A 142,532-nucleotide genomic window follows, 5' to 3' on the forward strand; every position below is an offset into this window, starting at 1 on the left:
CCCAGATGGAGGGGCTGTACAGACACTGCTGCGCCAGCCCGGGACTCAGGGTGCCGGGCATCCGGCGGGCCTCCTTCCCGGTGCTCCCCTCTAACTCCTCTCCGCAGGGAGAGGGTGCAGGGGTAAGAAATCACATTTCCCGGGCTGGGCTGGCCACTCTGCTCCCTAGCCACACAGCAGGAACCGGGCGTTGCAAATGTTGCCGAGCGCCCGGCCACCACCTTTCCTGCCGGGCCTGGAGCCCTCCTGGATGGCAGCCCTTGGCCGCCTGGGCTTCCTACCCAGCCCCTGCAGGGGTGTAGCACAGGGCGTCCCTGCCGGGCCCCTTGTCCTTGGATTCAGAGAGCCAGGATGAGCGCAGCGGCTCTCCCTTGAGGCAACACGGCCTTCCACCCTCTCGTCTGGTGCATGGGGAGGGTAGCTGAGAGTGTCTGGCGTTCCTCTCTAGGTAAGTTCCCGGCCAGGCTTCCCCCGCTCAAGCTTTCGTTGAAGGTCTGCATTCCTTCCTGCTTAGGGTGTCCCTGACAGCGCACCCCCAGCCATGATCAAGGTCCGACCCACCCTTAGCCCTCGCCAGGCAGTTGTAGGGGGTGGTGCCTGGTTCCACTCTCAGTGCTCGGGACACCAGACTTCCTGGTCTGTCCATACCGCACCGTGGAGGTGGGGCTGGGCTCCCTTGCCCTGTGTCGGGGACACCTGCTATCCGCTCCAGGCTTTGCTAAGTTTGGAAACAGAAGGATGAACTAGACCCAATTTGTGTTCTAGACGGGCTCCTTCCCTTGGGCCTGTGAACAGAATCCAGGGGCATCTGTGTGCTTCGACTGGACGGAATGACCACCTCACTTTCTCTAACTCTGAATCAAGGTTGGTGTTTCCTTCCGTTATCTGCGGGGGCAAGGAGCGAGCCCCCTGAGGAATGCATCCGTCCCCGGGGCTGGCTCGCTGACAGACACGCAGACACCTCGTGACAGCTCCACTGGTGACTGGAGACACCATCACACCTGTCCCAATGTCCCCGCCCTAGGTCTTGCCGTTGAATCTTGTTACTTGAAGCATTTGCAAGAAGACACATCAGTGACCAGATTACAGATTTGCTCTTAAATACTTTGAGAACTGTATTTCAACAAAGACAGTTTCCCTTACAATCCTGTGAGCCTTATTTGATGCATGGGCAAATGCTGCTTTGAGAGGAGGAGGGTCTCTGAGGGGTTTCAGATGCTGGAGGGATCATGGGGCACACCCTGGTGAAAACCACTCCTGGCCAGAGACACACTGGTGGCCTGGGGGCCGGTTGGGGCGAGGTCTGGCCAGCCCGCTCCCTGGGCAGTGGTTGGGGGTGCTGGCAGTGGGGGAGGGATTTGAAGGCCACAGTGGGTTAGCCTGGGCACTAAGGCTGAGTGTTGGTGGCTGGTGGGGGATGAGGTTTTCAGGCCACCCCGTTTGGTTTTGAACACTTGGGGCAAACCCAACCTGAGAAGCCTAGGGGCCCTGGCCTCGCCAGACTGTCCCGTTTGGGGGATCCCTTGTGTGAGGTCACTTGGCCCTCACAGCCACCCCCCACTGGGCACATCAGGTTTTATGGCCTCACTCTACAGAAAGATGACCTTCGGGGAATTACAGAAAGTTCCCTTAGAACTCAGATGTTCCTCTTCCATCCCTGGGTTCCTGCATCTACCAGCCCACAGATGCCTGGGGACCCCCTCCCCGTGCAGGTACACTGTCCCCAAGGAGTCTTGTGTCCACCCCATGCTGGGTTTTGGGCTGGGGACACGAAGGGTAAGGACCAGTCTTTACTGGAAGAACTAAAGGTCTCTGAGCCTTGGTCTGCGTCTCCGTCTCTCACACACACATGCGTACGTGCGCACGCACACACATATCCCACAGCCTTGTAGCCACATTTGTGCCCAGTCAGCCCAGCTGAGGAGCCTTGCAGCCTCGGTCAAAACAAGGTCAGAGCCGAACACGACATGTGATAGAAAAGGAGGAAATTCCAGTTATTAGACATTCATTTCCAGTCAGCCGTACCGGCTCGGAAACTTTCGAGACAATTTTTAGACGAGCACCTGGGGTTTCGACTCAGCCAGTGCTGAGAGCAGAGCGTGAGCCCGTGGCCCCCTCACTCACAAGCTGCTAATTTTAGCACCCAAACAAACCAGCAAGCCAAGCGTCTCCTCTTCTGGTCCATGCCCCTCCTCTCCCACCCCCCTTCTTGTGAGCCCCACGCTTCCTGCCGCCCCTGCAGGGGGCCCCTCCCTCTCCCTCCCAAAGACCTGGGTGCTCCGACGTGACCCTGACCCCTGCCCCGACAGTGAAGCCTACCCCAGGGATGCCCCAGCTGGCTGTGAGGGGTACCCCGAGGCCCCCCCTTCAAATCTCATCTCTGCCCCTTCCCAGCAACTGTACCTCAGTTCCCTCATCTGTTAAATGGGGCTGATGTTCGCCACGGGGACATGTTGATGCCAGGACTGGTTTGAGGGTCTTGTTCAAGGCCAGAGGTCCAGGACCCTCAAAGCCAAGGGAGCAGGCAATCCTGGCCAGCTCGGCGGAGGTGGTGGTCAGAGCCCCAGGTGAGCAGATGACCAAGAGAAGGAGGGGGAAAATCAATGTGGGTGAGGACAGGCTGGCAGTGCCCGGCGACCCCCCAGCCCCATGGAGGGAGCTCGATTCATCCACAGAGGTCGGATGACAAGAGGGCAGGGCGCGAGGCAGGAAGGGAAGCCGCCAGGTGAGGGCCCGCTGCCCGGATGGGGCACTGCGTCCCTGACCCAGGTCTGTGTGGAGGGGGTGCTTGGACCCTGCAGGAGGAGCCTGGCTGGCCCAGACCCCGGGGACCCCATGAACCCTGCAAGCGAAAGTGACAGCCACCTTTGGTTTGTGACTGTTTCTCTAACAAATAGAAATTCAGCGAAACAATAGAATCGGATTGGGAGAAATTAGGTGCGAACCGGGTAAAGGTCACGGGGTCACGTGAAGTCACGTGAGCTGCCCTTTCTGCTAAGAGCGACACCTCCAGCTGTCAACATGCAGTGTCCCTCTGGTGTCCCACTTGGATTTCTCTTCTTTGAAGGTGAGGGCCTGGGGACAGCCAGGCTTGTGGAAGCGCAGGTACCCAGACTACCTCCCCTGTACCCCCTTCTCTGCCAATGGCTGGTCCCCTAACCCTGACCTGCCTGTGCTCACAGCTGGGCACGCCAGGGGAGCCCCCTGCCTGCTGTCAAGGGAGAGTGAGTCCTGACCTGGAGTTTTCGCTGATCCCATGGTATCAACACTGTCCCCACGCCGAGGCTCTCCCTGATACCATCTGGCTCAGCCACCCCCAGGGCTGCCTTGTTTGCTGGCCCCTTGTCACCCCCATGGGGCCTGACTGCTCTGGAACTTTCTGGCTGCAGATATTCTCAGCTCCTCTGGTGATGTGACCTGAGAGTGGCCTCTCGAAAGTGGCTGAAGCCAAGAAACACAGTCCGGCAACCATAAAAGGCATCCCAAGACTTGAGGTCCTTAAATGTCACGAAGCAAACACATTGTGTGCACTATAACCCTGGAAAACATGCTCTCTCTTTCTCCCATCGACTTCTCTCACTGCGGCTCCTTCCTCCACTCGGAGGATTCCCCCCAGGCCCCTATTCTCATTCTTGGCCTCCTCCTGACATAAAAGGTCCAAGGGTAGGAGTGGTAGAGCCCTCCGTAGGGGAACAGTGTATCCCATCACACAACAACCTGTCCTTTTCCACTTGAGCTAGCTGGGGCAGGCTTCTGTGTCTGCCCCAGGACTTTTGCACCTGCTGTGCTCACTGCTTGAACACTCTTACTCCACATTGTTTTTCCATGGCTTGTTGCCATTCCCTTTGAGCCCTTGCTCAAAATGTCACCTCCTAATAGATTTACCATCTAAATAAGCTCTCTTGTGGTAAATGTTGTTGTTTCTTCCCATAAGGACTAGTCCTGTTTCCTATGTTTGAGTGACAATGTGCATAGCCCCAGAGTGGGTATAGGATTCAATACTCGCCAAATGAGACATCAGAGAAGGCCTACTGGGGGTTTCTGGGAAACATATTCCTCCACAATAAAGGAGAGATCTTCCCTTCTTGTTTTGGGCACCAGAAGTGAGGATGTGATGTCTGGAGCTGTGGCAGTCATCTTGTAACAATGAGGTAATTGGCCCAAAGAGGAAAGCCAACTGTTCTCTAGAACAATGAGAAGGTCTGGTAAGATAGGGTTTGCTTCCTACATGACATTAAGTGATTGGGGCTGAGTTCCAACGTACCTCCTTTAGATGAACTACATGCTGGCCAATTTGTCACAGTCCCCACCTATCCCTATGGACTTACCATGGCCCACTTCACTCACTTACATCCTTGCTGGACTCTGGGCAGCTCCGATGGCGATGCAATGACTTGCACTTAATTATATGTCCAACCCAGCAGCTGCCTGTGCCCAGCTACTAGGTGTGAGGGGTAAATCAGACAGACCTGCTCTCCACCCTTGTGAAGCTCACAGTGAAGACAGTCACCCCAACAGGGTCTGACAAGAATTGTGGCGGGTGTGCCCCTCAGGTCAGATCAAGTCAGCCGTCCTCCCCCAGAGGACACCTGATGCATGAGTAGGAGGGAGGCGGAATGAAGGGAACAGCATATCAGAAGAGGAACAGCCTGTGCGGAGCCCTAGAAGCCAGAGAAAAACCAAGAGGGCTGATGTGGTTGGGGGGTGCTATGTGTGGTTTGGGGGTGTCCTAGCTGACAGCAAGAGGCAAAAGGAGGCCCAGCCCCGAGGCCTGGGCCAGTGTGGCAGTGGCCATGGGGAGAGGTGAATGGCTTCAGGAGGGAGTTAAGAGTTCCAGGATGAGTGAGAGTATAAGCGAGACAGAGACACAGTGAGAGAAAGTGGGTGTCACCTAGCGTTTTTGGCTGCAGGATTGAGCCGGGGTGGGTGGGGAAGGCAGGTTTGGGGTCTGAGGGTGTGAATTTGGCTTTAGGCCTGTGTAGACTGGTATTCCTTAGTGGAGGACAGGAGGTGCTGTGGGGTCCTGTACAAAGCTCCCCCCACCAAACCCTGCTTAACCACTTTGCAGCAGAGAGCAGCCCCAGGGGCAGGGGTCTTAGAACTTCCAAGTTTCCCCAAGGCCAGAGAGGATTGGCTGGCCACACGCTGACAGCCCCTGTGGGTCTCGAGCGACAGGCCCACGGAGAAAGCCCCAGACCAGAGTGCCAGGCCTGTTCTGGTCCTCACCCACAGAAGCTGGGCCGTCAGTGGGTACTACTGTGATGGAGGGCACCGGGGGCTGTGCAGTGAGTGGGGTGACCCAGGCAGAGCCCCTCTCAGAGATGCAGGGCCACAGCTAGTCCCTGCCAATGACCTACATATCTAACGAGGAAAAGATGGGGTGGCCTGCCGGGGACACTAGACAGCTGTGGGAACAGATAGGGAGAGAGCGCCTAGGTATAAAGTATGGGACAGCGTGAGTAGTGTCCTCTGTCATGCACCAAAGCGAGCAGTGGGCACACCATAGCTCGTCTGTGCACGAAGAGCCTGGACGGGCGCAGGCGGCTCTGGGGGATGGGGACAGGGCAGGGGACAGGATCTACGTGGATGGCGTCTTCTAACACATGCTTCTGAAGCCTGTGATATTTTATCTGTTAGAAATAGATTAAAAACCAAGGAGCCTCTGCCCCCACTGAGGTTCCTGGCTCCTTTCTGCTGGCCTCAAGGGTGATGGTCTGAATTGTTCTCAGGGTCTGTTTTGTTTCTCCCCCCGCCAAGCCCCACAGCCTCGGTGGGGAGGGAGCCAGGACGGTGGGGGTAGGACACTTCCTGTTGCTTTTAGTTTGGGTTCCTGGGGTTTGAAATGGAAACAAAAAAACCAAGGATCAGTCTCAGTTGGAACCCTCCCCCCGGCCCCCCGGACTCCTGCCCCTGGAGATTTCTCTGGCCCCAGGTCATCAGAGCACAGGCTGAGGCTTCCTGGAAGTTGCTGGAACCCCTGCAGAACATTCTGGATAACACAGGGGCTGGAGCAGGTGCTAGGAGGCGCATCTCCCCATCAAGCAGCCAGCACATCCTGGTTGACCTTGGCAGGACTGCCAAAGACAAATCCAGGACAGGGAGCAAAGCAGGGCTGGAGGGAGATGCCAACCCGATAGATGCACTCGCAGGGAACGTGACCCGGGACGCCGTGGGTTTTGAGGCCATTGTGATGGCAGGACGCCAGGGCTCAGAGAGGAGCCCCTCTCCCACTCCCCTCCCCACCTCCAAAGTGTGGCCTGGTTAGGTAGAAACCCAAGCAGGCTGCCTCGGGGGAAGAGAGGAAACACACATCCTCTCCCTTCTGATCCTGAGACTTGGCCCCAAGCCAGCCACTGCCTGGGACCCCGGAGCCTGTCCCCAGTCACTGTGAGAGCAGAGAGGCCCGGCAGTTGCCACCAGAGCCCTGCCCTCTGAACTGGAAGATCCAGCAAAGCTTGCAGTTGGCAAGTCAGCTGGGGCGGGCTGGAGTTCCAGCTTTCCAGCTGTGTGACCTTCGTCTAGCTACTTGGCCTCTCTGGGCTTTTCTTCTCCTGTATAACATGGAGGAGAGTTGTGGGGTCAGTAAGTCAAAGAACACTTACAAAGTGCTTGGCACAGAGTAGGAGCTCAAAAAATAGCTGCTAATATTTTCCCAGCCCGAGAGCACAGGTCATTAATCTGGGGATGCAGGGACCCCAGGAATCTGAGAAAGCCTGCCGTTTCTCCCCCCCGGGAAAGTGTAGATCTACAAATGTGACACCATTTCTGGGGCTCTGAGCTGTGTGGTTGGTGTCCTTGGAGGAAGACCATGCATCTATCCCTGGTGTTACCCCCTTGGCACAGGCTTCCTTCTCGAGCCTGGGGTCCTGGTTTCTCTATGCAGGCAGCAAGCTCTACTGTGCATCTGAGCCCCAGGCTGGCTCCCAGGGGAAAACACGGCTTGCAGACTCTGGTGCAGTAATTTGAGCTGCAGTCTCCCCATCGCCCAGCCCCACGCATGTCCCACTTTCCTTCCCAGGCAGCCTGGAGCTAGAGCAGATGATGTCAGAGGTCTTCTTTGAAACCCCCCCGGGGTGCCAAACCCCAGCCTCCTGCTGACTTCCCCGTTCCATCGGGAACTGACCCAGAACACAGCAACTCATTCCTGACCTTCTCTCCTCCTGCCCCATCTTATTAGCACACACACAGGCCTGCCTTCTGGAACCTGATGAAAATGGCTCAGGGGTGCAGGAGAGAGGAGGGAGAGCCCACCACCAATTTTTTCCAGGCATCTTTCCCCACGTGTGTCGTCTCTTCACCCTTTGTCTTCTCCCACCTCCCAAATTGCATGCAAGCCACGAGTTTGGTTAGTCTGCCCAGGCCTGAGCATCTGAAATTAAATAAATAAATAGAAATAAATCAGCAGACCTTTCATTCCGGGTCCCTCTTCTGGTCACGTCTGTCCCCTTGGCTCTAAGTACTTTAAGAGGAAGCACCGGGTATGAGTGGAAACACAACTGCCCCGGCTTGGGTAGAATTTACTGTTCAACGTACAGCTCTAGCAAGACAGAAGCCGCCACTTCCAGCTCCTGCAGCTCCTCAAGAGGCGGACGGCTTATCTGGGGACAATTAACCACAGCTGGGCCTCCAGAAGCATGCCCTCTCCCGGCCCAGTGCATCCAGCTTGATTCTGGGGGCTGTTTTCAGAAAAGAAAAGAAAAGAAAAAAAAAAGCCTTACTAACTGGCTCTTGGGGGAATATATTTTTGTAAAGGCGTTGCTCTCTCTGGCAAACCTGGGTCTTGGGTGCGGGGACTAATCATCATCAAAGAGGGACAAGGGGACCAGACCCCCTGCCTCGGACACCCCTCACCCCCACCCCCACTTGTACCTCCCCAGGCTTTGTGGTGCTCATTTGACTTCTAAGTGTCAAAATGCTAAAAAATAAAAATTTAAAAAATCCCACAGGATGCAGAGTGTTGTTTTTTAAGACCAAGATATTCATCAAAAGCTCTTTTATTTGTAATTCATATCTTGACTATGTGGCAAAAACCTAAACCACTCATGCCCATGGTATTTAAGACTAAGAGTTGTTCCTGTATCTGTTAGGAATTGCTTTAAGCTGTTAAGTAACCAAGGACTGAAATAATAGTCATTGAACACAAGATAAAAATTTATTTCTGTCCCATGTAAACAAAACCCAAGCAATAGCCCTGGGCTCCAAAGTGCCATCAGTGACTCAGACTCCTTTTCTCTTTCTTCTCCACCACCCTCTTGCACAGTTTCCATTCTCAACGTCACCTCAAGGTCCAAGGTGACTGCTGGAGCTCCAGCCATCACATCTGTAGTCCAGGCAGGAAACTAGAGGAAGGGCTGTTTGTCTGCTTTGTCTTTCCTCCAAACCTTATTGCCTTACATTTTCTTGATTCCTCCCTAGCTGCAAGGGAGGCTGAGGTATATGGTCTCTTAGCTGTACACCGTTTCCCAGAATAAAAACAGGATCTTGTTAGTAAGTGGGCTGTCAACCAGCAGTTTCTCCCCCGGTTCCCATGAACACGTAGACCTGGGATGGAAGCCCATCCTACCACCTACCCGTTTGATAAATACTCAGTGTGGTGGCAGGCTGGACTGGCCTGGTTTTGGCCACGCCCAGTCAGGTCCATACTTGGAAAGTCTGCATGAAGAAGTCCAGGAGGAGAATGGTTCTAGAACCCACAGGGTCTTTGCTATCTGCTGCGGAGGGAAGCACAGCTGTCCTGCACACACACCTGCCGCCCCAGCCCTCAGGCAGTGGGAGCAAACCCAATCCAGACCCTTACCCCGCATGCTGAACGGAAGGAAGCAGCCAGGCTGCATGTATGAACGTGACGTGCAGAGAAGCAGAGAGCCCGGTGTGGGGAGAGCAGAGTAAGGGGCCCTGGTCTCTGGGGCTGGAGTCTGGGACGGGGGTGGGGGGAACCTCCCAAGCAGCCTATGGAAGGACAGTCCTGTTCCAGAGTGACTTGATAAGTTGTCACCACAGTCAGGACGTAGCTTAGTCAAAGAGGAGCTGGGACCCATCCCGCCCAAAGACCAGGGGTGACTCAGGTGTGTCCTGGGTGAACTGGATGAACTGGGATGTCCAGTCTCCCCGCCTGCACTGGACATGGGGCTTGACCTAAGCGATCCCCGAGTGCTCTGCAGGTTACTGAGGGGGCAAAAGTGGAACACCTCTGCCAACGATGAAATAATCATAATTTTATAAAGGCTGAAAACAAGGAAATGGAGAGATTTTAATGCAAGAAAAATAATAGCATGGCACAGTTCCCCCTGCGCCCCAACTGTCCTGCCTGGGAAGGTGTATCTGGTGTGTTCCAAGGGCTGGCGGGTGCCCTGGTGTTCAGGGTCCCTGCCTACAAGGAGGACACCTGTTCCACGCGTTACATTCATCTCCTGTTCCGGCTTCCGTGGGGCCGCTGGCCTCCGGCCTGGCGTCGGGTCCTTCGGGAGACCCTGCCTCCCTGCTGGTGCCGTGGGGCCAGGTCAGCCCCGGGGGGCATAAACCCGTCCCGTCCCCACTGGAGAGTGTCTGTCCCCTCAGCTGCGTCTGTCCCGGGGCTCCCTGGTGGGAGGTGGCCCGTGACCAGGAGGACCGAGCCCCCTCACCCCCCGGCACTGCCCGCTGGGGTCCGGACACCCTGGGAGCTGCGCTCGGACTCCGGGGGCCCCCTCACAGCTGGCCCTCGTCCACCCAGATGGTCTTGCGTTGCTCCTCGCTGATCTTGTCTTTGAGGACCCGGAGCAGCTCCTCCACGCTGCCCCACATGTCGGCCTCCACCGTGGCGTACAGGCAGGGCAGGGCCTCCAGCTCCTTCTCCTTCAGCCGGCACAGCCGCAGGAACTCCTCCTCTGTCTCTGGCCGTGGCAGCATCTTTCTGTGGGCAGAGGGCAGGGGCGGGGAAGGGACACACACACACAGGGCGCTGTGGGAGCTGCACGGCAGCCCAGGCCAGGGGACCATCTGTCCCCGGGCTGGGCGGGGGGAGCCTTGGGGTGGGGGTCAGGGGGTGCTGTGCCACTTGACCTCCCCTGCCCACTCCACAGCCACCCCCTGCCGCCTTCCAGCACTCCACCGTGCCATGGGCCCCGTTATTCTGGTCCCTGCAGAAATCCCAAGAGGTGGGGCTTAAAAAAATCTTTTAATTTTTTTCCTTTAGTTTACTTAAAAATTTTTTTTTTCCCATCTTTCAGAGCTAGTTGATGGACCGCGCAGGGGAGCTACGCTGCTTAGTCTTATATAATCATGGTCACACACACGTAAAAGTTCCCGTCCTGACCGCTGTTACAGAGCACAGGCCGGTAGTGTTACGTCTCTTCATGTCACCGTGCCACCGAGCTCCAGAACTTTCTCATCCTGCGAAACTGAGCCGCACATCTGCGAACACGCTAACTCCCCCTCACCCTCCCCGGCCTCTGGGGTCACCATCGACTCGTCTGCGACTCGTCCGGGGGCCTAGAGTAAGTGGAATCGTGCAGTATTTGCCCCTTGTGCCCGGCTTGTTTCACGGAGCTTGGTGTCGTCGACGTTCATCCCTGTTGTCACTGGTGCCAGAACGTTCTTCCTTTCTAAGGCTGCATCACAGCTGTGAGCTGTTCCGGAGATGATGCTTTGGGTTCCTCCGGGCAGGGTGCCCTGGCGTGGAACCACTGGGTCATGCGGCCATCCCGCGAGGACCCTCCGGGCCGCCATCTTCGGCAGTGGCCGTGTGCTCCCATGTCCCCGCCTGCAGCGTGTGAGGCTTCCCCTGAGCCTCGCCATCACGAGGCCATCTCGGGTTTCCGGACAGCACCCATCACAATGTGTATGCGGTGGCGAGGTGGGGATTTTGGTCTTGTGTGCTCATTCGTGGGTTCCTCGGGGCCAGGCACTTAGTAGGTGCACTGGAAGAATTTGGTGGAAGAGGCCAGTGGCCTCACTACCTCTTCTCACTTGCAGCTGTGTATGTGTGGGAGAACTGGGGTTAGGGATAGCACTGCCTGATGGCCAGGTGCCAAACCCCACAGCCAACCTGCCACAAATACCACGGGCTTGACCTTGAACATGGATTCAGACCTTTCCTCATCGCCTGCAAAAGAGGATTGGGTTCCAGCTCTCGCCCAGGTGGTCCTAACCCCTGTCTCTACACAGCACGGGAAGGAGCATTTTACGTCCTGTTAGATCATGTCAAATGGCGTGGTCTGGACCCCACAGCTGTGAGATGGCTCTCCCCGTTACAGTCCAGCACATGGTCTCTTGCCGCTGTCCCTGCCTCGAGGTCTGGGCTCTTCTCCCTCAGCACCTGCCCTGCTTGCCTTCGCAGCCCGAGGGCTGCTCCAATGTCAGCTTCCCTTCCCCAGCTGCCTGCAGCCTGCATCCATTCCCCCTGGTCCTCGTCCCTCTGGACGTGCTCTGGGTATTATTTTCTCCGTTGCTAGAGGCTGGGGGTCAAGTCTGCTTTGGATGGCAGCCAGGCACAGCCAGGCACCCTAAACAGAGAGCAGGGGGACCAAGTGCCCAGTGGTTCTAAGTGGCAACCCCAGAGGTATGGCAAGGAGGGAGGGGCTGCAGGAAGCCCGGCGGTAGGGGTCTCTGAGCTCTACCTGAACCTCTTGATATTCTTCTCTGACACCCGAATGAAGAGCACGATGGGGTAGATCCTGGATTTGATCAAGTCCCTGGTACAGCTGATCCCGGCCTCCAGCAGACAGTGTTTGTCCTGCAAGCACAGCGGCCAGTGGTCAGTAGCTCCTCCAGCCCCTCTGGGTAGCGGGGGCGGGGCCCATGGTGTAGGGTCAGGCTCTGCGGGACAGGGATAGGGGCGAGAGAGCCCTGAGCGCCCCCAGCGGCACCAGGGAACCAGGTGAAGCCTGACCCCTGCTTGTTGGCACACTTGGTCCCACAAGGCTATGCACAGCAGTGAGTGCTGCCAGGACACAGGCATCGAGCCCGAGGGGAAGCAGGAGGCATGAGTGAGTTTTAATGAAAAGCAAAATCAGCTTCAGGAACACCTGCTACCCCTTTCTGCTTACGAAGGCGTTGGTGGTTCTATCAAGGGTAGAAAACCCCCGAAAAGTGAGGTGGGGCTGGACAGTCCCGGGAGCATCTGCAAGGCGTGATTCTCTGGCACCGAGAAGCTCACTGCTTCTGAAGAAGGACAATCTCCGTGTGACCCCTCAGTCACCATCCACTGCAGAGCTGACACCCTACATGCTAGGGCAGCACTCAACAGTTAGCTTTGCTTTGGAAAGGGCCCCGGAAGGAGAAAGAACTCAATGCTTGGGGCCAATAAGGACCATATTGTCTGGCTGCCGAAGATTCTAGAATGCATGCAGATACTTCTCTAGTTGCTACCAACTTCCCTCTGAGGGGAATAGAACTCCTGGTGCCCACTTGTTCTCTCTGCCTGTCTCTCTGACCCACACGCCCTGTCTTTGGCCCTTGTTCTCACAAACAGGCACACGACCCTGGGCGAAGTGAATTGGGAAGACCAGGGCCAGGGAGCCATCAGAAATAGAAGGTGGCTTCAAACTGTCAACGTGCATGTCAGACCCCAGAGAATGAGGGTGTGTGGAGAGGAACATGGGGCAGAAGAGAAAAGGAGAAGGAGGAGGTTTGCCCACAGGGAGATCAGAGCAACTCTGTACCCCACCCTTGTCCACGGCTGAGGCCGCCTTACAAATATCACTGGTGGTCTCACCCCATCCAACCCCCAACTCCACCTCACCTTGGCGGCCACAGCTTCGATGTTGGCGGGAACAATACATTCAAAAGTGTTGGGGTTCTTCTCCCGGGAGTAGATGATGGTCTCTGTCTTCTGCTTCCTGAGGAACTCGTCTCTGGTGACAACGTCTGCGGACAGAGGGCCAGTCCTGAGGGCAGCACAAACCTCCCCTTTCTGGGCTCAACAGAACACTACCTTGATCCCCTTCGGGCCACGTTTAAATGAACCCTAGCTCCTGTACTAGACTGTGAGGCTTCTCAAGGGCAAGGTCAAGGGCTTCTTTACACTTCCCACAGCATCCCACAGAAGAGCTGGCTGGTAAATTCTCAGCATTAAGTTTCATTGGACAAAGTAGCTCAGACACTGAAGTGCAATACTGGTGAGTTGTCTATCGTGAAGGATGGACAACTGTCCACCCACCCAACCTTTCAGCCATCCATCCATCAAACCAACCATCCAACCAACCATCCATCCATCCTTCCATCCACCCAACCATCCACCCATCCAACCATCCAACCATCCATCCATCCATCTATCCATCTATTCATCTACCCATCCACCATCCATCCATTCACCCATGCAACCAATCATCCATCCATCCATCCACCCATCCATTCATCCACTCACCCATCCATGCTTCCATCTACACATCCACACATGCAACCATCTATCCATCCACTTACTATCTATCCATTCATCCATCCATCTACTCATCCACCCACCTGTTCAACCATTCATCCAACCACCTACTCACTCACCCATCCAACCGGCCATCTGTCCGTCTAACCATCCCTCCACGAATCTACCCATCCATCTAACCGTCCATCCACCCAGCTATCCATCCACCTACCTATCTAACCATCCACCCCACCTCCAGCTATCCATCTATCTCTCTACCCATCCACCAATACACCCGTTCATCTATGTACTCATCCAACTACCCACCCATTCATCCATCCCCCCACCTTCCCTCCATCCATCCGCCCATCCCTGAAGTTAATTTTTGTTGAAATTTATCATTTATTGAAAATCTAAGAATCAGTCATTAGAATAAAAATATGCTAAACACATAGCTGTTGTTGTACTTGAGAACCTATGACACAGCTGGGGAGAAGAATGCGGGATACAGGAAGCTACGAAACAATTTAGTAGGCACAGTGATGGGCTATTTACTGTGGCAGCAGTGAGGAGGTCTGGAGGGAATAGAGGAAGAGGCAGGCTTCCTGGAAGAGGAGGTATATACTGGAGACCCAACTCACTGCTGGGTGACCATGAACACATCTTTAATCTCTCAACCTCAGGTTCTCCATTTATGAAAGGAGAGGGTAGAGTCAGTCCAGGACTGGAATTCCTTGCTCAGACCCAGGCTGGCCGGGGCAGCCCACACTAGCCCGCGGATTTGGCGTGTTCGCTACATTGTGCACTGGAAGTGAGTGGGAGAGCCAGCATGGGAGGGGCCAAAGGTGATTTTGGGGGAGGGAGGCCCCCCCTACAGTGCCCAAGCTGCCTGGCTGTGAATGCACCAAAGGGAAGACAGAGCACATTTGTAGGATTCAGAGCGGCTAAGTGGGCTTTTTAAATCGGCTTTCTACCTAATCTCGTATTGCCAGGGAGGAAGCCTCAGGCAGGAGTGAGGTCCTCTTCCCAGAGCCTCCCTGAAGAGTGTGTGAGGTTCCCAGATAGGCAGGCAGAGCCGGGGGTTGCACACCCTTGAAAGGTTCCTACACCTGAAGCTGGGCTTGGGAGGGCCTTGGAGACATGCAGACCCTGTTGAGAAAGGTGGGGGTTGTCGCGGCAGCTGCAGGACTCAATGAGCTGTCTGCACCCGCCTGCTCCATGTCGGGGGGGCTAAGAACCTGGAACCCATGCTGTCCTTGGCCCCAGGGTAGCCGCTGGCCATCCATGAGCTTCTAACTTCTAGAAGAAGTGGCCACTATTATCCTAGTTCTGCAGCAGAAGGAACAGAGAGCTTGATACCCTGCCCCAAATAAACAGCTGGGAGCGATGGGAAGGGCAGAACCTAACCCAGAGACCACTCGCCTCAAGGAACATGCTCATTCCCACCAACCACACTGTCTGCCGAGGCCCTCCCGGCATAGAGGGTCTAAACCATGGGGTGGGCACTGGGGGTGCAGCCTCTCACTTCCCACTGAGCCGGGCATCCAGGGAGAGCTCAGGGTCATCAGTGCCAGCATGCAGGAGAAGCCTGCGTGTGGCACTGCGTCCCGGGAATCAGCAGGGAGGTCTGCTCCCACTCAGGCCATCCCCCCAGTGTTAGGGCTTACTGATGAATGCAGGTGGCAAAAAGCAGGAGAGAATGCTCGTGATATCTGGACCCCACCCTGTGATGGTTCTGAACGTTCCCGGACCCAGACCCACATGAGAAACCCACACGAGGTCTGCAGAAAGGACCCCTGGTGGATGGATACGGCCGCTTGGGTCGCAGGGATGGGACTCTGCAAGCAGCAGGAGCACGGATGGGTCTCAAAAACATTAGGTGGGGTGAAGGGAGCCAGTTACAAGGGATTCTACATTGCATGGTCCTGTTTGTAGAAGAGTCTAGAAAATGCAAACCAATGTGTGATGGCAAACAGATCAGCAGCGCCTGGGGCAGGGGGTGGAGGGGAACCCGAGGGGATGCAATGTCCTGTCTCCTGCTCGTGGTTGGGTTGTGGGGTGCAGACACCCGCCCAGACTCATTCAAGGGCACGTTGAAAATGGGGGCATGTTGCTGTATGTAAACTGCACCTCTGAGGGCGAACCCAAAACCTGGAGGTCTGCACGTCACATCCACTAGCACGACTGCTGTTAAGGCACAGGACCAGTGTCGGTGAGGTAGACACAGAGGGGACTGTCCCTCGGCCTTAACGAGAAAGGACGTGCTGCTACCGGCTACCAAGGGGTCGGACCTCAAGGACACGATGCTGAGTGACTGAAGACAGAGGCCAAGGGACAGACACCGGATGACTTCCCTCACATGAGGCCCGCAGAGAAGTCAGATCTACACAGACAAAGAGTAACATGGGCACCCGGGGCTTGGGGTGGGCACTGAGGGTTTAGTGGGGACAGAGTTTCATTTTAAGAAGATGAAAAAGTTCTGCAAATATGGTATACTTAACAGACCTGCACTGGACACCCTGAAGCTGTTGAAGTGGTAAATTTTATGTTACGTGTATTTTATTATAACAAATGCCCCGCTGGACATGTGACTTTCAGTTGATACGGGGGTCCCAGATGGCCACGAATTAAATACAGATGATGCTAAGGACGACTGTAGTTTGCAGTCAGGATTGGGGCTCAGCCCTCTGTTATCGGGTGTCTGACCATGGTCCCCTAGCCACATCAAGGACACGGGCGCCCTAGTGATGAGGGATGGCTCGGCTCTTACCTAAGGGGCCGGAGTGGGCACCCCAAGTCCCGTCCTCTAACTGACCCTGTGCCCTTCATCCCGAACCCTTGGTGTGAATGGTGAAGGGGAGGTTCCCTGCTCTGGGGTCACGGGGAACTCCGAGGGGGCTGCCACAGCGACAGGGACCGTGACTCTACCTCCCTGTGCACACCGGGCCAGGAGGGAGCATGGCCCTTCCATCTGCTCTCTTGCCCACCCCTGTACCTGACCTGGTGGAGGAGGTGGCCCCGGGATGCGCTCCTGGCCGGTGGGGCGCACTCACCTGGCTTGCACATGGTGAACTCCATCGCACCCCCAGAGTTGAGCAGTTTCTGCACCAGAGCCTTGGCTAGCATGGTGGGCGTGAAGAGGACGGGCCGGCGGCGCTCACAGTGCAATGAGTGCACCGGGCTGTAGGGGATCAGGCTGAGGTTCTTGCTGAGCTCACTCTCGGGGTCCATCTCTGGGAGGGGACAGGGAAGAGCCAGCAGTGAGACCCCGGCCTGCCCGCTGGGGTGCAGGGCACGGAGGGCCTGGGAGCCTCTTTGACCCCACGGGGTCTGCAGGAACCAAGATGTCCCTTGGCCATCTGGGAGTGTTTACGAAGTAACCCAGGGCCTGGCCCTGCTCTGGGCAGCTGGGGCCATGGCCCTGCCTCCTGGTGCCTGCTTTCAGGGAGGTGGTGGCGGCTGGAGGCAGGTCAGAGGCCTGTAATGAGCCCCACCGCTCTGGGCGGCAGTGCTGAGCTCTCAAGAAGGGAGTGGGAGCAGGATGGGCAAGGATGGCTTTTCTGAGGACAGTCGGGGACTGCGGCCAGTGCTTAGAGAAGGAGCCAGGTGAGAAGAGCTGGAGCAAGAGCTATCCCTGAAGGGGAGGGTGGATGGGGGGTGCAGAAGGAGAGTGAGGGGCCGTCAGGAGCGGACGAGGGGGCTTGGGTGGGAAGGGCCGGCCAAGAGGGGCTTGGGGCTTATTTCAGGAGCTCTGGGAAGCCACCAGGGCCAAAGGCAGGGGATGATGTGGCCTCCCTTCTGCCTTTTCTAGCCTCTCTGGCTGGTGTGTGGGGAGTGGCCCAGAGATGGCCTGGGGCAGCTCCAGGAACCACAGCCCCAGAAACCGGCGGCTTGTCCTTTCCTTGGTCCCCTGACCTGGCTGTCAGAGGGCCAGTCTGGAGGGGAGCCCAGGCCCTCCTGCCATCTGTGCCTGGGCCACCTGGCCCCATGAGGGCAGCTGGGAAGGCTGGCTCGCCATCAGTCCCCTTCCACAGGGGCCCGTGCAGCCGGGGACCCCGGGCGGGCTTGGTAAATGGCAAGAAGCATGCAGTGGGGAGAGAAATCAATAAGTGAACACTTCACAGCAAACAGCTCCAATTAACATGGGCATCTGGGCTCCAACCAACGCTAGCGAGTGTTTGTGAGGGGTGAGCCTGGCGGGACGCCCTCCTCTCCCACCCCTGCCGGCAGGCTGTGTGCGCCACGGGGCCAAGGCCAGGCAAGTCCCCTGGCAGCTCCTCCCAGGGTGGAACCTGTTTCGAGGGAGTGTGTGTACCAGACCCCTGGTGGGGAGCCACAGGACCTGCCCGGACCCCCGGAAGCCCCCATGCCAGCAAGAGGTAGGGAGGGGCCAGGTTTCCTCCTGCTTCTCAGTCAAGAGCTAGGTGGCATCCAGGAACGTCATACCTTCCTGCTTCTCGGTCAAGAGCTTGGTGGCATCCAGGGATGTCTGGGTCAGGCTCCCCAGGGGGCTCCCCGAGACGATGCGGACTCGCTCATTGCTGTTCATTCTCTTGTACTTGTTCTCGGACCTGCTGACGAACTGGAGGACAGGGGCGGGGCTGGTGGGCCTTGTTTCTAACCGGACTGAGCTGCCGCCACCAGGCTTGGGGAGACCTCTGGTAGGACCCCAGCTCTTCCCAGGGACTGGGGTCAGTCACATTCTCCCGTGAAGATAGGAGACACTTAGCAGGCTGGAAGGGTCCTTGAGCGATTTTGGACATCACTGCTAAGTAAGTAAGCAAACAAAGGCTGACTCTCCTCCCTAATCAGGCTTGAAGCCTGCCGAGGGGTATGGTGCAGGTGGGGTGCACGGGGAGTCCCTCTGGCAATCCCATGTGCATTCCTGGGGAGCCATGGGTGGAAGGTCCCTGGCTGGGAGCCCCCACCTGGTCGGCGTGGGCAGGACAGCTCCATCTCCCATGACACTGTTCTCCACAGTCCCTGCCTCAGTTTCTCCAAGTGCTCTGGGCGTACCCGCCTTGTACAATTCAGAGTTGAGCCCTGGAGGGTGGAGAGGGATTCCTCCATGGTGGACACAGACTCTAAATTCCCACCGACTGTCTGAGCTGCTTTGATCTCTCCATACCCTCCTGCAGCAGGAAGAAAAATCCAGGGAGCTGAGATCTCAGTTGGGCTCTGTCGTTCACCGGCCCTTGGGCCTAGGGGTACCCAAGGTTTATGACTTTTGCATGAGATGTGGGCAGTGACATGGGCAGGACTGTGTGGTCTCACGTGGTCCTGCCTTTAAGAGTAGCTCAGACTCTCCAGGGCTCCTTCTACCTCCCTAAGTATCTCTCTGGTACCTGTCTGCATCTACCTGGTTTCAGGGTCACACCGCTGGGTGTGACCTGGGTTTCCTATGTTCTCACACTAGGATGGAGCAAGTGGAGTGACATACCAGCTCCGCTGGGGTCTGACTAGCATGGTACCAACGCAGGGACACCCTTGTGGGACCACACCTTAACCTTCCTCCCTTAGCTCTTGTCAGCAGGGCTGATAAGGCTGCAGAGGATGCTTCTGCATTTATGTGAAATCCCTTCTGAAGCTATCACCTACTGTGCTACTCAATGTCCTTGTAAAAGGATTCATGCAAAATAAAATCCATTTTAGAATTAAACATAAGGGAAACATTTTCCTGGTCCCAGAGAACTAAAATGTTTCTGGGATCAGATAAGATTTAAAGAATCTGCACCTTTCCCTTTTTCCCTTGGCTGCCATGATGCTCAGAGATAAATTTCATGCATGATCAGAGGGATGAAACTGACCTAGACACCTGTGATGTCTGTTTTTTTGGGTCTTGATTCACTGTTTCTGATCTATTAATATTTGAATAGCTAAGTTATTTAAAATCTTCTAGCCTTAACTTCCTCCCATCTTTTATGCAAGTGACATTGTTTCCAACAGGTGCAGAGACTATCCACTGACCTGTCACTGTGAGGGCACGATGGGAGGGGAAACGTGAGGCACTGGGGAAAGTTTCGAGTGGTATACAAACGCAGAGCGCAGTTATTTTGATCAGGTCTTCTCTTCTCGGCAGCAAGAGGGCACAGACATAGCCAAACACGATTGCAAAGTCAATAGGCGCTCTGGGGCATTTTACCTGAAGGAGCTGGCCAAAAAGGAAACTTGCTCGAGAGAGGCGGGGACTGACCCGGGGGTCACTGGTGGAAAGTGGCTCTTCGGGCTGAAGGGTGTTCTGAAATCAGTTATCAGTCAGTCAGACTTGCTGGGCTCGGCAGGATGCGAGAGCCCATGGAGGCAGGCCACTGAGAACCAGGGACGTGTCCTCCAGCCCCCTTGGTATGAAGGGGAGAAGCATTAGTCGTGGAATCAAGGCATTCCAGATGGAGAGCAAGCTTGGAGGGTCAGAGGGGCCTTGTTCTAGCGGAGACTAGAGATGCAGGGGAAAGGCTGTGTCCCTGCTGGGGAAGGTCCCCAAGGGCAGGACTCCTCCTGGAGGGGCTGTCCCATTCCCAAGGAACCAAAGTCCCTATAGCCCATCACCCTTGAGATTAGTGGCTCCTGTGTCCGCCTTCTCCAAACCGCCCCTGGGTGGGAGGTGTCCGATGGCAGGGCACAGGGGTACCTACCCGGAGCGCCCTTAGGGTGTGGTGGGTGTTGTCTGTCTCTTCTCGGTTTCCCCTGTGCATCAGACGCTGTAACTTGACCAGGAGAAGTTGCTGGGCTCTGGGGGAAACGGGAGAGGAGGGCAGAACCTCAGGGCCAGGCCTGCCCCTAGGCAGGGGGAGCTCTGGGGCTCAGGGGCCACCCCAGGGAGGACATGATGCCAGGCAGCTCAGTTTGAGCCCCGCGGCCAGGGCTGACCATGGCAAATCCCTCCTCCGAGCCCTGGGAGGGGGTGTCTGCAGGTGCTGACCTTACAGGGCCGGCCTGAGTGACCACTGGAGTCTGCAGGTGCTTAACCAACACCTGCCGTGTCTAACGGATGCACTATGGCTGTCTAATTACGTGAGGATGTCAGGGAGGTGGCCTGTGGCAGCACTCACCATGACTAGCCAAAGAGCATAAAATCGAAAGCCCCATAGCATTCCCCGGCAATGGCTGAAGGATGGTTTCCCGGGCGTGAGTGAAGCAACAAGACTCAAGGGAGAAACACCCATGGGCGGCTGGGGAGCTTCAGGAGGAGGAGGGAATGGGGGGGGCTCACTGGTCAGCAGGCGCCAGTTCCCCGGTGAGCCCCTCTGCTGGGTGGCAGCCCCTTCTTCCCCTCCCTTGCCCCGGCACCAGCTCTGTCCTCACCGGCTGTAGCTGGGTATGGTGCCCACGTCCAGGTCGTGTTTCGTGAAAGGGTCGACCCGCGCGCACAGCCACTCGTGCCTGTCCTGGTACATGGTGTCGATGACATGCACGATGTCATCACACTTCAGGGACAGGGAGCAGGCGTCCAGCTGACTGGAGATGTTCAGGTTCAGCCGGATGTAGAAGGAGTCCCCCGAGGTGATGAGACCCTCCTCCATGTCCTTCAGCAGCTTCCGGTACCCTGTGCAAGGAGAGAAGGTCAAGGACGCGGGGGCTGTCCGCCGGCGAAGGGCTTCCCGCTGCCAAGATCCTCCAGGCACAAATTCCCTCCTTGCTGCCCCTGGGGATGCACCCAAGTGGCGCATGCCTCTTAGAGCTTGCAGGGACTCCCCCGTGTCCTGTGCGGGTTTCCTTCTTTGTCTTGGCTGCCAAGAAACTCGCAGCTAAGTTGTGTGCCAAGTTGCAACAAGTCTGGGACCTCCGCTATGACGCCCTCCACACTTTCATTTAGCTCTTCTGCTGTGTGCGCAGCTGCACTGTTCCCAGGGTTTGGCTGTGACATGTCGCTCTGCTGGGAGCAGTTTCATACGTATCTTTTGAGGACACACGCTCTCGTTTCTCCTGGCTGTACTCACGGAAGTGCAATCACTAGGTCCTTGATTATCTACACACGTAGCTGTCCAGACACCACCCAAAGGTCTTCCCAAGTGGTAGGACCACACTGTGTGCTGTTTTAACCTTATCTAATGCCACTGTCCTCTACAGTATGTGTGTACAAATCCCTCTGGACGAAAGCAGGGCATAAACCTCGAATACAATAAATCCAGCAAACTGAATGTCTATAACATAAATCCATAATGCAAATCCCTAAATCAGACCACCCCCGTCCCCCGCAGAGCTGCCTAACCCAGTAGAAGCTATAAACCGTTCTAAGAGTCAGGCTCTGTGTGTCGTCACCACACGCACTGGGGGAGGCTTGAACCTGCCAGCAGGGCTGTCTGGTCAATGTTTCTGGAGAAGCCAGATCTGGCTGGTCGGGTCCTTCCAGCTCCCCAGGGCGCCCCTGGGCAGAGTTAACGCCCATCGCTATATGAGCTCTCTGCTGACTCAGAGAAAAGCCCTACAGACCCTCCTAGGCGGGACCTTTCTGACCCTGAATTCTGGACCACAGAGCTTCAACTCAGGGGACTGCTGGCCAGTGGGCAGGGTGCTGCCCAGAGACTTTCTGCTGGGCTGGAAAGCTGGGCTGGGAAGAGGGAAGGAGACTGCCCGCGTGAGGAGGAGGAGGCTTGAGCTGCTGGTCCCTGTGTGTGGGGACAGAGCCGTCACAGTCATCTTCCCCAGCAACCAGCCACTGCCGGGAAGGAGTGCACGCTAGCAGGGGGCAGTGGGGAGCGGCTAGAGAGAAAGTGGTTATTTATTCTCTGTTGAAACATTCATGAGTCCTAGTGGTTAAAAATAAGATCCAGCTGCAGAGACAATCACGCAGGAAAAATAACCCAGAGGTGAGAATGGGCGCTTAGTCTTTGGAAACTGCAAGGTGGAGCCTGGTGCTCACTGCCCAGGACTCGTAGCCCAGGAAGAGGAGCCAGGATCGCAGCCCTGCTGGGGCCAGATGACAAGAGAGGGAGGCCTTCTGGAGATGGTCCTGGAGCCTCGACCACGGAGCAGAAGGCATGGCCAAGACTGTGGCTTGGTGGCCCTGCTGGTGCCGGGGCGGCCAGCCTGGAGTCCCTGCCTCCATTGGGGCCAGGAAGTAAGCTTCCACTGGGCAGGGAGAGGGGTGAGGCAGGCCAGGCAGGGAGCAGGCTGTCAGCCAGAGGCCCCTGCTTCCTCCTGCCCGGTCCGGCTGTCTGCATGTGGCCAAACAGGCTGTCTACACTGAGATATCCCAGGGTTCCCATTCACCTGCCCTCCCCTGCCTGCTAGGGTCCCGTCAGACCCTCCCGATGGGGCTGCGACCAGCTCGCTCCTCCCACTGAATGTGGAGGCCGCTTATCCAGGGCCCTACCCACACGGGTGCGCTGCTGGCCGTGGCCGTGCACAGGTGGGCGTGGCGGCCTTACCTTCCTGGTTGAGCTTGTAGTGCAGGGTGATTGGGCCGCTGCATCTCTGGATGGTCCAGTGCACCTCCTCCTTTGTGCACGTGTCCAGGGGGACACTCTGCCGCTCGCCTTTGATGCAGCCTTCCACCTGGGTATCAGAGACACACTGTTCTTCTGGGGTCCACGGGCGGGAGGGGCTACAGGGGTGAGGCTGCCCGGCCGGGGAAACAAAAGCCCCTCTCCCCAAAGTGTGACCAGCTCAAGGTCACCAAGAGTCAAGGAAGTGGCCCACTTAAACTCATCTGCCTCCCCGTGGGCTGATGTGTGTGCACAGGTGTGTGTGCATACGAGCTCCAGACACAGGCACACGCACATGCACACACACGGGGGCCTTTGGAGAGAACTGGGCTGACGGGCTGCAGGCCTGCCCCCCTCCTGCTCCCTCCTGCGGGTGCGTGTGCCCTCTGTGAGCACAGGTGTGGAAGGAGTGGGGAAAGCCCTGGGCCCTACTCTGGCTGTGCTGCCACCTCCCCCGGCCCCCGGCCCCTCACCAGCAGCAGCTCGTGGCCCTCACGGAGGCCCGCCTTCTCGGCTAGGGAGCCCGGCTTGACGGCGTGGACAAAACTGCCTCGTGTGTTGCCCCCGAGCAGGGTCAGCTGTGAGGTGAGACTGTCGCTGTTCAGCGTGGTGTGCTGCACCGACGGCCCGGGACCCCGCACGTGCCCCACGGACGTGACAGATGGCCGGAAGGGTCTGGGTCAGGGAAGGGAGCGGTGGTTAGGATATGCCCCACGGTAGGCCTCCAAGGGTAGGGTCCCCTCCCACGGGCTGCAGTGCTGCAGGAGAAGCCACCTGGGCTGGGAGGTGTAACTGGCACTCGTGGGATGGGGGGAACCCAGAGGTGAGAATGGGAGCTTAGATTTCGGGAACTGGAAGACGGAGCCCGGTGCTCACTGCCCAGGAGTCACAGCCAAGGAGGAGGAGCAGGGTCCCATCGCTGTCCCCCCCAGCCCGTGGCCACGGCCACACTGAGCTCTCCCACTGGACGTCTGTGCCAACGGGCTGCTCAGCTCCTCCTCGAACACCGGGGAGTGGACGGCTGCCGTCGGCACCGGTCACCAGGCTTCCCGCCTCTCAGGTGGGGTGGGGGCCCGATGGACATCAAGGGCTGCCCCCTTGCCTCTCTGGGGGGCCCTGGACAGGCCCCTTCCTCTCTGGGCCTGATCGGGGTCCGGGGAAATGCTTTCCGGCTCTGGGACCCTCTGAGCCTAGAATCCAGGGGAGCTGGATGGTCCTATTTTGGGAGATCTAGGGGTTGGCAGGCTTTACCCTGCGGTCCCCTCGGCCGTCCCCTCCCCCAGCTCTGGCTCCCCTTTCCCGCCACCGGGGTACCTTTCTAAAGAGAACTTCCTAAACATGAGGTTGACTTGCTCCAAGTCGTAGGCATCCAGACCCTCAGACTGGTGGGAGGAGGAGGAGGAGTGGATGGACGGGGGTCCGAAGGAGCAGTGCTCGTGACTGTCGTCTGCAAAGGGGCCAGTGTGCTCGTGAGAACCCGCAGAACAGGGAGGGTGGCTCCTGCTGCTCCCCGCCTGCCTCCCAGGAAATTCTCCCACTGGGCCCCGGGCCAGGAGGCTGGCCGTAGACGCTGCACTGAAACTTCTTCCAAAAAACCATGCCCCTGCCTCTGAGGCCCTTCTAATGGGAAGCCCTGCCAGCTACCTGCTTTTTAAGACTCCTGCGTCTATATGTAGGGAAGGGGTCTGCCCTAGCAGAATTGAATTGGGGTCCATCTTTTCATCTCAGGACCACCTTAGGTCTTACATCTGCTGCTTCTAGGCTTGCGGGCTGGGGTGGGACCTGCAGGGCAGACTCTGGATGGAGGACTGACCCCTCTTCCCAACTCAGTGGGACCCCAAGGCCTCAGGAGTCAGACACCCGCTCCCTGCAGCCCAGGCGCCAGAACAGAGGACGTGCAAACCAGCTCTGAGCTGGTAACAAAGGCCTCTGAGCATCGGGAATTTGTCCTGACGCTGCAGAATGCCTTGGATGGCTGCCCAGAATTCTCTTTGGAGCTCTCCCCTTTCCAAAACTCCTTCAATTCTTCTCATTACCCAGCCTCTATGAGGTGCTAACCTCTCTTTAACACTTGATAGCTTCTGATGGTCCCCAATTAGGGAGAGCTGCTAATCCTTCATCGTATCTGCTGGCAGCCTGAACCGCTGAGGGTGTGGGCAAGGTTGGGGGAAGCCCGGGAACGAGAGAGGGCGGCAGGCCCACCTGGGGCCGTGGGGGCCAGCCCGGTGCTTCCGGCGGAGGAGGAGCCGTTGGAGGCATGGGAGCATCTCCAGGAGGCTTCTGGACCCTTCCCACCCATCTGTCTTCTGCCCACCCAGGCAGGTGCTTGGGGTGGGTACATCACAGCCCTACCAGGGGTCAGGCAGTGCAAGGACTCGGGGATGAGTCTTTGTGTCCTGTGCCCCAGGTGTAGTGGGCTGTGGGGGTTCCATGTGCGCTGGCCTAGCCCCCCCCCCCCCATGCCCCGATTGTAAGGGGCTGCAGCTCCCTGGAAACTGAGCCCTCGTTCCCAGCCTTTGCAGAACTTCTTGTAAACCCAGGGAACGTCGCCTCTGTCACAATGGCTCTGCCGTGGGGCCAGTTTAGGACTGCTGCCCACCCTCAGTCTCCCCAGGGCTCGTCTGCCCCACACCTCTAGTCTCAGGGAGGAAGGGAAGGAAAACACTGTCCTCTCAACGTCCACACCGCATGTGGAGCTAGGAGGCGCAGGGCTCTGCCCTGAGCTGGAAGGCCCGGAGTGTGGGTGACACGGTCGTGCCCCGCCAGACGGCAGGCAGCCACCACGCAGGTGTGCCTCTGAGATCCGCCCGGTGCCTACCGTCAAAGTCCAAGACGTCGAACCCGCCACTGTCATTGTCTTCTTCGACTGTGCTGCAAGACACAAGGGAGGCACGGGGAAGGGCAGGTGACCCAAGGAGCTTCCCAGGCTGTGTGCCGTGGTTGAGGGCGGGGGAAGATCCTGGAACGTTCTGGCTCTCTGAGAGGCCTTGGCTTAGAGAGGGCAGCATGGGGGCAGGAGGGGAAGGTGGCCAGAGAGCTGGACGGACCACTGGAAGCAGGGTGTCCCAGGTGGCCGGTGTGAGGAGGCTCATCAAGGGCCGGTCAGCAGCATCCCAACAGCCCCACTGGCTGGTTCCCACTCACTCCCTTCCTGACACAGAGCCTTGAGCACCCACTCGAGCTCAGGCCACCGTGTGGGATGGGCCTACATGGCTGACGGTGCCCTTTACACAAGACAGGACACATGCTCTGAGTTCTAAGCTCCCCACGGCCACGAGGCCCACACCAGGCCGTGGACAGTTCAGGGACATGGATTCCACCCTGCAGGGTGCTGGGTGCTGCCAGACCTTCTGGAAACCACCCAGGGATCTCTAATCCCGAGCCGAGCATGAGATGTCTGATGTCCCGCTGACCCGCAGCATCTGAGTGCCCAGGGAACACCTCCACTGCGGTCTCCCCAGGTGGGGACGGATGGTTTCCCAGAGGTGAGGAAAAGGGAAGGGAAGCAGGAATGGGGAGACTCTTGCTGGGGTCTATGGCTCTTGGCAGGAAAAGCCTGATTTCCACGCGAGCGGGGCAAACCGACGTAGGCTATGGCGTTTGGCAGTTTGCGGAGCGACCCTGGGAAAACCAAGCGCCTTCTCTGAGCCTTGCCTCACCGGTGAACTGGGCAGCGCGAGGCTGGCTCAAGGGCTGAGTGAGTGGGTGTGGAGACTGTGGGGCGCCCTCTGGGCACCCCCCGCCACCTACCTGCGATGAGGCGCGTCTTCCTTATAGCGCCGGAGGATGGAGTCGTTTCCGGGGGGCTCGGCGGTGATGGACATGATGCTGGAGCGGCTTCGGTGGGGCTGCTTTGAAACACAGATGCGCGATGGGGAGCCCTGTGCCTCCGCGGGCACAAATATTACAGATACAGGGGCTCAAATGCACGTGGATGCGTCCCTGCCCCCAACAGGGGCAGGCAAACTGGTTCTCAGCAGTGACCTTGGCCAGAGAAGGCTTGCGCTCAGCCGGGGGCCGCTTAGGGCAACTGTAGCCAGAGTGGGGCGCACATCTGCTCGCACATCTGCTAGCCTTGGGCGGGGGCAGGGAGGCCGCTGGGGCTGAGGGTGGGGCTTGCAAGGTGTGGGTGCAGGGCTGTGCCTTGAACCCTGCTCGGTTGGGTTCCACGGGCCCCGCGGCACCGGGCTTGTAACCCCGACTCTGGAGAGGAAGACCCCGGGGCCTGGTGGTGGCGGCAGCGACAGATGCCCCAAATGGCACGGCTGCTAGAGGATGACCCTTTGAAGGAAGGCCTGCTGGCTCCTGGCAAGGGCTGCCTTAAATAAGAGCTGAGGCTTTTGCCCCCTAGAGCCAGACACAGAAGGCATTTCTTATCAAACCTCTGGGTCCCCCAGGGCCTGATTTTGGAAGCTGAGCTGACAAGGTTCCCAGGGCTTTGCCTCTGGGGTTAGAATTTCTAATCCCACGCCTTCTGCTGCCTGCCTGGGGGGGTTGGGACCCCCAGATTGGGGGGGTAAGGGGGTGAGGAGGGCGGGCTGGGACTGGGGGAAGGGCAGGGAGCCTGGCCTGTGTGGTCTGCGGCTCCAGCTGCTCCAGCAACCCCCCCCCCTCCGGGGCTAGCCCCCCAGGGGCTGCCAGAGGAGCCCAGGACCTGAAGTCCTGGTAGAATTTTCAGCGGCTGCCTGTGTGGTTCCCTACGGCTCCTCGGAGGCCCCTCTCTTCCTCCCACCAAGTGTTAAATTGGGAAAGGAGGCAGCGAGAAGGTGTAAATACATCCTGAGCCGGAGGAAACATCTTTAAATAAACATAAGGAGGGTCTGGGCTGCAGCCCCGGAGTGAGGCTGCTCGCAGGCCCTGGGCAGAGCACAGAGCGCAAAGCAAGGGGGTGGGCCTGCTGCAGCCCACGGAGAGGTGGGGCTGGGGACGGGCTCTGAGCCAGAAGGGGGTGTGCTGGGGACCCGGCTGGCTTACCGTCTTGGAGAAGGAGTTGGTGATGGGCAGGGATCTGGAGGAGCTGGGGCTGGCGTCTGTGCTTTCTTCTTCATGCCCTCGCCCTGTCCCGCGGAGGCAGGAGGCAAAGGGGAAAGGCAGGGGAGAGGGGGTTGAGAGCCCCCCGTGAGCACCGAGCACCTGGGAGCTGGCCTGTCTGGGTGGCCTGTTCTCCTAGGGAGGGTGGGGGGCAGCCTCCTCCCTCCTCTTGTTTCCCCAGCTGTTGGCTCCCGGGAGAGAGTCTCTGGTCTTGCCCACTAGTATGTCTTGCCGCCGCCAGGTCCTGGGCAGCCTGGGACCATGTCCCGTGTCTTGGGACTCAGATGGGGGCCCCACCTGGCGCTCTGTGAAACAGCAGGAAAGGAAGCATGGGTCTGGTAGACTGGAAACCTCCCTGCCCAGGGACCCTATCCTCAAGACGGATCCCACCGTCTCTACCAAACAGGCCGACAGGAGACGGGAGCCAGAGTCCGCGGCCTCCTCCGTAAAGCCCTGGGCGGCCCTCCTGCTCCTCTGGGGGCTGTCTGGGGTTTTGTGCACACTTCTCTCAGCCCTTGCCTTGCTGCACGGGAAAGCCAGCTTTCCCACCCGCCCCCCCAAAGCTTGTGCGTGAATAGTCGGACACACACACACATTGCCCTAGACAGTGGCAAAGGCTAGAGGAGGGTCCGGAAGTTCCGTCATTCTGCTGCCTCTTTTCCCTCTTTGTGGGGTAAACACTCCTTCCACAGGCCTCAGGCCCTTTACACCCCTTTCTGATGAAGACGATTCTAGAGGTACCTGCTCTGGCAAAGAGAGGGGTGGAGGGACCCCTACCTGTGGGCTCCTCCTTCCCCTGCCCCAACCAGACCCGGGAGGGGTGCACATCCTCAGTGTGGAGCTCCTGCCCTCGGACCTTCTGCAGCCCCTCTCCCAGAATTCCCTGCTCTGAGCACTGGAAGGGCAGCACACCAGGCTCCTCCAGTCTGCCCCTGCTCCCTGTTGTGTCCCGAGTGGCCTTCGTGATGGCTCTTTATCCAGCTGTCTTCCATCCTCTCTTGCTTGGGTGTCCAGAGCCACATTCTCCCTCCTCACTGATGGCCCCGTTTCAGAGCACAGGCTCCCACCAAAGGCACCTGGCACACAGCAGATATCGGACTTCCCCGGGCACACCCTCACTAGCCACCTGTCCCCCAAGGGTCACGGTGAGAATGAGGGGCAGGGATCCTGAAGATGCTGTGTCTTGGAGAACCAGGGGCTCACAGCTGGACCCAGACTGCCAGACCAAAAGCCGGGACGGACAGTCGAGCCCGTGTCCTGCTGACAAACCATGAGCTGAAGCGCCAACCCTAGCTAAGGGATCACGGGCTCCGGGCTGACCTCAGTGCGTGTGTGAGCACGTGTGTGCATGTGTGCGCGTGTGTGCCAGACGGGACGTTTCTACATCACAGCTCTATCCCTGTCCCATGACGATGAGCGTTAATTACTACCAGATGCCCCACCACCCCGGGCCTGCAGGCCTCTCTCAGGTTGACTGTGCAGGACAGATCGCCACAATGGGCAAAAAGGAGCGGGAGAGGCAGACGGACAGACAGAGAGGAGAGGAGTCTGGGTGCATACCAACCTTGGAAATCTGAGGCTCGTTTCAGGCTGATGGGGGACTTGGCTCTCTGTAGCTGTGAGAGGGAGGGGAAGACAACAGATAAAGGCGACAAATCAGACAAGGCCTGAGACACCTGTCAGCAGAGTGAGGGAACAGACAGAGGAAGCTTGTGTAGCCTCAGGATACTTGACGGCATGTGATGCCCGTACCCCAGGCTGTGTGGCAGCGGCTTGCACAGAGGGGCCCCCCCCATCCTGGGAGGTGACAACACACGGCTCAGTGGGTATTAGAGCTGACAGTGGAGGCCAGGGAAGGAGCGCATGTGGGTGTGAAGCCCAGCAGAACCAGGTACATGATGCAGATATGGGGAATTTTCCAGAAAGCATGAAGCTTTTGGCTACCCTCGCCCGGCACAAGGTGCTGGTGCTTCCAGGGGGGTGGGGGGTGTTCCACCCTGCGCTGCCCGGCCCTTCTCATGGGAGATGATCTCATGAGCTCATTCCTCCTGGAGAGGGAGCCTCGGACGGCCCTGGACACTGAGCGGAGCGGACAGGAACCCCAGCGGGCCTCTCACAAGCCATTAATGTCAATAAACACGGGATAGACACTCAATACCTATTTGCTGAATAAACGAATGAATTTTGAAATAATGCTTACTTCATTCCGTCTCTAACTTCAGCTACGCGGACGAGAAATGGGAGGTGTGTGAAAGCAGATGGGGGAGAAGCTGGGCCTGGCGGGATTCCCACCGATGGGGCTGGAACAGGGAGAGTCGCATCCAGCCATGTCCCCCAGGGGCCCCGTGGCCGCCTCACCCCCCCGTACCTGGATGCCCTTCAGATTCATCCTGCGTTTGGGGGGGTGGTAGGGCAGAAAGTATCTGCTGTCTTCCGGAGACTCCTCCGAGGTAGACGAGTCGTCAGCTTCCTGCCCGTTGGTCCTGGGGCTGGCGTCCCCAAAGTTCTGAGAGATGATGGCCACTGGCAGGTTCCTAGGCAGACTCTGGGGCAGAGAGAGGTCAGCACCAGTGATGCGGCAGGATGAGCGGCCACCATTGGCGGCTGACCTTCCCAGGGGCCCCAGCTTGAAATTCAGGACGGCCTGTGCATCTCCCTGACCCCTGTGTCCCCCTCTCCCCCTCCCTGATGCCCAGGCTTGTGGTTCTGGCTCTATCCACTTGTCAGCAGCCTCCTGCCCTTGTCTCCCCCTGCTTTGTGGTGTTTGCAGCATCAACAGAATGGCCCCTGGGGCCTGACAAGCTACCTTCACACCCCAAGGGGCAACCCTGGGCCTGAGCTCCAAACACAAAACCTGGCAGCTTGGGCCTTGTCTGTCCGGGTGCTTTCTAGCTACTGCCTCGGGCCCAGCTGCACGGGCAGTCGGTAACTTCCAGCTGCCCTCCCCAAACCACACAACCTTCCTGATGCTTCCTCCAAACCCAAAGCTCTCTGCCTTACTTCCCGGCACAAAATGCATCAGGGTCCCCAAAGAACAACGAAGGGCCTCAGTCCTCAAGCCGACTTGGCCACCTCCTGCCACCCATCCTGGCATGTCTCCTGCCTGTCCCTGCCCACCACCGAACAGGTGGCAGAGCCGCCCAGAGGGACAGTTGTGATTCACAACATGGTGTTGAAATGCCAAGTTCCTGGACAGGTGTCCTCTGAGGGTCTCGCTACAGGTTCCCCAGGCCACGGACCAGGGGTGCCCCCAGCTGCTAGGGTCTGGGCTCCTTCCCTAGTACACGGGAACTGTCATGGTACCTTCCTGGCAGGAGGGCTTGGTGGGCCGGAGCTTACACGCAGAAGGCACTCAGCCCTGCATCTGTGTGCGACCGCACTCCATCGCACAGCTATGACGATGGTAATATCGTCTGCTCCGATGGCAGCGTCCAGAGCCACACCATCCGTAAAGGATGGTGCCCTCACAGGTACCAGGGGCTGCAGTGGGCAGTGGGCACCTGACACCCAGTGACCCTCCACGTGGTGGTGGCGACTTCGACGGGTGGCTGGCAGCCAGCCATGGTCCACGGAGAAGGAGCTGAGGCTGCCTGGTGAAGTCACTTGCCTAAGCAAGTGGCCAAGACAGGGTTTCACCCCGCATTTCTCAAGTTCAAAATTCACCGTCTGTGCAGAGTGGTGTGTGCCTGTGCAGGAGGGTCAAGGACAGTGTGGGGCTGCGGTGTGGGGAGGCCCCCCTCCCCCGGGCTGTAGGTGTGCAGGGCCCTGCCCCGCCCGGCCCCACCTGCTCCAAGCTGCTGCTGTCCTTGGAGAGCCGCCGGAGCTTGCTCTCCAGGTTGACGATGCAGGCTTCCCGCCGGACCATCTCAATCCTCATCTCGTCGTGCTTCTCCTCCAGCTCCCGGATCTGCTTCCTGTACTTGTCCTTCTCGATTAAGCACTGTGAGTACTGGGTCTGGGCTTCGTCCCGGGAATGGAAGGCCTGCGGGATGGGGTGGGGGTGGGGGGTGGGGAGGACAAGGCCACTTTGGTTCTTCACCCTGACCGATCCAAATCAGACCCGGGACGTGCTCTCTGTCTGGACGCCTGCCTCCCAGCTCAGGGGTCAGGCTGCTCTTCTCCTGACCCCAACTCTTCCTCAACAGTCCACATCACAGCTGCCAAGTGTCCCCGCCCTCGCCAGGCCCTTGTCAGGAGCCAGCACCGTGCTGAGAGCCCTGGGGCAGTATCTCTCGCCAGCATTCTTCCCCTAGCGGGTGGGGCTGTCTTACTCCTCCCATTTTCCAGATGTGGACACTGAGGCCTCCCTGGGGCGGAGCTAGCCTGCACATCTGATCAGTGACGGAGCCTGAACGTGGCTGTCTGACTCTGGGGACTGCACACTGGCGTAGGAGCCCATGGAGCCCGCAAGCCCCCACGCTGTCTGGACGCCAGCCCGCACCTGGTCCCGCTCACGCTCCACCTCCTCCAACTGTAGCATGACCGTGTTCATTCGGTGCTTGTACATCTCACAGTCCTTGCCCAGCGTCGAGCACTTCAGCTCCAGGTCCTCCTTCTCCTCCAGGTACTGCAAGCGACGGGGAGAGCTTGGTGCCAGCACCCAGCGGGCAGAGGGCGGGGCTTCTAGGCTTGGGGGGGGTCTCCCAGCCTAGCCTCCCCGCTGGGCTGTCCCTCCCAGAGAGCAGCTCTCTGAAGAGCAGGGCCCACATTGGGGGGTATTTAGCTGGGATGTGCTTCCTATCCACTGCGCGCAAGGGAATGCGCAGGGGGGACAGGGTAGACACTGCGTGCCCTCACAGGGCCTGTGGTCAGAATGGGGAAGGTGGGGGCTGGGGGGTGCAGCAGTTCACCAATCACAGCGAGGGGCTCAGGCCAGCATGCCTGGGAAATCTGGACCGGACTGAAACCTTAGTCCCCAGAAGAGAGTGGGGGTCGGTGTACTGGCCGGGGCCGGGGATGGGGGTGGGGTGCTGCCCCTCCGCCTGGGAGCTCCCACCTTGTCCCGCAGCTCCTCCGCCTGGCGGACCTCCTCCTGCAGGTTGTAGATCTTGTTGACCAGGTCCTGCCGGTCCTCCAGAGCCTCCTTGCGGTCGTGCTCCAGGATGTCCAAGATGGCCTTGTCGGAGTCCGGCAGGCTGCGCTTCCCGGCCTGGGCGGGCGGGCAAGAAGGTGTGACCATGCTGGGGCTGGGGCAGGGCCAGGAGCCAGGTGGATCCAGAGGGAGGGGCGGGGGAAGGGAAGGGGGGAACCACAGAGCCAGCGACAGACGCTGAGAGAGGCAGAAGGTTTTGTGCCAGGGAAGCAGAGAAGGAGTTGGTGCCTCCTGGGGTCCTTAAGCAGCTTATTATTTAAGAATTTTATCTCCTGGAGAGAAGCATAAAACCCACTTCTGCTCAGGAACATCCCAATGCCTATTGTTCTGCCCTAGCTCTTATCAGAGCCAAGAAAAGCAGCTGGCGCTCCCCCAAACACTTCACAGGTGACAGCAAAGAGGGGACAGCTCTCCCGTCCAGATGCATCCCCCCAAATATCAATTAATCTGCTTTGGTTAACCTGGGATGCATTCTTGGCTCCAGATCCACGCCTTAAACCCCGGGGCAGCCAACCTGCCTCCAGAATGGGGGAGCCATTCTGGAGGAAGGGGGAGGGGAAGCCTTTTTCTTTCCCTGTCCATGAGTTTCTCAGCTGTCTCCTCCTCCACACCCGAAAACAAGTCTGTGATGAGAAACATGGGGAGCCACTGGACATTTTAACAAATCATGCGGAGCCGAGAGGTGGATTTCTTGGGATCTTTAAGGGGGAAATCGGTTTCCTGGTGGTCCCTGCCCATAATGTCGTGTCTCCGGCAAGTAGGGAGGGCGGTGACCCCACCTGGCAGGGCGGGGACATAAAGGACCCCAGGGACACCGTGGACTGCCTGCGGCGCTGCGATCAGCAACAGGGATGCACACCCAGGCCGGGGTCTGCCTCTCTTGTCCCCTGCCCTGCCCCAGCCCACACCTGGATGATGGACTGCAACTCCTGGATTTTGGTCTTCAGCATCTCATTCTCCCTCTCCAGTTCCAGAACCTGCTCCCTCTTGGGCCGGTTCTCAATGTCGTTCTTCAGTTTCAGAGACTGGTTTCTCTCGAGCTTGCATTCTTCCTCCACCTTATTCAACCGGTGCTTGAGCTGGTCAATCTGAAACATCCAACGGTGCGGTTGGCAGGCAATACAGGGAAAAGGCAACGGTCGCCCAGATGCCCAGCGGACTTCCCGCACAAGCTGTTCCGGTTAGCGACAGAGAAGGGCTCAAAGAAACCCGCTGCGGTAAAACAAAGTGCCATCTTCTTGATGAAGAGCTCTTGATTTGTTAATTTAGGATAATTATGAAAGGGGCTACATGTCCCTTAGAGAACCTGGGGGCGCTCCTTCAAAATCCCATGTCATCGGGCGCCTGGGTGGCTCAGTGGGTTAAGCCACTGCCTTCGGCTCAGGTCATGATCTCAGGGTCCTGGGATCAAGTCCCGCATCGGGCTCTCTGCTCAGCAGGGAGCCTGCTTCCCTCTCTCTCTCTCTCTCTCTGCCTGCCTCTCCATCTACTTGTGATCTCTCTTTGTCAAATAAATAAATAAAATCTTAAAAAAAAAAAAATCCCATGTCATCGCAGGAAGTGAGGTGACCATGAGCTCAGGGTTCTGGGCCCCACACCCTGACTTTGCCCCCAGGGTGACTGGTATAGGCTTGTCCTTGTGGGTTTCCCACAAACTTCTATTCGGACAGACAGCACTGCTGTGAAAAGGACTGTGTGAGACCCTCTGGGTTCACAGCATCTCTGTCCTAAAGGACCCACACTCAGGGCCGGGAGAGAGGCTGCTTGGAGGAGGCAGTTTTGACACCCAGAAAGGCAACAAGACAAACGGAGATGTGCTGAGCTCTGCCCTGGAGAGGCGACTGTCAGGAAGGTGGCCCAGGAGAAGACTTCTTAGACCTTCGTGACTAAGTGTGTCTGTCTCCCCAAACTGATCGACCTTACAGAACACCCACAGCAGGCCTGACTTCAAGGGCCACAGGAAAGGGAGGTGCCAAAGGGGCAAGCTCCCTCTTACAAATCTAGGCTTACGGGGAGAACCCTGCAAGGCACCTGGCAGGCAGAGTGTGGTAACTTCAGCAAGGAAAACAGTGCTTGGGCCCCCATGGAAGGGAAGGAAGGATGAGGCACACAGGGAAGCAGCCTGGCACTGGGAAATGACCTAGGGACTCAGCTGGCCAGATGTTCTTTCAAGTTCTGGACACGCTTCCTTTCTGTTCCTATATCACCAGGGAAATATAATATAGGACAAAGTTCTAGGAGAGAAACTTTTAAGTCACTGTCATGGGCTAACGTCTCCAAATCCTAGCTACAGCAAAACTCCTTCCCGGCATCTTGGAAGGTCAGCCCGAGTGCCCAGTGCTGGGTCCAGATCCTGTGTCCCACCCAAGTGGGCATGGAGTGCCAGCACTGTGGGGTGCTTACTGGGTCAGCTATTTTGCCAAAGACAAGGGGCTGTGTCTCAGCAACCCTAAGACACAGGAATTATTTTCCATGATGGCCATTTACAAATGAGGAAACGGGCTAAAAGCCAAGTAAAGCGGTAAAGCCAGAAACCAAAGGCAGATTCGAACTCAAATGTGTAGGCTTTCAAAGTCCCGTGTTCTTGGCAGAAATGCTCTACTGCCCGCCATGCCACTGACTCCAGTCACCTGAATTCCAGCGAATTGTTTACTGATCTGTCTGCTTCAACTAAATTGTAAGTGACCCGAGCAGAAATCAGGTTATTTATCCCCGCGTCCCCCACCATGCTTAGCACTGTGCCTTACACATGGCAAGCGCTTAATAAATATTCCGAGTCTATTTTCCACCCAGCAGCCAGAGTAATCCTTCTAGATATAAATCAGTTGTCACTCTCCAGCTCTCAATCCTTCAGTGGCTTCCCATCGCAACCAGAATAAATTCCGGAGTTCTTACCCTGCCCTGATGATCTGGACCGTGGCCACCTCTCTGGGACACTTCCTAAGTTGGCTCCTGGCCACTGGCTCTCTTGATGGTCAAAAACACCAAAACACCAAGCATGCCCCCTACTTAGGACCTTCCATGTGCTCTTTGCTCTTCCCCATGATCCCTGCATGGCTGGCTCCCTCCCTGTCCTCAGACCTCTGGTTCCGTGTCCCCTCCTCAGAGACCCTGACCATCCTCTTCAAAGTTCTATCTCTCACTCACTATCCTCATCCTCCTTCCTTCCCTCTTCTTAGTAGCCCTTATTATTAGCAGGTGCTTATGTATTTGTTTGCTGATTAGCATGTGAGCTCTGTGACAGCAGAGCCTGGGTCTTGAGTTATGTATCCCTGGAAAAGAGCCTGGTGCACGGTGGCCCTCAATAAATAAAAAGGATAAATGAGTTAAGCAAATTCCCTTCCCCGTCCCCATTTTGGAGGTAAACTCATTCATGACATTAATCACTTGGGTGGCGGATTGTTCATTGATAAGTACATTGACCATCCCCAGTGCCATGCGGAGATTTGTGGATACAGCTATGAACGGTGGGGTCCCGGCCTCAGACACCTCAAGTCTCCAAGTATCCGCCTCCTCGCTGTTTTTCCTGAGGATCACTCACGGTCAGGGCCCCTGGGTTCTCCATCGTCCCCATCTCCCGGCTTTGTAGAGGGGGTGTGTGGGCATGTGTGCACACGCACGTGGTACCTGGGAGGGAGGTGGGGGGCGGGGCGGGATGGGGGGGCGGGGGGGAGGGAAGCCCCACCGGTTCCATGTGCGCATGTCCGGACATGCGCATGGAGGATCTGAGGCCGGAACCAGGGGCGGGAATCCCCGCCGGGTCTGGATGCGCATGTCTGCACACGCGCACTGTGGCCCCGGCCCTCAGCTGTCATGCTAAGCCTCACTGGTTGCTGTGTTCACGCGCATGGTGGATCCAGGCGCCCCCAAGAACAGAGTGTTCCCCACTGTGCCTCTCCTAGCTGAGTGAGAAGCTCTGGGGGCCCGTGCGCACCTGCCTTCGCGGGGGTCCCGAGCCCCAGCAGCCCCCCGCCCCCGCGCATGCCGCTCACCTCGAGTTGCAGGTCTCGGCTTCTCATGACCGCCATGTTCTTCTCCTCGCTGAGCTGGGCGTAGCGCATGGCCAGGTTGTAGTTGTCGTCCTTCACCTTGACCAGCTCGTCGTTGTAGCTGTCGCGCTCCTCCTTCATCTTGTAGTACCGCTCCTGGAAGGTCAGCAGCTCCACGCGAGTCAACGTCAGCTGCTTCTTCTCGTCCTCCAGCTGCCGCGACTTGGCCAGCAGCTCGCACCGCTGCAGGTCCTTGGCCTTCATCTGCTGCTGTAGCTTGATGACCTCGTTCATGAGGAAGTGCGTGAGGCCCTCGTGGCCCTCCTCCACTGCGGAAAGGGGGCGCCCGTCAGGTCCGAGGAGGGGGAGAGTGCACGGGGTCCAGGGGTGGGGTCCGGGTCCATCCCTCAACTCACTCACTCACTCATTCACACCAACACTGCTCTGAGGCTTCAGGTCCTGGACGCTCAGACTGAGCAAGAAAGCGTTGAGAAGGGAAAACGTCCTAGGAAGGTGGAAAAACATTGCTAAAGCCCTCCAGGGAGCCCTGCCAGGAGGAACGTGGCACATTTCAGAAACTGAAGGAAGACCGAAGTGGCTGGAGTCCAGAGAGGTGGAGAGGCAGAAGCGGGAGCATCAGCGGGGAGGGGCTGACCACGTAGGGTTCTTGTGGGCTCCACTAAAGCCATGGGTGTTAGCTGGATGCCGTGGAGGACCACCAAAGGTTTTCAGTGAGGAGGGTGGCTTGAAGGCTGGAGATAGCACTGGAGAGAGCAGGAATGGCTGTAGAGTGGATGGGATTGGAGGAGCCTGGAACTGGGGTAGTGGTGGAGGCAGAGAGAAGGTTGAGTGAGGAATATTTATGGAGGAAAGGTGAGATGAGGTTACCGAGGGCTCTGGCTCAGGGTTGCTGCCGGTACAGTACGCAAGGCAAGGACAGGATCCAGAGGGCAGTAGGGATTTCTGCCCCACCTGCACCAACACTTATGGAGGCTGCTCCACGGACACCCACTTCTCTTGGCGCCTCCTTTGGTCTGTCTCCATCACCTGCCTTTGATCATCAGGCCGAAATGAGCGGTAGACAGCGCACCAGGGCTGCATGAACACTGTCCTAACGTCATGGCACGGTTCCCCCACTGGACTCATACATACACACAGATGCACACACACATTCCCACCAGAGTTCCAAGGCTCCTGATGGCAAAGCCACGTACCCACAATGGTGGAGAATCTCCGGGTGGGCTCCTTTCCGGTCACTAGCTTGTACAGTTCTGGGTAGTAAAATTCCAGGCTCTCCAGGAAGACCACGTAGCCCCTTTGGCCCTTGGTATGTAGGATGTCCAACAGTCGGCCTGGCAGAACGGAAATCACCCAGTGAGAAGAGTGCACTTCTGATTGGATGCCAGTCTCAGCGTCAGTCTCACCCTGGACTCCTAGCCCTCGATAAACTTTAAGAAGACCGTCTCACCACATCCTGTCACTTGACAGTGGTATCTGGGAGTCCAGATACTATAAATCAAAGTGCCAGGTCCTCAACAGGGATTTAGGGGCTGTTAGTTTTCCTTTCTCTGAGAAATTGGTAGAACCAGGATAAATGGAATTGCAGTTATGGGAAACCAACAGTTTCAAAGAGCTTCCCAATTGACTGGCTTGACGGGTGCTGAAATTAACCACACAGGCTCCAGCTCTTCTGTGATTGAAGGGGGCTGGAAGTACAAAGCACCTACAGAGTAATGCATGGTTTTCTGATAGTCGGAGCAGGAAGACAAATCTTCAGGGGCAGAGCTAGGAAAAGTCAAGGGAAACAAGCACGGCTCCACGATCTTTGGGAAACACCTTTAACCTAAATGTAACCTGCCAGGCACTTTCAGTTTCTTTGCTACTGGCTCCACATAATATTTACATTTCTTGGACCATCCTCAAATATTTTATTTTCAGTTATTTCTTCCCTTGAGGTTCCAGGACAGATATAATAAATACGTTTCACCATACGGCAGGGAAGTGATTTCTAAACCCTTTCAATGGTGAGCCACTGAAAGAAAGATATTTTACATTGTGACCTTGTGCTCATACATACCTACACAAACACAGGTGTACATATATGCTTATGTATGTAAAGCCAAGTTTTACAAATCACACTTAGTACCTTTGAAGAATGGGATAAAGGGTCGTGGCCCCTTCTCAGAATAATATTTTTAAACAGATAAAAAGGAATTGGACTATAAAGGGAATCAATTCTAATAAGATATGTTATCAAATATTAAATTTGAGATTCAGTAATAAAAGTGCTTCTTCACTAATGCATTAATAACACGATCTCTTGGCAGCTCTAATAACTACTCTAATTTTGAGGGGGAGATGAGTGTAAATGCTATTTTGGAAGATCTGTAACAGCTGTAACGTGGTATGAAGATATCTGTAATTTCATTGTTGACAAAGTCACAGGTATTGCTAAGCCCAACTGCGATTCATAGCCTACATACATTTGCAATTGATGGAAACGCTAAATCTCGGTTAAAGTTAGTAAAATAAAGATGTAATTTCCTCCCATCCAAGTTCACAGACGCTCGCAGTTCCAGATGTAGAGAGCTCTCGGTGGAGGAACAGGGGTGGGCAGAAGTCTGCGCACCCCAGTTTGATAATTCCTGACCAGGAGAAACATCGTTCCGGTAGACATCTACAGGGTAATTTCTGGAGCTGCCACAAGAGGGCGCCCACCCTTTCCTCCTGGGCGGCTCCTTGGGTTACCTGCCCTGTTGATCTTGGATGGCAGCATGGGCGCGTTGAGGACCTCGTCTTCATCCTGCTCATCAATGACCTTACACTGGCGCAGGTAGGGGGTGAGCTTGGCCGGGTTGATGTAGCGACTGAGCATGTGCCGGTTGCACTCCACATTCTCCCACAAGGCATCCTCCTCATCCTTCAGTGTCTCCATGTAGTCGTCCATCTCTGGCCCTCCTCCTTTTGGACAAAAGCCCCAAAAAGGTTAATAAAGGAGCCTCACCGGAATGACTCCTTAAACTCTTTTAGGGTGATCTCTAGAATATACTGTCGAGTGTTAAAAAAAAAATAGTAAAGTACATAAGGTATTTTACCTCTTATTTAAGAAAGGAAAAGGATACGGACATAGAGATATATATTTCTTTATATACTACACATAAACAGTGGACAAGTAAGCCATAAAATTTGAAAAAAATTATTTATAGAGAGGGAAAATTTTGCAGTTGGAGTATATCCTTTCATCCAAGTTTTTATCTTACTAAGAATTTATCTTCCCCCAAACAATACATGCTATTGCTTTCTGTTTTACAATTTCACATAAAAGACATCATATTGTATGCTTGTTTCCTTTTTCAACTTGTTTTTTTTCTCTCAACCTTTTTTGAGTTTTATCTGCATTGATACACACACGCACACGCACACATGCGTGCGTTCATTTTTTAAAAAACGGCTTTATTGGGATAAAATTCAGGTACCATACAATTCACCTTTTAAAATCAATGTGTACGTTTCAGTGGTTTTTAGCATATTCAGAGTTGTGCGACCATCACAATGGATTTTAGAACATTTCCACCATCAACCCCAAAAGAAACTCTATCCCTCTTCACTAGCATCTCCCCATCTCCCTGTTCCTGCTCCTCCAGCGGTAGGTGCCCCCAATCTACGTTCTGTCTCTGTAGACTTAATATTCTAGACCTTTCATGTAAGTAGAATCTTGCAACATGTGGTCTTTTGTGACGGACTTCTTTCATGAAGCGTAATGTGTTTACTTTTCATCCATATTGTTTCAGTACTTCATTTCTTTTTCCTGATGAATAATTTTTCATTACATGCCTATATCCTATCTTATTTACCTATCCATTGGTGAACATTTGGGTGGGTGGCTTCTATTTCTTGGTGATTATAAGTTATGTTGCTATGAATGTATGTGTTTATGTATGGGTTTTTGTGTAGACCTATGGGTTTTTTGTTTTTTTTTAAAGATTTGTTTTTATTTGAGAGAGCATGAGAGAGAGCAGAGAGCACATGCAGGGAGGGAAGAGAGGCAGAGGAAGAGGGAGAAGCAGGCTCCCTCTGAGCAGGGAGCCCAATGTGGGGCTCAATCCAAGGACCTCAAGATAATCACCTGAACTGAAGGCAGATGCTTAACCGACAGAGCCACCAGGGGGTCCCTAGCCTATGTTCTTATATCCCTTGGACAGACACAGAAGGTGGAATTGCTGAGCCCCATGGAAAGATGGGAAAGCCCATCTTTACCATTTTGAGGAACTGCCAAACGGCTTCCCAAAGTGCCTGCCACAATTTACATTCCTGCTAGTGACGTATGAGAAGTCTAACGTATCCATATCCTTGTCAACACTTGTGGTTGTCTCTCTGTTTTATTAGTCATCCGAGTGGGTAGGAAGTGGTATCAGTGTGGTTTTGATTTGTATTTCTCTAATGGCTAACAATGTTAGCATCCTTTCATGGGCGTATCAGCCATTTGTATATGGAGAGATGTCTATTCAAACCACCCCTCCCCCGCCCAGTTTTAAACTGGGTTGTCTTTACTATGGAGTAGTAGGAATTCTTTATGTGACCTGCATATAATTCCCTTATCAGATATATGATGTGTAAGATATTCTCCCAGTTACATTTTCACGTTCTTAAAGGTATTATTTGTAACACAAAAGTTTTTAGCTCTGATGGGAGTCCCATTGATTTATTTTTTTCTTTTTTCACTTGGGCTTTTGGCATGTACCTAAAAACCATTGCCTGGTTCGAGGCCGTGAAGATTTGCTTCTATTTATCCTAAGAGTTTTATCCTTTTAGCACTTACATTTAAGGCCCATGATGCATTTTGAATTCGTATTTGCAGATGGGGTGAGGTTGAGGTTCAACTGGTTCTTTCACATGCGGGTATTTAGTTGCCCCAGCAAAATTTGTTGAAAAGATTATTCTTTCCCCATGGATTGGCCTTGGCATCTTCATCAAAAATCAACTCACTGTGTTTGCTTCTGGACTCTCGATTCTATTGCATGGCTCTATAGGTCTGTATTTACACACTGTACTGTCTTCATTACTGTAGATGTGTAGTAAGGTTTGAAATTGGCAAACATGCATGAGTCCTCTGAACTATTTCCTTCTTTTTAACATTGTTTTGGTTAGTTACAGCAATTCCATAGGTTTTAAGGATCAGTTTGTCAATATCTGCAGAAGGAGGAAGCGGGGATTTCAATACTGAATCCACTGGCTGTGTAGACAGATTTGGAGGCCCATGGATATGGGGTATCTTTTCATTTGTTTGGGTCTTTACTTTCTTCCAGCAATGTTTTATAGTTTTCAGTATACAAGTCTTTTTCTTTTTCTTTTTTTTTAGGTCTTTACTTTCTTCCAGCAATGTTTTATGGTTTTCAGTGTCTTTTTTTTTTTTTAAGATTTTATTTATTTATTTGACAGAGGGAGAGAGAGATCACAAGTAGGCAGAGAGGCCCGAGAGGGGGTGGAGGGGAAGCAGGCTCCCTGCTGAGCAGAGAGCCCGATGTGGGACTCGATCCCAGGACCCTGAGATCATGACCTGAGCCGAAGGCAGAGGCTTTAACCCACTGAGCCCCCCAGGTGCCCCTTCAGTGTATAAGTCTTGCACCTCTTTTGCTTAATGCATTCCTAGGTATTTTATTCTTTTTGATGACATCATAAATATGTACCATTTTCTTAATTTCATTTGTGGAATGTTCACAGTGTATAGATAGACAACTGATTTTTCTCTATTGATCTCTCATTCTGCATCCTTACCAAAAGAGTTTCTTAGTTCTAATTGTTTGTTGGCGGGTTTCTTGTGATCTTCTTTATGCAAAATAGTGTCACCTGCAGTTAGATAGTTTAATTCTGTCTTTTCAATCTGGACAGCTTTTATTTCTTTTTCTTGCCTAACTGCCCTGGCTAGAACTTCCAGCACAACATTGAATAGGATTGGCAAGAACGTCTTTTCTTGTTCTCGATCACAGGGGGAGTGTCCACTTTTTTTTTTTTTTTTTTTTTGGTCATTAAGTGTGATGCTAGTTGGTTAGTTGTGTGTGTGTGTGTTTAGATAGCAGGTTGGGGGAGATCCCTTACATTCCTGGTCTGTTGAGTAATTTTGTCATGATTTTTAGCTTTGATTCTGTTAAAGTGACATATTATATTACTTGATTTTCAGGTATTAGAAAAACCATGCATTCTTGATATAAATCCCACTTTGTCATGGTATATAATTATTCTTATATACTACTGGATTCAATTTGGTGGCGTACTTTTGAGGACTTCTGCATCTATATTCATAAGAGATATTGGTCAGTAGTTTTCTCACTCGTGAATGTCTTGGAGTGGTTTTGTTACTGGACTAATACTGGCCTCACAGAATTAGTAGGGAAATATTCCTTTCTTTTCTACCCTTTGGAAGAGTCTGTGAGGAATTTTCTCTTTTGTTTGGCAGAAGCTACCAGGGAAGACATCTGGGCCTGGGCATTTCTTTGTGGATATATTTTTGGTCACTAATTCTTTACTTGTTATATGTTTGCTCAGATTTCCTGTTTTTCTTGAGTCAGTTTCAGTAGTTTGTGTCTTTCTAAGAATTTGTCCCTTAGTCATATAATTTATTGGAGACAATTATTCATATTATTCCTTTATAACACTTTCATTTACAGAAGCTTTCTAGTAATGTCCTCAATTTTATTTCTGATTATACTAATCAGAATCACGTTCTTCTGGATCTAGGGTGCCCTTGAAACTCTACCAAGGGATACCTTGCTGTAATTACGGGAAACAAAATGAATACCTATTTTAACTTCTTACTGCCCCAGCCATCATACTTTCAAACCATGGTTTCTCTCTTCTTAATTTCCTGTAAGTCTCATTAACCTCAGAGGGGGGAGCGGAGGGAAGGGGAAGAGAGGAGTGGAGAGAGAGAAGGGGACGTAGAAGGGGGAGAAGGGGAGAGGGAGAGAGAAAGGAGGGGGAGGGGAAGGGAGAGGAGGAGGAAGGAGGTGGGAAGGGAGAGAGAAGAGGGAAGGGGGAGGAACAAGGGGAGAGAAGGGTGGGTAGACTTCTCTCTTTTTTCCTTAGTCACTCTAGCTAAAGGTTTATCAATTTTGCTGTTATTTCAAAGAACCAACTTTATTTGAAACGAATGTAGCATTACATGTCAAACATTCTTTAAAAAATTAAAAACAACAAAGAATTTTCGGTTTCACTGATTTCCATTGCCTTTCTATTCTCCAACTCACTGAATTCTGTACTGATCTCTATTATCTCCTTCTGTCTGCTTCCTTTGGGTTTAATTTGCTCTTCTTTTTCTAGTTGCGTAAGGTGAAACACTAGGTTATTAAGATCTTTCTAAGTGAAAACGTTAGAGCTATAAATTTCCCTCCAAGTGCTGCTTCAGCTGCACCCATTTCGGTAGGCTGCAATCTTCACCTTCATTCATCTCGAAGTACGTTTTCTAATTTCTTTCCTGATTCCTTCTTTGACCCACTGGTGATGTAGAAGTATGGTGTTCAGCTTCCCCCATATTGGTGAATTCCCCAAATTTCGGTGTTATTTATTTCTAATTTAATACCACTGTGGCTGGAAAACGTGTTCCCTATTATTTCAATCCTTTTAAGCTGCTGAAGCTAGCTATACGGACTCGCATACCACCAAGCTTGGAGAATGTTCCAGATGTGTGCTTAAGAAGAGTGTGTCTTGCTGCCGGTGGGAGGAGTGTGCTAAGGACATCTGCTAGATTTAGTTTGTTTATAGGGTCATTCAAGTCCTCTGTCTCCTTGTTGATCTTCTGGCTAGTGGTTCCATCCATTATTAAAAGTAGGCATTAAAGTCTGCGACTATTCAGTTAATTGTTCAATTTGACTGTTTTATGTATTATTCCATTGCAAGAATATACCATAATTTATTTACCCATGTCTCTACTAATGAATATTTAATTTCCCCCAGTGTTTTGCATGGACGCTAGGCGCTATTTGCAGCAGGAACCCACGGAAGCAAGCTCAATGCCGGTCAGCTGGTCAGTCCCTACTCCACAATCCTTTTGTACTAGGGAGTAACCTTGGAAGGGAATGTGGTGGTGTAAACACATCACAAGACACATTGTTTTAAAAAAAGTCAAATTTCAGAATACATATATGAAATACACTATCAAAAAATTTTTTTTTAGTCTTGGTCCTGGTTCCTGACACAGAGCTCTTAGGACTCTTGGAATCTTGAATGATGAGTGTCTTTTGTATGGTAATGAGATGACACTCTGCTTAAGGGCTTGGAGATAGCTTTGGGGGGGGGGGTGGCAGGGTGGATGCTGGAAAGACCAAGTAGTTAGAGGGTTATGACATTCAGCCCCACACCCCTACCTCTGGGGAGGAGAGAGAAGCTGGAAATTGAGTTCAGTCATCAAGAATGAATGATCTAATCAATCATGGCTATGTAAAGAAACCTTGATAAAAATCCTTCAACAGTGGGCTTCAAGGAGCTACTGGGCAGGGGAATACATGTTTCCGCTGAACGGGTTTGCTTACCTCAACTCCATGGGGACAGAGGCTCCCACACTCCAGACCCTTCTAGATTCCACCCTCCAGCTGCTCATTTGCATCCCTTAAGCTGTAATTAGTATCATGTCTTCTTGGGGTATATGAGTCATTTTGGCAAATTACTGAACCTGACAAGGGGTTGTGGGAACCCCAGATTTGTGGCTGCTTGGGGAGAGTATGGGTGGCCCCTGGGAATTGAAGCTGGCATCGGAAGTGGGGGCAGGCCTGTGGGGGTCTTTGGTGACTCTGGAGAGTAGTGTTGGGATTGAGTCGAGTTGTGGCACCCCTAGCCGGTGTCAGGAGAATTGGCTGCTGTGTGTGGAAAATGACACGTTATTTGGGGGTCGGGAAGAAGATGTCACAGCGCAGTGTGAAACCACAAACGTAACACACCGCTAAGCAAGACTAGTCAAGTGTGTGTGCAGAGAGAGAGGAAGGAAGGGAGAGAGAAAGGGCAGGGAAAGGTTCCAGAAAACTGGACGCAATGGTCACATCTGAGAAGAGGAATAAGTTCAGAGGCTAGTGACCAAGGCGGACGTGGACATGGCACTATTTTAGTATTTACAACAAGCATAAGGCAGTGCACGACTTGTACGGTTTAGAAGGAAAAAAAAAAAAGACAAATGAATGAAGGGAGAATCCAAGTACGGCACAATAGTCAAGCCAATATCCAATCTTTCCCCCCAACACACATCTTTAGGGAAGACCACAGGCCCAGCGGCTTGTTTGCACCAAGGAAACCCTCTGGCTGGTCCCCTGACCTGCCTCACGAAGGACTGGTCCACAGGCTGGGGGTTTCAGGTGGGGCCGGAGACAGCAGGACAGTGAGTGTGCTGTGGGCAATCAAGCTAGACGCGGCATTGGGGTCATCAGAACTGGGTCACAGAGAAGCCACAGCACAGACAGGGGAGACTGGAACCAGAAAAGGTGGAGGAAGGCAGAAGAAGCTGGTCTGCTGAGCAAAGCCTCAATGAGAAGCCAGGTGGGTCCTGAAGAAGAGGCAGGAGCCGTCTCTCTCTAGTCCTGGTCCCATAAGCCTTGGCTACGTGTGCTGCCTGGTGCTTGCTGTGGGATCTCTGAGTCTCCACACCGATCTGAACTATGCAGGTGGGTGTTTGCTTCATACAACTTGAAGGACTGTTTGCTGTCACCTGTTTGCTGTCATGAGTAACAACTGATTTGGGCGCGGAATGGGACGCAGACAGCCCTGCCTCCCAGACACAAGTCCTGACCCCCGCCAGCCCTCTCGCTGACACAGAGGATGGCCACCGGGGTCCCGTGGTGAGCCTGTGGTTTGGGGCGACATGAACATGCCCACGGCAGCCACTCCTCCCTGACGCTGGGTTAGTATGGCCATTTCTACCTAAGAAGCAAAATGTACTTTCCTAGACTATTCTCAAAGACTCTATCTAAATCCTAAGCACTCGATTCAACCCATTAATGGAGCATGTGGCAGCCACTGCTGTGTCTGTCCTTGTCACCACCCAACTCCTCCTGCATACAGAATCCTCAGGGTTCTCAGGAACTGAGTAGCCCGGGGCTTCAGGGAGGCTGGGCATCTTCTGAGCTGGGAGGAGCAAGGTCTTGTGCAGTCCCTACCAGTGGCTTCAGAAAAGGCACGTAGAGTGCTTTATAACACACACAACCTGTGGGAAAGCCTGCTGTGGGAGCACTTGGGTGCTTTTCCTTGATCTTTGACAGGGACACAGGAAGGAACACTGTCCTCCAGTTTTGGGATGTTAGCAGGTGGAGGTGTGTGTGATGCTTGGAGTTGTGCAGCCATTCTGTGACCTGAGGACTCACCTGAGGACAAAAACTAACACCCTCAAGATGGCAGAGCAGAAAGATGGAGAGAACCTGGGTCCCTGATGTCCCCTCCTGGGCACTGAATTCACTAATACCAGATGTTCCCCCCCACTGCCACTGGACTCCTTCATAGGCAAGATAATAAATGCCCTTTTCCCTGAGCCATTTTAAATTTGATCAACTATTACAGCCATCCCAAACCCTCCTGCCTAGTGAACATATCTACCTGATACAAAGACTAGCTAAGGACAGTGAGCTGAGAACCAGGTGCTCACACAGGCTGACGCTGGTTACTGGGGGTCAAGGCCTGTGCCCAGAAATTAGTTAAATTTCAAGCCAGGGAGACATGCAGGTCTGTGTGGAGCAGAGAAGCATTTCTGACCTCTCTTCACGGGCCAAGAAGGCAGTGCCAGGCATAGCCAGTGCAACAGAAATGCCTCCTCCAGGGACTGGGATGCCCTTTCCATGACTTCTGCTGGGAAAAAGGAAAATAAAAACGAAGCAGGACAAGACTAGAGCCAAACACCGCGAGCCTTCAGTGATGCTGCGCGCTGGAATGGCCAAGCAAGAAGCAGCCGCCTGCCCCCGTCCTCACTGAGAAACCTCGGGGTGTGACGCGGGGACAGCAGCGGGTCACGGGAGCCCCCACAATGTGACACTGTTCATGTCTCTAAAAAGGACCGCTGAGCTATGGTGTTAAGGATATACAGTGAAACCATACTGAGGAGCAAGGAACAGATAAAAACCAGAAAGGTGGCTCCCGTGCAGGGGGCAGCATCGTGTCCTTGTCCCTGAGAGACACCAGTGATTCTGGGGCCTGGGGTGACGCTCAGCTGGGGACATGGTGTCCCCTGTATTATTGTCTCACACACAGACACACAGACACACACACACAGACACACACACACACACACGCAACTACATGTAGTATTTCATGGGTAAAAACTACTGATAGTGTATCTAACCTTGAAGAAAAAACCATTTCGACACAATTTCAGATCATTTCCTCCCCATACACTCGGCTGTGACCCAGCCTGACTCTGTCTGGTCTTCGGAGATGGATCCACCGGCAGCTGGTATCTGATTCTGGGCAGTTTCCTTGGAAAGAGTTTGCCCAGAATCGTGCCCTCAGACGCTGAGGCCCTGATGGCCTATGGTGCTGGGTGGTCCTGCCTGCTCTATGTCACGGTCCCCACAGTCCTCACTGGGGGTCGTGGGGGCTGGTGTTCAATCTTGAGTCAGAGCCTAGATCCCATGGGCCTTTTTACCAACAGCGGGAAAAGCAAGTTCAAGGGTCCTCGGGCAGGTTCTATGGAAAGGATCATTTTGCTCAGCTTTGCTCCTGCTGGCTCCCGGACTCTCCTCTTGATTGTGTCCCAGGCTCTTCACCAAACCTGCTCACACACCTCTCTTTGCCTAGGACCTCCCCCACTGCGCCCCTGTCAAGTCTTAGGTAAGCCTCACTCAGAGGTTTTGTTTTGTTTTCCAATACAGAAGGTAACACAAGCCAAGTACCTGGCATACAGTTGGTGGTCAGTAGACAGCAGCCACCGTCCCGATATGGAGGTCCGACTTCTGAGCCTCCAGGCTGGTGCCTGGCCCTCCCCGAGCCAGTCTTCCTCGGGATCTAGAGCTGCGATGGCCAGAATCTATAAAAGGAAAGATAATCTGACTTGGCACAAGGGCGGAGGCTGGAGAGAGAGAGAGAGAAAATGTACCACTCAAGCATCAGAGTGATGCCCTGCTTTGGAAGAAAAGGCCAGAAAATCCTGGGGTGCCCATCTCTCCCGGTAGCAGTGACGCAGCGGACCATGGCCAGGAGCTGCTAGGGAGACGGGTTTTTGTCACAGCCCAGGGCCAGCCTGGAAGGCCAGGGGCCACAGGTCCTGAGCCCTTTGGGACTGGGAAGAAGGGCAGTGGTAGCTCTGAGGTTAGTCCTGGCCAGGGTGGAAGGTCTTTACAAAGTCCTTGGCAGGAGTGTTTGCAGAGTGGAGACATTCTGATCAGCCACAAATTCATTAGGTCAAAAGTGGCAAACCACCGTCCTGAGCCCAGAAGACTTCCCTTCCCTGTGAATTATGTCTTCAGCCCCCAGCACGCCATGGCTTTGGGCAGGAATACACCATGGCATGCACCGTACTTTCCCCAAGGTGGTGTTTCTTATGGTGACTGACGACACCGTCGTCCGTGCTCAGCTCGGCCACTCCGGGAGCCCGGGAAAGGAAAGCCAGGGAGGCGGAAAGGTGAAGCACAACCCCTGAGAAGGTGAGGTGGGACTTGACACCTGTCCCGACGGCAACTGGACTGGCAGCTGGGATCCCGGTGGTGGGGACTTTAAGCAGCTGTTCATGACCAACCGCTCTTATTCGGCAATGACAGGGACCCTGGGACATCACTGTTTAATCAGGAGCTTGTTTGGTTTCAGCTTTGACGATTAATCACAGGTGACACCAGATCTCCCAGGGCTGATGGAAGCTTCTCTTGTCAGGCATCCACTTAGATCAGAGTGAGCTGTCACAGGCCCTCTGCCCTGGGGAGGTGGCAGTGACATGCTTCTCTGGAGGACACCATCTCCTTCGTTGCCTCGTGGCCTCCCTGCTCTGCGGCTGGGAACGGGGCCACCACCGCCTGGCTCTGCAGGTGAGGGCCAGGGGAGCAGGGGACCTGCAGAGAGAGAGGCCCCAGCAGAGACCAGCAGGCCGATAAGCAAAGGCAAAGGGAAATTATACTTTCCTTTCATTTGCATTTACAAGCAGGAGGACATGCATTTTTTTTTTTTCATAATCAGAAGAAAAGGCTTTTACAGAATTAATTGTAAGAAAGATTTCAGTTATAAGAAAGGAAAACCGGATTTCCATAGGGTTGTACAGCTACCCAACATGTCAACGCTGGTTGGAAAAACTGAGACACAGGACAACCAGTGACGAGGCTGAACTTTCTATTTCTGCTGTTAGAGTTTGGACGACACCCTCAAGAACTTGGTCACAAGGTCGGAAAAACATACAGGACGTGTTTCTTGAGAGATTAGCTTATTGGTGTAACATTCAGATGGTTGAAACACCATCCCTGAGGCTTATAGATTATTTACTATGTGCCAGGCCCTTGCTAAACACAACTAAGCAACCTCAAAAACTCTCCACAATAGGCAGTATGATTCGTATTATTATTGCTATCATCATCCCCATTTTATAACCAAGCAAATCAAACCTGGTAGAGGTTCAAGGTCATATAATTAGCACAGAGGTCAGGATTTGGACCCAAGTTTCTCTGACTTACCACACACAGCCCCTAGAATCACCTTTTAAAAGAGACAAGTTTGCTTTTAGAAGGGCTGGGATCCAGAAAGGATATCTACGTACATTCCCTGAAATAGCACTTTTACATGCAAACTTAACAGAGAACTCCAAATGCATTCTAAGACGGCAGCTATAGGCTGAGGGTTAAAAAGAACGATTGCTTCTGGAAGTCGACTGCTTAGTGAGTTATTAGTGTATTACTCAAACACAGTCTGTGCCCATTCACCCTACGGCGAGGCTGTTAAATCGACAAGCAGAACTTGTACACACTGCTTTTGTCAACTCCTACTTAAGGATAAACAGAGAGCCAAGGATCACTTGATGTTGGAGGAGAGTCTTCATGTGAAAGGAAGAAACCAAAAGCAACAAGTTGCTACAAAGAACTTGCACGAAGCAGACGATGCAGATTAAGAGAAAATTAAAAACAAAACCCCTCAAAACGAGAACCCCACAACCTGATGATTAATATCCACTGAAATTAAATAAGATATTGCACCTTATTGTTTTATAAACAATAGTAGGATGCTATGAAAAAGGAACAAAGAATGAGAGGGAGTTCTTGGCAATTAAAATAAAATACCAGAAATTTATCAATAGAATGTTTGGAAGACAAATTTGAGGAAATCTTCCAAAGAAGTTAATAAAAAGTTAAATGGAAGAAAGATAAGAAATGGTGAGGGAAATGAGGTTAATAGGTCTAATATCCAATTAATAGAAATCCTGCAAAGAGAGTGCAGAGGTAGTTTCCTTTCTTGTCTAGCTTTTGGGGCTAGAATGTAAAGTTAGGGATGAAATTATCAGAAAATTAATATTAGAGGAGTTTCCCGATGCAAGACCACAAGTCTTCAGATTTAAATGGCCCTTTGGGTGCTCATTGCCATCAGTGGAAAAAGAACCTTCTCAGAACCTCTTTGTGAAATCTCAGGTCATCAGGAAATAAGAGAAGACCCTAAAAGCTTCCAGAGAGGACACATCAGGTCATAGGCAAAGGACTAGGAGTAAGTTTGGCATCAGACATTTCGACAGCCATACTGGAAGCTAGGAGACAATGAAGTGACGCCTTCACATTTTCGATGGAAAATATTTTTTAACCTGGAATTCTATTAAACTCCCCCCCCCCCTCCAAACTATAGGCAGGAAAATAGAATGATACTATTTTCCTAAAGGCAAAAGACTCTAAATACTTATTTATTTATTTTAAAGATTTGGTTATTTGACAGAGAGAAAGAGAGAGAGAGAATGAACAGGCAGGGGGAATGGCAGACAAAGAGAGAAGCCTAGAGTCTGGGACTCCATCCCAGGACTCTGGGATCATGACCCGAGTCTAAGACAGAAGCTTAACCAACTGAGCCAACAAGGCTTCCCGACTCTAAACATTTATTTCCCGTGTACCATTCCTTAGGAAGCTACTAGAGGATATGTTCCAGTAAAATGAAGGGAAAAAAAGCAGTAAAGAGGAAGGTATGGAGCTCAGAAAACAGAAAAACTGGACAAAGCAGCAAGGAAAGTTCCAGGATGAGAGAGAGGTGGCAAGAAGGAGCTAGCCAAGATTGTGACAGGATCACGGAGGGCCCACTAGCCGGAGGTGGCCAGGGGGAAAATGGAATGGTCCTCTGATATATTTCGCAATTTAGGAAATAATATTGTCGGGTAAATGACAGGACTGTGAGTCAGATGGAAAAATAGTGAAGGACAGGCACGTTAAGAAACAAAACAAAACAATAACAAACCCTCAACAAATGAAAAAAAAAAAAGGCAGTATTAACTCCAGGAGAAAACAAAAAGGTAAGAAAAGACATCATCACAGCATACAACTTGCCCCCAACATAAACAATGTTTACCTAAGTGATAATAATGTAACACATAAAGCTGTGATCTAAACGCATGGAGAGAATGCAGGAAGGGGAGAGGCGTGGAGTGGGGTACTCAGAAGAGGGTTAAATGCTCCTCTACCTAAGAGTATGTCAATAAAGAACGCCTTGAAGAGGCTATATCTGTAAATAGCCATGCAAACCCGTTACTTAGAAATGAGGTAAGTAACAGAAGCAAACAACAATGAAGAGTCAGAAGTGCTTGCCTCTGGGGATCAGGACTGAGAACAGATGTTTTTATTACAAGCCTACTTCACATTGCGACTCTGCAAGACTTATCTTATCCTGGCAAATAAATGAGCAAAAATTAACATATGTCAGTAGCTGGAAACAGGGACGATACATTTAAGTATAAAGAATCAAAGAGTTATCTCCATTCTCTGTGCACTTAACACAGTCTACCTTTCGCAGCGTTTGTCGGACAGCGCCCCTGTCTGTACACCGGAAGTGCCACCTGTATGTTTCATAGACGTCGCCTCCCAGGAGCTCCGTTAGGTAGGTTTTATTATTCTAGATTTTATTATTCCCACTCTGTGAGAACGAGGTAGGATCAGAGAGTTAAATAATGGGGTGAGATCCCACCTGCCACTAAGCGGCCGAACAAAGATTCCAACTTAGCCCTCATTGATTCCGACTCATCTGATGTTAATTAAACTAGCGGTGGTCACAACTAACATTTATTAAGCAGAACATCTATGCTTCATATGCATCTATGCTAATTAGCATCAATGTTATCCAGCAATTGATTCCTGGCTCCCTGGGCTCTCTATCTTTCTCTTTATGGCTTTATTCCCTCATTCAGTGGGAGCACATCCTCTAATAGCTGTCTACGAAAATGTCCATGGTGTAGCTCTAGGTAGACACTGTGCTAAATGTTCCATGTGGATTATCTCTTTTCCTACAATACACTAGAAGACATGTACCACTGTTACCATTTTATAGAAGAGAGACTCAGGGAGGCTCAGCGACCTGCCCCACGTCTGTCTCATCTCCTATAGAACTTAGCATGACAACTTACTCTTAGGAGCTGTTCAGTATATACTGGCTAATAAATAAAAATCACGTCCTGGGGGTGCCTGGGTGGCTCAGTGGGTTAAGCCTCTGCCTTCAGCTCAGGTCATGATCTCAGGGTCCTGGGATCGAGCCCCACATCAGGCTCTCTGCTCAGTGGGGAGCCTGCTTCCCCCACCCTCTCTCTGCCTGCCTCTCTGCCTACCTGTAATCTCTGTCTGTCAAATAAGTAAATAAAAATCTTAAAAAAAATTACATCCTGAATAAGATAAACAAGAGGCTATTACTATTTCAAATCCAGGGAGTGCCAGCCCTTTGGAAAAGAACCGTTTGTGGGACAGATACCTCCTCTCTTCTAAGAGCTGCCCCGGAGAAAAAGCTCTGGAACTAGAAGGGGGTCAGCAGTCAGTCAAATAGATGTATCTTGGCTTAATTGATTTGCAGGGATGATTGGAGTGAGAGACTTGAGATGAAGGGTTTCATTTTTCCAAAGAAACCTCCATTTAATTGAAAGGATTTCTGGCAAAAAAAAAAAAAAAAAGGAAAAAGATTATTTAAAAGGATGGTCTATGGCTTGTTAGAAAGGACCAAGGAGCTGGTCCAGCCATCTACATGTTCACAGCCCTGGAAATGAAGCTTTATAGAAAAGGACCCAAACGACCCCCCGCCGTGGCCCTTGCCACCTACAGCCCCCACTCCTATAAAAAGGACATGTAAAGAAATAGGAAGAAACATCCCCCCTACAGGATTCTTCCCTGGGATCCCAGGTAACTTTCTAACCTATCTCTTTCAGCTCATTCAACAGAAATATTGAGAAGATAGTATTCCCCATCAATTAACACCTGTACAGCAATCAACAGAGCTTCCCTGATATGTATTTTGAAAGCAGCAATTATCGTTTTAAATTCGCAGTGGAGTGGCCGATCCCACCTGCTGCCTACCTAACATCCATTCTCTCTCAGCACAGTCCCAATTTTGTGGGAAGCCTCGAACAACTATGCTTACATCTCTCTGGCAGCTAGATGGGACACAGTTTTGGCCAATGAGATGGAAGCAGAAGTTTCTGCAGATGTTTAAAGGGCTCTGTAGAGGGGTGGGGCAGAATCGGGGCAGAATCAGGGCAGAAGAGCCTTTGATTTGTTCTCGTCTTCATACCTGGAATGTGGATGCAATGTTCAGCTGCACAGCAGCTATTTTGTGAGCATGAAGACAAAGGTCACACTCTAAGTATGGCTGTGGAAGATTTCACAGTAGGATGCCACAGGCATTTTGGGTCTAAGCTTAACCTCTGAATTCTTGGTTCATGAGAAGAATAAAATCCCTACTATGCACAAAACTGATTTTGTCTCAAACGAAGGCGATTCAAGCCTCCTAAGAAAGTCCTATGAACCCTAGCAACAGACTTCTGAGGCCCACAATCTGAGTGACCGCTTCTTCCGTTTGTGCTGATTCCTTTTTTTCTAGATCCAAAACCAGAATAAGCAAGAGATCGGTAAGGACCAAGGACCACCCGCCCACGAGCAGAGTGCCCTCCGAGGGGTCGGCGGCCCGTGAGGAGATAAGGCACAGTCCAGGACATGTGACGAACAGATCCTGCCTCAAACCCTGAGCCATGCTTTTCAGCCTTTTCAGCCTTGAGTCATGTCTCCAGCCTCCACCACATCCACTGGAGTCTCTCTATTCTCTCATTCAGCTCTCGTTCTTCCACAGAAGCCCACCGTCCCCCAGGTTCCTACCAGCCCCAGCTCACATGACAGCCAAGATCCTCGCCGTCATCCCAGAGCACCGCCAACCTCTCCTGACCATCTCCTCGGGGACCAGGTCACCCGTAATCGCACCTGGAGCTCCTCTAGGGACTTCATTCATCTACTTTCAGGTAATCCGGGCGAAGGGCCCATGGTTTCTGTGAATAAAACTGTGTCGACCTGGTATCTTTTAGGAAGGAAGAAGGGAGGCATCAGTAGATATCAGGGTTCGGGGTTGGTGGGGAGCACGAGGCATTGACTGAAGCCAGAGACCGAAGGCACAGCGAACACCACCCTTTTCCCGTCCCCATGCCTGCCACACACCCCACCTTCTCCTGCAGCTTCTAACACACACCGTGGCAAAGAACATGGGAAGGGCACACACCTCTTGCATTAGCAAAGGATACTGCCCCCCTCCAGCTCCCGTTTTCCCATCAGTGCTGCACAGCAGCTTTTGAAACAAAGCACTTCCAGGAAAAACAGGTTTAAATTGTTCTGAAATGCATATTAATTCATTGCATTGGCTCTTCAGAAGCACCTGGAGCCCGGCACACAGTGCTCCCGTGGCGCTGACGGTCTCTGGGAGCCGGGGCTGGGCCACTTTGCCAAACCTGGGAAGCATGGTCTTGCTCTGGGGCTGGCCAAGGAGAGCCCTGGCCTTGGCGATCCTGAAATGCCGTTCTCTCGGAAGCCTGGTCAGCAGATGGCCTTTGCCACGGGCACGGTGACGTCATGGCACCCACCAGCCAAGTCCAGCCCCGGAGCCCTCTGTGCTTTCAAAGACAGACCCTCTGCTTTATCCGGGTGCCCAGTCTTCACTGTTCAGCTGCCGTTTTGTTCTCTGGGTTGGGAGAAACTCGGAGCGTCCGCGGGCCCCTCTGAAGGCTTCAGGCTAAGACCTGGCTTGGAGTCACGCTAACATTTGCTAAAGTAACAGCTCTAATGGTCTAAGGTATTATGATAAGAACATTCCATTGTCTCAGAACTGTGTTCAGTCATCAGTTAGCCAAGATGGCCTGCATGATGGCTGGGGATATGGTCAGCCCATGGAGCTGCCTTGCTTCGACCTCTCCCAGTGGAACCCAAGTCCCTGCTGTGGAACAGACCCACATTCCTGTGCTCTCCACCCGGGTTCGCCATCACCCATTTGCACACCCGCTGTGATTCCTTGAGAGGGCTTGTGTGATGCTCACGGGGAGTGTCAGGCACATGCCGCCGGCCTGTGGTGAGCTCTGCGCACATCTGCCTGATGAGCGAACAAACAGGGCTCCTTCCAGAGTCCGGCCCGCATGCCTGGGGTTTCTACCGCGCAGAAACGGGACACAGAGTGCATTTCGGTGCATGAATCATAAGGAGATGTGATTCCAGCCCGGGAGAAGCGGAAGGAAACCACGAGTTCCTTTTTGATTTGGGGAATGGGGAGCCAGGTGGGAAGGGAAGGAATCAGACATGGGGCAGGCACAGCCCTAGACCGGATCCTGCACGGATGGAGTCCTGCCCCCGGGGCTGGCGGGTGAGTGTGTGCGGTGAGAGTCTTCTGAGTGAAAAGGTTGGGCCCTTGCATTTCACAGAAAAGGTCACCAGCATCATCAAGTAAGAGCCCCATGTGGACAGCGGCCAGGAACGAGGCTGGAGGGTTCTGTGCAAGCCACACCTGGACCTTAAATCTTCCCCTGTTTACCTCCTCCTGATGTCGCCTGGTTGGTTCTGCAACCCCAGGGGGAGTGCGAGCCCAGGTCAGAATGGCAGAGCCTGCCGGGTCCTAGGGGGTGATGGTAAGGAAGCCTGAAGGTTCGTGGGAAGAGGTAGGGCAGGAGCAAGGCTGGGGAGAAAGAGGAAGAAGGAAGCCCGGGGTGGCAGATGAGCCTCTGCTTGGAGAATGCAGTTCTGAGGTACAATGCGGTGATCGGCCAGGGGAACGAGCAGCGGGCCACGCGGGCCACACTGCCGCTCAGATGGACTTATCTCCGGGGCCCAGGGCTGGTCTATAGCCTCACGAGCATGCTTTGAGGCCCCGGCAACAAGGTGATCTGGGCTCTCTCTCTTCTGCCTTTCGAAGGCGCACAGAACACAGACTCCGAAGCCATGCGGTCAACAGCCAAAAATGCATTTGTATTTTCATGGGGCTGTGCCTTCTGTGAAATATCACGAGGATGGGTAACTCAGTGACTCTTCTGAGCACGTTTCCACACGTTTGACTAGGACTCTGCTGATGACTTCAATCAGGAGCGGGCTGGTATCTAGAAGCATGCAGATTTCAGGTTTCCTCCTGCGGGAAGAGAGAGGTGGCTTTGGGGGCAGGGTGTCCCTGCCTCTGGCTTTTTTCCGATGCTTCTGCCACAGTCTGAGTGGACCGCAACAAGTGAAACCAGTGGGGCCGCCTCTGCTGCTGGAGGGCAGCCCCTCAGAGGCCTGAGGCTCCTGCTTTCCCGCGGCTGCAGGGGCTCCCACAGACGTCTTCTCGAAAGGCCTCTGGGGCTGGTGGGACCACTGAGGCAGGAAGCAGCATGGTATGTGGACCTCAGACTTTCTTATTTTTACCCTGCGGTGTTCGAGGCTTGAGGTCAGAGCTGTACTTTCTCCGACATCAGTCCCCTGGACAGGTCTGCAGGCTACAGCAGCAGAAGAGCCAGAGGGAGGGCCTTTGCTAGATGCGCGGTCTCTGCAGACGTCTTTGGGGTACGCCTACAGAGCTGGGGCGCTGGGGTTGCATTTGCAAGGAGGATGTAGAGCCTATCCTTGAGAGGTCAAAGTGCACTGTGCTTGTCGATGTCAGGTGACATCCCCCCCTTCCTGGAGAAGATGGGATCTGCACATAAAGAATCAAGGAATTCTACTCTGAATAAACTGAAAGTCTAGTCAAAAAAAAAAAAAAAATCTTTGCATAAGGAACTAACACTGTGTGTCCTACTGGAAAGCATCTAATCTTTTTTTCTTTTTTTAAAGATTGTATTTATTTATTTATTTGATAGATCACAAGCAGGCAGAGAGGCAGGCAGAGAGAGAGGAGGAAGCAGACTCCCCGCTGAGCAGAGAGCCTGAGAGCCCGACGCGGCGATTGATCCCAGGACCCTGAGATCATAACCTGAGCTGAAGGCAGAGGCTTAACCCACTGAGCCACCCAGGAGCCCCAGAAGGCATCTAATCTTGAAGTGGGGATCCTGGGTGTGAGTTCCAGCTCTGCCGTTTTCTGCTATGCGGTCTTAGGCATGTTGCTTAACCTCTCTGAGCCCCTCCTTCAGTCACTACCACCATTTCTCGGTCTGTAGAATTGGACAAGCAGCGCTAACATTTTAGGATTGCCGCTGTGCACACGGTAGGCACTTAATCAATATCACTTAATCTGGCCCTTTGGAAGCCAACGGCAAACTCTGGCTAGAAACAGGGTCTCTGCCGGATGTCCTGTGCAATCCTGCCAAACAGAACTTAGACAAAAACACCAAAGATCTGTCTTCAACCGTTTTGTCGGGGCCGCCGGTTTGCATCTCACCCACCCAGCGCTGTTGGCATCTCCTTATGTCCACTGTGCTGCTTATGGCCTCCGGGAAGGGATCCCTCTCTTTTCTTCCCTGGTCCACGCTGCGGTCCAGACAGGAGCTTGCACAGATGGGCGTTTAATATTTATAAAGGGATTGATTTCCAATGCATAAGTGCGCTCTCTCTTTTCCTCGTTTTAGCTTCCTCCCTGTGGCGGGGGAAGACCTTTGTGTCTGCAGACGTGATGTGGGTCTTCACGACAGCCTGTGGACTGGCTCACACGCCCTTCTTTGGCACCGGCTTGCTTTGCTGTGTCTGCAATTTGGATCTCAGCGTTGATCTCTCTCAGCCTCTCAATCAGTCACGGATCAGAAGTCTAGAATCCACACTCTGTCCAATTTCTGACCCGCAGGGACAGAGCTATCTTGTCACAACCCACCCCGACTGGGTGAGAGCTGCGGCAAAGCCAGCTGGCCTCACGTTCTGTCGGGAAGAACACGATATCAGTCACTTTTTGCAGGGTGCTCCTTCCCTGGGGCACGGCCCGAGTCTGCAGGGCCGTCTGCGTCACCGCAGACAGCCCGTGCTAGCCACTGGCATGCTGCAAATCCGTTCGGTGTGGAAGCCTCCTTCTTGGAAAATTGCTAACCCTGTGCCAGCCAGCACTTTCTGGAGAACGCTGAGGGCCTCTCTTGGTCCTGTGGGAGGTCACTAGCTGACCTTCAGGAGACACGTTTCTGGACGAAACTGTGGGTGTCTGACATGCAGTGGGCACTCATGCAGTATCAGAGGAGGGGAAAGAATGGAGCGTTGACAAAACCCACAACAGACGGCGGGAGTGGAGGTGGGCAGAGTGTCAGAAAAGATGGCTACGGTGCAGAAGGGCTGGAAAAACCACCCTCTGCAAATTCAGCGTGTCTCGCAGGGGGCGTCAGTCACCTAATCTAGGATTACGCTAGACTGGGCTCGCGCTTCCCAGGAGAAAAGGGACAATCAAGACTCCGGTGATGGAAAGCTGCGGGACGCGTCCGTGGTTGTTAGTTTCAACTGGGTGGCAAAATGAGAGTGGTGTCTCGCCGCTCAGCACAGTTGCTCGCTCACAAAGGACTCCGGGACAAACCACGGCCTCCGGAGCCTTCTGGGACCAATGACCCAGTTTGTGGGGGTTCCAGAAGCCTGATTTGTTCCATTCCCCTCTTTCTGCACGTCTCGAAACGTCACCACTTATTGCAGACATGTTGGGGAAAATATGTTCGGCGCCTACCTCCAGCACTCTTATTTCCTTCCCCAGATTATTGTAACAGATTATTGTAACCATGAGCGTGTCCGTGCCAGATTCCGCCAGCACAGAGGTGAAATTCAAACCAGTCAGATTTCCTGTGCTGGGGGGGGGTCTGCCCAGAGATGACTAGGTGGGGGGGGCAGTAAGTCAGCTACAATGTATTAATTGAGGAACCACTATGTTGGGAGCAAAATAAGTTTGTGCCTCCAATGAAACATCCGGCTTTTGGGAGGGAGAGAGAAGCAGGAAAGGACCCAGAAAGGGTCCCTTTACTTACAATTAACTGCAAAATAAACAGCTCCCCCATGCATCAGGGCCCCTCCTTTCCACAGCCCCTATAGCCTCACATTTCAATTAGCCCTGTTTTCTGGCCCCCTATCACCTCGGATAATCAAGGGCTGGCAGTAATTAATTGTGATAATGTGCTCTGGGGCACAGCCAACCGTAGCTCAGGAAGGAAGGCCAGAGACGTTCCTGTCCTCAACATGCCCGCGGACGAGGGCTGCTCAGGGTTCCGGCTGCACAGGCCTCGGGGTGGGCAAGGGTGGCGGGTAGAGAGCCTCACAGGCCTGCAGGTGGCTTCTGGTATCTGCGACATCATGGCGGCAAGCAGGGGTCCCCCCCACCACCCGCTTCCACCTCCCTTCCTGGTCCTCACCGCCCCGAGCCCTCCAAGCCACTGACTCCAGAAATGAAGACATTTAAACGCACAGTGGGATACGATTCAGCCACGAAACGGAACATGGTGCTGATCTGCACTATACCACGGGCAAACCTTGAAAACCTCACACAGAGGAAAAGAACCACACCCCAAAGAACCACGTTTTGTGTGATCCTGTTTATGTGCCATGTCCAGGAGAGGGAAATCCACAGACACAGAAACGAGGTGGACGACAGGCTACCAGGGGATGGGGACTGGCCGAGATGGAGGGGTGACTGCTAGCAGAGAAGGGGTTTTATTCTGGGGGTGCTGGAAAATGCTTCAAAGCTAGGTGGAGGGTGTGATTGTGCAACACGGGGAGAGTGCGGAATGCCACTGAATAGTTCACTTTCAAACAGGGGTGCACCTGAGTGCCTCAGTCAGTTAAGTGTCTGCCTTCTGCTCAGATCATGATCTTGGGGTCCTGGGATCGAGCCCTGTGTGGGATTCGCCGCTTAGCAGAGAGCCTGCTTCTCCTTCTCCCTCTGGGCTTTCTCTCTCTCTCAAGTAAATAAGGTCTTTAAAAACAAAATAAAAAGGGGTGTGGAGGTTATGTGAACTTCACCTCCATCCTTCAAATCAGATCAAATAAATAAAGACAGCTACAGTTTCTGGAGCACACGAGAGGTGCCAGGTCCTTGCTGGGAAGGTACTATCGACTCTGATGAAGAAGTAAGAGGCCCGGGGCCTGGTGGCGGGGTGGGGGGAACCTGAGGGTGGTTGAGGGACTGAGTCAAGCCTACGAGGCCCGCACGCACCCCCCTCCTCCAGGCACCCCTGGGAATCAGGAGTGACGTCTGCGGAGGGACGCTGCCCGCAGGAAATGCAGGACAAGGCCCAAGGGAGGCAGAGGCAGCAGAAGCAGCCGGGGTGCGTGCGGGTTTGTAGAGAGGACGAGGGCGGAGGAAAGGGAAGAGGAACTCATGGTTTTTAGCCCCCACAGCGGGTTAAATAACCCACAGGTGTACGGCCCAGGGATGGGACGGACGCGAGTGGGGGTGGGCTCCGGCCGGGGGTGGGGGGCGGGAATGGGAAAGTAGGGTCCGGCCAGGAAGGGCTGCTTCCGTGGAAGTGTCCGTGGAACTGTCACGTCCCTCCTCCTGGGAGCGACTGCCGGCGACCGGCACATGAACTTAAGCAATTTCCCGTAGGCCAGCTCACCTGTGTTAAAGCCACCAGGCAGCTTGAAACGTAAAAGAAACGGAGGGAAACTCACATTTTCCACTCCTTTGTGCGGGATAAGAGGGTAGATGGGGCGAGGATTTTGCAAAGCATCTTAACACACCCGGCTTTTCCTTGTAAGGAGAGTTCTGTCTTGTGTGCGTCTCTCCTTTTTAACGATCTATTATGTAAGAGTGTCTTTAAATGAATCTGTTGGGGCTGGAGGCTGGTGGTTGTCTCTTTTCACTTTCTCCCCTCCTGGGTGCTGGCAAACACCACCCGTGTTTTTCTGATGTTCTCTGTGCTTCCTACACGGTGGGGTGGAAACATTTGCCTAGCCTCCGAAAGCAACAGGGGCAGGAATCTGGGGATCTCCACACTCAGAGATCATCACTAGCTTCTGTCCATGAAAGCGAAAGCTCGTAAATCAGATGCAATCAGAAAACCTTTTTTTGGGGCTTGTGTCAAATGACTTGATCACCTATAATTAATTAAATAAGGCGCCTGTCAAAACTGCACCCAGACACGGGAAATCAGGACGGACTTGAGGGCTGTTAGGAGCGAGTGTGGATTGCTGGGGACAAGGGAACCAGCTGATTTTGTGACCCTCTCTGGGCCTGTGTAGGGAGCTGGGAACAAGTCCGTCTGCAAAGCCAGGCTTGAAGGCCAGCTGCCTGGCGCTCTCTGCGATTGTCACTGGCCAAGCGGGCCTTTGTCCCCAGGCCAGGAGACTTCTCCATGGAGGAATGGCACTCGCTGTGAGACTTTGAGACACCCCTGCGCTTATACTGTCTCTTGTTTTCAAGGATGCCTCCTAGACCTCCCTGCCTTCTTTCTAACCCGTGATGTCAGTTTGATCCCCTCAAGGTACGACTGTCTGATAAACACAAGAGCCCAAGGACTACAAAAGTTTCAGCCCAGCAGGACCTAAGGGATTCTTGAAGCCTTTTAGTAGGAAATGAGGAACTTTCTCTGAGGCCCTGGGGAGATGCTGGTGGGGCGGGGGCAAGGGGTAGGAGGACTTCCCCTTGGGCCCTGGTCCTTCTGCCTCCCAGAAAAGTCGTTCATGCCCCGCTGTGCTTTTCCACCCTGGGTTCTGGATCAAAGTTCTCTCGCTGGGTTCAGGCTCCAGCTTCTCTCTCTCTCTCCCTCTGTGTTGGCTACGGGCAGGGGTTGGACCTCGGGTTCACGTGCTGATGGACCCTCGGCAACAGGCTCTTTCTTTGCACATGTTATCTTACTAAAGCTCAGAAGAGGCTGCTAGGAGCTCCTGGGGAGGGCGGGGATCCCCGGAGGGCAAGACTGTGGGGCTTCTGGCTGCCGACCCCTCCAGCGGGGAGCCTGGGTACCTCTCTGTGCACTCACGCCCACACCTCTGCCCTCGGCCCCCGCCCCGTCAGAAGAAAGTTAAAAAAAAAAAAAAAAAAAAGAACAACAAAACCCAGCACACCATAATGGGAGCGTTCTGGTCCAAATTGACCAGGCATTTATCGAGGGCCCTTCTCTGAGCTCCGTTCCACACTCTGTGCAGTCGACATGACAGCATCAAAGAGTCGCCCCAGCACCGGGGGGTCGGGAGCCACACTGTGTTGTTTAAGAAGTTCAGAAATGGACAGGAATATGCGTGAAGCCGTGAGACACACGCTGTGGACGAGAGCAAGAGGGAGGAGGTAGGGGATGGGGGGGGTCGCCCAGCAGCCCCCAGTCTGCTGCAGAAGCCCTCCCTGACAAGGACGCAGCTTCCCCAGCTCTGCACCCACATGGTTCCAAGCAAAAGGACCGGCCAGTCAGAAAATATACTTACGTGCTTGCAAACTAGCTCAGTCCTGGGTCTGCCTAGGGGGGGACTCTGTGTGGTCCCCTCCAACTCCTTCTCCTCCGGTGCGTGGCCTACAGGGCCCCCAGAAAGTGCTGATGCTGCAGGGAGCCAGCGGCCTCCCCGGAAGCCCACACAACACCCCCTCGGAGGCCGCCTCTAATTTTAGCAGGGCCAGAGGTGGGGGCTGAGGGGCTGCCATACTTCCCTTTTTATTTTTGTTCTGAGCAGAGTCTGTGGGTGACTTTCCACCGAGGGGGAGGCTGGGAGACGCGGAGGGGACGCTGCTCTCTCTGGCAGGTGGGGCCGCGTCTGCCGCTGGGGCGCAGAGGGGATGGGGGTGCCGGAGTGGAGGGAGGAGGGGCCAGGAGTCTGGCATCACTTGTGCTCTCCCCTCCTGCTGGCCCCTGCCGCCGTCCCAGACCTCACCAGGGACACCGCAACCTCCTGCCTGTGACCTGCACCAAGGAGGACTCCTGGCTGGCCTAGAACATTCCAGGGAAGATGCTTCCGCAAGTCTCATATCAAGCTGCCCGGAGCCAAACAGCCCATCCTACTCTTTTCTCCTCCAGACATCCCATCCAGACGTCCACAGTAGGCGACGGACCCGGCTCCCCTCTGCCTCTCTGACCACCCGTGTCTCTGCCTTCTTACCCTGCGGGCTGCCCAGTGGGGTGGGGAGGCTCTGATCACCCCATTCCCCTGGGGGAACACAGGGCCATGTCCTCTCGGGGAAATGGGGGCAACGGAAGCCGTGGGTGGATGAGTCCAGGTGATGCTCGCACACGCCGGTGACCCAGCAAGGCCGTCCCGCCCCCTTCCTAGAAGCTCCCTGCCCCGCCTCCACACCTGGGTGAGCGTCCCCGCCCAGGCGCCCCGGCCCCACACGGCGGAACCCCACACTGCTTCAGCTTCCCTCCTGTGTCCCAGCCTATGTGGATCGCCACAGAACTTTCTGGACCCTCTCCGCTTTCCTAAAATACTGCAGTGAGATCAGGAAGCCCCACGCATTCTAAGTACCCAGTGCAGTGAGTTCTGAAAAGAAGACCCCCTTATGACCAGTTAAGAAGTGGACTGTGGCCAACACCCTAGAAAGTTCCTTCACAGACCTTTCCATCCCATGTTCCCACCCTCCGGGGTCACCAGTCCTGGGATGTCTGTCACCGAAAGACGGTAAAGCGTGCAATGCACTGTTTAGGACCTGGCTTGCTGTGCTCAGCATGTCGAGGGGCATGCATTTGTGTCATGGTCATGGGCTTTTGCGCCTCACAGCTTATCTGTTCGCCTCTCAGTGGACATTTGGGTGGTGTCCCAAGCTCTCTTTTTGGGGACATTCTCGCACAGATCTTCATATGGACATGTGTTGTCATTTCTTTGGAATAAATACCTGGGATTAGAATTGCTGGGTCATGGCGTCGGGGTACCATCAGCTCCGTAAGAAACCGCCCATTTTCCAAGGTGGCCGTGGGGTCCTGCCCTCCAGCCCGAGCGGGTGAGTGGTCACACACAGAAGCCAACGGTCAGGGAGCTCATGCACAGAGCTCACTCTGGTCAGCCTCTGGGCACGGCGGGTGGGCTGGGTCTGCAAGGCACCCTCTGAGCCCTCGGTGTCTCCACTGTCACATGGGGACAATGACCATGCCAGTGTCACTGGGGTGTGAGGATGAAAAGGTGAAGTTTGGAGAACACGAGCTCAGTGCCTACATCTGGTCAGCACTCAGGGCTGGACACAGCTGATCTCCCATCAGGGATGACCCAGCCTCCCTCCTGAGGACAGAAAGGGGTTTGCAGCATCTCCTGGTCGTGCTCCCATGTTCAAGGTGCTGATGGCATCACTGCTGGGTGAGCGGAAAGGAGGAGGAAGGAGGTGAGCACGTCCCCCTCTCTGGGCAGGGGAGGACCTTCAGAAGAATAGCTGGGTCCATCTTCTTCCCAGTTCTCGTCCTCCAATTCTGAAAGCCGAGCCCTACTCTAATGCCACAGAAGGGAAGTCCTGCTTAACTGCAAATCCTGCCACGGGCCAGCAGTCCTGTGTAGCAGCTGACATTACCACCCAAAGCCAAGCCTCGGGGGAGTCGTAGGATTGGCCTGAGGCCTGAGGCCTGAGGCCACACGATGTCTTCGTCAGCTTCTGCTGCTACAGCAACACCCCTCCGTGTCTGGTGAGACCTCTTCCTGGTTCACGGATGGTCACCTTCCCATGCTGTCCTCACCTAGCCTTTCCTTGGCGTGAGCTCATGAAGAGAGAGCTCCCCTACCTCTTCCACTGCTTGTAAGACCCCAACCCCATCACAAGGCCCCCACCCTCATGACTGCATCTAACCCTAATTACCTCCCAAAGGCCCCACCTCCAAATACCACCCCACAGGGGCTTAGGGCTTCCCCACATGAATTCTGGGGAGGGTTTAGGGCTGGCTCTGCCTGGGATAGAAGGCTCCTGTGTGTGTCCCAAAGGAGTAGGGCCTCCCTCTACCTGCTATGCTGTGAATATCACCAGGACACTGTCAACTGAGTGACGACTCCCGGACTCGCCGGCAAATCGATGGGAAGGAAGCACCACGGCGAAGCCTCCGTCCTAGTTGGTCAGAGCGCAAGGTAATGGGATTTCAGACCCAGGAGTGGTCTTTGGTGCCATTTCAGACCCCTGCACCGTGAATCCCCCGTTAGCGAACGTGAGTACTGCCCGGTGGAAGGGAGCCCTTGCTGAATGAATGCTACCCACAAATGGTGGGCCTGGTGTCTGCAGGGCCCTCCGCGGGCGTTCCCGCAGGTGGCCTTCTCCATGCCTGCCCTGTGGGATAGGTCGCTTTACCCTCATGCTGCAGAAGAGGGTCCGGACACCAGGGCCCAGACCCCACGGGGTGGTGGGGGAGGCACAGGGACCGATTCCGGTCTTCTCTACCTCTGCACCCTGGACTTTCCATCATGCCCCATTTTTCTTTGTCCTGCACAGAAAGCGGATCTTTCTAAGGAGAGATAAATCCGCCAGAGCCAGGATGAGGGTAGGGGAAAGGGGGTCCAACCACGTTGCAGGGTAGGGCCAAGTGCTTTCATGTCCTTCTGTCCCTGGGAGTCTAAGTCACTCCCCACCAGAGAGACCAGCACGGGGTTGGTAGAATTCTTTCCTGAACTCAATGGGGAGATGCCCACTGGGCTCATCAGGGGCGCAGCACAGGGGGTGGGGGGTGCCCGCATGGAAAGGCAGAGGGAGCTGTATCGTCACGGGCAGCCGCTGAGAAGAGGTGCCCAGAGCCCCTCCAGGGGAGGTGGCAGGAGCTAAGTGACACGTGAGAGGAAGTGGCTTCCAGCAGCTTCCTGCACGCACACCCAAGGAGGTTCAAGTCTGAGCTGTAGGTGAAGAATGATTTCTCTACTATGGCAAGAAAGAAGAAAAAAAAAAAAACCCAACAACAACGCAAAACATCCGGCTCTGTAATAACAGCCTTGCGTGGTGTGGGGGGCAGGGGACCCAGACACAAAACACGCCCAACGTGGAGTGGCGCTTTGGGGCATCAGCTGCATCCCGGAGGCCCCGGTCTGTCCTGCTACGGCCCCAGAATGCGTTCGTTTGGGCCCGCCCAAGGACGCAGGATTCAACCTCTCCCCTTTGTGTTATTTGTTTAATTTATCTCCGCCTTGAAACCGTAGTTCTAAACACTGCAGGCCCTTGACTGCTGACTCAGCTGCCAGAGCCAAAACTCATAAAATCCTGTTTCCAAAAGGTCCAATGATTTTATTTTCTGACCATAAATATGAAATTTAATTAGCAGCTTGCTGCTAATGAAGTCGCCACAGAAGCCAGCCTGGAGACCGCAGAGCAGGAGCAGAGCAGGAAAAGACCGCCCCACATTAAACAGAACCTGTGGACCTGTTAACCCTTGCCTCTCCCTCTGCCCTTCGCCACGACCCCTGAAGCCTGGAGAGCAAGGGAGCAGACTCCGAGCGGGAAGGACAAGGCGGGGCGGGGGTTGCTCACTGAGAGACTGGGATGCGGGTAGGATGTCCCCTCCGGTTGGTGGGAAGTTCCTGGGCACTCTGGCCTGGCTGTGTCTCCACGGCAGGGTGGGGGGGACTGGAAAGAGGCTGAACGAAAAAGAACTAAAGCTAAGGAAGAGCCCCGTTACTCTGTTTCGTTGGACACTTGGGGCTATTCACACTTGACCAAACACATGAATTCCAACACCCACCTGCTCCTCCAACTACCCCTGGTCTCAGTTTAACTTTTATAAAATGGAGTCTATAAATAATCTATAAATAGTTTATCTATAAAAGAGGCATAATGCTCACAGCTGGTGGAATTTTAGTGATGATGGAACGTATTTCTAAAGCCTGAGCCTGGAATATAGCAGGTGCTCAATAAATGGGAGCCATCATTATTAATATCCTTGGATGGATTCATTCATTAAACCCAAAGTCCAGAACTCAGTAAGATCTGAAGTCCTATTGTGAAGAAACGGACTATTTCAAGCATCATTCAAGAAGCTGAAGGTGAAACATGGAAACCCAGTCCACACGGTTGGTGCTAAAATAATGCTGTCATCAACCAAATGTGTCCTGCGCCAGTGTCTAAGACCCAGGTGTGTGTGGATGGTGTGAGAGTATGTCCATCAAGCAGAGGTCATGGCGCACACACAGATTCCCCAAACACAAACATCTGTTAGATGTGAGGGTCTCCTTCCCTCCTGATGGGACCTCCAGCACGAAACTTCAGACTGAGTTTGCAGTCAAGGCACACTTGTGTGACAGTACGATACTCTAGAAAAAAGTTTATGGCAGAAGGTAATAGAGTTTTTAGGGTTGTTTTCATGCTTGCCTTTTTTTTTTTTTTTTTTAAACTGAAGCATGCTTCTGTTCTGCTGGCATATGAGAACTTGAACCAGTAGGAATAGCACGTGTTTCAGCTCCTGTGGCTCTGGGGGAAATTCTCCTAGGGTCACCGCTGAGATTTCTGGGATGCTAGACGCTGAACCCCCTCAGGTATAACTGTCAGCCCCAGCAGGTGCAGATGGCTTTAAGGATTAAATGTCATGGGTAAACGATGCTGGGTAAATCCAACCTTATTGTCTCCATTTACTGGGTTTAGCACCACGGTCTCCTCTACACCACAAGCATCAGTTGATTGCCCATGTGAGGAACTACCCTGGCTCACGGGCTGAAATCCCTCCCCCATCAGTGCTGTCCCACGGCCTCGACGCCATCTGGAGCCTGTGGGACCTGCAGCTCCTTAGGCCTCATCTCAGACCTTCTGAGTCAGAGCTTGCATTTTAACAAGCTCACTGGGTGACTCACACAGACACGGGTAAGTGCTGTCCTAGCTCAGTCCTCACTGTTGGCAGAGATGCGGGTTGCTGACTTGCCTGTTCACTCCCCATCCAAGTCTTCTAGAACATTTCTTTGACACGGGTGCTGGTCTCTCACGGCTCACACCTTGCCTGGCCTTTGATGGAGCCCATTTTGGCTCAATACATTCATTCATATCTTAGAGGTGACTGAGCCCCATGTGGGACCAGGTCTTTATACTTCATACCTCAGTGGCCCTCACTTTGTCCTGGCCTTGCTGTGGGCCCTAGATGCTTATGTATGCAATGCAACAGCTCAGTGGTTCATTGGCTTCATTTCTAATCAACAACCTGGAAACAACTTCTAAAACTTAGGGACCTGGGCTCTGCTGTCCATTACCTATCTCTTCCAACAATCACCTTCCAATGGATCATGGAAGAACACTATTTACTTGTAGCTAGTTCTTCTGTAAAGTGAAGTAAGGGTTTTTCTGCAAAGTAGGATTAAGCTCCTCAGGTATTTCTTATAAAATTCCAGTTTTTAAAACAATTTATTTTATTTTTTATGATTTTATTCATTGATTTGTCAGCGAGAGGGAGGGTACAAGCAGGGGGAGGAGAAAGAGGCTCCCCGTCGAGCAGGGAGCCCGATGCGGGGCTCGATCCCAGGACTGTGGGACCATGACCTGAGCTGAAGGCAGACTCTTTACCAACTGAGCCACCCAGGCATCCCTAAAATTCCAATATTTTATACAACAAGATTTTTGGGTATACTTAAAGTCTTTTCTTGTGGACAGGGTGCCCCATGATTTCTACTTACAATAAATCCTAAATCATTGCTCATCTTTTATAATACCTTCTTATCTGGCTTGGTGAATTCAGATCAGTCATGAGGTATGCAAAAAGTAACACACCATGAATAACAGCAAAAATATTAAACAATTATAAAGTGACAAGATACCTGAAATAACTATTTGTAGACATTGGGACAGGTGGCTCAGGATGACCATAACAGAAGAGAAATTCAGGAGGCAGGCCTCAGGACTGCTCTGGCTTTTTGCCTGGATGCATTTTACATAGTATGGGCAAAAAGGTGGATCCCAGAGGATGGAAGGTTCACCAAACCGTGGAGACGAAGATCAGCGTTCAGGGCTGTTGATGTCTAAAGTTTGGGAGGAGAGATACCAAGAGCAACTAACAGACACAGACACAGACACAGACACAAGCTAAATACTAAACTATACTTACACATGGAAGACTCCATGAGCGCGGCAGACAGTAACTATCACAGGGCTGTGAACTGATAAATTTCAGATGACACACAGGACTGAGAGATGTCAGACTTCCAACTAGCCAGACCAGAGAAATTTCACTGAGTTCAGAGATCCAGAAAATCTCTACCTTAGCAGTAGATCTACTCTAACTCCAGAATAAAGACTGCTCCAGATATACCTAACAAAGCTTAACAATAAGTTTCAAAAGGATTAGGCCCATTCATACATAAAGTAATCAAAACTTATCATGATTCATGATCAAATCCAAAAACTTGGTATTTACAATGACCAGAGTTCAAGAAAAAAATTTACTAGACATGTGTATAAGCTGGCAAATTTGACTCATATCCAGAAGGGGGAAAAAGTCAATAGAAACAGATCCGGAAATTACAGAAATATAATTTTTTATTTTTGGATCTGGAATGTGCCTGCTAAGACTTTGAAACAGCTATTATAAATATGTCAAAATTTAAAGAAAACATGAGCACAAGAGCAAAACAGGTATGAAACAAGAAATAGCTACATGAAAATTCTAGATGTAAAAATTAGAATATATAAGTTATAAATTCAAATAGATGGGTTTAAAAACCACTTAGACATGCAGAATCATCAGTGAACTTGAAAATAGAGCAAGAAAAACTATCTACCTGAGGCAGAGAGGAAAAGGCTGAAAAGACTAAACAGAGAATTAGTGAATTGTGGGATAACATCACATAGTCTAACACTCATGTAATTAGAGTCCCAGAAGGAGAAGAGAAAGAGAAATTGGGGGAGAGAAATTATTTTTAAAATGTTTCCATTTTTGACAAAAAATATCAACTCACAGATTCAAGAAACTCACTGAGCTTGAAGCAAAATAAATAAAAAACTATAATAGGAATATCTCAAATTGCTGGAAATTGAATATAAAGAGAAAAAATTTAAAAGCCAACTGAAAAAAGAGACATTCTATACAATGGAATAATGATAAGAATTACCGTTCATTCCTCATGGGAAACAATGTGAGGGGGAAGAAAATAGAACTACATCTTTAAAGTGCTGAAACAAAAAGTCAACTAGGAATTCTTTATCTGGGGAGACATCTTTCAAAAGTAGGATGAAATAAAAGCTCTTTCTTTGATATAAACCTGAAAAGATACATCACAGCAGACCTGTCGTATGAGGAATGTAAAGAATAGTCTTCAGAATGAAAACAAATGATACCAGACAGAAACTTGAAGTTGCATGAAGAACTGAAGAGTGTCAAAAATGGTAAATATGTAAGTAAATACATTTATTTTTCATTTTTAATTTCTTTAAAAATAACTGATGATTTAAAGCAAAAATAACAACTTATTGTGTACTTTATAACATATGTAGAAAACACAATAACAATAACACAAGAATGAGGGGGGTTAAATGAAAGCATACATCCTAAGTCTTTATGCTAGATGCATAAAGCTATATAAGTGCAGGGTAGATTGTAGCAAGTTAAAGGTGTGTTATATGAACCACAGAGCAACTGTGCACCTACAAATAAAGCAAAGAAGTTGTCTAACAAGTCGACAGAGGAGATAAAAATGGAACATCAAAAAAGACCTTGATTAATCCAAAGAAAGGCAGGAAAGAAGGAAAAATGAAACCAAGAATGGAAGCATCATAAAGAAAAGACTCAGACAGTAAATGTAAATGGACTAAACACATCAATTAAAAGGCAGAGACTGTCAGGGTGAATTAAAAAAAAACACTCAACTATATGCTGTGTTAATAGACACACATTAAATATAAAGAAATAAGTAAGATAAAAAGTAAAAACATGGAAACATTATTCATAAGACCTGGAATGGCTATACCAGTATCCTAAAAATAGGCTTCAGAAAAGGAGTATTACCAGAGATAAAGAGGGACATTTTGTAAAGATAATGGAGTCCATTCATCCAGAAGATTTAACAGTTCTAAATATGTATGCATCTAACTATAGAGCTTCAAAACATATGAAGCAAAAAATGGACAAAACTGAAAGGAAGATTGGACAAACTGACAATTATAGTTGTAGATTTCAACATCCCACTCAGTTATTGTTAGGACAAGTAGATAAAAATCAAGGACACAGAAGATTTGAACACCACTACCAACCAACCTGACCAAACTGACATTTATAAAACACAACAGCTAACAACAGCGGGATCCCTGCAGAATACAGGTGCTTCTTAGGTGTGTATGAAACATTCACTAAGATTTTATGTTGGGCCATAAAACAAATCTCAATAACTTTATAGGAATTAGAATTATATAAAATATAATAAAGGGAATAAATTAGAATAAATTTATAAATTTAAGGCAAAAGGGAAAGGAAGAATTAGAAAAGGGGAAATAAATTAGGAAAAAAAGGAATAAATTAGAATTGCTAATTAAAAATCCCTAGATATTTGGAAATTAAATGATACAGTCCTAAATGATACAGTCCTAAATAAAGAAGAAGCAAAAGGGAAATTTTGAAAATATTTTGAACTGAATAGAAATAAAAACACAATGTCAAAAATTTGGGGCACACAGCTAAAGCAATGGTTAGAGGGAGATTTATGTGTTTTTTTTTTTTAATTTTTTAAAACAGATTTTATTTATTTATTTGACAGAAAGAGAGAGAGAAGCACAAGTAGGCAGAGCAGCAGGCAGAGGAAGAGTGAGAAGTAGGTTCCCTGTTGAACAGTGAGCCTGATGTATGAGGCTCGATCCCAGGACCCCTGAGCTGAAGGCAGATGACCAACAAACTGAGCCACCCAGGTGCCCCAGAAATTTATAATTTTAAAGGTTTATATTAGGAATGGAGAATGATGTGAAATTAATGATCTAAATTTCTACATTAAGAAGCCAGAAAAGTCAAAGTAAGTAGAGAAAAGGAGACAATAAAGTTAAGAGTGGGAAACAATAAGATAGAAACTATAAGAGCAATATGGAAAAAATCAACAAAATAGCTTCTTTGAAAAGATTAACAAAACTGATAAACCTCTAGCTAGACTGATTAAGAAAAAAAAGTAAAAACAAAATAATTCAAGTAACGGAGACGAGATACTAACTATAGAGTCACCAGGTGCTGAGAAGATATTATGGGAATATTATGAAAAACTTTATGCCCACAAATTCTATGCATAAAAGGACAAAAATTATTCAAAAGATGCAAATTTCAAAAGTTGGCCTAGGAAGAAATAGACAATTTGAGTCAGCCTACCTAATAAAGAATCTGAAGTCATTATCAGAAACTCTTTCACAAGGAAAGCTCTAGACTCATTTGGCTTCACTGGTGAATTCTACCAAACACTTCAGATAGAAATAACACCTACAAATTCTTTTTATAAATATAGCATCTATAAATTCTTTCATAAAAGAGAGAAGTAGTACTCCCCATCTCATTTTAATGTGCCCAACATATGCTGATGCTAAAACCAAAAAAAGTACAGGGAAAAAAAAAAAACCAGTACCCTCCATGAATATAGATGCAAAAATCCTTAATGTAAATTTAGCACAAAATTTCAGAAATATATAGAAAGGATATTACATCATGACCAAGTGGGATTGCTTCCAGGAATGCAAGGTTAGTTCAACATTCAAAAATCAACCACTAGTTCATCATATTAAGAGACTAGAGGAAAAAACCATATGGTTATCTCAATAGAAGCAGAAATCAGTTGGCAAAATTCAACTCATTCATATTAATGACCCTCAGCAAACTAGAATAGAAGGAATTTCCCTCAAGCTGATAACAGCTATCACCATACTTCATGATAAAAGGCTAAATGCTTTCCTTCTAACATTGGGACCAAAGCAAGGATAGTCACATGAATCACTTCTATTCAACATTGTACTGGTATTTCTGGATTAGGGCCAGTAAAAGAAATAAAGGAAAGGAGGGTTGAAAAGGAAGACATAAAACTGCCATTATTTATAGACATCATAATTTTGTACAGAAAAAATACAAAGGAATCTGTAAAAAAAATACGAGAGTATCAGTAATAACTACTTTCAATTAATCATAAATTAGCAAGGACACAGGATGCAAGGTCAATATACAAAAATAAAAAAACCAGTATCAAAAAACATAAAATACTATAGATTTACATACAATGAAAGATGTATGAAATGTCCACACTAAAAACTACAAAGTATTGCTAAAAGAAAGAAAGAAAGAAACCCTAAACCAATTGGAAAGACCTAACCCAATGTTCATAGATAGGAAGACACTTCAGTATCATTAATTAGGATCCAAATTTACCTATGACAGCAAACATTTCAATCAAATATCAAAGAGCTTTTTTGGTATAGCATGAATAAACTGACTGTAATATTCATGTAGGACAGCAAGGAAAATTTGTGGGGAAAAAAGGACAAAATTGGAGGAATAGGATATAAATTAATATATATTAATTATAAATTTATGTGTTACATATTCATTTATATGTTATATACTACAATCTTAAATAACATGTAATTATTATATTATAACATATATTATATACAGATATCATGTCCAGGCTTACTGTGAAACTACAATCAGCAAGACAGTGTGTTTTGCTGTGTAAAGATAGGCAACGTTATCAGTTAACAGAGGAGTGAGTCCAAAAATAGATCTATAGCTACACAGTTGGTTAATTTTTGCCAAAGACACCAAAGCAATTAGAAAGTGGCAGGAGAGTTTTTTCAGTGATTGATGCTGGAACAACTAAACAGCCACACATAAAAATATAATCCTCAACTCCTACCTCATGCTGGACACTAAAATTAACTCAAGATAGAGCTTTAAACCTAAAATTAAAAAAAAAAACCCACCTAAAATCCAAAACTATAATGTTTGGAGAAGAAAACATAAGATCATCTTTACAACCTTAACGTGGGCAAAGATTTCTTAGACAAGATCCAGAAAGCACTTATGGCAAAACTGAAGATAGAGAAAAAAAATCAATAAACATCATCAAAATAAAAAACTTGAGAAACCATCCACTAAAAACACTCGTAGGAAAATGAACAGGGATGCTCCAGACGTGGCAGAAATTGTTGCTGTATATATACCCTGATAAAGGACTAGTACGTACAACAAATAAAGAACTTCTACCCCCGATAAAAACCCCCAGAAGTCAAAGAGCAGATGGAAGGCTTGCAGAAGCACTTCTACACTTAAGGGCTGTGTTTTCCAGTGTACAACTGGGTCTCCATGGGAAAAAGAAACTAGAATTAGAGAATTTGAGATGACCATTCTACTGCAAAGCTGTGCTTTCACTCCCTTGCCATCTGAGATGACCTTGCAGTGGGGGCGGGGGAGAGAGGTAGAACTTCGGCAAACACCCCGGAGATGAGGTCAACCTCACTGGAGCCCTTGGCATTGTGGGAGCCCCAGCCACCACGTGTGGGGGAGTACGGAAAGGCTGAGTGCCCCCCAAGTTAGTCTATCTGTGTTGGTTTCCCAGGGATGTGGCTGTAAGACGGAGGTGGGTTGAAACAACAGAAATTTATCCGGGCCTCGGTTTGGTGGAGTGGGAAGCCTGATCTCAAGGTGTGGGATGGATGGGTTCCTTCTGGAGGCTTGGAGAGAGAAGCTATTATTCGAGGTCCCTCTCTTTCTGCTTTTTTTGGTAATTTCTGGCAATCCTTGGCATTCCTGGACCTGGAGACACATCACTCCAATCTTTGCCTTGCTGGGCCACGCGTTCTTCTCTGTGCGTCTCTGTATCCTCTTTTTTTTTTTTTTTTTTTTAAGATTTTATTTATTTATTTGACAGACAGAGCTCACAAGTAGGCAGAGAGGCAGGCAGAGAGAGAGGGGGAAGCAGGCTTCCTGCTGAGCAGAGAACCCGATTCGGGGCTCGATCCCAGGACCCTGGGATCATGACCCAAGCCGAAGGCGGAGACTTAACCCACTGAGCCACCCAGGCACCCCGTATCCTCCTTTCACAGGGGCGCCGGTCAGCGGACGCAGGAGCTACCCTTTACCAGTACAAACTCCAACACCCGGTGAGTCTTTAACTGTCTCCAGAAGGCCACTGTTAACACACACACGTCTCCTGGAAGGAGAGGCTGGTCCTGGCAACTCTCTTGTCCCTTGATGGGCTCAGGGATCCTGGTTCCCGGCAGAGGACACAAGTCAAGCAAGCATCAGTGCAGGGAAATGGGCAAGGCTTCTTCAGGGAACAGCATGGGGCCTGGGTCTCCAAGGGGGCTCTGAACAGCCCACGGCTGGGTTCGGGATCTGCACGCCCAGGCCAGAGAGGTGCAGCAATGGTCTGTTTTTCTGCATTAAAATTCAAAAGAGAAATATGGTCTCTCATTCAGGCCCCTCTCCCACGGGACACAGGGCTGCAAGAAGCACCTCTCAGGGTTCTTGAGAAAAAGTTTCTAGTGGCCACCCTAGATTGGTACCTCATCCATCTGGAAGCACGACTCAAATCTGGAGGGCCCTGAGAAACTGGGAACATGCCCCCACACTTGCTCACAGTGCAGGAAAGGGGTTGAGAGTCAGGGAGAAGGTCGCATCCGCAGAGAAAGGAACCCCCCCAGCAGGACAGACGATGGAGCCTCAGTGGGGGCGACCTCCTGCGGGTTTAGGAGCTGGTTCTAAGGAAACCTGTCCCTGCCCCTCCAACGACCCCTCCCCTTTCTCCAGGCTACGTCACCAAACGCTCAGAGTCCTTATGCCTCCTTAGTCTTGTCCCATCAAACTCTGCTCCCAGGAAAGACGTGTAGAGCAGAAACAGAGCGACGAGCTGTCTTCTCACAAGTCCCCTGGGATGCAGATGCTCCTGGCCACACTGGACTCAGAGGCATGAAGCCCCAGTCCAGAGTGATACTCTGGGGTGGGGTGGGGTGGTGGGGTGGTGGCTTAGCCCTGTTCACACACAGGCGCGGGGCTCCGTGACCTCCAGACCCTCCACGCTTGGGCTCCGGCAGCCGGCTCTTCAGGGCATCCGCCCTTCTGCACACGCCTGCTTGGAAACAGGGAAACAGCGATTCCTAACTGAGGACTTGAAACATCAGGAGGTCTGACGGCCGTGTGTGGGGGCGCGGGGACAGAGCTGTTCTGGGAAAGGGTGCCTCGAAAACACAGCACTGTTTGTCCACGAGAAAAAAAACACGTGTAGAGGGTGGAACGGCAGTGGGTCCTGCCCGTGAATGCCTTTGCTGGACGGAAGCTCGGAAGTCTGCAGGACCGTCTGAAGAAGGCGGGTCAGAAACGCTCGGTCTCTGCTGGTGACCGTACTGGCTCCGGCTGTGCGAACAGAGCCCCACAGACCAGGGAGCCTTAACCAATAACTACGGATTTCTCGAAGCTCTGGAGGTTCCAAGGTCAAGATCAAGGTGCCAGCAGGGCTGGTTTCTGGAGAGAGCCTCTTCCTGGCTTGCAGCTGGTGGCCTCCCCTGTGTGCCCACATGTGGGGTTTCTTTTTCTTCTTATAAAGGGATTCATCCCACTGGGTCAGGGGCCCCCCTTTATGACAATTTTAGCCTTAATTAGCTTCTTAGAGGACCGTCTCCCAGGACAGTCCCACGGGGGCTCGGGCTATCCACATGTGAATTCAGAGGGGACACAATTCGGTCCGTGAAAGTGATTCAGCTCACCACTTGCTCTCCGTCCTGAAGAATGTAGGACCCCATGGACTTCTTTAAACAAAGGGGACTTGGTGTATAACACAGTTATTTAAGACCCTTTCCCGCCACGCTGCAATTGGTCCAAATACAGACTTCCCTCTGAATTGCTCCCCCTGGCGACAGTCTGGAAGCTTGGAAAACAATCCCAAGGGTGAGGACTGCAGTCCTTTAATGTGTGGTGACAATGACCCTGGGAAAGCTGAGACCCGCACAGCAGCCCTGCCCAAGAGCTTAGGTTCCTCGTGCCCCTGCACCTGGCCCATGCTGTTCCTTGCACCTGGGATGCAGATTCCTGATGCAGGAGGTCGGAGATGCAGCTGGTCCACAGGTGGCATTTTGAGTGGCAAGGACTTTTTCCCCTTTGTTGGTCACCAACAGCTGCCATCAGCCATGGGACTAAACTGGTAAAGGCAGTCTCTCGTGTAATCCTTAAGACAGCCGTGTGAGCACGGTTTGGAGATCATGTGCCCTTTAACTGAGACCCAGAATCTGGAGACAGCTGGTGACCGGTCCAAGGTCACTGGGAAGTGAGTGGTATGGTCAGGATTCGAATCCAGGTCAGCCAACAGATGCTCAATCCCCCGCTACCTTTTTTTTAAACGCCAGGTGATCTGAGATTAACCCTGTTTTTGGTTTAATCTCTCCCCTTCCTGCCTTCCGCTGGCCAGCTGGGATCAAAATCTATCACAGAAAGACAGAAATGGGGACTCGGGAACACATCAAGAATAACAAAACCGAGTTAACAAAGACAGAGGTGACTCTTTCAGGTCTCCTATAGCTGGCCGTGATTAATTTACAGCTTTTTACATGCTAATGTTTTCCTGCCTTCTGCCAGTAATAAATAACCAATATGCTTTAATACCTAGTTATTATTCATCCCTTTCAGAAATTTGGATTTTGATTCTTCACTGCGGTTCAATCGCATCGCATTTCTTTAACCAGGACAGCTCCATTAAGAGTCCCCTCCAAGGACATCCTAGCGAGGCGGTGACAGTAATGGATAACGGGTGACAAGAGAGAGTGGGGAGCTGCAGCACGAAATATTAGCAGCTATGGGGAAAGAGGGGGAAACCACGATAAAAAACACCACCAAGCCACACTGAAGTAATGCTCAGGTTAGGACACACACCAGTAAAACCAGGAAACTTAACCCCTGCGGCTGATATGCGATTCGTTAACGTGCCTTCCTTTCCCTGTTTCTGGAGCAGAGACGTGGGTCACCCCATCACCTCCCTGCCACGGAGGGCTTCCCTCTTGCTCTGCCTTGAGCGGAGAGGACTCACCAAGCCTAGCTGTGTATTTCAGGAAGCTACTTGGAGCTCTTTCCGTCTCCACTTCCTCAAGGGGTCTTTCAAGCAACAAAGGCCAAACGTACAAGCCAAAGCTGGGTGGGTTGAGAAGTGGACGCTACGAGCTCCATTCTGCCCTGCGGCCACTCCGAAGGCACGAGCATCACTCCTGTGGTCTCTGATGGGCCACCTGCCTTCACGGTCACCAGAGCCGTCCACTCTGCCTGCGCAGGCTGGCCCACTCCCTCTCTCTTGTCACCCATTATCCATTACTGCCACTGTCCTCCACTGCAGGAACGTCCAGGACGTGTCCAGCACAAGGAACTCTTCCCCGGGGGGGTGGCGCTTCCGAACTTTCTCGAACCCATTCGGTACCTGGAACCACATCCCGAATGAAGGTTTTTTTTTTCCTTTTTTAAAAGATGTATTTATTTATTTATTTGACAGAGAGAGATCACAAGTAGGCAGAGAGACAGGCGGAGAGGCAGGGGAAGCAGGCTCCCGGCCAAGCAGAGAGCCTGATGTGGCCTCGATCCCAGGACCCTGGCATCATGACCTGAGCCAAAGGCAGAGGCATTAACCCACTGAGCCCCCCAGGCGCCCCAAATGAAGTTTTTAAATACGCGATGCACCCAGAGGAGCACACAGGAAAAGCACTTTGTTGAGACGCCAAATATTTTAAAAAATTATCATCTTCTAACCCATATGCTGCCTTATTAATGCCTCCAGTAATATCCAAGCCTGGGGCCCAACGACTCCCCTGATTCTGGGGACATGCAAATAAGACGTTGAGGTATCCACAATAACCGCAACGGGATAGGAAAATATCTGTGATTTCTGTTGAGAGCGCACTGATGCTGTCGTGGCTTGTCACTGAATTCATCATCGAAGGAAATGCTGAACTTTCATTAGAACTGATGGGAAAAAAGATGTAATTCCCTTCCAGGCAAGTTCATGGGCTCCTGAATTCTCTCCACGGATCCTGGGGGTGGGGGTGGGGGCGCCCAGGCTCCAGGCTAAGCCGTCTGAGCAGGTGCAGAACCCCCAGGTAAGGGACCCCATTTGTCCGGTTTGCTGTGGTCACATATGCCTGGCAAAGGGCCCGGCGTGTCTGCAGCTGCAGAGAAGTACCGGGGGGTGAATGGCATGGGTACACCCTCACTTTGCATCTGTGCATGGCATTTCTGGGGGACTCCCTGAGAAGAGTGGGAAGCCCTGGTCTGTTCAGGCTTGCCTCTGTGCGGACTCGTTCAGTAAGCACCACACATCGTTATTTATGTTAACTGAGCTCTAATTTACGTCTCATGAAATCTCCCATTTCAAGTGTATGATTCAGTGCATTTCATATATTCCCAAGGTTGTATAACCCTATTATCTAATTCCAGAACACCGCCGTCACCCCCAAGAGAAGCTCGTACGCCTTAGCAGTCACTCCCCAGCCTCCCCTCCCCGCAGCTCCTGGCAACCAACCACCAGTCTGCTTTGTCTCTATGGAGTCCCTCTTGGGACATTTCACATCAAGGGAATCCTACAATCTGTGGGTTAGGATCCCTCAGTTTGCCCATCTGTAAAATGGGGACGGGTCTCCCTCGGAGGGCCGCAGGGAGGATTTAGAACATGAATACACTTAGAAGTGTAGACTTAGAATATGCAAGACTTAAAATATGCTTGGCACATGGCGAGCGGTGGAGAACAGAATCAATAAATTATGTCAATCCCACTGGGTCATTAATGCCAGGAAAGAAGCAAGCAGGTGTTGACGGTATGGTGGGTCTCCAAGAGAGGGTCCTTGGATGAGGCAGTCAGGGAAAGCCTGTGTCGGTCTTTTTTTTTTTTTTTTTTTTAAAGATTATTTATTTATTTATTTGACAGAGATCACAAATAGGCAGAGAGAGAGGGGGAAGCAGGCTCCCTGCTGAGCAGAAAGCCCAATGAGGACCTGGATCCTAGGACCCTGGGATCATCAGCTCCTGAGCCAAAGGCAGAGGCTTTAACCCACTGAGCCATCCAGGTGCCCTGCCTGTGTCAGTCTTAATTCAAGGCCCAAAGGATGAGAAGGAACCAAGTAAAATGAAGCCTCAGGGAATCCGGGATCCTGGCAGAGAGACAAACAGGCACAAATCTAGGGAAGAAAAAGGCCCGCAGTGGTCCAAGAGCAAGATCACATCGGCCAGGAATAGGGGCATCATCATAAATCCTCCAGCTGTGACATTCCAGAAACTCAGAAGAAAACAGGGAAAAGTAATTTCAATAATACGTCGCATTTCACCGAATATAACCAAAGTATGAACATTTTGACACGTGATCAATATAAGAACCGTTGATGAGACATTCTGCATTTTTTAAAATTCTAAGACCTTGAAACCCAAAGTGTGTTTATTTACACGTACAGCACATCCCAGTTGAGGCATGGAGTTCAAGTGCCCGATGGCCACACCGGGGAGTGGCACAGACAGGGCCTGCCAGAGGGCGAATGCGGCGCGAGTGCTGATCTTCCGGGACAGGAGGCGTGCTATGATGTGGCCTGCATCTTAAACAGACTGAAGAGGCTGTTTCGGGAGAACAGACTCAGGAGGAAAGAGTGAAGGGAGGAGGCCTCTCAGGGGGCGTGGGGTCATGATGACCTTGGACACCAGATGCTAACAGTGGACAGAGGGGCTGACTGTCCCATCTCACCACCTAACTCCTGGTGTAACTAAAAGACCCTTCTTCTTCTTCTTTTTTTTTTTTTTTAAGATTTATTTATTTATTTATTTGACAGACAGAGATCACAAGTAGGCAGAGAGGCAGGCAGAGGGTGGGGGGAAGCAGGGACCGAGCAGGGACCCTGGGATCATGACCTGAGCTGAAGGCAGGGGCTTTAACCCACTGAGCCACCCAGGTGCCCCTAAAAGACCCTTTTTAAGGTACTAGATGGTGGTGCAAGATCTCACTACTGATGCCACCTCCAGTGCTTCCTGTATTAAGGCCCACGTCTGTTTCATTCATCCTGCTGTCCCAGCGCGGGGCCCAGAACTCAGCAGGCAGTCACACCGCTGGGGGAACCCTTGCTGGTCCCGGGCCCCTCAGACACTGGAAAGCCACACACCTGCAGCAGATCACACACGTCCCTCGTGCGGTCTAGTCTCCTGCCCAACTACTCATCACAGCCTGGCCTATTAATAATGCATCTTTGCCGGGAGGGCCTCTTAGAACCTTACCCTACTGTCACATCGGCTCAGTGATGTGTTTTGGCAAGAACTCAAAGTCAAGAAGGGCATAGGAGCGGATGCCTTCACCAACAAGCGGCCCAGAAAGCGCGGGGACCAGCTTTTCACACTGCCCGCTCCGAGTCACCTCTTCCCCACCTCGGGTCACTGTGGGAGGAGGCCACATCTGCTGCATGTGGATCGCAACGCGGTCTACTCCTACTCTGGGCCAGAGCATCGCGAGCTTCCTGCAGGTTACTATGGAGATGGGATGTCAGGTCCCCGCAGGGACAGGGTGAATGAGCGTCATGGGCTGAGGGGCCAAGAGGCCCAGGACCAGGCAGAGTGGGGATTTCCGGACTCCCCAAGGGGCTTCAAGAGTGGCCAAGAGAGGAGAAGTAGCTCGGTCAGCGGCCGGGTGTGCAGTGACTGAGGGCAGCACCCTAGGGCATGTCGCATAACCCACAGCCACACGCCAGGGAGTTCCAGAGAGCAGACCCTGACTTGAAGCACCACTTGGGGCTGGGAGAGAAGCCAGCAGCACCCCCCCCCCACCTCCCTGGGCTCACAGCCAAGCCTTCCCAGGGAAGCACTCGCACCGGCGCACACTTCTGCAGCCAAGGCATGCCTAAACGTGCCTGGCACCACGCTTGATCTCTTTCAGCAGGAAAGTCTGGCCACAGAGAGGTTAAGTGAAATCTCTAGAAAGAGACCAAGACTCCGGCTGCACCGTAGTTGGGGTCCCCTGGGTCACCCTCCACTTGGGACAAGAGACTCAGTTCTGCAAGCTTGAGGAATTGAATATTTTCCCCTTCGTTCCGGGTCATCTAGAGCACCGGGCTCTTCCGAGGCTGACTCATGAGGCAGAATGCTAATTCATTTTTGTCCCATTATAAGTGGTCACCTTCCCCCAGAAGAGCACAGCAGTGTAGATTCCGGAGTGAGGCAGGCCTGGGATTGAACCTGGTTCTGCGGCTTATTGGCTGAGGGAGCTGGGGAAGGGACTCGAATTCTCCAAGCCTCAAATGCTTTACCTGTAAGAGGGTAACGATGACTCTAGAAACTTTACAGGGTTGCCACAGGGAGTAAATGAAGTGATGTGCAGAAGCTTAGCTCAGCGCCTGACACGTGGAAAGTCAATTAGAATAACCTGTTAATTGCACAGACTCTGCCCCAGGAGACCAAAATAATGACTGGAGACACATTTAGTCTATGCGTACACACTTCTGAGTACTACTACACGCCTGTTCTTCTCTGGACACTAAGTCTGCAGGGGTGAATAAAACCAGCATGATCTCTGCCTTCATGGAGCTTACAGTCCAGTGGGTAATATTAGCATGAAACAAATAAGCATACTAATAAACCCAGAGTAAGACACTGTGATATGAAATTTGAAAGCAGTGAAGCGAGGTTACAAGAGAGTAAAGGAGTAAGGTATGTGCCCAGTGAACAAGTTCAAAAAACAGAGCAAAAAAGGCAAGGTCTCCAGAGTCAGGATTTCCCTCGAAGTATGTTTAACAACAACAACAACAACAACAACAACAAAGTGAGTAGTGGGGGCTGTGATGTGCTCAAATTGATTGGAAGCTTGGCATACTGCAGGACTTCTCAGAGCCTTAGCTTGTACATCTCCCCAAGGCAAAAAAGCAGCAGGCAGCCTTTCCCAACTTGTTTGATCCAGAATCCTTGCTTTATGGAGCAACTCACAGGTGTTCTTTGTCACATACAAAGCGTCATCTCAGCTCCATGTACATCAATGTGGAAAAGCATGATGAACTCATGTTCACTCCAGGGATGTGTCTGTTCTGAAAACAGGGACTTGTCAGTAGCACCAGGCTATGCCTTCCCCAGGACAGTGCAGGTAAAGAACACAAGGTCAATTCTCGCTCTCCGCCAAGAACTCCTCTGCTCTGTCATGGCACCAAAGTTCATGATGGACAAGTCCAGTGAATGAGATCCCATGCATCTGGTTACATTTGGCTTTGTGTCTACTGATGAGGTGTGGGAAGGGCCCATTAACTCCAGCTCATCTTTTAGGGTGGGTGACCCCCTGTGAGGGATCACCTCACTCATTTTACCTCAATTCCTGTCTGGTGGAATGTAAACAATTTTTAAAAAATTTATTTATTTGACAGACAGAGATCACAAGTAGGCAGAGAGGCAGACAGAGAAAGAGGAGGAGGCAGGCTCTCTGCCGAGCAGAGAGCCCGATGTGGGGTTCGATCCCAGGGCCCTGGGATCACGACCTGAGCCGGAGGCAGAGGCTTTAACCCACTGAGCCACCCAGGTGCTCCTGTCTGGTGGAATTTTAGAGGATGGTGTTTTCTGAGCCTATTCCCAAATGGCAGACCGGGTGGTGCCAGGCCTGGGGAGGGACCAAGTGAGCCACAGAGGGATTGGGCTTGGAGTCAGACAAACTCCACTGTAACCAGCTGTGCAAGGCAAGGCAAGGCATAGCTTCATCTATTTTTTTTTTTAAGATTTTATTTATTTATTTGAGAGAGAGACAATGAGAGAAAGCATGAGCGAGAAGAAGGTCAGAGAGAGAAGCAGACTCCCCATGGAGCTGGGAGCCTGATGTGGGACTCGATCCCGGGACTCCGGGATCATGACCTGAGCCGAAGGCAGTCATCCAACCAACTGAGCCACCCAGGCGTCCCGGCATATCTTCATCTATGAAGGCAAGGCCAGCAAGGCATTTTCTCATCTATAAAGTCAGAATCACAACATCTCTTCAACTGTGGTGTGGCGCACTCTGTCTTGAACACAATGGCTTCCGCGTCAGAACGAGCACGCGCGTAAGCGTAAGGCCCCTCAGGAAATGACACTAATACTCTCCCCCAAGAAGCTCCTACGCCAGCTTGGCAGACAAACCAGTATAGCAGAGCAATCGGGAAACAATGAGACAATTACACGCTGATCTGCTAGAATTAACAAACGGTACGTCCTGATTTCAGTTCCTGACTAATTTTCTGTGATAACCTTGAGGATAAGATAATAGAATTTGGATTGACTAGTCTTCCCGACAGGTGAACTCGGGAGCTGTTGAACAGCATCACCTAAAGACTACTGACATCTCTGCTGAATAAGTGAATAAACATTGGGCAGGGCGTCAAATGGTAAAACCAAAGAGCTCATTTCTGGGCCCTGTCGTGGTCAACATTTTTTGGCAATGACAGTGAAGTAAAGGAGAATCTTATCAGATCTGCAGGTCACACACGCTGGGAGAGACCATTAATATGATAAATGTGCTCATCAACATTCAGAGAGATTTGACAGGCAAGGATATAGGGCCCAAACCACAAGACGGGATTCAACAGAAATACATGTAAAATGCTGAAATTTGCCTTTAAAAAGTGTAGACGGGCAGGATACGGGGAACTCGGCATGGCAGAGACCAGTGCAAATAAAAAAGCACTATGTGCATGTACTTTCGACTAACTAAATGTTGAAAAGGACCCAATAATGTAACACAAGTACTTAAAATACAATGTAGGGGGACGCCTGGGTGGCGCAGTGAGTTAAAGCCTCTGCCTTCAGCTCGGGTCATGATCCCAGGGTCCTGGCATCAAGCCCCGTATTGGGCTCTCTGCTCAGCGGAGGGCCTGCTTCCTCCTCTCTCTCTGCCTGTCTCTCTGCCTGCTTGTGACCTCTGTCTGTCAAATAAATAAATAAAATCTTAAAAAAAAAATACAATGTAGGATCATATGAAGAAGAGAAAGTCTGTGTACCATGTAGTTTCTCCCTTCCCTCCCACCCCCAGCCGATGCATGAGAAATTGCAAGGACTCTTTTGATAAGCAGAAGACTGAAAGAGGAAACCTAGGTCCAAATGACTGCAGAAAGGGCCTATTCCCAGCTTGGAAGTGCCCAGCACAAGAGTGGCCCTAGGGTGACAGGTTAGAGCTCTGCAGGGAGAGGGGCAGCTCAGCAGACTCCTACCCCCTCCGCCATGGCCAGGCAGCAAATCATGGAGGTGCCTACTCGGAGGTGGGAGGCTGGTGGTCAGAGAGGTGGGGCAGCAGCTAGGGCCAGGGATGAGGGATGGGCTGTGCAGCCAAGGTCCAGGAGCCCTGGAGGATTCAAAGCCGAGAGAAGGAATGCCTGAAGCATCTTTCCCCATGACACACCTGCGATCATCTCTTTCACAGAAAGGCTAAAGTGACAGGTGCAGCCATAACAGATAGGTGACAGAACATTCAGTGCAAATATAGTCCCTTCACGAGAAACCCTGGGTGTTTGCAGAACACCACTGCCACCGAAGAAAACCAAGTGCAACAAACAGAACCTCCTGCCCGGGAAACCGTTCACAGAGCCAGCAGAACAAGCCACGAATGAGAATATGCATATTTAATGTCTTCAGAAAGAGGCAGAATATTGGCTCAGCCAGGAGAGATTTGAAACGTCTCTGAGCCAAAAATCAGCAGGTGGATCCAAGTTGCAGCATGGACAGAGCTCAGGACTGAATCAGTGAGCTGGACAATCGAACTGAGTAATTCTCTCGGAATCCAGAAAAAAGGTGGGGGGGAGGGGTTTGCTGAACAGAATGAAAGAAAAGTCAAGAGAAATGGAAGCTAGAGCCAGGTGGGACAACATTTCTCTTACAGGTGACCCAGAAGGAGAAAATGAAAAGAATGGAGAGGAAGACAATCTGTAAGACATTCTAGGAAAAATAAACCCTCCAGAATTGAAAAATTGGAGGCCTCAGCTAACAGGACACACAAATTGCCAGTAAGTTAAAGGAAAAAAAGGCCACATTTACCTTGTGATGAAGCTCAGAACACCAGACTCACACAGAAAAGTCCTAAAAGCTGACAGAGATATATTGCCTACAAAGACATAGAATCAGAGGGACCAACTGCAGTACCAGATACAAGAAGACAATGGGGACAATATCTTTACAGTTCCGAGAAAAAATACTTTTAAAACTAGAATTCTATGTTCAGTTAACAATGACTTGAGTGTTAAAAAAAGGAAAAGAAACACTTTGCACACATATAAGGACTCAAAACATTTACCGTGTACAGACCTACAATGAAAAAATCACCAAGCAATGGACCTCAGTGAGGAGGAAAGAATTTCAAGGGGGAAGAAACAATGGTACCTACGTGCTATGATCTGAATTGTGTCTGCAAAATTCATGTTTGTTTGTTTTTTCAGTAGTTTCCATGTCCATTGTGGAGCCCAGAGTGATCTGAGCCCACAACCCCAAGATCAAGACTTAAGCCAAGATCAAGAGTCAGATGCTTAGCTGACTGAGTCACCTAGGTGCCCTGCAACATTCATATGTTAACATTCTCCAGCCCCTATATCTTGGAATGTATGTGTATTTGAAGACAGCTCTTTAAAGAATTGATTAAATTAAAATGAAACCATTAGGATGGGATTCTAAGAATGGAAAAATATATTCCATATGAATAATAACCAAAGAGAACTGGGGGTGGGGTGGGGCAGCTTTCCCAATATGAGACAAGATAGACTTAAGTAATAATTGTTATAAGAGACAAAGACATTATATATTGTAAAAGGGCTGATACAACAATTATACACATATATGCACCTAATAACAGAGCCCCAAATTACATAAAGCAAAAGAATTAGAGGGAGAAATGGTTCTACAATAACAGCTGGATACTTTAATAACCCACTTCCAATAATGAGCAGAATAACCAGATAGATTGATGAGAAACAATGATGAGGGGTGCCTGGGTGGCTCAGTCGGTTTAGGCGTCTGACTCTTGATTTCGGCTCAGGTCATGATTTCAGGATTGAGATATAGAGCCCTGTTCTGGGCTCTGTGCTGGGTGTGGAGTCTGCTTAAGATTCTCTCTCCCTCTGCTCCCTCCCCCACCTCTTTAAAAAAAGAAAAAAGAAACGACAATGATCAAACCATTATAGGAAAAAAAAAAGAACAAAAATACCCGACCAATTCTACAAAAGGCAGGAGGCTAATAAATCATGAGAAATGGGAACCACGAAATGAAGTGCTGAGAGTAAGTCCAGTGTGTCATAATTTACAGTAAATATAAAAGGGTTTAGGGGCACCTAGGTGGCTCAGTGGGTTAAAACCTCTGCTTTTGGCTCAGGTTATAATCCCAGAGTCCTGGGATTGAGCCCCACATCGGGCTCTCTGCTCAGCGGGGAGCCTGCTTCCTCCCCTCTCTCTCTGCCTACTTGTGATCTCTGTCAAATAAATAAATAAACATCTTTTTTTTTTTTTTAAAGGGTTTATGAGAAAACAGAATTGAAGGGAAAAAACATTAAAAGGGACAGAGAAGATTTTTACGTGATTAAGAAGAACCATCAACCACCTTGACTGTTTATGCACCTCATAACACAGCTTTGAAGGACATAAAGCAAACTAAGAGAAATAGAAGAAGTTGGCAAAGACGCTGCCCCCATAAGAGATTTCATAAAGTCCTGGAGAAAAGACCAATGAATACAGTTGCAGAAGACAAAAAATAATAACAGGTTTGCTGTAATGGATCTACAGAATTCTGTATCCACCGGATAGGGAAGACAAGTTCTTCTCAAATACACGTAGAAATTTTACAAAAATTTACCATGCATCAGCCACAAAAGAAATTTCAAGGCAACGAAAAGCAAAAATAACATAGGGCATATTTGCTGGTGAAAATATAAAAATTTTTAAAAATGGCCAGAGACTCCCATTTCCAACCTGTATACCCCAAAAATACAAAAACATAAATTAAAAGCTATTGAAAAAGGAACAGTAATGAGAACACTATTTGCGAGAACTGATAGGAAGACTGAGCAAGGTGACCAGATACAGGATCAACTTGTATCTCTCCATATACTAAAACATATCGTAAAATAATAGGCCACAGAAGCACAGATGTAGATAATTAGATCAATGAACAAAGGTCTAGCAAACAACTCAACTATGTGCAGAAATTAAGTGCATGAGTAGGGTGGCGCTCCAAATCCAGGCAGAGAATTAAAGGAGTGTTCAATGACTGTTGGGATAATTTGCTAACAATTTGAAGAAAATTCGACTCCTCCCTTGCTCCACTGCCAAAATGATTTGTGGGTAGATTAATGACTTAAAAATTAAATAATGAATTCTGAAAGTATTAGAAGAACCAAAATATGCTTATGACCTTGGGATTGGGAAGGCCTCCCCAAACAAGGCATAATGTGCTAATGTCATTTGGGAAAAGATGGATGTGTCTGAGTCCATCATAATTTAAAACTTCCGTATGATGGAAAACAGTGCAACCAAGTTAAAAATGTAGACTATGGTCTAGGAAAACATCTGTAATGTATGAAAGAAAGATTAATGCAGAGGATCAATAAGAAACAGATGAGGAACGGAGCAGAAGGAAAGTGAACCTGCAAGTCACAAAGGTTTCCGTGATCAATAAACATGAAGCCATAATTAGGCTCTGAAAACCGGCTGAAACTCAATGAGATCTCATGCACCTGAATTTCTTCCGCTACAGAACAGAAACAATGAAACCGACCCCACCTCACAGGGTTGCTATGGGATTCACTGAGCTTATATAAATATATAAGTAGAGATTCTGGAGTAGTGCCCGGAACACAGTCAACCGTCCATAAGCATTAGTGACTATTATTGTCTTTCGCATGTTTGAGCAATCTGAGTGGCAAGAATGTTATATCTTGGTAATACAAAGTTTTGGTAAGGATACAGGAAAAAACAAAAAACAAAAAACAAAACCTCTCAGGGGCACCTGGGTGGCTCAGTGGGTTAAAAGCCTCTGCCTTCAGATCAGGTCATGATCCCAGGGTCCTGGGATCGACCCCCGCATTGGGCTCTTTGCTCGGCAGGGAGCCTGCTTCCTCCTCTCTCTCTGCCTACTTGTGATCTCTGTCTGTCAAATAAATAAATAAAATCTTTAAAAAGAAACAAAAAACAAAACAAAACAAAACCTCTCACACTGTCTTGGTAGAATATAAGTTAGTCCAGCCAGCTTTGGTTGGATGATTTGGGGATAACCATTCACACATGCAGTAATTGTAGCCTACATCCAGGAATTCCCTGTTGTAAATTACGTTACGTAAAACATGGGGCCTTCATACCGCAGGAGACCTTGCTGGCATTCGTGAGAACAGAGTAGAGCTTAAACTACGGACAGCCCCACTTTCATCAGGGGAACGCCCCAGGACTGACGATATGCTTGTACACAGGGACGTCATAGCTTTGTCTACACTGCTTGGAAAACTTAAAAGAATGGCTTCCCGTATGAATTTTTAGAAATGCAAATAAATAAAATACAAAACCAAGCCAAATGCCAGTGAAATCTTTGGTTACTTTATTGTGGAGTGAGTAGGGTATCCAGAGTATAAGAAGCATCAGCCTCTCCCCCTGTGTGGTGGGAAAGCCCCACGTCTGTGATTCTGAGACCGATCAGAGTATCAGGCTCAAAGAGAGACTTTCATGACCACAGTGTTCTATCTCTATGATACTTCCCCATTTGCCCAGTACAACCCGGTTTCTGCCAATTGCCCTAGTGTAATTATGAGCAGTGTCTCTTCTTTCAATCAAGAGCTCCCTGGTTTGATGTAAAGAAGTTCTCCCAAAAACAAAAATAAAAACCACAGGCACGATTCTCCCCAAACAGGTGTGGGATCTGAATACGGAACAAATAAGTGATGAAAAGACTCAAAGAAGACCCAAATGAATGAGGAGACATCTGGTGTTCAAGGATGAAAAAACTCAACCTGGTAAAGATATGAATTCTTGCCAAACGGATCTATATATTTAATCTGATTTCAGTAAAAAAAAAAAAAAAAAAAATCACAGCAGGATTTTTTGTAGATACAGATAAGCTAGTTCGAAAATTTATATGGAAAGGCAAAGAAACAAGAATGATCGAAACATTTTGAAAACCTGATTTTGGAAACTATTATAAACCTAGAGTTGTCAACAGGGTATGGTATTGGGGAAGGAGAGGACTTAGATCAGAGGAACAGAAGAAAGTCCAGAAATAAACCCACAGAAATATGGCCAAGAGATTTATGACAAAGGTTCAAAGCTACTCAATAGAAGGGTGGTCTTTTCAATAAACGGGGAGGAAATAATTGGGCATCCCTACGTGAAAACATGAACTTCCACACAAAATTCCACATTGTCTAAAAATTAATTCAAAATTGATCCTGTATTTAAGAATACAAGGTACAACTGTATATAACCTTTAGGAAAAAACAGAAAATATCTGTGACCATGGGTCAGACAGAGTTCTTAGACAAGACACCAAAAGCAGAGCCCACGAAAAGAGAAATGGACTTTTCGAAAATGGGCTTTTTGAAAATCACAAACTTGGCAAAAGACGGTATTAAAAGGATGAAAGAGAAGATACTGATTGGGAGGCTGTGATTACGCATCAGTTGTCTCAGAGAGCACTTGTGTCCAGAACATCATAAACTACCCAGGAAGAAAAGGGCCTCGTTGTTGATATCCACAATAATGTGGATGAACGTCACAGCCATTATGCCGGATGGGGCGTCTGGGGGGCTCCGTCGGTGAAGGCGTCAGCCTTCTGCTGGAGTCATGATCCCGGGATCCTGGGATCAAGTCCTGCATTGGGTTATCTGCTCAGCAGCAAGTCTGCTTCTCCCTCTCTCTCAAATAAATAAATAAAATCTTTTAAAAAATTATGTTATGCTGGATGGAGGAAGCTAGCCTCCAAAATTTCGCTATGTGATATTCTTCAAAAGAGAAAGTATAGTGTCAGAACACATCAATGGTTGGTTGGCAGGGCTGGGGGGAGGGAAGGGTGTTACCGATTTGAGGGAGTTGTTTTGGGGGCACAGAGCGGTTCTCAATGTAGATTACGGCGGTGGTCACCTAAATCCACATATACACTGAAAATCAAGGAACGACGCAGCAAAAGGGCGTTGATTTTTTGTACGTTAATTGAAACAAAGAGCATCCTGATTTGACAGGAAGGGATACGGTCATCCTAACCATCCAGGGAAAGGACCGAGTTGGTGATCAGTGTGAAAATCCCAACAGGGACAGTGGAGGTGACTGGTCCATACCTACAAACCATGACTAAACTGTCCGCCTGCCTGTGACCCTCTCCTCATCAGCTGTGGCCTCTCACACATCCCCACACAGGAGCCCTGCCTCACCTACAAGGGAGGACTGGATCCAAGCTCCCGCTGCCTCTAAGAGTCCACGAATTCCTCCTTCTCATGGGGATGAAATTCACACAACAGGAAACTGACCGCTTCCAGTGCATGGTTTAGCTGCGTTTTACACATTCCCCGTGTTGTACAGGCACCTTTACCTGGTTCTAAACGCCCTCCCCAGTCAGGTCCTCCCCCCTCCCAGTCTTGGGCAACTGCTGGTTTGCTTTTCTGTCCCCGTGGAATTGCCTATCCTGGACGTTTCGTATAAGTGGAAGGAGCGAGGCTCTTTCGCGCCTGGCTTCCACGCGGTGCGACGGTTTCAAGGCTGTCCTCACACCGGGCGTGTGGATGCCATTCCTTTTCATGGCTGATTAACAGTCCATTGTCTGAATTTACCACATTTTCTTTATCCCTTCCTCTGCTAACGTGTACTACTTGGGTTATTTCCACCATTTGGCTCTTGCGAGTAGTGTTCCCGTGAACATCTGCATACCAGTTGTGTGAACACCTGTTCCCAATTCTTGTGGGGGGCTCACCTAGGAGTGGAATTGCTGGATCTTACAGTAACTCACTGTTTAACCTTTTGAGGAAGTGCCAAAGTGTTTTCCACACCAGCTGCACCATTTCTCACCCCACCAGGGTTTTGCTTTTAATCACAAAATGCATTAGAAGTTCAGAGGAGGGAGGCAGCTGAATGAAGTAGGGCACCCAGCAGAGGTTCCACGGGGCCCGAGCCAGATTGCAGGATGGGTGGTCTCCATGGGCACAGAGGACAGCCAGGCAGCGCAGGGAGGGAGCCCAGGCTGAGCCCCAGAGGTGGGGACAGGTCTGGCCGCCATCTACGTAATCAGCTCAGTTGAGTACCCACATTAAGTTGCAGGAAGTTGACTGGATGGGTGGGTTGAGGGCCCTTTAGCAGAGACTGGGCTCTGGCTTGGGACCCAAGACCTGTCACCCATGTCCTTTGGCTTCTAAGCAGATCGTGGGAATCTGCAGTAAAAGGCGGACTGGACAGGACAGAGTGCTGGGGGCCTTGTAATGAGATCATTCTTTTGTCCGAATTACAGAGGCAGGATACCCAGACCTGTCATTCAACAGCTTCCAACTACCATAAAAGAGATGTGCCAAGTGGGGAAAATACCAAACTAGATTTAGCATGCAGTCAAACCGGGAATCAGCCGGCTCCTGCTTCTCCTCTCTCTCTCTGACTTTAAAATGAACTCCCAGGAGCTCCCACAGTGGGTCTGGAAGGCCAATTAAAAAAAAAAAAAATCAGCTCAGCTCCATGTTCACCCAGCAGCTCCACGGTAATGGGGAAGGACACTGGGGAACCACAGGGAAGGCGCAAACCCAAACTGCTTCCTCAGCCTGCTTCCCCGCTCTGCTCTGGGGAACCATGGGCTGGATGTGTATTTGCTGTTGACGCCGAAGTCAGGTCTAATATTTGCTATATCACTGCTTCTGGTGTCCAGAGGAGAGTGTCTGGTTCCCTGTCTGGGGCTGTCGCCCACGTCGGGGCAGGGAGTCACATCAGAGGAGGCAGACGTCCGCAGGTCCCCTGTATCAGTATCACAGACCAGATGGCCGGGAAGGCAGAATTTGGTTCTGTTCTAGGTCTGGAGGCTGAAAGTCCAAGATCGAGGTGTTGGCAGGGTCAGTTCCTTGTGAGGCCTCTCTCTTGGCCATGCAGACGACTGTGCTCTCCCTGTGTCCTCCCCACGGTCACCCCCCTGGGTGTGTCTGTGTCCTGATGGTCTCATCTGAGGACGGCACCGGTCAGATTGGATTAGGGCTCACCCAACTGACCTCACTTTACCTTAACGACCTCTTTCAAGGCCCTGTCTCCAGACACAGTCCATTCCGAGGTCCCGCGGGTGAGGATTTCAACAGGTGAGTTTTGGTGGGGGAGTACCACTTGGCCCAGAACGCCCCATGGTGCCTTTTGCCCTGGAGCCAGCCCCCTCCTCAGCTGGCTGAGTCAGGCTGCTCTGGTGGGCAGCATGTCCAGACTCAGATTCCAGAACCCACTCAGGAAGTCGGTGAGTGGGCGAGGACCTGTTACTTCAGAGAAAACCCCAGGCACCAGTTCCCTGTAGGAGGCATGCGGGAGTCTCAACCACCAGCACAGCACCAGGAATGAAAACTCCCAGTATCTCAGGGGAAACTCAGGTGCCTCGTCCAGCAGGCAAAGGAGAGAGACAGTGGGTCCCGGCGAATCCAGCTCTATGACGGGCTGTCCTCCACTTATGAACCCGAGCCTGCGTTAGGGCAAGGCTCGTTGAAAAATCAGAATGTAGGTGTGGAGGGGAGGTTGTGGGATATCGGGGAGCAGAGACCCGTTTTGCCTCTGTGGGGTCGGGGCCACCTGCTCACTAGCGGCAATGGACGGGCCCCTCAACCTGTTGCTCAAACAGGACGTCCCCAGGGCAGGACGAAAGTGTCTGGGGAGAAACTTCCAGAGGATGCCACTCGATGGTACCCTGGTCACGGGTTTCTTCCCACATCAGTCCTGGGTCCCGCTGTGGATCCTGGACGATGCGATCGAGTTCAATTTGTCTAGTTTGTCACGGGGGCCAAGCTTGGCCAGGAAAACCCTGAGTGCTTCGACTGAATCCAAGATCCCAGGAAACAAAGCTCTGGGACTTTTACCACGAGTCCAAGCCTCTGACTCCAATAACGCTGTTGCTCAGTAGCTGTGCATAAAGTATATTAATTAAATGCCCAGAAATCTACTCTCTGCCCTCAGGGCTGCTTGTGATTCTCCAAAATGTTTCTCAGTGCCAGGCTGGGAACTTCCCAAGGCCATGGCTGTTTCTCACTATCTTTGGATATACCTGGCTCTCACCTGTGGAGCTTCTAGAACACGAGGCTCGATGCTTGGGGTGCTGCCCCAAAAAGGATGTGACTGGTCGTGGTGTGGCCCAGGAAGAGTGAGTTTTGGAAGCTGCTTCTAACATGAAGGTTGTGAAGCACTACAGCAGAGCTCCTGGCCTGAACAGAGATCCAAGCGGAAAAGGAAGAAGGGGCCAGGACACGAGAGTGAGAAGGGCCAGGAGAAGAGACCCCATGGAGTCAGAGGCTTGGACTCACGGTAAAAGTCCCAGAACTTTGTTGTTTCACTGAGCTGTGCCTCTTGAGATCTGCTGCATGTAGACATCACCAGGGGCTCTTGTAGAAAGAGCTTGGAGGGTCTGGATTGGGGTCTGGAAGCCTGGATTTCTAACGAGAGCCCAAGAGATGTCAGTGCTAATGGTCTGAAGACCAATGTTTGAGAACCAGGAGAAGGGGGCACCAGGAGAGAAGTCATCAGCAAATTCAGAAAGAGAGGGAGAGAAAAATTACTTAAAATGCTTCACGTTGGATTTCCAGTTATATGCCTACATAATTCTCTCCATTCCTTCCTGACACAGCACCGATCTGACAGTAAAGGAACGAAACACACGCACATGCGTGTGTGTGTTCACATGGACACAGAGAATGGAAGGAAGCAGGGCAACTGAGACCTATCAACAAAGTTTTGGAGACGGAAAGCAGACAGAGACTACCCCTTCTAGGAAGACTACATGGTCTAAAACATTTCCACCATAATAGATCGAAAATGCCAGAGAAAGTCTTTCAGAATGTTAATTAACGTACATAACGGACGCCGTAAGACCGTAAGCGCAGTCCTCAGGGGCTGGGAGCAAAACCAGAGCAGGAGCTACAGAAGTTAGGGAGGAAACACTGAGGTTGGGCTGTCCGGCAGCCCCTGCTGAGCCCAGGTGAGCCAACTTGGGGCCAAGCTGGTGAGGGGCACTCAGACCGGAGACCCTCACCTACAGTACAGGACCCCTGATGGGCTGTATTTCCCAGAGACGTGATGGATTTTGAAAGCTCAGGTGAAGGGGCGCCTGGGTGGCAGAGTCGGTTAAGCGTCTGACTCTTGATTTTGGCTCAGGTCCTGATGTCAGGGTTGTGAGATTGAGCCCTGAGTTGGTCTCCACACTCAGTGAGGAGTCTTCTGGAGATTCTCTCCCTCCCCCTCTGCTCCTTCTGCTGCTCGCTCTCTCTTTCTCTAACTAAACAAATAAAATCTTTTAAAAAAGATTTAACATGGGATGCCTGGGTGGCTCAGTCAGTTAAGCTGTTGCCTTCAGCTCAGGTCACGATCCCAGAGTCCAGAGATCGAGTCCCGCGTCAGGCTCCTTCCTCAAAGAGAGCCTGCTTCTCTCTCTTCCTCGCCTGCTTGTGCATGCTCTCTCTCTCTCTCTCTGATAAATAAATAAAATCTTAAAAAAAAAAAAGATTAAACAAACTCAGAGACCGCAAGGGAATTCACCCATCTTAGCCTCCGCTGAGAGGCAGGGAATGTCCCTGCTGTGAAACTGTAGCCACCTGTTTCTGGCCAGCTTGAGGATTTTCGTTCACCTGACTTCATGGACCAAAACGCACCAAGCGGAGGATTTAGTTTAAATCGTCCTGCATGCTCGTACAGCCAGAACACGATTAGTAGGAAAGCGGAAACACGAGTATCTTGCACACCCCCCGCCCAATTTCTCCATTCCTAGGTGTGAGACCTGACAGACGAGCACGGTCTATTCACACGGGACACACACGGGAAGCTCGTGGCATCAGATCCCTGAATGGGAAGCCATTCTCCTCATGCTCATCAACCACAGGAGAGAGACATGAAGTGGAGTACTACACAGCAAAGTCAGGGAGCACAGCCCCACGGACGGGTCTCCCAGGCGCGTGCTATGTTAAAAAAGGCCAGCTACGAAGGAGGAGCCCAGAGCGTGAGGTTCGGTCAAGAGAAAACAGAGAGAACCACCCCGTGCTGAGGATGGTTGTGAGCTCGGATGGAGGACATGACCCACAGAAGCAGGAGGGGAATTCTGATGTTCGGATCACCTTCCACTGCCAGCCACAAACGCTGTTGGGTAATGACTTGCATTTTGCTCGTATGTACGTTGTACTTCCATAAAATGTTCCCATGAACCAAACAGACAACGTGAGCCTGCTCCTAGGGGACCCGGGTGTCTGGCAGAAGCAAACCCACATCGTCTTTGAAGAAAACACACACTCTATTCGGGCCTCAACATTTTTCTGCGGAGAACGTTTCAAAGAACATCGGCTCATGTAAATACGGAGGAAAACTGGTGGTTGCCGAAGACAGGGGGTGGGCAAAATGGGTGGAGGGGTGAAGAGGCACAGATGTCCAGTCATAAAATAAATTAATGAATCAGATAGAAATACAATTAGTTAATAATTTAAATTTATTTAAATTTAAAATAAATTTAAAATTGTAATGAAAAAACTTTCTTAATTAAAAGGATTTTAAATTTAAAAATAAAATAAAATAATTAAATTATTTTATACATAAAATAAAATAAATCAGTTACAGGGATGGTAACTGCGGAACAGGGAATACAGTCAGTAATGCTGTCGTATGCTCAAAGTGGTGAGCCTTCGGGATTGTTATAACTGTTGAATCATGCTGTGATCCAACAATTGAAGCCGTACTTCCATTAAACATTTAAAAAAATTTTTTTTAAATTAAATTCAATAAAATTATCTGTAGAACTGCCAAGCCAAATTCTTCTCCTTTTTTTTTTTTTTTTTTTTTGGAATTCACGACTGATAGAAATCATTTATGCAATTAAGTGAAACACTTCATGTTTCCCAAAGAAACCAAAACAGGGAACGATTTTTAAAAAGGGATAAATCAAAGGAAAGTCCGGTCATCAACGGAACAGCAACGGTAGCATCAGACCCACAAGGAACCCAGATGTTAGAGGCTGAACTATGCGGAACGCAGACATATTATCTTTAATATGCTTAAATAATCAAAACGTTCGATATGTTTAAAGAAACTAAATATAAAAAGTAAAGAGCAACTCAAAGCAAACAGGCAGATTTCTAGGTGAACCAGATCATCATGATTGACGTTGAAAAACTCCCGAAGCAAGGGGCTCTCTTTGAAATGAGGCAGAGCTGGGGATGTACCCCAAGGCCCATGGGCGAGGGGAGAAGGGCCACAGGCTATAAGGAGAGCACCATGCGCAGCGAATGACAAGGAAAGTGTCCACCATCTAAATCTCTGTTTTTGTGTGTGTTTGAATAAGTCCTTCATAGTATGGTTTTTAAAGCTCCCAAAGGATGGTTCAATGGTAGGACAGATACACCAGAGGGAAGGATTAATCAACTGAATACAGATATGAAGAAATCACTAGGGGCCCCTGGATGGCTCTGTTGGGTGGGTGTCTGACTCTTGGTTTTGTCTTAGGTCCCGGTCTCGGGGTCCTGGGGTTGAGCCCTGCATGGAGCTCCGGGCTGAGCAGGGAGTCTGCTTTTTCCTCTCTCTCTGTTCCTCCCCCCTGCTCTCTCCTTCTCTTGAATAAACAAATAAAATCTTAAAAAAAAAAAGAAATCACTAAGATACCAACTGCCAAGAATTTACCAAGAAGGGGGTGCCTAGGAAGGTGAAAAGACAGAAACTATCAGGGAGGTTGAGGCACGTGGAGGCACCACGTGGGTTTGGACGTCCAGGAGGAGAGACAGCCCTCGAAGGGGGCGTGGCGGAGCATTTTCCAGAACTGAGGAAAACGTGAGTCTCTGTAGGCAGAATGTACGAGGAATCCCCAGACGCAGAACAGATGTGTCGACCCACACCCATTGTGTTTTGTGGGATGAGGGAGAGCAAACACTAAGACAGAGGGCAGCTGTAAGAGAAGCCAGGGATACGAAGAGCACCCCCGAAGGAAGAACAGTCACTGGGGGAGGAGAAAACTGTCAACAAGAAGAGAAACTTCAGGCAGTTGATGGTTCATCCAAGGTACTGAGAAAACCTATCAGCTGACTCGCAACTGTATACTCAGTGCAATTTTATTTCAAGAACAACAGCAAGGGGTGCCTGGGTGGCTCAGTGGGTTAAGCTTCTGCCTTCAGCTCAGGTCATGATCTCAGGGTCCTGGGATCGAGCCCCGCATCGGGCTCTCTGCTCAGTAGGGAGCCTGCTTCCCCTCCCCCCCACACACGCCTGCCTCTCTGCCTCCTTGTGATCTCTCTCTGTCAAGTAAATAAATAAAATCTTAAAAAAAAAAAAAAAAACCCAACAGCAGCAGCAAAATCGGGGCCATTTTCAGACCAAGAAAAAGAGAGAATTTATCGCCAACAGACCCTCATTAAAGGAACTTCTAAGGGACATAACTCTGAAGGAAGAAAAATACTAGGTCTGGATGCAGAGAGGAATAGTGATCAAAGAAAATGGCAAATATATACATAAATCTAGACAAATGTAGAAAACAAAAATAAGGATGCCTATTTTGTGGGTTTAAAAATAAAAGAACTAAAATACTGGGCAGCAGTCCATGAGCTGATATGCTCAACATTTAGAAATGAATCCAAAAGTCCTTGCATTTTGGGGGAGGAGAACAAAAATGTTAGTTGACTTTATAGCTTATTAAATACGAATGTTTAAACATCTCCAGTCTTGGGAAGCCTGGGAGCTCAGTGGGTCAATGCCTCTGCCTTCAGCTCAGGTCATGATCTCAGGGTCCTGGGATCAAGCCCCGCATCGGGCTCTCTGCTCAGCAGGGAGCCTGCTTCCCCCTCTCTCCCTGCCTGCCTCTCTGCCTACTTGTGATTTGTCTGTCAAATAAATAAATAAAATCTTTTTTTAAAAAAAGGTCTCCAGTCTCCAATAAGTGAATAAAAAATGAAGTGTATAACTTTCAAACCAGAAGCCTGTGGGTGAGGGATAGAACTGGGAGGGAAGCACAACAAATATCTCAATCCTGAAGGGAAAAAAGTATATATAGATATAGATATAGGTATATCTATATATATATTTGAAGTTGGGGAATAGAAAAAGCACAAAATGAGTGCTTTAACTCAAAAAGATTGTCCAGGTAGGAAAAAAAAATCTAACTACAATAAACAAAATCATGACCAAGTTGGGTTTATCCTAGAAATACAAAGTTGCTTAAGTTTAGAAAATAGTATAAAGAGATTTGAGTAAGGGGCACCTGGGTGGCTCAGTCGTTAAGACTCTGCCTTCAGCTCAGGTCATGATCCCAGGGTCCTGGGATCGAGCCCCACATCGGGCTCCCTGTTCAGCAATAAGCCTGCTTCTCCCTCTCCCACTCCTCCTGCTTGTGTTCCCTCTCTCACCATTTCTCTCTCTGCCAAATAAATGAATAAAATCTTTTAAAAAAAGAGATTTGATTAATTAAGAGTAAGGCAGAATTGTACATACTTCAGTAACTGTAGAAACAGCAACTGATAAGATCTGACATGCCTTCAAGATCAAACATATTTGCAAACTAGAAATGGAAAGGAAATAAATAAACTAATTAAATATATATATATATCTTTCTCTCTCTCTCCACAGAAATCCTCCAGCAAACAAAATAGTTAGGAGTGAAAGTCTGAAGTTTTTCCTTCAAGACTGAAATGAAAACACAGATGCTCACTATTACTGCTACTATTTGGTGTCTTGTTCAAGATGCTACGCAGCATAGTAAAAATAAAATTAAAAAATATATAAAAAATCGAAAAATAGAAAATACTTATATAAATATACATAATACACATAAAATATTTATAAATTTATATTATATACTTATATAAATATATAAAACATTAATATATACAAATATTTATATAATATTATATCATATAATATTAATTAATATAGAAGCAATTATATTATATTAATATGATTAATATATTATATTAATGTTATATATTATATTACACATATAAAACATAAATGTTTTATATATTATTAAAACATAAATGTTTTATATATTATTAAAACATAAATGTTTTATATATATTATATATAAAGATATTTAAAAAATAAAAAAAGAATGAAAGAAAGGAAAAAATAAAAGATCTAAAAATTGAGAAAAAGGGGAAAAATCACTATTATCCCGCACAAATGATATTAGTATGTGCATAGAAAAACCAAAAAACCTGGAGACTAATTATCAGAACTTAAAAAAGAATTCAGTATCATTCCAATCCCAAGATTAAATATATAGAAAACCCCATGTTCTCTACGCTAGTAAAAACATAAATACTAGGTTTTAAAAAGACATCTACTAGCAAAAATTCAGCAAGACCTTTACAGAGATTTTAAACGTTTATTTAAAGACGTTATAGAAGACCTAAAGAAATGGAAAGATAAACCAAATTCACAGACGGACACAGTATCGGAAAGATGCCCGTTCTCTGCAAATGGATTGTATATAGATTCGAGACAAGTGAAGTCCCAACAGGGTATTTTAGAGAACATGAGGAGCAGGTGTGGGAGGTGCTGGAGGGGAAGCAAGTGATCAAGAAGAATCAAGACACAAGATCAAAGAATGAGGTCAAATGGATTGGTCCTACCAGGCATTAAGATCAAAAGTGAAGCAAAAAGTGATCGAGACTGCTGGCTGCTGGGGCACCTGGGTGGCTCAGTGGGTTAAGCGTCTGCCTTTGGCTCAGGTCATGGTCTCAGGGTCCTGGGATCGAGCCCCGCATCAGGCTCCCTGCTTGGCAGCTCCCTGCTTGGCAGAGGGTCTGCTTCTCCCTCTGCCCCTCCCACCCACTTGTGTGTTCTCTCTCTCTAATAAATAAAATCTTTTTTTTTTTTTAAAGATTTTATTTATTTATTTGACAGAGAGAGATCACAAGTAGGCAGAGAGGCAGGCAGAGAGAGAGAGGAGGAAGCAGGCTCCCTGCTGAGCAGAGAACCCGACGTGGGACTCGATCCCAGGACCCTGAGATCATGACCTGAGCCGAAGGCAGCGGCTTAACCCACTGAGCCACCCAGGCGCCCCAATAAATAAAATCTTAAAAAAAGAAAAAAAGGTTGGTAGGTATTGGGGGGTGGGTGGAGGGACAGGTGCGTGAGTGAGTACATTTCCTATCTTCTTTAGAATGAAGTGTGGTCATGTGACCATGTTCCTTTCAATTCCAGGTGAACAAAAACAGTAGGTCTTCCTCCCAGGACAGGTGCATAATAAACCTCCCATGTGTGCGCTTTCTTGCTCTTTCCCTTCCATTGACCAGGTGAAAACAACACCATGGTCACGGGGTATGGTGGAAAGAGCCTGGCGCCCTGAGCGAAGGCAGCTGTCCTCCTAACCTGAAAACCCGCCCCGCGTTTTGCATGAGGAAAAAAAAAAAAAAAAAAACAGATACTTCCTGTTCTTTAAGACATTGGTATTGTGGGGTCCCCTTGCTCTGCAGTACAGCCGACCCTACACTACAGTAATGAAGGCATCTTGGTATCGACCTGTGATTTTGGGTAGAAAAAGCTGGATAAATGGCAAATCAACACATTTCTTGAGAACTAAGAGACTCAGAGAACTAACATCAGAGGAGTGAGGTCACAGGACAAATGGCCTCCTTGAGAATGTGAGAGACGGGGACATCTAGCAGGCGGCAGCAATAGAAACCTATTAGAGGGACAGAAGCTGCTGGTACCATACACTGGTAGGAACTCTTCATGGTGGTTTTGGCAGATTGCTGGAGGCCGAGTATTGACCAGTGAGACTGAAAAGCTAGGGGACCTCTCTGTGAAGGGGACACCACAATCTTCTTGGTTTCTCTACCAGGAACCCCACCAAGTTCTCCCAGGAAGATGTACCCAGTGGCTCTGGCAGAGGGAGATGAAAGGAACCACCTTGAACAGACCCAGGACCTTCTTCACAGCCATAGTCACAGGTAAGGAAGGCATCAAGAAAACAGACCAAGACACTGTGGCTGGAGGAGGGAGTGGGGCATAGAGGGGAAATCTGTATCCCTGGGGTACCCCAGCCCCAAGGCACAGGCCCACTAAAAGACTGACACTTTATCACACATTCTAGAACATTCCACCACACCAGCAGGCTCCAGGACTACCATGGATTAGAGCTGAAAGCCCTGTAAAAACTCATGCTTTGAGGAGGAGGGAAGCTCAAAGTCAAGAATGGAGATAAAAATAGGGGTCTCCGAGGCGGTGGGAGCTTGATTTGTGTCTACAGCTACCGTGGACCTTGAACAGAGCTCAGTCCTGGTCATATGAACATATATCCTCCCGCTAAAGGCCTCTTTACCTCAGGTTCTATTACTCTCCATGGAAAAGCACAAGGAATGCCAACAGGCAAGAAAAAAACCCACATTTTGAAGTGACAAGGTGGTGATCAGAAGCAGACTCAGGTACAACAAGGGTACTGGAACTATCAGATGGGGAATTTAAAATAACTGTGGTTAACAGGTGGATGGTGCTATTTTTTCCAGTAGTAAAAGTAACAGGCAGATGGGTCCTGTAACCAGAGATGGAAGCTCTCGGTGAGAACCGAGAGGGCAGGCTAGAAGCAAAAAACACAGTATTGGGAATGAAGAGTGCCTCTGACAAGCTCGCAAGGCAAAAAAGAAAAAAAAAGAAAAAAAAATCAGTGGGGCACCTGGGTGGCTCAGTGGGTTACAGCTTCTGCCTTCGGTTCGGGTCATGATCCCAGGGTCCTGGGATCGAGCCCCACATCAGGCTCTCTGCTCAGCGGGGAGCCTGCTTCCCTCTCTCTCTCTCTCTCTCTCTGCCTGCCTCTCTGCCTACTTGTGATCTCTGTCTGTCAAATAAATAAATAAAATCTTTAAAAAAAAATCAGTGCATGTGAATATAGGTTAACCTAACTTCCCAAACTGAAATATAGAAAGAGAAAAGAGTAGGGGGAAAATCAGAACGGAATAAGCAAGAATTATTGGATAATATCAGAGGTGGAGGATACATGTAATTGGATGAGTCAGGGGCGGGGCAGAGAAAAAGAGAAGCCAGAGGTATATTTGAATTAATTTGAATTAATAATCACCTAGAACTTTCCAGAGCTAATGACACCAAACTGCACAAATCCAGACTGGTGCAGATCCATGAGCCAGCCCTGCACCTTCCCACCTGCCCTCCCCCCTTCACCGACAACTGGACCATGACGTCAGATTGTACCCACGTAGCTGGGATTGGGAGTGAGGAGGGGGTTTCTCACCCCGCAAATGACTGGAGACACAGACGTGCAATTAAAAGAGTTTATTTTAGACTATAAAAAAAAAAAGAGAGAGAGAATACCAAGAAGGATAAATAACAAGAAAGACACATCTACAGGGGCAACTGGCTGGCTCAGTCGGTTAAGCATCTGCCTTTGGCTCAGGTTGTGATCCTGGGGTCCTGGGATCAAGCCCTGCATCAGGTTCTCTACTCAGTGGGGAGCCTGCTTCTCCCTCTCTTCCCCGCACGTGCTCTCTCTCTCGCCTGCTCGCTCTGTACTCTTCCTCTCAAATACATAAAGTCTTCTAAAAAAGAAAAAGAAAAGAAAAACCCACCTACATACATCAGATCCAAACTACAGCAGTCCAAAGATGAGCAGGAAATCTAGAAAGCATCCTCAGGGGGAGAAAACACCTACAAAGCACTAATGGTAAGAATCACAGTGGTCTCCTTGTCAGCCATCATGCAGCGAGAGTGGAGGGCCGTATCCAAGTATCAAGAAAGAAAAAGTTAGCAACCTAGAATTCTATATCCAAGGAAATCGTTCTCAAAGGGAAAGAGAAATAAAGACTTGCTCAGATAAACTAAATGCAGAGAATTTATGGCCAGCAAGACTTGCCCTGTAAGACATGTTAAAAGTGGATCTTCAGGCAGAAGAAAGACATTATAAAGAAAGGAAGAACATTGGAGAAGTAATAAATAAATACATGTAAAATAAGATCTTTCATTTTTCTCATTCTTTTTTTTTTTTAAAGATTGTATTTTTTATTTGACATACAGAGATCACAAGTAGACAGAGAGGCAGGCAGAGAGAGAGGGAGGAAGCAGGCTCCCTGCCGAGCAGAGAGCCCGATGCAGGGCTTGATCCCAGGACCCTGAGATCATGACCTGAGCTGAAGGCAGAGGCTTAACCCACTGAGCCGCCCAGGTGCCCCCATTTTTCTCATTCCTAATTGACATAAAACAGAACTGTTATCTCAAGTACAGATCTTCCTCGAGTTCTGATGGGGTTACCTCCTGATCAGCCCATTGGAAGCTGAAAATACTGTTAAGTCAAAAATGCAACTTAATACACTTAACCTATCGAACATTACATCGTAGCTACATTTAAGCCTACCTTCCATGGGCTCAGAACACTGACATTAGCCCACAGTTGGGCAAAATTGTCTAACACCAAGCCAATTTTATAATAAAGGGCTGAATATCCCATGTCCTCCATCGGATACTGTACCTAAAGTGAAAACATGGGCGTGTGGGTGCAGGATGCTTGGAAGTGTATTGGCTATGTTCATCCTGGCACTGCTGAGGGGCAGCCGCAGCCCAGGGCTGCCCAGCAGCAGGAGAGAAATCATAATGCAATCGCCAGGCTGGGAACATACCCAAATCCAGCTCAAAGTACAGCTTTTACTGAAAAAGTACAGTTTCTACTGTACAGTTTCTACTTTTGCACCACCATAAAGTCAAAAAATGAAGGGTCTTAAGTGGAGCCATTATAAGTGGGGGCGGGTCTACGATAGCAACAATGTTTGTGACTTTTCCCCAATAGTCACAGTGTATCAGGTGATTCTAGTTTGGGGGCTGGTGAAATGAATGACCATGTTCTTACTCAGTGCCTATGCTACCTATGAGCCCAAGGCAGATGCATAACCTGACTAAGCCACCCCAACTGATCTGAATTTTTAAGAGATACTTAGTGTATAATTTTAAAATGCTTGAAGACTTGGAGAAACATGTAATCTAGTGCTTTGTGGTCAAAGAGCTGGCAAGAAGGGACCTAGAAAGGCTCAGGAAATAGTCACCTTCTACCACAGACAGTGGGCATGCAGAGGAGGGCTTACACCAGGACGGATGGTTGAAGATGTGGAAAAGGAGCTGTTATCCCCCATATCTCCTCCCCAGCCCAGGAGGAGAAGGAAAGTTTGCTCCCTGGAGAACAGGGCACCAGGTATGAGCGGTAAAGGGCCATGGGAAGAGGCAGCGGAGTGGAGGAGTGAGAAGCCGGGGCGGACGGTAACTTTCTATGATAAGCCATGAGGAAATACTGCACATTTAAAACCAATACATGTATTTATTAGATAAATATAAAAAACAAACTTGAGGGCGCCTGGATGGCTCAGTGGGTTAAGCTTCTGCCTTCGGCTCAGGTCATGATCTCAGGGTCTTGGGATCGAGTCCCGCATCCGGCTCTCTGCTCATCAGGGAGCCTGCTTCCCTCTCTCTCTCTCTCTGCCTGCCTCTCTGCCTACTTGTGATCTCTCTCTGTCAAATAAATAAATAAAATCTTAAAAAACAAACAAATGAAAAACAAACTTGAAACAAGGTCAAAAAGGTAACAATAAGAACTCCCCAATTAAATCTCTTCTGAGCTCGGTCCTTAGGATGGCTCTCTCCGTTCTGGTCCAGGGCACAGGACCTGGGCACAGGTCTGGTTGCAGGAGGCAGCAGCCCCATGAGCCTCCCCACTGTCAGATCCTATCCCTCCCCGGAGGCCTGTCCCTACATGGCTGGGGCCAGAACTCCATCCGGGGAATACAGGGTGCTCCCGTAATGACTTCAACACTTCTTCTCAACTTAGTCCTTCTTCTCACTTTCATTTTTCCCCCAAACGGGATAATCTATCATTTACCCTGCCTTGCCTGGGGCTATGCTATTTATAACAATAGAAACAGCATTTTTGGCTTGTCATCTTTCTCCAAAGGAACTCAGATTGCCTCTAAACCTTTAGTGTGCATACAAAGTACCTTGGAATATTGTTGAAATGCGGATTCTAATTTAGAGGGTCTGGGGGTGGGACCTAGGAATCTGCATTTCTAGCTGGCTTCCAGGTAAGTGGAATGTTCATAAAACAGTACTGCTGGTCCATGGCCCACACCCTGAGTGGCAAAGGGACCTGGGGCAACTTTATGGGGTCATGGAAACAGTCTATGTCTTGACTGTGGTTGTCATTACATGGGTATATACATTTTTCAAAACACACTGGACTGTATAATTAAAATGGGTACATTTTATCCTATGTGAATTATCCTTCAGTAAAATTTATATTAAAGGAAAATCACTCTACAGGGATTATAGATCTAAATGTGGAAAAAGAGGGACGCCTGCCTGCGTGGTTCAGTCGGTTAAGTGACTGCCTTTGGCTCTGGTCATGATCCCAGGGTCCTGGGATAGAGCCCCATATCAGGCTTCCTGCTCTGCGGGGAGCCTACTTCTCCCTCTCCTTCTATCCCTCTCCCTGCTTGTTCTTCCTCTCTCTCTCCCTCTCAAATAAATGAAATCGTCAAAAAAATGTGAAAGACGAAACAATAAAGCTTTAAGAAGAAGCCATAAACCTTGGGGGTAGACAAGTCTTTCTGCAAAGGATTCAAAAAATAATTGGCCATAAGGAAAAAATCCACATCAACTGGACTACATTAAAATGAAAAACTTCCATTCATCAGCAGACTTTATTAAGAAGATGAAAGAGCACGCCATAAACTGAAGAAAGATAGCAGTAACACACATGTCTGACAATGGACTCCTACCTATCATATATAAAGAACTACTATAATTCAATAAGAAACTGCCAACCTAAGAGATTAACAGGCAAAACACGTGAGGGGGTGTTTTGCCAAGGACGATATCCAAAATGGCCAATACGCACATAAAAAGTGACTCGACTTAGTCACAGGCGAAATGCAAATTGAAGCCACAACATTATTTATTTTGGCCGTAGCCCTACTGGAATGGATAATACGCACAGACAGACACCAGCATGTGTGAGCAAAGACGCCGGGCAGCTGGACCTCACATGTGACACTGACAGGGGTGTAGTCTGGAACATTCTTGGAGAATGACTTGACAGAATTTAGCAGAGCTGACTAGCAGCAAACTCAGTGATTCAGCAGATCCGCCTCTGGAGTGGAAATACAGGCATGGATCTCCAAAAGACAGGGTAAGAATGTTCCCAGCAGCCTTATTCCCAATGGCAAGAAATCAGAAACACCCCAAGGAGCCTTCACCAGTAAGTACAGATAAAATGTATAAAATGTGCAATATTCATGAAACAGGCTGTCTCTGGCGAGGGGCTAAGTGCCAAGTACAGCCACACGTGCAAAACGTAGATGCCACTCGGGGGGTCTGGATAGAAGATACAGCTCCCAATTAGATTTGTAGTTTCAAGAAACAGTATATTTTTAGCATCTCGATGTCCCACACAATACTGGGGACATACCCATACTAGTCATTATGACTATATGGAGAGTCACTATGATCACTAATGACCATACTAGTCATTATGACTATGATCACTAATGACAGTCATTAATTTTCAGCCCGTCAAGTTCTGTTTCCTGATGTGGGCGCTGGTGACGTGGACACGTGAGCTTTGCGTAACCTCCCCCGGGTCGTGTGCTTGGGGTCTGCACACGTCTCTCGTGTGAAAGTTACCCTTCAATGGGAAGTTTATCTGAAATCACAATAAAACGAATCCTGGCCCGTGTCCCATCGCAGGGAGGGGCCTGCCTCTCGCCTCGAGTCTCCCATCTGTTCTCCTTGCCGCCACTCGTGATCTTTCGAACCTGCACATCCATCCTGGCTCGCGGCTCCTGCTCAGAACCCCCCAGCGGCCGGCTCTCGCCCACAGGACAGCATCTGCCTCCTTGGCACGGCAGCCCACGGCTCTCAGTGGCCTCTCCTCCCTCTGCCCTGATTCCTCCCCATCTTTTTTTTTTTTTTAAGATTTTATTTATTTATTTGACAGACAGAGATCACAAGTAGACAGAGAGGCAGTCAGAGAGAGAGGAGGAAGCAGGCTCCCTGCTGAGCAGAGAGCCCGATGCGGGGCTGGATCCCAGGACCCTGAGATCATGACCTGAGCTGAAGGCAGAGGCTTAACCCGCTGAGCCACCCAGGCGCCCCCTTCCCCATCTTTTTGTCTGAGCCTGACGCTCACTGCCCCTCCATGGCTTTAGCATAGGCTGGTTCTCTGCAGGCAAAAGCCTTGTTATGCTCCCAGACTCTGTTCAGCTTCGATCGGGTGCTCCCTCACCTGACTCCTCACCACACTACAGGCCGGTTGGGGCCGGAATGCCAGCTCACCCTCCTTTTATCCTTAGCATCTAGCAGGGGGCCTGAGGCTGGTGGACAATGGGCATGTGTGAGGGATGGGTAAATGGATAACAGCAGTAATGGGGGGTTCAGGTACGGCGGGGGTGGGGGTTGGGTAGAGGAGGAAATTGTTCTCGATATATTCTAGATTGGGCATGAGCACTTTTGGAGCTTGCTCTAGGTTCCCGTGCTAACAAGCAGCATACGCCTGCACCATGAGTGTGCACGTGTCCCTTCCCAAGTGATGAGCCCGCTGCAGGTGCTGGGCACTCAGGGGAGGGCATCTTGCATAATACTGCTGTGACCCCCACGTTACAGAAGAGGAGAAGTGCAGAGATGTTCGGGGATCCAATCAAGGTCTCGTGTCTGGTGGGAGGCAGAGACCACACCTTCCACGTATACTCTTTCTTCTGTGAATAATAACCAGGTGTTGAATCACAAAAATGTCCCTGGGGACAGGAAAGGTGAGGGAGGAAGTATCAGGACCCACTCCGCCCCAGCCGTGGTTTGACTCAGGCTACCCTTCTGGTCCTGCTCAAATCAGTCTCCGTGGGTAGCCACCCCCTGTCCTGTGGAACGGCCCGTCGGGAAGGGGCACCACCCCGAGCCCTTAAACACGACGTTCAGCTCTGTCCAGAGACTTTCAACGCCTGCCTGAGATTTTCAGGTTTGAAACAAAACAAAAATCTGATTCACTGTTTCCAGGCCTACAGGAAACACAAGTCCTTTATTTTTCTGCCACTAACCAAAAAAAAAAAAAAAAAAAAAAAAAGAAAAGAAAGAAAGAAAGAAATCAACCCAGAAAAAAAAGACCCTTTATGTCTTCGAAAAGTTGTGACTGCTTCTCATTTCACACCACACCAAACATTGTTCATGACAAAGGCCGGAGAATGAAGCCAGAAGGAAATGAATTACAATAAAATGCACTCGCTAATAAATAAGAGCCCGACCAATGAATCCAACTCAGAATACACCACTGGCAAGAAGAAATGCCCCAAAGCTTCGCTTAAACCAAATAATGTAAGAACAGATGGCTCCCCTGGGTCTGAGGGAAAAGTTCATGCATACAGGAGGCTACAAATGGGGACTCTTGTTTGGGATTTTCACAGAAAACACAGGGCATTAACAACGTTCAAGGTGAAAGCAGGGAGACGTGTGGATTTGGGGACAGGGAAGTTTTTATCAGGTGACAGAATGGATGGTTAAGGACTCCTCCATGGAGGTCCACTCTGGAAATAAGCCGGAGCTGGGCTCGGCCACAGGACCAACCTCTCCCGACTGCCCAAAGGGAGAATTAACTTAACTCCAGAATTTGGGTCCTAAAGATGAACCCTGAAGGGAGACAAAAATTTACTTCGGGAAGATTTTTGTTCCCCACCTGCTGGGCGGAAGCATCACAAAGTGGGGGGGGGGGGCAGACCATGGTTGGAGACACAACGGCTCACCCCTGACCACCTGTAGGGACCCAGAGAAAGCCACCTGCCCTGGCATTAAAGATATCGCGATCTTCCAAGCTTAGAAGATCATGCCCCACGCCCAGTATTATGGTCCGCCCCCCTTCCTCGTCATCATTAGGGAAATCCAAATGGTGTGGTCTTGCCAGAGCAGGAGAAAAGGAAAGCAAAGCCCAAGGAGATGGTGCCGAGGAAGCCATGGCTACCAAGAGTTACGGACTAGAGAGGTCAATTAATAACCGTAAAACCTCACACTTATATATAACATTTTGTAATTTCCAAAGCGATTTTTCACCAGCTATCTCATCTGCTCCCCGGAGCAATTTTTGGGTGGTCGGGAGGCAGAGGTTGTTTATCTCCCTCTTGCTCGTGAAGAAGCAAAAATCTTGGGACAGTGAGGTGATTTGCTCAAGGTCACGCAGCGATCACGGATTTTGAAGGCTCTGAGCATTCCTGGTTCTGACAAGCAAGTGCGCAGATGACTCATTGGGGGCACCCGGCTTCAGTTTTCAGTTTTACACCCACAGCAGACGTGGGCAATCGAGCACAGAACTCCTCCACCGCGCTCGGTCCTTCTCACGCAAGCCCTCACTAGCTGCAAGGACTGGCCCTCGAGAAGGACCTCGTGCGCTGTCCCAAGTCCTGTGTAACTGCGTCGTGTCGGAGGAGACTGAGCCCAGAAGGCAGAAGGGACTTGGCCAAGATTGCACAATGGGTTCGTGGTCCAGACTCCGAGTCCCCACCCCCCCCCCCCCACTCCCCCGGCCTTGCTGAGTTGGGCGGTGTCTCCAACACCCCACGCCATTCTCCACCCGCTGGGGGAGCGAGGCCCCAAAGAGATGCACCAACAAGGCGTAAGAAGGGCGTTCTCCACGACCTCGCCAGAGCAGGTGGATTTCCGCGCTAAGCAGGGCACGCAGTGCTGTTTCTGAGAGAGGAATCAGGAGCCTCTTGGAGGTGGTTAAGCCTGGGCACCCGGCAGGGTCGTGAAATTCTGGATCTGCTCTGTGTCCAGGTCAAGTTGAGACTGCTGGCTGTTGGCCTCTAGAGCTCAGGAGGGGGCCTGAGCAGCAGACAGAGACCTGGACTTCGTGAGATTGGGGGCACCAGGGGAAGTTGAGCATGGGGAGAAGAGGCCCCAGACACTCTGACCCTGAGGTCGGGGGTTACGGAGAAACCAGAAAAGAGAAGTAGGAAGGAGTGGTCAGTACGGCGGGACCCACGCCGTGTCCTGAAGAGGACGGAGAGGACGGTCACGTGAGGCCGGGATTAGGTCGTGGGAGCACTAAGAACGGACCCCTGGATGAAGCTGCCTGGGGGCCATCAGTGACCTTGATGAGAGCTATTAGAACTGAGTGCTGGGGCCCAGACGGAGAACAGCGGAGGAGCGGGGGACAGAGAGTGTAGACAACCTTTCCAGAGAGACCTGCTCGAAAGCTGATAGCCTAAATTGCATCCTCCGTGTTCATAAACTGAAGCCCCAGGGACCTGTAGTTGGCGATCCTCTGTCAGAGGAGGAAACGGGACAACACAGAGTCTTAGCAGCAAACGCACCGAGCGGGAAAGGCGGCCGTCCACCCACCCCGGATATGGACCTTCGGAGACCCCAGCCCTGGCCTCACGTTCCTCGGGGACGTCCAGCCTCCCGGACTGAGACAGTAAGTCCCGCTCTAGTGGCGGCGGCGGGGGACTGGTGCGAAGCCGGCCAGAGCCAGGCTTGCCGGGAGCCGCGAGGGGCCAGGAAAGCCGGGGGGTGGCGGCCTACTCTTTTCTTTAAAGTCTGGTAGAGCCACAGCCTATCTGTAGGCAGATGGCCATGATCCTTAGGGAGAGGGGAGATGTGGACGACGTAGGAGAGCAAGGGTGCTGGGGGGCAGGGATCCTCTGGACAGATGTGACTGGCCCCGGGACCCATGCAGGGGGAAGGAGGTGGGGAGCGGCAGCTTGCCCAGACCCAGGAGGGAGGGTGGCCGCCGGCTCAGGGCAGGAGGGCCTGTTTGTCTGACTCTGCCACAAGACAAAGAAGGTTGGGCTTAAAAAGTATATTTTAAAGTTAGTTAAGAAAGGCACAATACAGTGTCAAAGTTCTATATGACACTGAGGGAGAAAGATGGGTCTGTTCCTTGCAGACGCCCCGTGCTCTGCTGTAGTCGGGGGGGGGGTCCCCTACTTGGAGTCACTTTCCTCTGAGACCTAAAAACCTCCCTGAATATAGAAGCCATGAGACAGAAACTGCCCAGGAGACCCTGGGAGAACATCCCCCCGAACAGAGGATCTCTCTGAACCCATCTCTTCGTCCACAAACAGGGATGACCCCGGGTTACGGCGCCCCAGGAGTGATGGAGGTTTACATGCGGGGCTTTGAAAAGCACCTGAGAATCGGGGCCTGGAGCCTGGGATGGCTGAGTGAGGTATCTCTACTACTCAACTGAACATGTCGCCCTGAACCAACTATACTTGAATCCCTTAAAAAAAGAAAAGAAAAGAAAAAAGAAAAGAAAAGGCCATTTCTTCTTAGGAACCTTCAGTGAATCCCATAATCCTTACTCAGAGGCCAGGAAGGAAGTACTAATGTCGGTAAGTCACGGTTATATTTCATTCCAATGTTCATCCACTAAAATAATAATTAACTGAAATTCAGTAATGCTGGCGTGGGGCTTCTGTGTGCCTTTAGATTTAAAAAAAAAAAAGAACGGGTCATTGCTACTCAGACTTCTGCAAGAATGTCCACTGCGCCTTTATCATAAGAGCCCCTAAGTGCAAACACGCAGATGTTTCCCAACGGGAGATGGTAAAGAAAGCGCGGTACGTTCACACGGCGCGGGCCCCACAACCCCAGTGCGGCAGCACACGGCGTCAACCAGCGGGTCTCAGGCAGGAGGCAGAAGGGAACGTGCCCTGTGGTTCCATTTATGTGACATCCAAGGGCAGGCAAAGCAGGTCGGGGGGGTGAGCAGCAGGACTCACCAACCCCAGGGACCTGGAAGGCTCCCTGAGCCCAGGGGCTGGAAGGGATCTGTGTCTCCACCTGGGTGCTTGGCTACACAGGTGGATGGACACACTCAGCGGCTGTGCAGGTCAGATGCATGTCATGTCTTTCAACGGGAGTGCTGAGGTCCTGGGATTTCTCTTACTGTGATGCCACTGAGATCAGAAGTCAGGTTCTCTGGGGGGGGGGGGGCGAGCGGGAAGGTGGGACCCAGGGCAGCTAGGACAGCAGCAACAGTGGATGGGAATGACTCTAGACACGCTTCCTAACCTTACTTTTTATTGTTTCCTTTTTTTAAAAATTTAATTTGAGAAAGAGCACGTGCGCACATGCCTGAGCCAGGGGGAGGGGCAAAGGGAGAGGGAGAAGCAGACTCCCTACTGTGCAGGGAGCCCGACATGGGGCTCGATCCCAGAACCCTCAGATCGGGACTCGAGCCGAAGGCAGATGCCAACCAAGCCACCCAAGCACCCCTGCGTTGTTGTTTTCTTGATCATCAAGATAACAGATGCTCTTGGTAAAAAAAGAAACATAAAGAGGGACAAAGACACAAAATAAATCCTACGAAACATAAAATAAATACCAAGCCGCTCTCCCCAAGGTCCAGACCAGAGCAGTTTCTTATACGTGTTAGTTTTTTCCAGAAACTCCTCAGATGTCCCCTCGAGTCCTGCCTGGCCCATTAATGGCCTCACAGAATTCCACGGTACTGGATGAACCTCACTCCTGGGGCACACTGGTGTGGCTTCGAACTTTTTCTTGTGATGATGCTACAGGGGACATCGGCGCGCAGAAACACTCCATCTGTGAGCTAAATTCTGAGAAGCGGGATTCCTGGGCCAGAGGGTTTAAGCACTTATCCTGTTGGTGACTATTGTCAAAGCCACGACGTGGAAAGTGGTACGCCCCTGCCGTTTGACTTCGCGTGCATTTCATTAGGAAGGAAACGCGTTGACTGGCGTGTTCATACTGTTTGCTCAGGTCCTTTAAGACTTTTCCTCGTGGGGCGCCTGGGTGGCTCAGTCGGTTAGGCATCTGAATTTGGCTAAGGTTGTGATGTCAGCCTTCCTGGGATGGAGTCCCGTGTGGGTTTCCGGCTCAGCACGGAACCTGCTTCTCCCTCTCCCTCTGTGGCTCCCTGCCGCTCGTGCTCTAGCTCTCTCTCAAATAAATAAATAAAATCTTAAAAAAAAAAAAAAAAAAAAAATTCTCCTCGTGGACCAGGTTCTCCCCTTCTGGATTTGACAAACTATGGTCAGGGGTGAATCCTGCGTGCCCCATTTTGTGCCCTTGGCTTGATCTGGCCATAGTTGCTTGTGCACGCCGCTCTCACGCTGCAAGACCACAGCTGAGCAGTTTCCATAGCGATCGTCGGGCTCGAAAAGCCTAAAATATTTACTCTCTGGACCATCACAGAGAAAGTGTGCCAATTCCTACATCTTGTTGATGTGTGTGTGTGTGTGTGTGTGTGTGAATTCGAAGAGAGCACTGTGGTACATACGGTTTCGTGTTTAATTCCTCACTCTGCTCCCCACCTCCACCCCAAGGAACCAAGTCAGAAGTACGACTTTAAAAGGAGAAGTCCCCAGACACCTTCATTTGGAGGCACTGAGGTCTACGTTAATTTAGGGTTGGTATTTTTTTTTAAAGATTTTTATTTATTTATTTGACAGAGATCACAAGTAGGCAGAGCAGCAGGCAGAGAGAGGGGGGGAAGCAGGCTCTCTGCTGAGCAGAGAGCCCGATGTGGGGCTTGATCTCAGGACCCTGGGATCATGACCCAAGCTGAAGGCAGAGGCTTTAACCCACTGAACCACCCAGGTGCCCCTAAGGTTTGGTATTTTTATACACATTTTACACAAGGGCAGCTAAGGCTTGGAGCTATGCTGACTTTCCTGAGTGTGCTGAGGACGCCAGCTAGCGCTCTGCAGAGTCAGGGTGCATGCCCCTTCTGCTTCAGTCCAAGACCACAGATATTCCCACTCAAGGATCTTGCCTCCTTGTGGACAGGGCCAGCACCAGGGGTGGGTGGCGGTGACCAGAGAAAGCCAAGGCTGATGAGTGTTGCCTGCGGCACCATCAGGATCGGGGGTGAGGGGTGGGATTTGGGACAGAAGTGTGGCAGGCCCCGCCTTGTCACTGCCGCATGTATGTCCAAGGACTGCTCATTCCTGAGTGGGAGTGGGGCAGGAAGGAAGTCTGTACCCTCCAAAGAGAAACCAACAGGGAGGAGGGAGCCCTCTTTTGGGGTGTAGAGTCTGTGCACCCCTCCCTTGGGCTCAGCCACAAGTGAAGACCATCATACAGTGGGGAATGACCCCCTCCAGTTGTGTGGGGAGCTGTGACACAGTACATGTGTCTGGGGGAGCCTGACCGTGGGGCTGGACCACAGAGAGAGCACACAAACCTGGGGGAAGTGGGAACACAACCCCTATGACTCCTTGGCACTGGGCCATGGACACCCGAACACAAGCGTGACAGCGACCATCATAATCTCGAAGCCCTGAACAGATCGCGACCAAAAAAATGTTACCCTCCTGAGAACATTAAAACCACTGATCCACAGAGCAGGAGGAGCTCGCCAAGAGGTCAGGGGTTGATGCCCAGAATGTTTCTCCTGCGAGGGCTGGCCCAGGTCGGGACTGGCATCTGGGAAAACTGATCGTAGAAGAAAAGCATTTTTAAAAAAGATTTTGTTTATTTATTTGACAGAGAGAGACACAGCAAGAGAAGGAACACAAGCAGGGGCAGAGGGAGAGGGAGAGGGAGAAGCAGACTTCCCGCCGAGCAGGGAGCCGGAAGCGGAGCTCGATCCCAGGACCCCGGGATCATGACCCGAGCCGAAGGCAGACGCTTAATGACTGAGACACCCAGGCGCCCTGGAGAAAAGCATTTTTAAGGGGCATCCTGGAAAGCTGTCTTTCCCTTTTCTCTCTGTTCCTGTATTTAAATTGATGCAGATATTTTCTAGGCCGATGGGATACTGAAGAACGTCCAAACAATCACCTGGAGGACAGTGCTTGGGGACAAGGAAGCCGTTAGCGATACTCGCAAAGGTGGTCATTTGTCACAATTCGTGTTTTCTCATTTGATGTTTGATATAACCGACAATCCTGAGAATAATCCGTAGGAATATCCGGGTTTCGCCGGGGAGAAACGACTCCCAGAAGCTGACATGACGGCCCATTCAAGGTCACAGGCAGAGCACGGAGGACACGTCACGCCCTGTCCCCATCACCAGGGCGCCCGGCCTCCAAGGCTGAGCGGGGAGTGGAAGGCGGCCTTAAAACGGACTCGAGCGGCTCCGCGGATCTTCCAACGTTCCTCTTCATCGCCATCATCTGAACATCAGGACCCGAGCTCGTCTTCCCGGTGAGGTGCCGCGACGGGCCGCCTTCCCCCTTCACCGCCCCTCCCCCCACCCCGCCCCTCCCCTCTGCCCCCGGCGCACCAGACACACAGGCCTTCAGTCCTGGGAAGCAAGTCGTCTCTCCAAAGGATGGAGAAACACTAGTAGGAAAGTGAAAGAAGAGGCCAGGATGTTGTCCTGCCAGTGCTGTCTCAGCCTGGAACCTTCTACCCGTCATGCCCTCTGAGCGTGCTCACCTACCATGCTGCAGCCTTACTGCCCACCGTCCTCCCTCCCCAATTCTGTTCCATCTTGTTTTGAGTCTCAATATGCTCAGCACGAACTACTTAGGGCAAGGACATCTGGGTCTCACTTCCCTTCGGTGTGTCCCCCACGACGCCCAGGGCAGCACCTCCCTTGACAGTGCCCACTGCCTGATTCAAACAAGGGCCGTGACGTTTCGATGAACAGTTAGGTAGGTCCACAAGTCATCCGAAGAGATCTCACCAAGAATGAATGGATAAAACAAAGCCAAGAGGGTTGGCACCATGGAATACAGCTCAGCCTTAGAGAGGAAGGCGATTCAGATGCAGGAACCGCCTTATGGGAGGTCCCTGGAGGAATCAGGCTCACAGAGACAGAAAGCAGAAGGATGGATGCCGGGAACCGGGGCGGGGGCGGGGGGGAGGGCGTGGGGGTTAGTGTTGAATGGGGACAGAGCCTCAGAGTGGGAAAATGAGAAAGTTCTGGACACAGCAACAGCAGTGGAGAAGGTAAAATTCACATTACGTGTATTTTACCACCATTAAGAAAAACATCCCATCAAGGATCATTCGTGCGCTGACTCAAGACCAGACTGGCGGGGCCAGACGCCTTCCTTTTTGATGCCAGTGCTGAAATAAGCTTTGTTGCTGGAGTGTGTCGAGGCTCAGTGCCAGGCTCCCTCTGGCCTCAGAGCACTGCTGGCCCACGGTGGGACCAGCATTTCTTTATGGCTTCCTCGGGGGTGGACAGAAGGGATGAATCCGTGGCCCCCAGGACTACCAGGGAACATTGCACACACGGTAGGCACTCAGTAATTGTCCAGGGACTGACCAATATGTTTTCCCTTTCTAGAAGGTTGATAACCTTGTAGGTTCGAGAGAGTTGTAAATGTCAGGGCAAATTTTTGGAATTGCAAATCAAAGGCTCTCGGGGCGGTCTAGGCATAGACATCAGTTTGGTCCAAGTCCAGGTGTAAGCAAATGGCCCTCCGCTGACCCACTCCTGGGCTGGTGGTGCTGGGAGGCTCCCAGCTTAGACAAACCTCTCCGTTCCTGCAGGGCAAGTGCAGCTGGGAAGGCTGTTTCCCTACAGCCTCCTAGTCTCCCTGTGGCCCCTCCAACTTTGTTCTGAGCTATGAAGCCACCGAGAACTCACCTTCTCTCCCCATGCCCCAGGGTGCAGGAGAGCTTGGGGGAGGGGGGCCTTCCTGCCTAACCCTGTGCTGGGCTGGTCCTCCATCTGGGGAAGGGAACTGCAGGCTGCGGTCACCAGGACCTCCTCCTGGCTTTGCTGGGAACTGGAGCCCCTCCTGTCCCCTCTCCATGGGAGAGGCGGTCCTTCCCCCTCCGCACCCAGGGGCCCCACCTTCTCGGGAGCCTCTTGAGTCAGGCCTCGCTGTGGTACGGAAACTTCCTGTCCTTTCAGATGTTAGAAAAGGTTCTTTTCCTCTCTGTGGGGCAGGTGCACCAAGGGGCGCCCTGCCAGGCCACTGCCAGGGACCGCTCTGGGGACCTGCTTCCCCGGACCCACGTCCAGGTTCACCCCTTTCTTCTGAGAGGGGTGTGGGGACTCTGCCAGGTGGAGACACAGGGAGACTGACCCGTCCCAGAGAGCACCGGAGGAGACACAGGGAGGTGGAAAGTGGGACTAATCAGGACTGGAAGGAGAGGTTTGGGGTAGCCGTGGGGGGCGGGGATACCACATGGAGAGTGAGGTAGAGAAAGGGAGGGGGAGAGAGATAGATGGGGGTCCTGCTCCGCAGGGCGAGGGGGGCAAGTCGTCCTAGACCTCTCAGGTCGCTCCCACCCCGGGTGTGCTCTCCCCCGGTGCGCCCCCACAGCGACCGCACCCCATCGCCAGCACCGCCCCCGTGGCCCACCCCCCATCTTCCCGCCGCACCCCTCCTGGGCCCGGATGCATTGTGGCTCCCCCCCACGCCGTCCCACCCCCGCGTGTCCTCTCCCCCAGCACACCCCCCCACACCCCCGACGGTGCCCCCCGCGGCGGAGGCATCCCCACGCTGCGCCCCCTAGTCGCGCCCCCTGCCCCCCACCCCCGCGTCCGCCCTGCCTACCTGGGGCGCTCATGCTCCACCAGCCGCATTGGCCGCCTCCTCCGCGCAGGCGGCCGTCTTCCCCCTGGGTCCCAGCCCTTCGGCCCTCCGCGCCACCGCCCGGCCGTAGGTTAAAGGGTGCCACCGGCCCAGGGGCTGCAGGGCGGGGAGGGGGCTACGGCGCAGCCCAGGCCGGAGTCCCCGAGGCCAGAGGAGGTGAAAGAGAGAAAAAAAGGAGAGAAAGTGTGTCATAGGCTGGCAGGGGGAGGGAAATGCAAAACCCGACAGGAAATGAGACTAAAAAATGCAAAAGGTTAGAAAGAGATAAGGAAGAGGGGGTGGGGCGGGGTTTGGGTCCCTGGCCCCTGGGGAGCAGAGGGGAAGAGAGTGGAGGGGAGAGCCCGTGGGTCCTGGGGTTGCAGTTCAGATCCCCCAGTTCCACTGCCTTGGCTCAGGGAACTTGGGGAGGACCAAGGGGGTGCCAGCTCTGGGTCCGGGTGTAGGCAGCTGTCCTTTTGCAGGAATTGGGCACATTCTGAAGAACTTCCAGGCCTCCTCCCTGTAATTTGGTGGGAGGCTTTCCCCCCAAGGAAGCCGGAAGCTAGGAATCCTATAGCCTTGTCATCCCCTTCCCCCCTAAGCCCCAACCTCTCCTCACCCTCAGCCTCTGTTCTGGAAACTGCTCTGGGCTTGCCCGGCATGGGCCGCTTCTGGACACTTCATGGCCACAGACCCTACTTCTGCCTTCCTCCCCCGACCCACTGTCCTGGGCCCGGGACACCCACCCCCACTAGTGCTCTCAAAAGTTCTGCTGAATGACCCCATAAGAGAAATTGTGCTTTCCAGATGTCCACGTTTATAATAATTTACTCTTGGCAGCTATGGCCATAGATCCTGGGGCGGGGGCCCCCGGGGGGTGGGGGGTGGTCCTTGATCTTCACTGTGTGGGTGGGAAGATCCTGCCTGAGGCTTTATCTGAATCATGAACCCAAAAATCTGGCTGACTTGGACACAGCCTGATATTCTCAGACTGTTCTCTCCTGGCTGAGGCACCCCTACTCCCCCAGCCCCCCCAACCCCCCCACTCTGCCTCAGTTTGCCATTTTTCTTCCCCTTCTCTTTTCATTTACCCCTGTAATAGCTAGAGGACATGCCTTCCCATTTCATGTTGTAAGTTCTCTGAGAAAAGTCCCTTGAGCTACCAGAGCGAAAGGCATTTGATATATTAACACATTAAGCGAGAGAAAAATCAATCATGGCGTGTGGTCGGAGCGCGGGAGAATCTGACATCCAGGCCGTCTTGGGGGGCGCGGTGGTGGGGATGTGTGCGCACTGGGGACTGAGGAACACAGGCTTGCTTTCTGTGGAGCATGTTCGAGACTGTGACCGAGACCCGCACGGAGAGAAAGTTCCTCCAAATAAATAGCAGCGAGGCCCAGAGGACTCGCCAGGGATCGGGTCGGGATCTCCCCTGCACTCTGAGACCTTCACATCAGGCAGCGTGGTTTTCAAGAAGTCTGGCTTCCTTTATGCACGGTGGGAAGGATCAGCCTGCCTTAAAACAACGCAGCCCATTAGGGAGCTAATGCACACAGCCAAGGGCAAATTTCTGCAAAAAGCTTGGTGAGTTGTCACAAGGCAAACACACACCTCTGTAGCCCACACACATAATCAGAAATAGAACGCTGTGCCGCCTTTTAGGCACCCTCCCCACCACGGCTAACCATCCGACCCTTGACAGCATAGATAACTGTGCCTGACCTCTGACCTACGCAGCCCCAAAACTGTGTGAATGGAACCACACCTAGATCCCCTCTGGAGTCTGGTTTCTTTCACTCAACACTGTAATTCTGAGATTTAGCAGTGAGATTACGTGTAGGTACAGCTCATTGAAGACACGCATGTCTCTTTTCCTCCCCAACACCTTCTTAGAATTTTTAAGCATTCAGACAAATTAGAAAAATTGTAGAGCGAACACCCATATACCCCACCCACCTGATTCTACAATGAGCTTTCTGCTTAATTTGATTTATTACATATATATCCATTGAGGTATCCCTTAGTCATTAATCCTTATTTCTGATGACACATTTCCAAGTAAGTTGAAAACATCAGCAGACTTTACCTTTCAATACTGCGTTAGGCATCTCATTAACTAGTGGTGGGTTTTGGGACAAAATTTACATACATGCATATCATTAAATGGAGGTTGGCTTGGCCTTTTTTTTTTTAGGTAAAATTTATAGATCTTAACTATGTCATGAGGTAAGCTTTGACAAATGCACACACCGTGGAACTTGATCCCTTATGAAGACAGAACTGTGTCTTAATCTACTTTTTCAACCGTAAATTTTACAAAATCTAAGAAGAGGTCAAGTATTTTCAAGAAAAATTTAGCGTCTGAGTTCAGGTGCTAAATGTGTAAGAGACACCCAGATTTGGAAGAGTCTATAAAAAAAGAATACAAAATATCTCATTCATATTTTTTATATTGCTCACATGTTGAAATAACAGTATTCTAGATAAGTTCAATTAAATAAAAGATATATTAAAATGAATCTCACCTGCTTTTTTTTTTTTTTAGATTTTATTTATTTATTTGACAGAGAGAGATCACAAGTAGGCAGAGAGGCAGGCAGAGAGAGAGAGGAGGAAGCAGGCTCCCTGCTGAGCAGAGAGCCGGATTCGGGACTCGATCCCAGGACCCTGAGATCATGACCTGAGCCGAAGGCAGCGGCTTAACCCACTGAGCCATCCAGGCGCCCCTCACCTGCTTTTTTAATGTTGCTACTAGAAAATTTAAAATTTAAGGCCAAAGAAGTATTTCTTTTTTTTTTTTTTTAAGATTTTATTTATTTGACAGAGAGAAATCACAAGTAGGCAAAGGCAGGCAGAGAGAGAGGAGGAAGCAGGCTCCCCATTGAGCAGGACCCTGGGATCATGACCTGAGCCGAAGGCAGAGGCTTTAACCCACTCAGCCACCCAGGAGCCCCCAAAGAAGTATTTATAGGAAACCTGCTCTGAGTGTTCAGGGCTCTTGGAATGGGGACACTGGCCCAAGGGCCCCTCCCCATGTGACATTTACTAGAGGGACAGCCTGCCTAGACCTCCCCTGACCTGAGCCCCCCAAAGCAGTGTCTCCTGAACTATTAATAGGAGAAGACATTCCCCAGCCCTCCACCTTTTCAAAAAAAGCTTCTAATCTCTTTTGGACTGGTACTTTTATAAAATATAATAAAAGGAATTCTAGCAAATGACAGAAAATAAAAAAGACACTCAAGATACAAACTTGCCCTTCATGCTCGGTTATCGTGGCAAGTTCGAAATGGTGTAAAAGAGCTTCTAAGCGCTTGGTTTCGATTTCTGTTGCACAGAAGGACTGGGGTTCATGAGCCAGATTTTGTACAGCGCTGCCCTAAAGAAAAATCAGTGTGGCACGCCACGTCTGCCCCACAGAGCCCTGCCAGCCTCTCATAAGGAGGTCGGAAAACATTTGTCAACCCCCGGTCTTTGGAAATGTGGGCATAAAGCGGCAGCTTGAAAGAGGGGACTTTCTGAGCAAATAGGACAAGCATCTCCCATGGGTGGGGAGGGTAACACAGGGTAGGGAAGGAAGCATAATGATCCAAAAAAACCTCTAATGAGTATCCTCCAAGAGATTCCAGCAGAAATCACACCCACAAAATAAGAACAGATTGCTATGGAACGGGCTGCCTGAACAGAGGGACAGTTTATGTAAGTACGAAGAGCGACTGTCAAAATACAAGATGAGGGAAATAAGGTACAATAGTGGGGCGAGGAGATGCCCACCAGTGGGATCTCCTAGGCTGGAGAATAAACCCAATGAAACCCACAGAGAGATGAAGAGTGTTGGGCCCCCGTGTGGCTCAGTCATTAAGCGTCTGCCTTCGGCTCAGGTCATGATCCCAGGGTCCTGGGATTGAGTCCCGCATGGGAGTGGGTGTCCTTGTTCCGTGGAGAGTCTGCTTCTCCCTCTGTCTCTGCCGCACCCCTGCGTGTCCTCTCACAAATGAATAAATAAGATCTTTTAAATGAATAAATTTAAATGAATTTTAAATGAATAAATAAGATCTCTCTCAAATGAATAAATAAGATGTTTTAAAAAATAAAATTAAAATGAAACCAAACTAAAAAAGAAATGAAAAGCGTTGAGAGATGAGTTGAGACATTACGTGACCAACTTAAAAAGACTGAGGCCCGGGGAAGGAGTGTTCCCGGCAGGGAAAGAGAGAACGGAGAAAGGAGCTAATCACAAAACGGCATCAAGTGTGTGTGTCAGAGTCGAGGAGGGGAGATCTCCACAGTGAGGGGGTCCGGCGAGAGCCCCCATGGAAGGTGAAAAAATATCAGCATCTGGATTCCGTCTCATGACATTTCAGGGAAGAAAAGAAAAAGGCCGATAATGAGAAGATTCTTAAATCTTCTAGAAAGCGGCGGGGGGGGGGGGGTATGCATGGCCATGCCAAGGATCAGGTGGGACTCTGGGTTCTCATCAGCAGCACTGGATTATCTTCTAGCAACGAGATAATGAAGTAATGCTTCAGCGTTCTCGGGGAGATTTACTTTAAACGTGGAGTTCTGTATTCAACCAAATAATCAATCAAATGTGCGAACAAAATAAACACATTCTTAGACATGCAGGGATTTTGGAAATTTACTTCGCAAGCACTTCTCAGGGAAAAAAAAAAAAAAAAAAAGACTCGAGAATGAGCCACAGCAAAATGAAAGGCAGTTCCCGAGACAGGAAGCCACGTGCTCTGCGAGTGAGTGAAGCAAGTCCGTGAGAACAGTAAGACAAGTCGCCGAGCGGCCAACCTCGGAAAAAAGTCAGTGTGTGTCTGACCTCTCGGTACAGACCCCAGCTACCAAAACATGAAAAATCGTGCGGTTTCTGGATGGGACGAGGTTTTATGGCACATTGAGCTGAAAGTCTGATTTGGTCCAAAACGATCGTCCCTAAGGCATCGAGCTAGGAAAAGAGTGAACAGGGCCAAATGGGGAGGTTTTGCTTTTCCCTGGTTGTCCTTCTCCCCCAGAAAATGCACATTTCCATATTCACGTAATACTTTCATCATAAAATACATCTGCAAGGAGCTGGGGAGGGGAGCCCCTGAAGAGAAAAACCCAGGGAGTCACTGGGTGACTGGTTGGGGAGTCACCGCACCCCTGCACTCAAGTTGGTGTGATGGGTGCATGTGGGTCATGGGATCACTGATGTGACCCACCGCTGTGTTGAGAGAGAACCGCTCTCTTAGTTGGAAGCCATCTTGTCTTCCTCCTGGCCCCCCCCCCCCCAGGTTAGCAGACCCAATCCCAGTTTTAGCTCTCTCTGCCTTAAAATGCCCGAGACTCCGGTCTGTCCCCTCTGTCCAGGTGTTGAGAGAACTTCAGGGGACCCCGTCTTCCTAAAGTTGGGGCGACTAAGAAAGGGAAGGGGCATTTCGCCTTGGTGTGCACAGCTGCCCGTGCTCCTTCCCCATTTGAGCAGAGGTAGGAATCCTGGGGGTGATTCCAGGAAGGGGTGCTTTCAGAGAGCAGGGGGTACATGCTGAATGGGAGGGGAGGTGGGGGGGCTCCAGCTGGAGCCACAGATGCCCGCAGAGGGTGCTCCCCTGGAGGCTGGAGGCTCCCTGGGTGGGGGGGTGTGCACCACAGAGTTTCCCTTGATGGGGTCACCCCAAACTGACATCCTAGGAACAGGCCAAAAACAACAGGGTCCCCTGCCATTGCTATACTGTGGATGCGGTTCGCTCAATTCTTCCCATTCCCCTAATTGTCTGCTCTGTCTGCTACCCCCCCCTTTTCCCAGCATCCTCCCCTAGTAGGTCTCAATCTGTCCACCAACACTCCCACCTTCAATCCTCTTCCCTTCTGAACAATTTTAGCCATCTACAGCAGGTTAAGAGCTTCGGGGAGATCAGGAGGGAAAACAGGAGGCTGGCGTTACCTAGAGCCTCGGACCCGGTCACAATGAGGTGTTCTGAGACATTTCTGTATTGCACCGAGCACAAAATGGAAAGAGAGCAGGAACCCAGGGGATGGTGAGGGCCTCGCTCTTAAACGACCCCTCCCTGGCTGGCCTCCCCCCGCTTCCCTCCACCTCTCCCCCACCCCCAGAGAGCAATCTCATCCAGCAGTGGCTGTCTTCAACTCCAAGAAAATCACGCCTTATCGCTGAAACAGTCGCACGCTTGGGACAGCAAAAAGGCATTTCACAAACTATTGATCTGAGAATTAATATATTGCTTTTCTCCCAGATGCCACACCTCACTGCCGTTGTATATATTAATACCCCCCAGAACAGCATCGAGAGCAAACCACCTTCCAGGCCCTTAATTACGTTTTACGTACTTTGTACTTTTATGCTGTGCTTGCTCTCTGCTCCTCTGAGCTCATTCCTCTTCATTTCAGACTGCTCCTGTGCCATCTCCCTGCACAGAGACGAGTCAGATCCGTGGGTCCACACTGCCCCACACCGATGGAAGAACAACCCACTGAGAGGTCCATTTACTTTCCTGTATGCTGAACCCCTTCAATGACCCTTGACTTGTTTTTGTTGTTGTTGTTTTAATTCCTGCTGAAAGCATGGGTTAAATCCAGGAGGAAAATGTTCCCTTCTAGAGGCGGATAATATACATGCAACAGTTTCCAATTGTTGGAGCTGTGAAATATGGTGATAGCTGTCTGTGTATCTCATGGGGGAAAAGATACCTTGAAATTCGCTTTGCCACAGTATTGATGGGGAAGCATGACTACAAAAAAAAAAATAATAATAATAAAGCGGGGGAGGGGGAGGCGGCAAAATGACAGTGGGCTCGTGATTGCACCAGATCTGCAGCGAACGTAGGCTCTGTAAGACCAGAAGGGTGGTCGCCTGATAGTCCACGAAGTGCCACGTCCTGCAGTAGGCAAGTGTCGGGAAAAAGAAGACTCAGCCCCGTCACCACAGACTGCCGGGTTTTGTCCATTTTTTCTCCTTTCCGGGGGGAACAGATAACACTCTCAGAAACTTGACCATTTTCTTTCTCAGTTAACCAACATTAGGGTAATTGGCACATCACATCCTTTCTACAGGGTGGCGTGTGGGCTTGTGGCCCCGCATAAATAATGAGTAATTGTGGTAATGACCAGAAACGCGTGTGAGCTATCGCAGCGCCCGGGTAATGGATGCTTTGTTTGTCTTCGGGGACTGAATTACCAGCATGTAACTGATTAGGCTCTAAAACGCTCTGGGTTACCTGAGGCTTGAAAGGTGCTTCATCAAGTGGAGTCCGTTCCCCTCCGCGCGGACTGTAAGAGGGGCCCGGTATTTGCTTTTGGTCCCCCCTGTTTAAAAATGGAAAATATGTAGCCCTGCTCATCCATCACCGTGCCTGCCAATGGCTTTTTCCCCTCCCTCCTGCTTTCAGAGAAAGCAACTGGAAACACCCAAGTAATACAAATGGCTGAGTTATGCCTGTTTTTAGCACACCGTGTTTGAGCACCAAAGTCAGGGCTCATTAAAAATACGAATGCAGTGGCTTATAGAATTGCCCACTTTAAACACAGTCGTCTACACACCAGTGGTTCTCAAACTGCTTTATAGCAGGTCTGGGTTTTTATGAGGCATCTCGCAGTATCTGTGTGCATAACACACTTCAGTATATCTCCCCAAGGTTCCGCTGAGCACGGCATTTGCCAGGTCGCTCCAGCCGATGAAGAGGTAAGCAGCCCTCCATATGACTGATGTGAAAAACACCCGTCGCTTCGTCAATGTTGACGCCCGCGTGTGACCGTTATGGGGCGACTAGTTGGAAGAATCAGGTGCCTTTCCAGGCAGGTGCTTCTTTAATCCTTTTAAGCTTAAGCCTGCGAGTATTTTACGTTCTTGAAAACTAAGTGCATTGTTACCTACCTTGAACTCAACCGTGAGCAGAGCGGAAGATTTGGGTGTCTGACCTTTCATTTTCTTAATCAAAGACTTGTGTCCGTTGGAAACGTTTGCCTTGAAATGGGTGAGTTCAGGGTGTCAGAACACAGAGAAACTTGGTGACTTCACATCCAGGATTGGCGCGGGAAACAAGTCAGAGAGAAGGGAACTTTCCAGGGAGCAAGGAAGGGAGTGTGGTTCAAAACGCTGAGCTGAGAGATAAACACACCAGAGTATGACACGAGACCCCGTCAAGGTAGAAAGGTTTCACTGGGCATATTCTTTGAGACACCCACGTGGGTGTTGCCTAGAGGGATCACACACACCGCAAAATCAAACCAAGCCAAACAAGAACCACCAAACAACTAAATGTACCCTTGTGCATGTACACGTGCATACACACACACACACACACACACACGCACACACACGTGCCTGTTATGTATTCCACATTTACGCTACTCTTCTCCAGCACTTTCATTTTAGGGGATGCCAAGTTTAAACTGTAACACGCTACTGGTCCACCCAGTGGTAATAGACTTGACCAATGCATGAAATGTATCAATATCCTACTAGTGACTATGGAGCTTGATCGGGCCTGCCTAGATTACTGAGGGTCTAGCTGGTTCATTTAGAGTGTGATATTCCAGCCCTTCAGGACACGACCCTCCCACCCCAGCAGCAGTACCGGCGTATGTGATGATCAGAGGAGATTATCTGTAAACACTATCCTCTAGACTACAAAACTAGTTTCAGCTACAATTATATCATGATGGGTAACAATCATTATTTGCTCGGTGTCTAGTTTTAAAGCTGTGACCTGTTATAGAAAGAATGAATTTCAATTTTAAAGGTATTATTCAATTTCAGGAAAATATTTCACACGTGAATGAAAATGTGTAGATAATGAAATGAATATTACGGCTCGTGACTCGTCCCATTTCCCTGTTTTAAATTTTAACCATAAATGACAACACGGAGCGGCTGCAGAATGGCAGAAATGAAGTAATTCAAGTTGTTTGGTTCTTTATAATCACTGTACTGTTGTTATTCATTAGAAATCTGCTGTTTCAAGAGGGGAGTGTGCAGTGCCCGGGGGGTTGGAGATAGGAACCAGTCTCAAATGAGCTTCTAACAATTCTGAACCCTTAGGAACTTCTACATTTTAAATAGCTTTATTGAGATATAGTTTGTGAACCATAAAGTTCACCTATTTAAAGGGTACTATTCCATGGCTTTTGGTATTGGTCTCTAAAGAGTTGTGTGGTCATACCGTAGCCTAATTTGGCAACTTTCTTAGTCACCCCAAACCCTGTACGGCAGTCATTCTCACCACCCCTTCCCCCCACTGAACCACTAATCTATTTCTATAGATTTGCCTATTCTGAACATTTTCTACAAAAGGAATCATGTACTAGGTGGACTTTTGTATCTGGCTTTTTTCATTTAGCAAAAGGTTACCAAGGTTCCTTCATGACATGGCAGGAATCAGTATTTTATTCTTTGTGCCGCCAAGTAACACTCACTTCTCGAAATGCACCCCATTTTGTTGGTCTCTTTATCAGCTGATGGTGGTTTCCACTTTCGGGCAACTACAAGTAAGGCTATGAACATTTACGTACAAATTTTTGTGTTCACATCCACTTCCTCTCCCTTGAGTAGGTGCCCAAGAGTAGGAGTTCAGGGTCACATTGAACTAGAACACGCCGAGGAAATGCCAAAGTGTTTCCCAAAGCAGCTGCACCATTTACATCCTGGCCAACAGTGTATGTGCATTCTGATTTTTCCTTTTCTTGCCACACTTGTCTGTCTTTTCTATTACAACCATTCCAATGGGTGTGAAGAGGCATCTTATTGTGGGTCTTATCTCATTGTGCGTTTCCCTAATGACTAAGGATAATTTTTACTTTGATTTAATTTATAATGGCTTTCAGGTGTTTATTGGCCATTTTGCACATTTTCTTTAGAGATGCGTCTGTTTAAATTCTTCAGCCATTGAAAACATGGGGTTGACCTTTTATTGAGTTTAAGTGTTCTTTATGTATTGTGGATTCAAATCCCTTATCAGATTTGTGGACTTTTTAAATACTCTCCCTCATCCTGGGGGTTCTTTTCACTTTCCTGATGGTATTGTTTGCAGGAATAATTTTAATTTGGATGTGGTCCACTTGCCACTTTGTGTGTTGATGAAATATGAAGAAATAAGTGACTAACCCAATTTACTCCCGTGTTTTCTTCTAAGACGGTCATAATTTCAGCCCTTGCATTTAGATCTGTGATCCACTTTGATGTAATATTTGTGTATGGAGTGAGGTAGGGGATCTAAATTTATTTTTATGCAGGTAAACTTCTATTTGTCCCAGCAACCTCACTGAAAACACAGTCCTTTCCTCACTGACTTGTCTTGACCCCTTTATTGAGACTCAATTGTCTGTAAGTGACGATTTATCCTTGAAGTCCCAATTTTGTTCCATTATGTATGTGTCCATCCTTAAGCTAGTACCACCTTATCTTGATTACTGTAGCTTTGTAGTAAGCTTTGAAATCAGGTGGTGTGAGTACTTCAGCTTTGTTCTTCATTTTCGAGATTGTCTTGGCTATTCTCAGCCCCTTACATTTCCATATGCATTTTAGAGTCGGCTTGTCGATTTTTGCACAACAGCCAGAGGAGTTTTTGATAGAATTGTGTTAGATCTATAGATCAGTTTGAGGCGGATGAACATGGGATGGCTTCCCACTTATTTAGATCTTTCTTTCACTGATATTTTTCCAAACATACCCCACACCAACTGTGGAGCCCAATTCGGGGCTCGATCCCAGGACCCTGAGATCACGACCTGAGCTGAAGTCAAGCGTCGGCTGCTTCACTAACTGAGCTGTCCAGGCGTCCCTGTTAAATTTATTCTTAAATATTTTATTGCTTTTGATGCTATTGTAAGCGAAGAGTTTTCTTAATTTTTTCCTTAATATTGTACATGGTTTTCTTAATATAGCTTTCATATTATTTCAAGTGGATAGAAATACCATCGATCTCTGTACATTGATCTTGTATCTCTCCAACTTGCTGCAATTATTTATTAGTATTAATAGTGCTTTAGTGAATTCCTTGGGATTTTCCATATACAGGATCGTGTCACGAGATTGTTTTACTACTACTACTACTACTACTACTACTCCTTCTTCTTCTTCTTTCTTCTTCTTCCTTCTCCAAATTTGAATGCCTTTTCTTTCTTTTTCTTGTCCAACTGCCTTGGCCAGGTGCTCCGGCAGAAGTGCTGAGACAAGAATCTTTGTCTTGTTCCCATGCCAACATACTCTGAAACGGAACACGCTGTGTAGCTGAGTTGGCGTGGGTTGGGGGTGGACTGTAGAACTGAATTAACTCCCCTGTAGAATGTTTATTAAATTTCAAGCACCAAGGATGTGCTGATCTGAGGCTCACCTATACACATGGTTATGAAAACCCAATAGTAACCACATCAACTGTTTAGCACTTAGACCCATCGAAGATGGTTTTCAAGGAGTAATTTATCACTGGCATCATTGTGTAAAGCTGCTGGTGCAATTAGCGGGTCTTATTATTATTTTAAAATTCTCTGCAGAGAATGTGTTTTTTTGCTACTTGCACCCAAGGCAGAGGACTCCCACTACCTCCGCCCCCTGGTGCACAGATGCCTACTCTTCTTTCTGGTGGTCTCTGAACCCTCCATTGACACAGACTCTTAGGCTCACGCCAGATCACCCAGGGGCGTGGACCACAGCGCTCACAGCAGTGAGCGCCACTGCTGCATTCCTCCCCACCTTGTGCGGAGAAGGCCCTTTGCACACACCTGCAGATGGGACCCAGAGGGTCTAGGGACACACCGAGCGGCCTCTCTGCTCTCTCGACGCTGCTGTTGGGGCCACAGTCAGGGAAGAGAGGTCAGGGTGACGATGCCACGGCTGCTGTGGGGTTGAGTGCCGCACACCCTGGGGTGGAGCAGGGGTGTGTGACCATGACAGGGCTCTGCTGTGATGCATCACGTGACGCCAGGCCCATGCGGCTTCTCTTTCAGTTTCTGTTCCGTTAAAAGGAATAGTGGTGCAGGTTTGACCTGCCACCACTTGGCCTGCTCAGAGTGGAAAGTTTTGTTAATGTGGCTTTGTTACGGAGCCTTTGGGAGGAATGTGCTATGAACGAGAAAGGGGGAGAACTGGCTTGCTGATTTCATTCCTGACTTCTAGGGGCTTATTTTCTGGGGCTTGTCAAAAAAATGTATGTAAACTGTGTCTTTTTTTTTTTTTTTTTTTTTTTTTACATGGACAGGAGAAACATGGAGAGAGCATGGTTTCCCTACATGCACTCACTAATTGAGATTAGGTATTTCTAGCAGAGGTGCATGCTCCCTAAAGACCCTATGAAGGGGGAGGAGGCTGCCAGTGCCCTACTCCAGTCCCCTGGTGCTTGCCACTTCTGGCGACAAAGGCCCCACCCTCGCCAGCAGCAGCCACCTGGGATCCCCACCTGGAGGCCTTCTGTGGCTCACACGAGCAGCTCTCAGCACATGGCAGGTGTGGTCGGTGGGGGGGTGTTGGTGATCACCCCAAGTCATACACCTGCGTAGCAGTGTAACTTTGAGGTGTGCTACATCTGTCTCCCAGGGGTCCTTGACAGGACCAGCTCCAGCCGGGGTCCAGCTGCCCACCACAGTAACTGGATCAATGGAAAATCTTTGCTCAATGCCTTCAGTCCCTGTCCCACCTCCTTATTCTCTTACCTGGGTGCTCTGGGACCACCGCTCACACAAGCCGCTTACCCTCCAATCTGGTTTCAGGGTCTGCTTCTGCGGTCTCCAACCCAAGACAGAATAAAAGGCACAGGAGAGGGCTGAGAGACGGTTTCTGGGGCCGTCTCTTTCTTTTAAAGGGCCACCTTCCTTTTTTATTTTTCTTGACCCCAATTGGATCAACTAGCCTAGTTAAGGGTCAGCAGACATAGCCTGGGGGCCAAATCCTACCCACAGTGTGTTTTCATGCAGCCTGGAGCTATGAATGTTGTTACTTTGTTTTATTTTGTTACATCTCATGACACAGGGATGTTTACTCTTGAGAATCTCACTTACTTTCCTTTTCCCCTCCAGGGTTGAGACAGAATTGCCATGTAACACTGGTGTTACTTGTAGGTACATAACACCATGATTTGGTGTACATACATGCTGTGAAATGCTCTCCATGTAAGTTTGGTTAACATCCATCACTACGTATAGTTAACAAGTCTTTGTTCCTGATGAGGCCTCCGAAGATTGATTTTCTTAGCAATGTTCGAATATACAACACAGTATTTTTAGATCTCTGTTGTCAGGGTTCCCACCAGTCTTAACATGTGACAACCTGCCGAAAATTGCCACGAAATTGTGTATTTTAAAATATTTTCCTGAAAGAAATGAACTCTTTTAACGCACGGTGTAATACAATCGTGCCTTTCCCACGTTTGATTAGAAGGCTTACTTGAAAAAGATGTTGATTCGTTCCACAGGAAGGCGGTGTGGGTCAATGGGCAGCGGTAGGCGGAAATCATCCTCCTAACTGGTCGTGGGCTTCATCGGGAGGTGTCCCAAGTCCGCATGGGAAGCCTTTTGGGAATGTGCAGTCTGGGTCACGGGACCTTGAACTGAGAAACTGGTAGGTTCGTTTCTGGGACGCTCCTTTCGGTATCTGCAAACCGGGGCTAATAATTCTTACCTCGTTGGTTTGTTGTGAGAAGCCTGGGAGGTAGGTGAGTTATGTGATCGGATCTGCTTCCTCTCCTGCCCCCGACGCTTGCCTTTAAGAGGAGGGTGGAGCCAAGGAGAGCTTTGTGTGGCTTCTTTAAAGTTTCCAGTGTCTTTGGTGAGTGTCAGACAAGTGTCAGATGAAAGGTAGTCTAGAGATATAAAGTGTTGCTCTGATTACAATAACGCTTTGTGCTTAAAGTGATACCAGTAACAGGAATAACAATGACGAGAGGGAGAAAAGTATTAGAGCCCAGGTGAAGGAGTCTTCCAGTGCTACCAGAATTGTGGGCTCAGGGACCAGAAAAACAGAGCTGCACAAGGCTGGGGGACCATGGACATCGACTCTGACCCCCTTAGGAATGGGAGGCTTAGAAGGGTAATGATCTCTGTTCTCCTTGGATGGGTGACTTTGCCCAATCCTTCACCCACTCTTCTGCCTCCCCTTCCTCCCACCAGAGAGGTGGCAGTGTTTCCTCCTGCCTGGGCACCATCCTACAGTCAGCTCCCTTCCACCTGGACCCCTCCCAACCCTCTCCAAGGCCCACCTCCCCTGCACATCCTCCAAGGGTCAGGATGGCATCCGACAGCGAATGCACTTTGCCCTATGCCCTCCCCATGCCGAGCCCTTTGACATAGGACCTCGACCTCCTGATAACTTCATATCGTGGTTTAGGTTTCCCTGGCAACCAGCATCGAGACAAGGATCTTTGTGCAAGAGGTTTATGGGGGAGGTAATGCCAGGGAACATGGCAGGGCAAGGAAAAACAAGGCTTGGAGGCTGAGAGCACAGGCAGCTTGGTGAACAAGTCACCACGGGGGACAGAGGAGCACTGCCCCCCCCTGGGGGGTCCTGGGTACAACTTGGAGTAGCACCGGGGTGATCACACCCGGGAGCACAGGAGCCATTCTTTACCTATCAGCTCTTTTGAGTGTCTGGAAAACATCTCCTAGGCACAAAAACGCAGATATAGCGAAGGAGAACCAGTGGGTGCTCGCTAAATAGGTTCCAAAGGGGGAAGTTGGCTGTGCCAACATGCTTGGAGTATGCCAGTGCCCATTTTGAAGAGGAGGATTATGATGCTTACTAAGAGTTTCTGGCGTTAGCCCCTGGCCCGACTCGGGGTGAAACTGGAGATTCCCACTGTCCCGTTGAGGTGTTTCCCCTCCTCACCCCATGCCCAGCACCAAGAGGAATCCAGCTGTGCTGAAAAGAGCATGGATTACACTCACGACCCAATCACCCACCCTTGGGCCCCAGGGCCTTTGCACTTCCATCCTTGGACTCCCGCCAGACCCAGCACATGCCTTCCCTATCTTCAGCTGATCTGGAAGCACATTCACATGAATTGGTTCCCACTTGCGATGAGAGGGAAAAGAAGGTCCAGATATGGATGAAGTCATGACCCCTCCCAGCGGAAGGGCCCCTGAGCCTCTGTATCTGAGGGAGAAGGTATTTCAAAGATCAAAAGCTGACATGAATTTCGTTCCTAAGTCCTGTCACATTTCTCCACACATGTCATGGGGTTTCTAACTTAACCCCCTCATGTGCACTTCTTAAAGCCCCCTCCTTCCTATCCCCAGAGCCCAGCTGCTCCTGAGGCCCTAAAGGGCCAAACTCGCCCTGGGCCCCAACTCCTTCTCAAGCCCTGGCTCTCAGGCCCCCCCATCTTGCCAGCCTGTCCTGTAAGTCAGAGCCCAGCGAGCAAGAATCCCTTCTCTTTAGGACCTGGAAAACAGACACAGTGACAAAAGATTCTTATCAGCGGGAGAGGAGAGAGAACACTTCTTAAAGTCGGGGTCCCCTCAATTGTATATGTTGATATCAACACATCTGGCTGATCTTCATTTCTGGTTCCTGGGAGGGGGTGGCAGAACCCTCACAATTTCCCAATCAGACAGAGGAGTGTCTGTCATTCGTGGTGGGGCTCTCAGACCACACCAGAGTTTATGCTAATTAGCTGGTGTAGATGGGGACCCAGGCACACAAGAAGGACCAACTGACATGGGTCCCCTGACTTGGAGCCCCAATCCTGGTGGCATCAGCCCCAACCTCTGGGCTGGGTTGAGTTCAATCATGTGACCAGTGATTTAATCAACCGTGCCTACATAATGAGACCCCAGTAAAAACTCCAAAACTCAGCAGGCTTCGGGTTGATAATCAGACATCTGTGTGTGGGGAACGGGAAGCATCTGAGGACACAGACGCTTGCCTTTTGGGCTCTTCTTCCCTGTCCTTGCCCGATGGGTCTCTTTGTTCAGCTGGCCCTAATTTGTAATCTTCACAAAGAACAGTAGAAGTCAGCACAGTGCTTTCTTGAGTCCTAGGAGCTGTTCTTATGAATTATGGAACCTGAGGGAGCAGCCGGGGGCTGTGAATCCATAGCCAGATGGTCAGAAGTGCAGGTGGCCTGGGGACTTCTGAGCTTTGCAGCGAGCGTCTGAAGTGAGGACCGTCTTCGCTGTGAAATCTGACCTAACTCCTCGCCGTTGGCGTCAGCATCTCATGGTAGCGAAGATAATATAATATAGATGAGAATTTGTCATTCTGTTTGGAGGACAGTCACTTTTCAGGTTTGACTAATTCATTGCGCTGGGGCCTAGATGTTCCCCCTCTTAGAGCTTAGAATTCTGTCCTTGTGTTTTGCGTTACATGTTTTTGACTGAAGATGAGGATAAGGGTGAAAAATTCTCATCTGGGGGTTGAAAAACCAGGGTACGATGAACTGGCAGGTCTGGAACGTAAAGTCCTGTCTAGGTTTCCCTTTGAAGAGGAGATGGGCAGTCAGGGTCAGAGGCCACGTTCACGAAGAACCCCAGCCTCTTTCCACAGTTCGTGCTACTTCGCAGCTCTGCATAGGCATTTCCACAAGAGCCAACAACTTAATGACTCATAAGACCCTTTTATGGCCTTGGAAGTGGCAAAGAACCAAAAGAGAAGACCCAGTTTGTTGGATTTAGAGTTACTGGGATCAAGCTGGATTTGGTGTCTGTTGTTTACAAATCTATTTTTGTTTCCAAAAATAAATTTCGGGAGGACAGACAATTAACAATAAAAGATGCTCCAGTGTACTTGAAACTGTTGGAGAACCAGGTAAAAAGGCCATAAAATATAAAATTGATTTTGGCGGAGGGTTTTTCTAATGCCAAGACAACAGCAGTCGAGAGAAGCACCAACTGTGCGCCATTGATCTTGGCTGGCTCATGCCTCCCCTCTGGTTTTCCGGGGCAAAAGTCCCCCAACAGGTAGTCGTGAAAGAGAAATGCTCAATTTGCATCTACAGCCTGGAATTTGAGGTCTTTGGGGGAATAGTCCCTTGAGTCACACAATCCAAATATATATTAGGCATGAGTTGTGTCTGGCCCACCTTGAGCCACTTTTGCTGGGAGCCTTTCCTCAGAGCGCTTCACAGTCCCTCCAGCAGGTCTGCAGAGAGTCTGAGCACCGTGATGTCCTATAAACCTGGGGTGAAGTCGTCCGTCTTCCACTCACCACCCCCCTGATCTTGGGCAGCACAGTTCTCTCATTTCTAAAAACGCTGATACGGATAACTACTTAAGGTGGGTCAAATAGTCCCCCCCGCCAATTCACGTCCACCGGAACCTCAGAATGTGGCCTTATTTGGAAGCAGGGTCTTTGCAGATGTAGTCAGTTAAGGGTGTTGAGATGAGATCATCCTGGATTTGGGGGGGGCCCTAAATGATGGGCCTCCTTCTAAGAAGAGGGGAGCACACCAAGAGGTCACACCAAGATGGAAACGGAAACTGCAGTGATGCGTCTAGAAGCCAGGGAGCGTCGAGAATTTCCAGCACCCACCAGGAGCGAAGGGAGAAGGGCATGGAGTAGAAGGAACAGAACCTGCGGAAGGAACCAAGCCCAACAACACCTTGATTTCTGGCTCATGGCCACCAGAACGGTGAGAGAATCTGTTCTGTTGTCTTCAGCCCCGTCCGCACTTACAGTGTCATCTCTTACAGCAGCCAGATGTTCGTTTTGCCGGCTGGCTCTCAGCAACATATCAGCCTCCCGATTTACCCACGGAGAGCCAACGTCTTTGTGTAGGCACTCCCTTGGTGCCCTAGCTTGGGTCTCCACTTTTGAGTTTCTCATTTATTTTGTATGTACTGCAGACATTGTTGGTTTCCTGCCCGTGTGCCCTTGGCACTCTGACTCACCCCTGGTTGATAAGTGCAGCAACCATAACTCTTTCAGAGAGCTCTCTCTGGCTTTAGGGACCTGCTTGGTTTGCATGTGGGACAGAGAGCAAGCTCCCCGGGGATGCCCTGCAACCAGTGGTAGATGAGAGTCGGTGAACAAATCTCCAGCTCCTCACGCCCGAGCTGGGGTGGCTGTGAGGTGTGAGCCACAGTCTTCTCCACCCCTAGCAGGACGGAGCCTGCTGGGGCGGCCACATCAGTGAGCTGCTCGGTGACACGCACAGCACTGGCCCTCTTCCTGGATTGGTTTCCTGTGGCTTCTAGAACAAATGGCCACAAGCTGGGTGGCTTAAAACAACAGATGCCATTCCCTCGCAGTTCTGGAGGCCAGGCGTGGGAAACCAGTAACCTGGGCTGAAATCAAGAGTCAGTGGGGCCACGTTCCCTCCAGAGGCTCTAGGGGAGAGATCTCTTCCTGGCCTTTACCAGAGCCTGGCGGTTGTAAGCAATCCTTGGCATTCCTTGGCTTATGGGCACATCACTCTGAATTTTGTGTCTCTACACGGTCTTCTGCTGTGTAGTCAAATCTCCCTTGGCCTCCTTCATACACATGGGACTGGACTGAGGGCCCAGCCAATCCAGAACAGTCTCCCTCCCTCAAGATCCTTAGCTGAACCACATCTGCAGAAAGTCGCTTTTTGCCATCAAGGTAACAGCCACAGGTTTCAGGGATTAGAATTTGGAGATCTTTTGTGGGGGTGAGCATTACTGAGCTCACACCACCTCCCTTCCCAGAATCAATCTCCTCATATACTTCTCATACTCACCTCCTAGTCTTAGGGTCTAACACTATTATTTCATAAGGAATGAGACTCACCCTTTCCAGGGATGATTTACATATGTGATGGACTCACATTTCACTAACGGTTACACTGGCAGGAGTCTGAACAATGTTCTTAAGTTCTTTGAAGGTTGTTTATTCACTCGGAACCATAATCCCAAGGTGGAGGGAATGCTTGGCTCAGACAGGCTTTTGGGGAACTATAATCCCAGAAAAGGAAATCAGGGAGAAGTCTCATGGAGAGACTCTTAACTGCCACTTAAAACATTCTTCAGCTTCTGTCTCTGTGGTTTATAATGTGATGTATGTTGTGGGAGAGAAGTTTGGGTGGGAAGGTCACAGGCCAAAGAGAGCCCAAACCCTCATCTGTACATCATTCCCTGCAGTGCACTGTGGAGAGTAAGAAGGAAGGACGGTCACCTCCTCCTGCCGGGCCCTTGCTTGAGAGGGCAAGGTTGAGAACACCCCCACTTCCCCATGGCTCTTTCCTCTACGCCGACATTGAGATCAATGCTCTGTGGTTGACGTCAGCTTTCATTGGCGGGACTGAAAGTCACTGTACCATTTCTGGAGATACCTGTTTTTTTGTTCACTCGACTGTTTGTTCGTTCGTCCATTCATTCATTTTCTCTTCTGTTGGGCAAATATCCAGCAGCTGCCTGTTACGTACCAGGCAGTAGAAGGGCTCCTTCCGGTCAGCAGGAGGGAGATTTAGGGATGACTTTCCCGAGGAAGTGATACATCATTGGAGACTCCAAGGATGAGGAGGAATGAGCTGGCTTGACAAAGCAGAGACGAGAGTCTCCTGGTGGAAAGAAAAGGGAGCAGAGAAGACCCAGTACCTCAAGGGGGAGACATAGGGTACAGGTATCTGGAGGGGAATGACCGGAGATCGGACATGGAGAGAGGCAGGGGTCTGTCCCCGGGGTCCTGCTGAAGAGCTTGTATTCACTCAAAACACAGTGGAAGGCCACCGAAGGTCTGGGGGCAATGTTGGGAACTGAGAGGTGTTTTTAAGGACATCGCTCACTCTGGCTACTGTGTCCAGAAGGTACCAGAAAGCAGGGAAGGTAGAAGCAAGGAGGCAGGTTAGGCTCCTCCAGACACCGGGGCGGGCTGGGGTGGTGCCTGGATGGAGGGCACTCTGCCTCCACGATCCTCTGCGGACGGAACTGGGTCACTCGCAAATTCAGGTGGTCGAAGACCTGGCCCCTGCACCTCTGCAGGTGATTGCATTTGGAGATGGGGGTCTATGGACAGGTGGTTAAGGTTAAATGAGGTCACAAGCGTGGGCCCCAATCCGCTCTGATTAGAGGAGGAGGTCAGGACGCTGACAGGCATGGGGGACCTCCAGGCGGGGCCACAGGAGAAGACGGCCGTCTGCACCCCAGGGAGAGAGGCTTCAGAAAGAAACCAACCTGCCAACAATATGTGGATCTCAGGCCTCAGCCTCCAGAACTGTGAGATAATAAATTTCTGTTGTTTAAGCTGCTGGTGTGTGTTACTTTGTTAAGGTGACTCCCCAAACGAACACATGCCATTAAGCTAAAACGCAACGGCCAAGGGGTCTAGGCTATCTTCCCCTTCCGCTTTCTCTAAATGCCTTTGCCTCCGCCTCTGCGCACAGCTGTCTCCCGGGTGTGAGGCTGTAGTTCCCATGGGCTGCCCACTCGTCCGCATACAAATGTCATCTTCTGGGGGACCCCGCCTGTTGACCTTCTGTCCTTTGCAGAATGGATCTCAGAGTTCCTACGCATCAACTAGGTAACTCACTCCAAAATTCTGAACTGTCCTTTTGGCTGCCCCAAGTCTCCTACACATTTATAGCAATGCTCCAACCAAATGAATGTCATTTCTCCATTACAGAGACAGACCAAATTAGCATTTAGCAGAGAAAGGGGCTTCTTTTTCTTCTTCTTCTTCTTCTTCTTTTTTTTTTTTTTTCTGCAAATCATATAACTCTAAATTACCTTCAATTTCCTAAATGGAATCTGGCTCGTGATTCACTCTGGTATGGAGTAGTCTGTAATGAGATTATATTATGTTTGGGGGAAAACATTCAAATGACCAAGATAATTAATTTTGCATAACAACCAACATATAGCAAGATCCAAAGCCGTAACTCAAAGCCTGCAACCTGCCAGGGCCCCTCGGGGTGAAAATGTTTCTTTCAAAATACAGCAACAAAGACACTTCCAAGGACCCGTGAAATGCAGAGCATTTACAGCTGGAAATGTTGGGTTCTTTCTGTTCTGGCCACAATGCACGTATTTTCTCAGTAGCTGTCATTTACCGTGGATCTCTCCTGGGCTTGGGAAGATGAAAGAAATCCTCATGCCCAAAAGAGTATCTTGGAGGCATTTTGCTGGGAAGGATCTTTTGAGAACCGATTCCAAGCATTCAAAATGTTTGGTGGTGTTTCAGGGCCCAGCTTATGGTAGGCAGGATGGGTGTGTGTGTGTGCATGCATGTGTGTGCACATGCACGTATGTGTACACACACAGCCTGCTCATCTTGTAAATAAAAGAGTAAGATCAAACCCTCTTCAGTTCTTTGAATCCTCATTGCCAGGTGGCATTATCTATATGATATTAGGCTTGTCTGAACATCTGGGAAGGCTTTGACTCTGAAGCAGTTTTCCGATCCTGATTCATTGTTAAAATCACCTTAGAAAGAGCCAGGACCGGGCGCCTAGGTGGCTCAGTGGGTTAAGCCGCTGCCTTCGGTTCAGGTCATGATCTCAGGGTCCTGGGATCGAGTCCCGCATCAGTCTCTCTGCTTGGTGGGGAGCCTGCTTCCCCTTCTCTCTCTCTGCCTACTTGTGATCTCTCTCTCTCTGTCAAATAAATAAATAAGTAAAATATTAAAAAAAAAAAAAAAAAAGAAAGAAAGAAAGAGCCAGGACCTGGCAGGCTGGCCCCTCCATCCTCATATCTCTCTCTTGGCTGCATCTGATTCTTTTTTTTTTTTTTTTTAAGATTTTATTTATTTATTTGACAGACAGAGATCACAAGTAGGCAGAGAGGCAGGCAGAGAGAGGAAGGGAAGCAGGCTCCCTGCTGAGCAGAAAGCCCGATGCGGGGCTCGATCCCAGAACCCTGAGATCATGACCTGAGCTGAAGGCAGAGGCTTTAACCCACTGAACTGATGAGGGAGCAGGAGGACAAAGCAAAAGCTGGCGCCTTGCACCCCCCCCTTCATCCGCTCCCCTCCATAGGTGTAGCATTGCTCAGGCACCCCTGACTGCCATAAAATGATAAATAGTTAACTTGCTGAGATCACAATCCTGCAAAACAGGAGTCTCCCTTGGTTTGCAAATTTTCTTGAGATTACAACAAAGAAGTAACCTTATCAATAGCCCAATTTCCAAAGACACAGAACTCAGTTCCTCAAGCCCTAATGTCACCCTCCCTGAAAAACGGAAGGAGGCGGAGGTAGAAGGAAAAGTAAATAAAGTTAAATTTCTTCTAAACCTAAATCTCATTAACAAGGATGCTTGATAGCAGGAATGTAACATTCCACCAGACTTTCAATTGTCTTTACTTGATAACAACTAAGCCTTCAATATCCTGATAGTATTCTTTGCCCCAATAGCCCTTCTGAACACCCCTTTGTCCTCACCTACCCAACTCCTGTGTATATAACCAACCACTCCTAACAACCCGGGGCGGCAGCCGCATCTCTGCCTGCCCACGGGCCTTGTCCCCGTGCTTTAATAAACCACCATTTTGCACCAATGACGTCTTAAGAATTCTTTCTTTAGTTGTCGGCTCCGAACCTCACCCCACCGAACCTGACTTAGGTTCTGGGACTTCATCAGAACCACCCAGGAGCCTCTGCATCTGATTATGACACAGTCTAGGAATATGTGTGAGATTGGGAGACGGAGAAACTACATTATTGCTCAAGATCTGCTTCTGACAGCCTGCATGGTCTCAGTAATAAATTTCTGCCCTCAAATGCTCGTGTATAAACGTGCACAGTGACACCATCCACGGCAGCCAAGAAAGGGGAACACCACCAAAGTCCATCAGTGTGTGAGCGGACAAAGTGGCATATGTCCACGCAGCGGAACACTACTTAGCCATAAAAAAGGAAGGAAGCCCTGAAAACGGGAAGCTAACTGACAGGAGCGGGACACAAAAAGTCACATGCCGTAGGATTCCTTTTACATGAAATATTCAGCCTAGGTAAATCCAAAGAGTCAGAACGCAGATGGGTGGACACCCAGGATGGCAGGAGTGGGGAATGGGGGAGTGACTGCTTAACGGGACGGGATTTCCTTTCAGGGTAAGGAGAAGGTTTAGGTACCAGGTAGACGTGGTGGTTT

The 142,532-nt window shown here is 50.5% G+C and overlaps 2 protein-coding genes and 2 long non-coding RNA genes across 15 annotated transcripts; 2 read left to right on the forward strand and 2 right to left on the reverse strand.

Moving 5' to 3' along the window:
- Nucleotides 1-8,130: 8,130 nt before the first annotated feature.
- Nucleotides 8,131-9,687, reverse strand: LOC309854233 (uncharacterized protein; the record flags this gene model as incomplete). Its single annotated transcript, XM_082713062.1, is given in 2 exon segments — nucleotides 8,131-9,422; nucleotides 9,424-9,687. Coding segments are annotated over 2 exon segments (1,101 nt in total), but the record flags the coding sequence as incomplete, so codon positions are not given.
- Nucleotides 9,215-119,817, reverse strand: CARD11 (caspase recruitment domain family member 11). Of its 9 annotated transcripts, none has more exons than XM_082714187.1 (25): nucleotides 119,545-119,817; nucleotides 48,732-48,865; nucleotides 39,622-39,834; nucleotides 38,088-38,225; nucleotides 36,877-37,202; nucleotides 33,793-33,972; nucleotides 32,789-32,941; nucleotides 32,234-32,359; nucleotides 31,577-31,774; nucleotides 30,161-30,337; nucleotides 29,357-29,408; nucleotides 27,736-27,818; nucleotides 26,512-26,609; nucleotides 25,580-25,632; nucleotides 24,076-24,208; nucleotides 23,235-23,436; nucleotides 22,705-22,831; nucleotides 20,639-20,879; nucleotides 19,969-20,065; nucleotides 19,479-19,574; nucleotides 17,783-17,918; nucleotides 16,390-16,569; nucleotides 12,722-12,846; nucleotides 11,598-11,713; nucleotides 9,215-9,892 (listed from the first exon to the last, which is right to left on the reverse strand). In XM_082714187.1, the coding sequence occupies exons 2-25, from the start codon at nucleotides 48,736-48,738 to the stop codon at nucleotides 9,688-9,690; spliced, it is 3,462 nt and encodes a 1,153-aa protein (XP_082570313.1). In that variant the 5' UTR covers nucleotides 48,739-48,865; nucleotides 119,545-119,817; the 3' UTR covers nucleotides 9,215-9,687. The 9 variants fall into 9 exon arrangements, with proteins under 9 accessions (XP_082570313.1, XP_082570311.1, XP_082570307.1 ...); XM_082714185.1 differs by having other exon boundaries at nucleotides 26,512-26,612; XM_082714181.1 differs by having other exon boundaries at nucleotides 26,512-26,648.
- LOC309854738 lies at nucleotides 63,810-67,955 on the forward strand. 2 transcript variants are annotated; one of them, XR_014306395.1, is made up of 3 exons: nucleotides 63,810-63,875; nucleotides 63,998-64,169; nucleotides 64,920-67,955. It is a non-coding gene; the product is annotated as an uncharacterized lncRNA (long non-coding RNA). The 2 variants fall into 2 exon arrangements; XR_014306396.1 differs by having other exon boundaries at nucleotides 63,853-64,169; nucleotides 64,920-65,067; nucleotides 65,290-67,955.
- LOC309854739 lies at nucleotides 111,639-117,198 on the forward strand. 3 transcript variants are annotated; one of them, XR_014306397.1, is made up of 3 exons: nucleotides 111,639-112,526; nucleotides 113,176-113,445; nucleotides 116,570-117,198. It is a non-coding gene; the product is annotated as an uncharacterized lncRNA (long non-coding RNA). The 3 variants fall into 3 exon arrangements; XR_014306398.1 differs by having other exon boundaries at nucleotides 116,829-117,198; XR_014306399.1 differs by lacking the exon at nucleotides 116,570-117,198 and adding an exon at nucleotides 114,502-114,982.
- Nucleotides 119,818-142,532: the final 22,715 nt, after the last annotated feature.

The sequence above is a fragment of the Mustela nivalis genome (assembly GCF_964662115.1).
Source record: "Mustela nivalis genome assembly, chromosome: 19".
NCBI lineage: Eukaryota > Metazoa > Chordata > Mammalia > Carnivora > Mustelidae > Mustela > Mustela nivalis.

Bases quoted from the DNA above. Each gene is read 5' to 3' on its own strand.
- CARD11 (XM_082714180.1), bottom strand. The intron at 20,880-22,704 runs GTAAGGCCGCCA...CTCCTTGCACAG, and splicing joins CTACAAGCTCAACCAGGAAG to GGTACCGGAAGCTGCTGAAG. The intron at 17,919-19,478 runs GTAAAATGCCCC...CCTGTCCTCCAG, and splicing joins TTTTTGGCCAGCTCCTTCAG to TTCGTCAGCAGGTCCGAGAA.